The 144,179-nt window shown below is 36.4% G+C and overlaps 1 protein-coding gene across 2 annotated transcripts; it reads right to left on the bottom strand.

The window, feature by feature from the left end:
- Positions 1–49,780: 49,780 nt before the first annotated feature.
- On the bottom strand, positions 49,781–141,189 carry PGSIP6 (plant glycogenin-like starch initiation protein 6). Of its 2 annotated transcripts, none has more exons than XR_016353067.1 (12): positions 140,658–141,189; positions 94,331–94,457; positions 93,904–94,089; positions 87,943–88,106; positions 79,497–79,604; positions 79,112–79,249; positions 78,679–78,813; positions 71,340–71,471; positions 71,039–71,241; positions 70,743–70,866; positions 50,239–50,376; positions 49,781–50,099 (listed from the first exon to the last, which is right to left on the bottom strand). XR_016353067.1 is itself a non-coding variant. In XM_089788766.1 (12 exons), the coding sequence occupies exons 1-11, from the start codon at positions 140,931–140,933 to the stop codon at positions 50,274–50,276; spliced, it is 1,656 nt and encodes a 551-aa protein (XP_089644892.1). In that variant the 5' UTR covers positions 140,934–141,189; the 3' UTR covers positions 49,781–50,099; positions 50,239–50,273. The 2 variants fall into 2 exon arrangements, 1 of the variants encoding a protein (XP_089644892.1); XM_089788766.1 differs by having other exon boundaries at positions 71,039–71,201.
- Positions 141,190–144,179: the final 2,990 nt, after the last annotated feature.

Genomic DNA, 144,179 nt, shown 5'->3' with positions numbered 1-144,179 from the left:
TTCCATTTGTCAAAGAGATCCAGAAGGTTAAAAGGCACACACCAGTTGAAGCCCAAGTCCTAAGTGAGGAAAACCAAAACCTCCCTAGAGGAGGAGCAGTGAATGAATAGATGATTGCCGGTCTCCATATGATCTTTACATAACACACATCTGCTGGGCATAATATGACCTCTTTTAATGAGGTTATCCTGGGTGAGGATTTTGTCTAGTAGAGCCAGCCAATAGAACATATTAATTTTCTGAGTGAGGCCGGGGAGCCAAGCCCTCAACCAAGGAGGAACTTCATTTAATCTCCAAAGGGCCAAATACCCAAAGGCAGCAATATATAGCCCATTGGCATTATCTCCCCAGACCAATTCATCCCTATTGTTATTTAGGGTCATAGAGTTTAGCATTATAATAATTGGATTAAGATCTTTGGATATGACAGAAAGGTCTATCCATCCCTGGTCGTTCCTATAGTTACTAACTTTCTGCCCAAAATGGTTGATGCAGTCATTCACCCAGACCTCATAGATGGGGTTGTTCATAAGAGGGCCCTAAATAAGCTAGCTATCAGACCAGAATTAGATATCCTCCCCATTTCCCAATTTCCAAGAAACTCTAGAATTTCCCAGGTCCCTGGCTTTTAAGAAACCATTCCAAATAGCGGATCCTCTTGGGATATATTCATTGAAGAGGGTAAACTATTTAGAGGGCCTCTTTATGTACTTGTTTACTAGAATGTCTTTCCACTCCCCTATGCTATTGAAGATACGCCATATTTTCTTAGCCAAAAGAGCCTTGTTGAGGTGAGTTAGTTTCCTGATGCCAAGACCTCCATTTTTCTTTGGGAGGTAGACTTTTTCCCAAGAAACTAGGGGATACCTTTTATTCTTTTCAGCCCCCATCCATAAGAAGTCTCTCTAAATTTTTTCCATCCTCTCAGAAAATTTCACAGGGATCACAAAAAGGATCAAAGCATAAATAGGCAAGTTTTGAAGGGTGGATTTAACCAGTCAACATTTTCCAGCTTGGCTTAGAGAGGCCCCTTTCCAACCAACCAGATTCTTATTGAATTTGTCCATAATGTCATTCCAAAAATAATCAGGAGGATTCATGCCCAAAGGGAGCCCAAGATAGGTAGATGGAAGCTTCCCCACACTACATCCTAGAATTCTAGAGATTTTCTTCTGTCTGTCCTTAGGAGTGTTGATAAAGAAAATAGAACTCTTATCCTAGTTGATGAGCTATCTTGACCCTTTGGAGTACGTATCCAAGATGTCCTTCATTGTCTTTGCCTCCTTAACAAAAGCCTCCCCTCCCATTATAGTATCATCAAAAAATTGCTGATGCGTAAAAGGGGCACTTTTAGAAGAAGGTTTAATACCTTTGATTCTCCCTTCCTTCTTATTCTTCTTAATAAGTTTGCCTATGCATTATGCCAAGATTATGAAGAGAATAGGTGAAAGAGGATCCTCCTAATGAAGACCATGAGAAGGTTTGAAGAAATCGGAGGGGGATCCATTAACTAAAACAACAAGTGAGGAAGTAGTTACTAGTTGAGAAATAAGCTTACATGTTTTGTCATCAAACCCAAAAGCCTTAAGCACCATATCCAGGAAAGACAAGTCAACCCGGTCATAGGCTTTTGAAAGATCCAATTTAAGTAACATCCCTTCCTTTTTTCCAGCTTCCATAGAGTGAATCACTTCATGCACCATCATTATCAAGTCTAAAATTTGTCTACCTGGGACAAAACTAGTTTGCTGTTGAGATACTATCAAAGGGAGGAGCTTGAGAAACCTAGAAGTAAGAACCTTTCGAAGTGATCTTGTAAAAAGAATTGCATAGGCGAATTGGTCTAAACTTGTCCAAGGAATTGGCTCCAGGAACTTTAGGAATGAGAACTAAAAAAGTAGAGTTAATCTCTTTTAGAATGCTTCTGGGCCCAAAGAATTCTTGGACACCCTTCACCACATCCTTCATCAAAATTGGCCAAAATAATTGGAAAAAGAAAGTAGGGAAACCATCTGGGCCAGGAGATTTATCTACTGGTAGAGAGAAGAGAGATTTTCTAACTTCCAAATCAGAGGGAATGGCTCAAAGCAATTTATTATGGTGAGGATGGATTATTTGAGGGATACAAGAAACAATGTCATCCTAATCCACTTTGGATAGCATAGGATCCCAAGACAACAGGGAGGAGAAGAAAGAAACAACTTCAACTAAGATTTCATCATCCTTGGTTAGCATGCCGTATCCTTTCTTTAAACCTGAGATTATGTTATTAGCTCAGTTTTTTATAGTAGAAAGATGAAAAAACTTTGTATTCAAGTCTCCCTCTTTGAGCCAGTTAACACTTGATCTTTGTCTCCAGAACTTCTCCTCTTTACTAATAATATTGTGTAATTCTAAAAGGATATATAGCTTAGCCTCCCTATTTAACTCATCATACCCATCCTCCTAAATAGAGGCTTGGATAGAAGAAATATTGTTAGATAGGACTTCTCTCTCAAAGAATATGTGGCCAAAATCAAACTTGTCTAAAGTTTTAACCATTCTTTTAATGTTGCTAAGTTTTCTAACAACCCTGTACATAGCTATGCCTTCCACATCAATAGTCCACTAGAGTTGTATCTTATCTAAAAGATCAGGGTGGGAGGTCCACATTTTTTCAAAATGAAAAGGGAGAGGTCTTTTGGGGCTTATAGGAACAACCGATGTAGATCAATTAGTGTTAGTATTTATTCATGAGTTATCTTAGATAGTCGTTCGTTATTTCAATTGAAATTTTTTGGTGAAGCAAGTTCTTGATTTACCAATCAAGATACTTCATGGATACATACATTCTTATGTTTTTATAGATTTTCTTGATTATTATTAGTTAGAAAGTTATTTTTCTTGTTGGATAGAGGAAGGGAATTTATTTCTTGGCTAACTCAATCAGAAAGCATGTTGCTTGAATTATTGGGATTATCTATTTGAGTGCAAGTGTGTTAACTAGTATTGTAAGGTATTTTATATGTTTTATAGTTTATACTTATGTAATCACATTAGTTGATATAATTAATTTTGGTATTAGGTCTCATTTTGAGCTAACCTAATATGTGTTTTTGGACTTGTGATGCATATGAAAGGAATGTTATGATGTATAGTTATTGATGCAAGATTTTGATTAGAGAAGAGATATGAGTGGAATATTATGTTTTTCTTCAAATGAACTATATTGGGGTAGTCAGTTCTCTCGATAATTTTATTTCAATGGATTGCTATCCACGGTGAATTATTTTTCACTCTTTGGGTTGTTTCCCTTATTGTAATTGGATTGTTGTCCAAGTAGGGTTGTTTTCCTTTTTACTAGATAAATAAACTCTAGGAGAGTTCATGAATTCATGTACATTCCTTTTTGTATCTCTAAAGAGGTTTTATATGTTTTACTATATCATTTTGTGGGTTTGATCCCCATTGGGGTTTTTCTTGTTGGAAGAAACTATATTTGGAAGATTAACTAGGAAAAGTAGTGAGTAGAGAACTCAAGTATTGAGTAAGTATAAAGTGTTGTCATTTATTAGAAACTAGAAAACAAAAATAAATGAATCATTGCAAGAGAAATCACCAAAAAAGCTAGCATACAATTCATGATAGAAGAGTGGAAGAAGACATGGAATTTTGATGATTGCAACCTAGTCACCGTTGATGTGGTGGAACAAGCGAATGATGGAATGAAACATGGCATGCACATAGAGAGAAAGTGGTGGAATGTGGTTGAACCACACAAGGTTACATTTATAGAGGTAGATTTTTAGATGGACAGGTTGGCCTACAAGTATAGGCATCTATGGATAGGTAGTCATGGGTGTCTTGTGACTATGCTCGTTATGCAATTTAAATTTCAAATTTATATTTTGAGTGAGATAAATTTAGAGTTTTCATTTGTGAATAATGAACACAATTTGAAGATCACCTAGAATCCATTTTTGAAGTTGGGTAGAAAGGAAAGATATAAGATTGTTGTTGAGAGAGAAGAAAGAGCCATTGTTGTTTTTGTAACTATGTAAAGCAGAAATCTGTGAAGGTAGACCACAATAATTATGATGAAAGGGTAAAAGCATATAGGTATGAGAAGCACAAGAAAAGGGAAAAGAAAGTGAATAGAGGAATTTCACCAAGCCCAAACAAAGGAAGGATCTTAAAGAATCTTTGAGGAGTTTTAGCAAAGGATCTACTAGAATAGGTATGCCAAGTATTTAGATCTAAATATTCATTTTCTCTCTGACCATTGTGAATATTGTAATCCTTTAACAAGGAAGACTTTTAATAAGTCCTTTAAATCCTTTAACAAGGTATCTCTTAGAAAGATATTGAAATCCTCTAACAAGGTAGCCTTGATAGGATTTTGTAATCCTAACATATTATAGGCATTCTTAATATTATGCATTCTTAGAAGGAATAGATGTAAGTCTTTGATAGGGCACCCTTTTACTTGAAAGGAAAGGCTAGTGGGTATATTACTCCCACCATGGTTTTCACCCTCACACCAGGGGTTTCCACATAAAAATATTTGTGTTATTGATGTATGCATCATTTTGTGGTATTATATGGTTTTATTGCATAGCTTTTATCATTTCCTTAATAGCTAAGGTGGTAGTAACAAAGTGTGTGTTAAAGATAGATACATTAACTAGTAGATTTTGTAGAAGTGAGCCTACTAATTCAACCCCCCTCTCAGTACTATTTGGGACCAACAATTGGTATCAGTGCACAGACCTTAACAATAACAAGCCTGGTAGCTAGAGGGAAGATTAGATGGTAGTTGTGAGGTATGAGATGTAACTTAACAAAGTGTATGACACTATTGAATATATAAAAGAAAATTTGAGAGAATCCTTAGCCAAAATGAAGAAGCTTATGAAAAATAGGGAGAAAGCTAGGAGCTAATAATAAAGATTGAAGAGAAAAGTGGTTTTGAAGAATCAGAAGAATCAATCTTAGAACTCATGACTAAGAATGAAAAGATAAAGAAGAGGATTAAAATGATCAAAAAAGGTACAAGAGCATGAAGAAGTGATATTGAATGAAGCATAAGATGAAAAAAGAAATGGCATCCTAGCAAGAGATCAATCCTATGAGGAACTTAGACTAGATCAGGAATAAAAATAGGGAGATAAGGATCTAGTGAAAAAAAAGAAAAAAAAAGAGATAGCTTTCATGGAGGAAGAACACCAGCATATCATGCAAGAAAACAATATCCTACTTGAGCATGATCAAAAAAAAAAAAAAAAAACTAAATGCTCTGACTGAGGAAGCAAGAAATATGGAGGAACAAGTTCATCAATTGATGGACAAACTTAAGATAGTGAAGGAAGAATGTGACAGACTAGAAAGGTCAAGCAAAAACACCAGAAAGGTGGAAGGGAAGCTAAAAAATCAAAGAGAGATGACAAGTTCAAGAGGTCTAGGATTTGAAGGAATTATCACAACTAAGAAGGGATATTCTTCAAAGGAAAAAGACTCAAAGTCCACAAAGAAAAATAGGGTAGCAAAGAGAAGTATCTCCTCAAAAAACCTACTTGTTTTTGTTCTGGAAAAATAATGCACAAGTCAAATTTATGTTGGCATAGGCAAGATGCAACCAACAGATAGGATACTTATAGATGCTATTATTACATTTGGCATCGGTATGGACATAGTACACACGAGTGCAGGGATCTTGCAAATGAAGCAAGAGAAAAAGGCTATTGCTATTACTATGACATGTATCATCATAGTGCTAAACACTTTTCTCAATTATAAGATTATATTAGTCATCTCTTAAGAATAGAGATAGGTTTTCTTTGCCTATGGAAATGATGGTCATGTTGCATCCAAATGTAAGTGGAGGACAAGTCACTGGAACCATGCAAGATCATGGAATAAAACAAGGAGAACATGCTACAAATGTCATAATATAGGCCATGTAGCCAAAGACTATTGGGTCAAACATAAGCCCAAACAATAGCACAATGGTAACAAAGGAAAAGGCAAGGCCATTGATGTTGAATAAGTCAATAAGGACTTTAGTATAGTATGGACCAAGAAAAGATCATAGGAAGCTGGAGTAAAGATTATGAAAGCAAAAAGCTCATCAACAAGTGGTGAGTCTTCCCAATCAATTTAAGCTAAGTAAAGATTAAGAGGGGTTAAGAAAGAAAAGTATGCCTTGAACATGTCCTCGAATATAAATTGGTAAGTTAAAACATTTGACTTGGTGAAAAGAGAGTGTGTTGTTACCAAAGAGGTGAAGAAAGGTTGTCACTAAAATTTGATCATTGGATGAACCATAAAAAGGCATTTATTGCATAAAGGTAGAGGTAGGCGAAAGTAATAGTGTCATTATTAGGACCTCAACATTATTTTTCAGACTGAATCTATAAATAAATGCATCACTCAGCAAAAGTCACTTTTACAATCTTGAGATATGAATATCTTTTGTTTTTAAAACCCTAGCTCTCAAACAAACATTCTTTGTGTGAACCAGAGATGTTAAGTTTCTTTTCAATCCTAGAAGAGATCTAGTGCAATAGATCATGTGTAGATAGACAATTTCAAGATCATATGTAACAATAACACAATATGATGGTATATTTGAGATTGAACTAGTCAATGGATAGGAACTAGAGTCACCTGTCTATGAGCCAATCTTACATAGCACCGATGAGGACATGAATAGAGACCTATCTTCACTCCCAATAAGTATTTTGTTGATTGAATATCTTGAGGATAACCTTAAGGAAAAGATCATGGAGGTAGGAGATGCAAAGATTTGATCAACGTATGAGACTTTTTGTGAAGATGAAAAGTCAAAATCAATCTATGAGGAACTGGAGAAGACAAGCATAGCTTGCGCAACTAATATCCCTAATTTCTTCATAGGTGAATGGGTAAGATTTGTACTCAGAAGGGTGCACAATGAGTATATGTGGCTATAAAAACCACACAAAATTATAAAGAAAGTGATCAAAAGGGTAATAGAGTTCAATAGATCTGGAGAAGTGCTAACTACCTGGAAGCACAAAGCAACACCAATGGAAAATCTAACTAGATGCCACCATAATGGAAGATTATGCTTATTGAAAGATATCATGGACCAAAAGGTCTAGTTTTTTGCAAGGGTAATAGCACACAAGTTCTATCAGTTGAGCCAACCAAATATTTTTCCTAGTAGAACGGTGTATGGAGCACACCAAATAATAATAGAGAAAACCTCGATATAGTAGTGCACATACATTTAAATTTGGCACAATTTTGGTAAGAATATTCTTTAATTTTAGATAAGAATTCCCTAGATATAAAAGGGTCTAGTGGAGATCCAAGATCTACATTACATCTCAAAGAACAAGCCTGCATAATGGTGTTGTCATGTGGAGCCTAATTAGACTCAGATGTTTATTCAACATGATTTCCCTCCAAATTATGTCTATGGGGTTTGGGGTAAGTTCCCCCAAGATGGGGTCAAGGGGCAATGCCCCAAGTGTGCTCCCTATCACAGTACAGGGTGGGGTCGAGGGGCAATGCCCTCGCGAGGGTTTTCGAGTGTAGCACCCCCAAAGTCAAAAATGCCTTTGTATTGTAAAAGGTGTTGGTTACTATTTTTCTATTTCTATAGCCCTAATTTTGTAAGTGGAAAAGTGTCATGCCCTAATTTTAACAAGGCAAAACACAACCAACATTTTTTTTTTGAAAGGTGCACAAAGAATAATATGTATGGATCTATAATTAATTATCCTTGAGGATGTAGTTGTTTGAGTATGTATTCCTTGTTGGTTTCATGAACATACATCTTGATTAATTTGATACTTATACTCTCCCTCCATATTGGGGCCTATAAAAAAACAAGTTTCTGGGGCAAGCATTGTTCAGTCTACTAGGGTTCAAGTTATAGCATAATTGGTAAATACCCTTATCTAACTCTAATATCTTTAACCCACTTTATCCTATCTGACAGAATTGTAGCTCTTACCTAATTTCTCTCTCTTTACATTGTCCTACCTTGGCATTATATTTCAATTACATGGCCATTGGCAAAGGTTATGAAATTAGTACAACATTGACTTGTATTGAAGTTGTATATATGTGTTTCCATTATTAGTGTATAGGACCAACATATGATTCAATAGTAAAGCTATAAATTCCTTGTTTACTTAAGTATGTAAAAAGATGGTATGATATGTTGATTTACATCTAGACAATAACTTCTACTAACACTTGATTTGTCTTTGATATCTTGCTATTAATTTATCCCCGCATCAAGATATGTGTATACTAATCATTTGTCTTACCCTTTCTCCATCCTATATTTCATTATGATACTAGCAATATTTGAGTATAAGATTCTAACTATATACCAACATATTGACTTACCAAATTAATAAATTGAGTTGTAAGAAAACATTAAATAATTTACTTCAACTTCTCTATTACCACTAACTGACAACTTTAATTCTACCTTTATCTAAATACATTTCCACTTACTATTTCTCCTTAACCAACATTACTTTCCACCTTACTAACAAATGACTCTATGAATTAATATGACTCCAAATTTACTAATTATATCATTTAATTCAATAATCTACTCGTTAGTGCATTTCATGGTAAAGGACATTATATGAAGCAACAATTACCACAAATTCTTATTGTTGTTATATATTCTCCTTAAGAATCCACATCTTTAGAACATCCTAATCATATCTCAAAAACTTAATAGATTTTACGACTTCATTAGTATAGCACCACCGCTAGCTTTCTTTGCATTCACATATAATTATATTAATTGACTTACAATTTATATTTCAATTCAAACAAAATTCTACTAATTTGCCAATGGAAGGATAGCTTGAATTTTATAATAAGACTATATTTATATACTCTAAATGTATAGATTATAATTCATTGTCAAGCATATTTGCAAATAGAATCAAAAGAATATATAGTATTTAATATATATTTATATATATTAAGAACATATCATAATATTATTACTAAAATATATTTATATTAACTAACACTTAGTTAACATACATAATAAAGATCAAAGTATAAATATACTTATATCTAAATACTAACTTACACAATAGTTTTATTTTCTATATGGCCACTTTTTTCCAACTACCCATACATAATACCAAAGAACTTACTATTGAAATTTATTACTAACTCATATTTATGCCAATATCTCAAATATCATAACTAATCTAGAATCATCAAACTATCAACAATTACAATTTAAAAATCCATTAATATCCAACTATTATCTCTTCTTAAAACTATTTATTACTTATTAGTGATTTATCAACTTATTGTGACCATTAATTCTTATATTAAAACAATATCCTATTAAACAAAATTTCTAATTCATCACCAAAATAGTAAACTAGCCTAATTCTCTAATTATCCTTTATTCAAATTTTAACTTATTTATTTACATTGCCTATGAAATCCTATTAACAAATGATATTAATGTTAACTTTCTTACCCTAAACTCCTAACTCTACACATGTCTATTATACCTCCCCCCTTAAAGAAAATCTGAGTAGGGCCCATTCCCCCCACATGGTCTTTCCTAGACTGCATATCATTAAAGCCCATGTGAAAATCCTTAGCACTTCTAACTCCATGCATTCCTTACTTCCAATTTGCATATACTACGGTGGTGGTCTCACAAAGTGAGGAATCAGCGGACAACCAAGGAAGAAAAGTGGGGATTGTGTTTGATTTGCAACCCCTCTTTAATGCTTGGGTCATGGATTTTTTTTCAAGGGGCATGTGTGTTAATAATAGAACTCAAGTTGAGCTAACCATTGCATGTGTTTGGAGCTGATGAGATAGGAGGCATGTATAGGAATGCGAAGTCTCCTCCTTGAGTAGTGTGTCCACATCTTGGGTGGAAGCGCATTCTAGATTTAAGTCAAAGTTTTAAGCATGCCAATCGTGATTTGACATGAGTATTGCAATTATCATTGGTAGGATTATTGAGATAATGGGTGTTGCACACATTTCATAATATGGTTATATTGTATTATTTTATTTTATTATGTAATGTTGTACCTAAATGGATGTGCAACATGGAAAGATTCCCATGAGATATACTTGATGAGTTGTATTGTAACATTGTGATAATATTTGATGTAATTATTTAATATTGGAGAAAAGAATTAAATGCCCAATATTAAATGTGGGGTCAATGGGTTAGGTAGCACATAGTTTATGTAATACCACTTGGTGGTTTTGTGGGACTTGCTACTATATAAGCAGCCACAAGGGTAGTTGTTGTGTGAGAAGGGAAAGAGTCAAGCAAGACAAGGCTTGACAAGTTAGCCAAGGGAGCATTTGTAAAGGTTGGAAGCATGGCATGGGATGTGTGGATTCATGCTTATTCACATGGATTGCTTGGTTGTGGCTATGGCTTTGAAGGCTTCCATGGTTGTATTGCAATGGTATTTTTGTTGAATAATACATGGTGATGGATGCTTTTGGAGGCTAGGTTTTTCCCTCAATGAGGGTTTCCCAAGGTATATCTTGTGTCACAATTTTGTGAGTATTTTGTCTATTCTCTTGCATGTGGATTTTAATTTTGTGTTTATTTTTAGATCTATTATGGGTTATGTGGAAATTATTATATAATTTCTTGCAAGTTTCATTACAAGTGGTATCAAATCCAAATTTTGTTATTGTAACCCTAGATTGAATCCATGGAAATGCATGAGAGGATAAAAGAAAGGGCAAGATATATGAGTTGTTTATTGTAGATCTAAGGGTTTTAGGTTTACTGTTATGATGGGATATTGGTAGATTTTGGGCATGTGAAATTGTTGAACAAAAAGTTTTTTGGATGTTCCATTTAAATGAGAGTTTTAGAGGGTAGCTTGCAAAAATAACCTTCTGGGTAAAAATAGACCTCACCATTGGATCCGGTTTGATGTTTCCATAAATTTTGATATATAATATGCCCTAGTTTGGCTGTGATCATAGAAAATAAAAGAGTTTTTTTAGCTTCAGCCCATGATGGCCATAAAATTTAATCCTGTTAGAATTTTCATCACAAAAACAAAACAAAACAAAAATGCAATGAAAATGGTAAAAAGATTGTCTTAGTAAAACAGCCATAACTTTCTCTCACGATATCAAATTTTAGACTTCTTATAGGTGTTGGAAAGCTAATTTAGAGCACTATAACTTGGTGTAGGTTTGATTTTGTTATTTTGACATTTTGTCAAGTTTTAAGATCTTGAAAGTCACATGTTAGTTATTTTGAGCACATATTAGGGCATAACTTGGGCATACAAAGTCATATTTTGGACTTCAAGTAGTCAATGGAAAGCTCTTTGATAGCTCTACACATTGGTTCAAATTTGGTGTATGTTTGGCATGGTCTATTTGGTGATATATTAATCTAAATAGTTTATGGTATATATTGACTATGGTAACATTGTGAGTTTATGGTATTGTATATTTTGAAAATTTAAGATTTGATGTCATTGTATACTCAGTTCATATTTTAGATTGGTCTCATGATGATATGGTTATCAGTATTTGATTTGGATATGCATGATGACTTGTTGGGTCTACAAGTTATGTAGTGTTGTAAGTGGTCTACACTTACAGGTTGCATTTATAGCTTGGTTATGGGTTGTCTTTTCCCATTGATCTTTCATTATTGATGCATATTCAGATTGGTGGCTTGGATTTGGGTTGTCTATGCCCTAAGTCACATGATTTGTTAATTTTTATTCATGTAGAAGGGATGAGATGTTGTTACTAGGTATAGTCATGGTGGAGGATTGTGGTTGACTATCTTATACTGACAAGTTGGACACATTGAGAGTTAGATGCTCAATTCATGGATGTGATCATGGTGCCATGGATTCTGGCATTACATGATTGGATATACATGTACATCCTTTATATTCATTGGTTTGGATTCTCGATTTGGTTATGGTGGTATATCTTCTTGGTTGAGGATCATGGTTATTTGGTTTCCTTTGAGCAGCTCATGATGTGCACTCTGAGTTCTTTGATGATTTAATGCCTTGTTTGATTATCATGGTTAGAGGATAGTTTTTTAATCATGATGTCATGGATAGCTTGGATACACAGTTTAGTGGGAGCTTGTGATAGTGATGAGGTGACTGTGCAGGATTAGTTCTTGGTTTGGTTTGTATCTTCTTAGTTTGGAGATCTTGGTTTCACTTAGTATTGACACATTGGTTGTGTGAGTGTAGACCTAGAGGATCTTCATGTAGGAGATGGATGTTATGATTTCATAGGTGACTTGGTACCACATTTGAGTGTGAGTTGTTGGCATCTATATACTTATTGATTATTTGTAGATTCTGGAGGTTTGTCTTAGATCTTGTTGCTATAGAAACATCTTTGACATTTGCATGGTGCACTTGGTTATCTTCATGGTGTGTGGAGATGGTTCTTCATGGTATGTCGAGATGGTTTTTCTTCATGGTGTGTGGAGATGGTTGCATCTTGAGGACTTACAAGGTTCTTGGTAAAGGTGTGGTTTATGCTTTCATTTGACATGTTATCGTTGGTGTTAGGATGGTTTCATTATTATGTCATGATATACTCTTGATACACGTTTAGAGTTTTGACATGTTATAGTATGTTCATATGGAGCATGTTGTCTCTTTTGAGATGGTTTAGATCATGTTGCTATATTCATGTTCCTGAGGTCATGGTTGGAACTTTGACATTGATCATGGTTTAGTTTCTTGGTATTGAGTACATTGATCATAAGCTGGATACTTCATGATATTGTTATGTTGCATTTGGAGTTGGAATGGATTGATTGGTTATAAGTACTCATGGATACTTAGAGATGGTGGTGATGTTGATTTCTCTTGGATTAGAGAAGTGTTTCTTGGGACAGTTAATGGTTTTAGCAGAAAAGTTTGAGGGGCATTCACCTTATATGAACTTAAGAGGAGATTTTCCTTAGATGAGTCTTGGTTGGAAACTTAGATATCTTGATGAGCATTCTCATTCCCCACTCTTTGTTTGCTTGGCAGTTTTCTACTTGAGAGGTACAGCCCATTATTTCTCTTAGGTGCACTATGTTTATGATTTCTTTCATGGATATGGATCTTGAGCTATGATACATGAGTTAGTTCTAGAGGGTTCATTTGAGAGATGGTTTAGCATTGGTTATCTCCATTTGCATATGTTGTTGTGCTAGTTAAGTTTGGGAGATGGTTTTATATTGGGCATATTCCTTGGATTTAGGAATGGTTTATGAGTTTGATCTTCTTGTGAGAGGTCTACATCCATGATTAACTATATGGTTTGGGTGTTGTTGAGGCTTCTTGTTGGGGTTTTATGAAGGAGATCATACTTGTACAGTTTACATCTAGAGGTGTGTGTAGAAGGACATGATATAGGTTATGATTTGCATGGTTTCTCTTTGGTCTTGGTTATCTTCCTAGATGTTTGGTTTCACTTACATTGGATTTGAGATAGGTTAGAGATTATGATCACTAGTTTGTGCTCATGTATGTCATGTGATAAATGACATGGTTATTACATTATCTCTTTGTTTTGTTGGTTGAGAACTTGAGATGTTGTTGGAGACTAGTTATGAGAGTTGTTCTTATAGGTTATCAATTTATGTGTTGTGGATGTCCTTGAGACTACATGGATTCACTTCTTTGAGATGTTGTGAGTGGATTGGTTATAGATTTAACATTATCTTTTGCAGTGGGAGCTTTATGGTATATATGGTATTGCTCTTGAGGCTTGTGATTATAGGTTATAAATTGGATATGTTGATGATGTGAGATTCACTTGGTATACCTTTGGAGGTATGGATAGTTGGATGAGTTTGGCACTTGTTGTGGGTGCTATTTCATCTATGTATATTTTGACAACTATGGATATATGTGATTAACTTTGGATCAGGTTTTTTTGATTTGCATTTTAGTTGGTACAGGATTTTATGATCTTCTAATCTGAATGGTTGGGTGGCTTTCTCTTTGGATGGCTTCTATGTATGTCCAGTGGCAGTGGCATAAGAGGAGGTGAGATCATTCATATTTGAGATGTTGGATACTTTGATTTTGTTGCGGGTACCAGGATGGAGCATTTCGTCTACTTTGATCCATGATGGTGGATGTGCTAGGAGGGATTGTTCCCTTGTTCATTTATATGGCTATGAATTGACCCTATGCGATGTATACTGTAAGTGGCAAATTTTTGAGATAATGAGTGTTGCACACATTGCATAATGCTGTTATATTGTATTATTTCATTTTATTATGTAATGTTGTATCTAGATGGACATGCAACATGGAAAGATTCCCAAGGGATATACTTGATGAGTTTTATTGTAATATTGTGATAATATTTGATGTAATTATTTAATATTGGGGAAAAGAATTAAATGCCCAATATTAAATGTGGGTTCAATGGGTTAGGTAGCACATGATTTTAGCATATGGTTTACGTAATACCACTTGGTGGTTTTGTGGGACTTGCTACTATATAAGCAGCCACAAGGGTAGTTGTTGTGTGAGAAGAGAAAGAATCAAGCAGGACAAGGCTTGACAGGTTAGCCAAGGGAGCATTTATCAAGGTTTGAAGCATGGCATGGGATGTGTGGATTCATGTTTGTTCACTCGGATTTCTTGGTTGTGGCTTTGGCTTTGAAGGCTTCCATGGTTGTATTGCAATGATATTTTTGTTGAATAATACATGATGATAGATGCTTTTGGAGGCTGAGTTTTTCCCTCAATAAGGGTTTCTCAGGGTATATCTTGTGTCACAATTTTGTGGGTATGTTGTCTATTCTCTTGCATGTGGATTTTAATTCTGTGTTTACTTTAGATCTATTATGGGTTATTTGGAAATGGTTATATCATTTCTTGCAAGTTTCCTTACAAGGATAGCATAGTATGAAGGAGGGGAGGGTTTGGGGAAGGTGAGGCCCCTTGCCCACCTCCCAACATCTTGACATATATGTACGCCCCCTTAGTTTTTTTTGAATTGCTATGTGCTTGCAAAGGTACCCCTCCTTGGGTTGGGCAAAATTTACTTGGTAACTTTTTTTTTAAATATAAAGGGGATATGATTGCTTACGGTTATTATATTATTTCTTTATATAATTACTTAGTTTCTTGAAAGTGGCTCCTTAAGTCATGGGTCTTCTTCCAAGGTCTAGTCTTATCTTTCTTTATTTACATTTTGTTTATGTTATATTGTTGTTTCATATTCTTAGTTCCACACTATTAAGAAGGTTCTTGGAATCATTCTTTGATTATTTTAATGAACTATAATTGGGAGTGAGATGTTTTCCCACTTCCCATACAATTTCTAGAGGGCTAAATGTGCATGTACAGGCCTTTTTCCCTTAGGAGTTTATGTTATGATATCTATTTGATCTATCTCCTCTATTCAAATATGCTGCTATTTTTTTTTTCACATCCCAATATATGTATCTAGATAAATAGATCTTTTGATATCACATTCAACAATAAACATATCATATGAAAGGCATTATTATGTTTCAAAATGAGTAAGTTTTAAATAATTCTTGTTCATTCATTATGGGGTCAAAAGTAATGAGTTACCCTTTGAAATGAATCTATTTTACAAAAGCAATATATGAAAACATGTCTATTGTTCAAATTCATAACCAACAGGAGAATAAATTCTTCATTTACATAACCACTACTTGGGCATCATAGAAATGACTAACCTTTTTATATGAAAATTTATTTCTTTTCTCTCATTACAAACTATGATATCGAAAAAATCTTTCTATTTAAATGTGATCCATATGCACAACATGGAATCCTACAATGCAGCTAACAATGTCCATATCCCATTTACTTCATTCCTATCATAATATTATACACTGATAAGTAGATTTCACTCTACCACACATTAAATAAACCACAATGAGGTATTGTGATCACAACTTCATAACCAATGACATGAAGGAAGGTTGCTCCTTTCAAACAAACTACACAAAGACATATCCTTTTTGCTTCACTAATGCAAGGTAAATTCCTCATTTCTTTTGTGAATCCAAAGCACAAAATATGCAAAATAATAACACAAGAACCATGGAGGCTCACCTCCCATCGTAGGCTTCTATGAAGCCACCCACCGAGTAGGGGAGACCAAGTCCAAATGGGGCACACACACACATCACTTGTCAATGCATGAGACACACCACATAACACAAAACAATCCCATCCCAAGGGTATTTCACAATGGTTCACTAATGGAACCTTGAACATAGGGCGAAGGTGTGCTTTCAAAAAGGAGACTTTCCATATCATCACATACCTGCAATAAATAATTTTTCTACCCTTTCGAGACTTTCACTAATCAACAATTTATGCCCTTTCAGAGCTTTCAAAAATATCTTCCAACATACTACCATTAAATATAGCATCCTTGAATACCCAGACTCCATAATTCTCCTTTCTACAACATCATTTCCCTTATCACCCCCAAAGCAAGATTATGAATGAATATGGCATACAATGGAGCCCATACTCCAAGGTTCTCAACTATATTTCAATCCCAACTAAGCCCTTCACTCTGGACTTCTCTTCCCTTCCCAAAGTGTGAGTGAAGCCCTCACACCCAAATCAACACATTCAAATCAAAACAAGGAGATTAAAGAAAGAAAAAAAACAAGGAATTTCATGAAACACAATACTCATTCCTACCATGAAAACACAATACAAAGATTCACAATGGCCCAACACAATACTGAAATCTACCATCCAAAGATTTAAAATACAATGCAAGATCCCATATCAAATTCTCCATGCTTGCAGATTTACTATGCAATACTAGAAGAAAGAAAATGCACATGGTTTGAAACACCAACCTTGGTCCAAGCTAAGGTAATGATATTTTTTGTAGAGCTCCCTTAGTCCTTCTCCAACCCTTATTGTCTCTAAACTTAGAGAGTGGGTGAACACCCCACTAGTTTGTCCAAGACTCTCTAATAAGGCCTTCTTACTATTTATTTTAGCAAATACACTAAGCCACTCCCTCTTACAAACTTGTCCCCTCTAAATTTTCTATATCTGATTTAGTGGGAACATGGAAGAGAACACATGTGACAAGTCCATTTTCGAATTGGTGGAAGAATGCATGGATAAAGGGGCCCTCTAGGCTGTCTAGTCACTATCATGGTTAAAATTAGGTCCCTAACATGTTATACTATCACATGGGAAGTACATTTTTACATTAAAAATACTTTGGGACCACCTAATGACCCCTCAAAATCCTAGCCAAGTCCAAATTTGAATTTCCTTTGATTGTGACCCATTTTACCCCTTGTCAAGTGGGTTTACTTACTCATTAACAAGGTAATTAGTTTTACGATAAAATGTCACCTTGACCAAAACCCTACATGACATGTCATTACACACAAAATCCACAAGTGTCAAGTGACACATACAAGCACATTCCACATCATCATGACATGCCCTTAATGCATCCTTATGATTAAACATTTCCACATACAAGCAAGCTTACATTTACAAAGTAAAATACTTTCACAATGAGGCTTTTGAATATTCCAAATATTTTCCTTGGTTAAACTATATACATAGATTTGGATCTTGTTTCCCCCAAAATTTCCATGGTTCCACTTCCTGCATATTAAACTCGAGTGTCAGTAGTCCAAGGAGGTCATATAAATATATCTCATAAATGCATATAATTTCAAATGTTACATAATCTTATTAACATAATTTAAATCAAATTTCCTTTCCTAATCATTTCAAATAAATCGTCCAAAATGTTAAAATATCAGAATCTGCATATTACAACCCATCATGATCACATCAACATTTATTGTAACCCATCATGATCACATCACCATGACATTCCCTTAATGCATCATTATGATTAAACATTTCCACATACAAGCAAGCTTACATTTATGAAGTAAAATACTTTCACAATGAGGCTTTTGAATATTCCAAAGATTTTCCTTGGTTAAACTATATACACAAATTTGGATCTTGTTTCCCCCAAAATTTCCATGGTTCCACTTCCTACACATTAAACTCGAACGTCAATAGTCCAAGTCATATAAATATATATCATAAATGCATATAATTTTAAATGTTACATAATCTTATTAACATAATTTAAATCAAATTTCCTTTCCTAATCATTTCAAATAAATTGTCCAAAATGTTAAAATAATAGAACCTGCATATTATAAGCCATCATGATCACATCAACATTTATCCACATATCACATTAAATATTAATCATCATTATCAAATTAACATTTTATCTATATATCTTATTAAATCCTAATCATCATTATCAAATTAACATTTATCTGCATATCTCATTAAATCATAATCATCATTATCAAATTAACATTTATCTACATATCGCATTAAATCATAATCATCATATCATAATCTATGTCATAAAGTTGCATCCATTTGTGTTCGATCATCCCATTCATCGTATATATCATAGATGCAGGACACTACTGTAACTATCAAAAATCAATAGTTAAAATAAGCCATTGTCCTACTAAGTCTTGAATAATGTCCAAATATCCAAATCAAAATGCAAGTAACATACCCCCACTTGAACATTGCATTACGAGAATTCTGAAATTTAGCTTCTATCAAAGCAATTGAAAAAGGTTATTACATGAATGAAATCATTAATTTTATCGTTTAGGTCTTAATGTGCAGTCATAAATGTGGATCATCAAAATGAAGATATTATGATAACATAACCCTATAGTATCGAAAGTATATCAAAACATCAAATTAGAACTATCATAATGCAAATATGTCATCTATACTATGACGGATTCAGGTGAGCCCTCACACAAAGCTTGTATAAAAAAGGCTTAGGGTTAGGGATTTTCATAATATGTGATGCAAGAATTGGTTTTTGTAGTGGTATTGAGTTGCAAGGGATTATGCATTGTAATCAGGTTGTAATCACTGGATAATAATAATATTGGACTTGTTGCTGGTGGACATAGCCTAGGGATTGGGTCAACCATGTTAAAACTTGGTGTCTTGTGTTCTCTTTTATGCAATCTACTATTTTATGGTATTGGTTATATTTGCATGTAACTGTTATTTCTATCTAAGGTTAATCCTAAAAAATGGGATGGGTAGCAGTTCCTTAGAGAATCTTGAATTACTTCAAGCAATTCTAAGAAGACGTGCAAAAGAGGAAGAGGATATGTAATATCCCTTGTAGTTCTAATTTTAATTTTCTAATTTCTTAACCTAAGAATTTCATCAAACACTTTGCACAAAAGGGATATATTGTAGATCTAAATTTTGATTTCTTTCTAAATCTCAAACTTTAATCAATATGCTTGCAAAGGACTCCAAAACATCTAACAATGAAGATGCAAATGTTTTTTGTATTTTTTGAAACATATAGCACTAGTTACAAATGAGAAAATAAGCATCTACAATAATAAGACATCAGGGAAAAAAATTCTGATGTAAAATTTTGATATAAATCATACTAAAAATAATTTAAAAATTCTTAAACATGACCTAAGATATTCAAATCTATACTCTATGAAATAAAAAATGAAATGGATAGGAACCTAGAAACTGGTCAAGAAATTTGGATTTTATAATGTATTTAGAGTTGATAGTTCCAATCTTCCCTAACCCATCAAACCTTCCTATGCCCTAAATATATTATTACCTATATGGGGGGCCTAATAAAATTCTAGGATAGGCCCCAACCGCACCCTATATAATTTTAGGTTATTCAGGTAAGTAGGAAGGTGGTTGCCTAGGGTTACTATAGTGAGTTACTATAGCAATGTTGGCACTGCATTAATATCTAACTTATTCCTTCAATCATACTCCACAATTTTTTTGAATAGAACACTTGTATGATGTCCTCCCAATACCAAATCCACTCGGTATTTCACCAGCTCAAATGGAGGCACACAAAAGAACTTCATTCTCTAGTGGAAAATGTTGAATCGCTTTCTTAAAGCTCAAAGAAATCAAATAATGGATTCCTATCAATGAAGCTCTCACCTCTATTTATTATTTTCCTTCACCCTTCTACAAGGAAATAAAATATTATTTAATGGAACTCTCTGGAAGCTTCCCCTTTCCAATATAATAATTAGTTGTGCTTCTAGAAAATGCACTCTAGAAGCTTCCCCCTTTCCAATACAATAATTAGTTATGCTTCTAGAAATTAAATTAAATAAATATAAAGTCACCTTTAGATTTATTTATTGACTTTAATTTAATTTATTTCTCTTTATTTCTCCACTTAGCCTTTGGATAATGAAAGGCTAAGAACTCCACTAGGGTTCTAAAAGATGGGGGACATTACAGTTTGCCCTGCCTAAAATTTCTTGTCCTCAAGCAACTTCAATTTGGGGTGCTACAAAATCTCCTCATTTTCCCATGTCTCATCCTCTATCGGCATCCTTCCATTTCACTTGATAATCCCTTATAGTATACCACCTCAAGTTCCTTTCCCTGAAATCAATGATAGCCTATGGCACCAATACCAATTTTCCCTCATCGTCCAACGATGGAAGAACTATAGAAGGAAAATATGGCATCCTAACACCTTTTTGAGATGTGATACATGAAAAAAACATTATGGATTCTTCTCTATGTTGGCAAATTCAATTCACAAGCCACCTCTCCAACTCTCTTGATCACCCTAAAGGGCCCATAATAATGAGGCTTAAGTTTCTTGGCACCACTCTTTTTAAGAGTGGATTGATGATAAGGCTATAGCATCAAATATACCATATCACCTACCTCAAAATCTTGCTTAGTCCTCTTCTGATCAGCATACTTCTTTTGATGATTCTATGCCTTAGTGATATTCTCCTTAAGAGCCTCTACAATGTCATGGCTCTCCTGTAATTAGTCTCCAACACTAGGAACTCTACTATCTAATAGCAACAAATCCATAAAATTGGGTGCCTCATATCCATATAATGCCATGAATGGTGACTTATGGATAGACATGTGATATGTGTGATTATAATAATACTCACATAGATATATCCACTTAACCCAAGTCTTCTGCTACCCTACTATGTAATTCTTGAGGTATCCCTCCACTCATTTGTTCACTATCTCTTTCTAACCATCTATCTAGGGGTGGTAGCTAGTACACAAAGTGAGCTCTATCCTGCATAATTTGAATAGCTCCTGCCAAAAGTTACTCATAAACTTATTTTTTATGTTGTTGACAATGCTTCGAGGTAAGCCATGTAACCTGAATACCTCTCTAAAAAATAAATCTAGCACCTACATAGTAATGTATGTAGTGTTGATCAGGAAGAAGTGGGAAAAATTTGTAAGCTGGTCAACAACAACATATATATAGTCTCTACCCTAGGCTCTCGATAGCCCTATGATGAATTCCATGGACAAACACTCTCACTTCCTGATAGGAATTAGATGTGGTTAAATTAATCTTGCTTGGTAAGAGTGCTCCTATTTATTCTATTAGCAAGTATGACACTCTCTAACATACTGCAACACCTCAGCTTTGAGCCCTTTCCAAGAAAAATGCTCATGAATCTGCAGAAAGCTTCTATAAAAACTTGGATATCATACAACAGGTGAGTCATGATAAACTCTCAACACCATCCTCCTCACCTCTAACCCTAGCGCCAAATAAATGTGCCCTTTTTAAATGATGGGCTCATTCACAAGGGTGAAATCACTATTCTGGACCGATCCATTTATGAATCTTGATGCCCATGTATCCTTTGCATACTTTGCAAGGATCAAATGTCTCCAATCTTTTGATATATCTGTCATCAAGCTCAAGTGTGGTCTTCATGACAAGGCATTTACTACTACATTTTGTGTCCCCTTGGAATAGGTAATATCAAAGTCATATGTTTTTAATTTACTTACCCAAATCTATTTCCTATCATTAAGATCTCACTACCCTAGGAAATGTTTCAGGCTATTGTGGTCAGTTTTTATGTTGAATTTGCTACCCACTAAATACTACTTGAATTGGCCAAAGCATGCATTATAGCCAACATTTTCTTATCATAAATTTTGAAGCTCCTTTCAAGCCCCCTGAGCTTTCTACTCTCATAAGAAATTGGGTGCTTGTTCTATATAAGCACTACTCCAACACCTTCACTAGATGCATCACAATACAACTCAAAAGGTTTGTTAAAATCTATTAATGCTAGCACTAGACAAGAAGTCATCAACTCCTTGAATTTATCAAAACACTCTTGTGTCTCAAGAGACCATAAGAAAGCCCCCTTTCTCATCAAGTCCATCAAAGGTGTTACATGCCTAGAATATCCACTAAAAAACCTCTTGTAGAACCCACACAACCCCAAGAATCCTCTCAACTATGTCAAGTTCATTGGAGTAGGCCACTCAATAGTAACACAAATCTTTTTAGGATCCATGTGTACTCCCTAAGCAATGATAATGTGACCCATATATAATAACTCTCATAATCCCAAATCACATTTGGGCTCCTTTACATACAAGGACTCCCTACTCAGAATGCTCAACATAGTGTTTAAGTGTAACACATGCTCATCTCATGTCCTACTATACACCAGGATGTCATCAAAGAAGACTAACACAAATTTCCTCAACTAAGGTTGAAAGACCCTATTCATTATAGACTAAAAAGTGGTTGGAGCATTAGTTATCCCAAATGGCATAACAAAAAACTCAAAGTAGCCACAATGACTCCTGAATATCATTTTCTCTATATCCTACTCCTTGAATTAGATCTGATGATAGTCTGATCTCAAATCAATTTTGGAAAAGCAACATGCTCCATATAGCTCATCTAATAACTCATCAATTTGTGGGATGGGGTACCTATTTTTTTATAGTCTTATTGTTCAAGACCCTGTAAATCTATGCAGTCCAAGTCTTCTTCATAAAAACCATAGAAGAAGAGAAAGGTGACTTACTTGGTCTAACGTTCCCTATAGCAAGTAGTTCCTTGATGGTTTTCTCAATCTTATCCTTCAATCTCTTTGGATGCATGTAGGGTGTGATCATGATGGGTTTAGCACCTTCTTCTAAATCAATAATATTCTCAATACCTCTATCCAGAAGTCTACCTAGTTGTATTTCACTAAAAACCTTGTAGTGCTTGATTCTCATCTCTTGTATGTCTGAGTCAAATTCTAACTTTTTTGCCCCTGTGATGGTATTAATGTGCAATGGACTTCCCACTCAACCTGGTCATGTCTCAACAAGCTCTACGTGCATCTTCAAGACATCATCCTAAACCCATTTTTATGAATGGCCTTAGGTATATGGGTCTTCCCATCTCTGATTTTTGTTGCCCCTGTTATGGCATTAACATGCAATGGGTTGCCCACTCAACCTAGTAATGTCTCAACAAGTTCTCCATGTGTTTGCAAGATATCATCATAAACCCACTATCACGAATGGCCTTAAGTATATGGGTCTTCCCATCTAACTAAAATTTCATCTCCATATTTCCCAAATTAAGAGTGAACTCCCCAATATCATGTAACCAAGTCATACCCAAAACCAAATTCGTATCACCCATGTTAACAACATAAAAATCTGCTTTGAAATCAAAGTTTTTGATTTTTAAGGGTAGAATTATAATCTTTATATCATATTAGGATGTAGCCATTAGCTACCCTCACTCTTAGACCCTTAATCTACCCAGTTTATATCTCACACCTCTCAATCAACCCGGTATCAATTAAATTGTGAGTAGCACATGTATCAAGAAAAGTGATAACTCACTCACCAGCCAATATTCCTCTCATCTTAAATGATCCATCTTGTTGTACACTAGTGAGACCTAATTAAGTCTACCCTTAGTCTTCTCATCACCTATAGCCATTTTGTTCAAATTTTCATCATTTGCGTCATCCTTTTCTTTAATTGATACCTCATTTCTAGATTGTTGGTCCAAATTTTTAGAATCAAAATCCTCATAATAAGCTCACATAACCCTATTGGCTATACCCTTTGGCCTCAAAGGATAGTCATGGTTCATGTCATAGGGTCTTTTGCAATAAAAGTAGTGTTTTTCTTTCTAAAATCATTCAATGTCTCTCTATCCAAGGGAGCGAATGGTTTATCTTTATTTTTAGTCTTGGTTTCATTCCTCTCAAGTTTGTTGAAGAATGGTTTGTGGTCTTTGCTAGAAGATGCACCTTTGGACTGAAATTTATTTGTTGGAGTTGCATGATCCATGCTCTTGGGTTTCCTCATAGCCTCATGTAAATTGAAAGGATCAAAAGCCTTTACCCAACCTCTTAGTGGTTCAAATGAACCTTCAATAAAACTATCAACCTCCTATCTGATATATCTGGCACCATAACTAAAGACCATTGATACTCATTGATGAAATGCTCCAAACTCCATGTCTTCTTGAGTTGTGCTAGGTCTCTAAAGTAAAACTTGGGGTATTTCTTGTCAAACCTCTCAACTAATCTATCCACAAAGTCCTGGTATGAGGTCACCTAATTGTGTTGAAGAGTGATCAATCCATGATGCCACCAATCGTGTGATACTCCCTCCAAATGTGATGTCACATATTTTATTTCCTTATATCCATCATAGGCATTAGTTCTAGAAAGGTATCAAACTTGTGAATCCAAGCTTGCATAGTCAATCTACTACTACCTTCAAAAGTGGACAAAGTAAGCTTTCCTATAGCATGCTTCAGCTGATTATTGTTTCCCCTGGGTCTCTTGTCCTATCTGAATACATGGTAGTGTTCTCTTCTTTGGTTCAAAAACCTCTCAAAAGTCATTCTCTCATGCACCTATGATGTCAATAATTCTCATTCATCATTAGTAGCCATAAAGATATCTACAAATGTCCCATCCTCAACTTCCTATGTTTTTTCTTGTACTAGTTCCTCTCTAACAAAGGTAGGACATGTGGGCATGTCTAATTTTATAGAAAGATTTCTATGAGCTTTGGGTGATCCCATTGCACTCATGTTATCCCCTTGTTCCTGATTTTATCTATCATATGGGTTCATGCACTCAACCATGGTGGTGAGTACCTGCAAAGCCTAAGCCATTCGCTCATGTACCATAACCATTGCTATAAAAAAATTCCCTTATTTCCTAATCCTCATTCCTATTGTCTCTTGGTAGGCTACCCTCTTACTTGTCACCTATGGTGTTTGGTTTCTTATCAAATTCGTGTTCCCTATCAAACAAAGCTCACCTACAAGTGTAAAATCTATGAGAGCAAACCTCAGGTGGCTGCATGTGATTGTTAAACCCTTGGGATGGAAATACTTAGCTCTAATACCAATTTAATATCCCTTATAGTTCTAATTTTTTATTTTCTGATTGCTTAACCTAAGAAATTCCACAACAATCAGACATTAGGACAATAAATTCTGATGTAAAACTCTGATATAAATTAGATTACAAATAATTTCAAAATTCTTAAACATGCTGTAAGATATTCAAATCTATCCTCCATGCAATGCAAAATGAAATGGATACGAACTTGGAAACTACTCAAGAAATCTAGATTTTACTATAGTGAGTCATTGTAGAGTAGTGGCACTGTAGCAATATTTGAGTTATTCATTCAATGGTACTCTATAATCTAGCCCTAGGCCACAAATTTGACACAATGAAAAGATTGATTTGTCTCCTCTAATAGCTACAACCCGTCAGAATATCTTTCACCAATATGCTCAAATAGAACACTTGTATGATGTCCTCCCAATACCAAATTCACTAGGTATTTCACCAACTCAAATGGAGGCACACAAAAGAACTCAATTCTCCAGTGGAAAATGTTGAAACCCTTGCTCAAAGCTCAAAAAAATCAAATAAGAAAATAATGGATTCCTAGCAACAAAGCTCTCAACTCTATTTATTATTTTCCTTCATCCTTGTATAAAGAAATAAAATATTATTTAATTACACTCTCTAGAAGCTTCCCACTTTCCAATACAATAATTAATTGTGCTTCTAGAAAATGCACTCTCTAGAAGCTTCCCCCTTTCCAATACAATAATTATTTTTTCTTCTAGAAAATTAAATTAAATAAATATAGTCACCTTTAGATTTATTTATTTATTTATTGACTTTAATTTAATTTATTTCTCCTCATTTCTCCAGTTAACCTTTGGAGAATGAAAGGATAAAACCTCCACTAATGGTCAAAAAGATGGGGGACATTATAGGATACCTTTCAATCTGGTAAATGATTATAGAAGGAGCATTTTCTTCTTAGCAAGTAGAGACAGGTGTATAGCATGGGTGGTTGAACCATGAAGACACTGGTTGACCAAATTTCCCTAAGAGGTTAAGGAAGACTCAACGAACTACTAGAAATTCCTATTGATAATATTAATAGAGGTTCAACATAACCACAGAGAAGAGAAAAAAATTCATGAAGCGATAGGATGAAGTCACTAAGGAGATGAAGCAAAAGAAGAAGAAAGGCATGGGGAAATGTGTGCAAAAAGATGAAGACGAAGCATCCCCTAAGAGTAAAGAAAGTTCTCATTCAAACATAAAAGATGATTCTTCACCAAAATCAAAGTTTGAAGAAGAACAAAAATGAGAAGCTTGTAACAACCAAGACTCCAATAGTGGAGACCTACAAGAGGAAGGCAAAATTCTCAATCAGATGCAAAAGATGACTATTCACCAAAATCAGAGTCTAAAGAAGAACATGAAGAAGAAGCCTACGACAACCAAGACTCCCATAGTGGATACCTACAAGAGGAAGGCAATAGGGAAAAGAAAGAGGAAACCTCTCATCTAGTCAGAGGAAGAAGAGTCTAAAGAGGAAAAGAAAGACACTAAAAGTCTCAAGTCCCCTAAGGAAGGTAAGAAGATTTTGCTAAAAACTATTCTCAAGGATATAGAGAATAATGGAAATTATAGTACATAAGAGAATAGATTTGTAAACTTCACAAAGAAAAATAGAAATAATATTCTAAAATTTGTACTTGTAAGCTTGAGAGTGTTCAATAGAACACCAGTTGATATTGAGTCACATGTTCCTAGTAAACTCTTTGTGACAATAAAAGACATATGGTCAAAGGACATACTTGACCAGTGAAACATGCTAAAGGATTCCCTAGAAAACATTAGACCCAATCTCAGCAAGAAGGATATAATAGAACTCATGGAATCATGTAGAAGGAACATAGCCCATAAGAAAATATAGCTTTGATAACTACAAGTTTGAAAAGACAAGCCTTCATAAATACCAATAAATTTTGGAATCAATTGTGTGAGGAAGAAAAGGCAACTTTTGATAAGCAACAAGGAGAAGGAAAAGAGGCAAAAGAAAATCCTAAAGGGACTAGGACTACTAGCCCTAGGAGCTCCAAGAAGAAGACTTGGAGAAACTAGTTATACAAGTTGAGAGAAGAATGCACATCAACCAAGATCTAAATAAAGAACCCAAGGAAAGTGGAGAAACTCAACAAGCCTCTACAGCACCACCAGAAGAAAAGATGACATAGAAGGATGACACTTAATCTAGTGCAAGTTATCCAAGCATCATCAACATTACCAAAATAGACTCAAGTAAAAAAGGATGGAGAAACTAAAAATCAAGGTGCAACCAGTCAAAAAGAGACTACTAGACAAGGAGAGAAGTAAGGAAGAACAGAAGAAAATGAGACACATGATTGGATGGGTAATACCCAATTGCCCCAAATAGATATTGCTAAAGAAACAGGAGATGATTAGGTAAATGACACTGAAGAAACATAGAGGTAAGAGGAATTGGCATCTACTCTTCAAGAGAAAAAACCCACAGAGTCCAAGCCATCAACGTCACCATCAAAATGACAAAGAATTATGAAGAAGCTAGAGAAGGATAAAGACAAAAGGAAAAGAGATTTAGAGGAATCTAAAAGAAAGAAGAGTAGAGGGATGCAAGAATCCCTACAACATTGGAAGATGAAGGTGGACTCTATGATACTGATGCAATGAAAGGTATCAGATTACAGAAGCTTGGAGAGCAACTCGAAGAGATGGAAAATCAAGTTCACAAGATGAACTCCAAATAGTTGAACAAATATGCATGACTCTTGAAAAAGTACAAAATAATGAAGCAGAATGACAAGAGATATGATTGAGCTACCAGTCTGGTGAACACTCATGATATAAATAAGGGACTTGTTAAAGGTACATCCTACAAGAAGGATGATGATCTGATCAATTGGATTAAAGATTTCATAGAAGATCTAAGTGAAAAGGAAGGAAAGCTTCCAATGCTTGTAGAAAAATAGGTTCTAGGGAGAACTCTTGAAGAGGAGAAGTTGATTGAAGAAAAGAAAAGGGAACTTATGGCACTCAAGAGTGAGATGTCATAAACACTAAAAGACATAACCCCGGTCTTTCAGAAACCAGGAATGTCAAACACATCAACAAGAGATCTACACTAGAAAAGGACAAGGGATCAATAGGAGAATGATGAAGCCACACAAGTTTATGATCCACTCTCAGGATCATTCGCAAATTGCATCATAAAGATCCAAGATACCATGTATCTAATACAATAACTATGAGAAAAAGAGGTAAAATGAGTTATCTAACTAATGGAGCTAAAAAAAAATCTAAGCCCACTGATAGGGATCATCAATGTGAATTTTAAGGAAGTGGATACTCAGGTTGTTATGTCACTAGAAAAGATAAGAGATACAGTCTACAGGTAACTAGCAGATCTTAGGAGTGTAGCACTAGCACTCAATCAATTGTAAGAGTTATGGGAGACTCTACTAAACTTAGTTAGAGAAAGAGACAAGGATATCTTTGAGAAGTTGTAGAGAGAAAGAAGAATTAAAAAAATATCTTAGAGGGAGAATGCACTCCAAATAAAAATCCCACGGATACTCTAGAACCCCCCATCGTCATTTATGACAAAAAAAAAAGGAGGAGTCAAGTAACAAGAATAAGAAGATGGAGAAGTAACAAGAAAAAATCGTGGAGAAGTAACTAGAAGTAAAGAGGGAGAAGATATCTCAAGCAAAGGGGGAAAATAAGAAATGAGGAGCAAAAAGAAGAGACCTAGGCAAATGCAAATAGGTAGGGGGGAGACAACAAGAAAAGAATATAATTGATGAGATAAAAATGAGAACATAAAAGGAAGCAATAAGCAAGGGGGAGTAGACTTGAAAAGTCTAAGGCCATAGACAATCAGCATGAAAATAGGTTAGCTTACACTTGTGAACCATTGTAAGTCTTGTTAAGCTATGAGAGATACATCTAAGTATAAAGGGTTTTCCATCAATTCCAAAGGGGAAGCTTTTTGGACCAAACTACATTGACTAGATTAACTGTGAAAAATATTGAGTAGAGAACTCAAGTATTGAGTAAGTATGAAGTGTTTTCACTTATTGGAAACCAGTTAAAAAGAAGTAATGAATAATTACAAGAGAAACCACTAATAGACTCTTATAGCATTCATTAAAGAAAAGCGAAGAAAGACATGGAATTTTGATGGTCGTGACCTAATCACTATTGATGTGATGGAACAAGGGAATGATTGAATATGACATGACATGCACACATAGAGAAGTGGAAGAATGTGGTTGAAGAATGCAAGATTACATGTCTAGATGTAGACTTACATATGGATGAGTTGGCCCACAAGTATACGCAACTACGAATAGGTAATCATAGGTGTCTTGTGACTATGCTCACTATGCAATTCAATTTTATAGTTGTAGCTTGAGATAACTTTTAGTGTTTCCATCCATGAAAAATGAACATGATTTAAAGATCACTTTGAATTCATCTTTGAAGTTGACTGTAAAGGAAAGAGAGAAGATTTTTGTTGAGAGAGAAGAAAAATCCATTGTTATTTTTATGAATATAGGTAGAAGCTAACAATGTAGAATCAAGATACTCGAGAGCACGAGATAATCTAGAAATAGTACCTATAAATAGACATTGTCTCTCCTCAGTAGATGATGTCGATCTACGTGTTATGCCTAACTTAGTGTTAGATTATGGTGACTAATCAAAAAAGTGTTGTACATATGGCCGACATGTTGTAACCCTAAAATGGCATAAAATAATTGTATAAAAGGTTTTAGGGTTAGGTATTTTCATTATGTTTTGATGCAAAATTGTTTCTTGTAGCGATATTGATCTGTAAGGGATTACAAATTGTAATCAGGTTGTAATCACTGGATTGTAATAATATTGGACTTGCAGTTTGGTGGACATAGCCCAAGGATTGGGTGAACCACGTTAAATCTTGGTGCCTTGTGTTCATTTCTGTGTGATCTATTATTTTTTGTTATTGGTTATATTTGCATGTATTTTTTATTTATGTCTATGGTTTATCCTAACAAGTGGTATCAAAGCCTAGTTTTTTTTTAGTTATCCTCTGCAGGAAAGTTTCATAGTTGAGTGGGAGTCTCACAGTTGAGTGGGATCAATGGTAGATGAGGGTAAACTGAGGGTTGATAGGTTTAATGGGTAGAACTTCCAGTTATGGAAGATGCAAATGGAAGACTATATGTATCAGAAGGATTTATGGAAACTGTTGGAAGGAAAAGCCAAGAATTAGGGATCTATGTGAAATGTTGAATGGGATCTTTTGGATAGAAAGGCACTCGAAAGCATTCGATTATGCTTGGCACCATCGGTGGCATTTAATATTACAAAGCAAAGATGACAAAAGAGTTGATGAAAACCCTAGTGACACTATGTGAAAAGCCCTCCGCTTCAAACAAGGTATTTCTAATGAAGCATTTATTTAATATGAAAATAGTAGAAGGTGGATCTGTTGCAGATAATTTAAATGAGTTTAATACTATTACTAGTCAGTTATCTTCTGTGGGTATAAATTTTGATGAAGAAATTAGGGCTCTCTTGATTTTGTGTTCTTTGCCTGAAAGTTGGAATGGCTTGGTAATGGCGGTGAATAATTCTATTCCTAGATCTAGTACCCTAAAATATGATGATGTGATCAGTGTTGTTTTGAGTGAGGAAACTCGTAGGAAATCCTCAAGTGGATCTACATCAGGAAGTGCTTTGAATGCACAAAGCAGGGGCAGAACGACTGAGAGAGGAAGTAATTCTAGAAATTGTGAGAAATCAAGAGGAAAGTAAAAGGGGAAGAGGTCTCAATCGAGAGGACCAAAAGATTGCTGGTACTATGGGAAACCAGGGCACAAAAAGAAAGATTGTTGGAATCGAAAGAAAAATGAAGGAGATAAATCAGATGGAGACAAGGAGGCAAATGTGGTAAGTAACAAATCCAAAGACGATGGTTTGCTTCTGTCTTTAGAAAGTGTTGATGATTCATGGGTTTTAGATTCTGGTGCTTCATTTCATGCTACACCTCATAGAGGTTATTTCATTGATTATGTCCAAGGGGATTTTGGGCTTATTTATTTGGGAGATAATGAACCCTATCAGATTGTTGGAAAGGGAAAAATTAAGATTAAGTTGTAGAATGGGAATCATTGGCTACTACATGAGGTAAGACATGTTCCAAGGCTAAGTAGGAATTTAATTTTAGCAGGGCAACTCGGTGATGAGGATTGTGTAGTTACTTTTAATGATAAAAATTGGAAGGTTTCAAAATGTTCCCTCGTAGTAGCAAAAGGTGTGAAAGTAGGCACCTTATATATTTGTATAGGTCATATTGTTCCTTCTACTTTGATTGTTTCAGAGAAAAATGAATGTTTAGGAATAATAGTTGTAGTTGAGCAGGGAGAACAAATAGTTGCTATAAATTCTAATACAGCACTGTGGCACAACAAACTTGGGCATATGAGTGAGAAATGTATGAAAGTACTTCACTCAAAGAAAATTTTACCAGGTCTAAAATGCGTTAATATGGATTTCTGTGAAAGTTGTGTGTATGGAAAAAAAAAGAGAGTGAGTTTTGTAAAGACTCGGAAGGAAAACAAAAAGGAGAAATTAGAGCTTATGCATACAAATGTATGGGGACCAGCTTAGGTATCTTCCCTTGGTGGCTTTCATTATTATGTTACATTTATTGATGACGCAACTAGAAAAGTATGGGTTTATTTCTTTAGACAAAAATCTGATGTATTTCAAACTTTTAAGAAATGGAAATGCTTGGTTGAAAATGAGACTAGTAAGAAATTAAAATGTCTCATATCTGATAATGGTGGTGAGTATTGCAGTCATGAATTTGAAGATTATTGCTCCACTAATGGTATTCTTAGATAGAAAACTATTCCAAGGACTCTGTAGGAAAATGGAGTGGCTGAACGCATGAATAGGACTATAATGGAGCACGCAAGGAGCATGAGGTTGCATGTTGGGTTGCCCTTACACATGTGGGCAGAGGCTATCAATACTACAGTATATTTGATTAATAGACGTCCCTCTACTCCTTTGGGCTATGGTATTCCAGAGGAGGCATGGATTGGTGAGAAGGTGACTTATTCTTCTCTCAAGATCTTTGGTTTTGAAGCTTTTGCTCATATAGACTCTAAAAATAGAACCAAGCTAGAAGCTAAATCAAAGAAATGTGTCTTTGTTAGATATGGCATTAATGAATTTGGTTATAGGCTTTGGGATTTTGAAAATCTTAAAATTGTTAGAAGTCAAAATGTCATATTCAATGAGAAAGTGTTGTACAAAGATCTATTGTAGCAACATGAGAAGAAAGAAGATGATTATGTAGTGCTAGATGATACTCCAAAAGCTGATGTTCTAGCCATTCCTCATGATGTGTAACAACTGCAACAAAAAAATACTACACAGACCGGTGAATGTTAGACAGGAAACGAGGCAAATTAGACCTCCACAAAGATTTTCTCCCTCTTTGTATTCTATTTTACTTACTAATGTTGGTGAACCTGAAAGTTATGATGAAGCTGTGCAGGTGAATACTAAGATTCAGTGGGAGTCTACAATGAAAGATGAAATGGACTCTTCGCTGAAGAATAAGACATGGGATCTATGCAAGTTCGCTGTAGGTAAAAAGGCTTTACAGAATAAGTGGGTTTATAGGTTGAAAGAAGAGGAAGGAGGTCAGAAAATATTTAAGGCCAGGTTAGTTGTAAAAGGATTTGCACAGAAAAAGAGAATTGATTTTGATGAGATATTTTCTCCTGTTGTTAAAATGACTTTTATTCGTACTGTTTTAAGTCTTGTGGCTACTAAAGATTTGCATTTAGAGAAGTTGGATGTTAAAATAGCCTTTCTTCATGGTGATTTGGATGAAGAAATATATATGGCTCAACCACAGCATTTTGAGGTCAAAGGTAAGGAGAACTTAGTGTGTAAATTGAAGAATAGTTTATATGGCTTGAAGCAAGCACCTCGGCAATGGTATCTAAAAATTGACATTTTTATGCATGAGCATGGATATAATAGGTGTCATTCATATTACTGTGTTTATTTTAAGAGATTGGATGATGATAGCTACATTATTTTATGTTTATATGTTGATGATATGCTTGTAGCTGGGTCTAACATGGATTATATTATGGGGCTAAAACGCCAATTAGCACATGCATTTTTTATGAAGGATTTGGAGGCAACAAAACAAATCCTTGGTATGAAGATTTGCAGAGATAGGAAGAACAAAACATTAACGCTATCTCAGGCTGATTATGTTGAGAAGGTGTTGCAACGTTTTAGCATGGAGAATGCTAAAGTTGTCAGCACACCTTTACCTGGTCATTTGAAATTGACTAAGGAGATGTATCCTAAGACACAAGAAGAGGAGGATAAGATGTCTAAGGTACCCTATGCTTCAGTTGTAGGTAGCTTGATGTATGCTATGGTATGTACTAGGCCAGATATTGCACATGCAGTGGGAGTCGTTAGCAGGTATATGAGTCATCCAGGATTTGAGTATTGGAATGTTTTCAAGTGGATTCTCAGATATTTGAGAGGAACATCCAATAAGTGTTTACACTTTGGGGGCTCTACTCCTGATTTACAGGGCTATGTTGACTCAGATTTGGTAGGGGATATTGATACTAGGTGGAGTACTACAGGTTATGTCTTTACTATTGGTGGGGTAGCTGTGAGCTGGGTTTTTAAGTTACAACAAATTAATGCTCTATCCACTACAGAGGCAGAGTATGTTGTTGCTACAGAGGAATCCAAGGAGATGATATGGCTTCAGTTCTTCTTAGAAGAATTGGGACATCCTCAGACAAATAATTATTTGTTCACAGATAGTCAGAGTGCCATTCATCTTGCGAAGAATTTAGCTCTGCATTCTAAGACCAAACACATACAGCTGTGGTACCATTTCATTCGATCAGTTTTGGAGGATGGCTAGCTAAAGCTGGAGAAGATCCATACAAATGACAATCCAGCAGATATGTTGACAAAGGTTGTAACAAGGGAGAAGCTGAACTCCTCTTCAGCTTTGGTTGGTCTTTTAGAGTGAACATGAATCAAAGAACAGCAGAGTCCAGGGTGGTTTGATCCAATGGGAGCCCCATGTGGTAGTGGTATTGCTACAGGATCAGTCTCCAAGTGGGAGATTGTTGTTTAGTGTGGAGCCTGATCAGTCCCCAAGTGGGAGAATGTTAGATTATGGTGACTGATTAGAAAAGTACTGTACATATGGCCGACATATGGCTGACATGTTGTAACCCTAAAATAGCATAAAATACTTGTATAAAAGGGTTTAGGGTTAAGTATTTTCATTATGTTGTGATGCAAAATTTCTTCTTGCGGTGGTATTGAGCTATACGAGATTACGGATTGTAATCAGGTTGTAATCACTGGATTGTAATAATATTAGACTTGTAGTTTGGTGGACGTAGCCCAGGGATTGGGTGAACCATGTTAAATCTTGGTGTCTTGTGTTCATTTCTGTGTGATCTATTATTTTCTATTATTGGTTATATTTGCATGTAGTTTTTATTTCTGTCCGTGGTTTATCCTAACACTTAGCACTAGGACCCCCTCCATGAACACTAGCCTCCCCTAAGGACGTAGGTGCTCCACCAATACTGGATGCCATAATGATATATGCAAAGATCTAGATATCTATAAATGCAGAGTTAAGATATACATACATAAGTACATATAAAACTAAAAGTTAAATTTAATTTAAAACATGTACATATATAAATATGTACAAAGTTGAATGTAACTAAAAATATGCACATGTTATTTAGTACATCTAGCTCATGTATGTGAACATCTAGCTCAAATATGCACATCTAGCTCATGTATGTGAATAAAAAATATGCATGTATGTTATTTAACTTACATCTAGGTTTACTATGTTAATATTTTCTAAAATGTAACTAATAGGTTTGTAAAATGTAATTTTATTTAGGACATATAGGTATACTATGTTAATGTTTTCTAAAATGTAACTAAAAGGTTTGTAAAATGGAATGTTATTTAGGACATATAGGTTTACTATGTTAATGTTTTGTAAAATATAACTAATAGGTTTTTTGTTAATGTTTACTATGTTCATGTTTTTTTTGTAAAATGTAACCAATAGGTTTGTTGTTAATCTTTACTATGTTAATGTTTTCTAAAATGTAACTAATAGATTTGTTGAACATTAATGTTTACTATGTTAATGTTTTCTAAAATGTAACTAATAGGTTTGTTGAACATTAATGTTTACTATGTTAATGTTTTCTAAAATGTAACTAATAGGTTTTTTGTTAATATTTACTATGTTAATGTTTTGTAAAATGTAACTATTTTTTTACTATCAACTACTAAACTCTATGCTAATATTTTGTAAAATGTTTACTATGTTAATATTTTGTAAAATGTTTACTATGTTAATATTTTGTAAAATGTAACTAATGTTTTATTATCAACTACTAAAAAAACACTTAAACTATAATTAATTTAATTAATAAAACACTTTAAAAAATTCATTTAATTAATATTATCATGTAATAACTAAAAAATATTTTAAAAATAAAAAAATAAAAAAATTCACCTACCTGTTACAACTGAAACACTAACTACCTGCTAGCCGCTACAGTGACATGAATAGTGAAAATGACTGCCGAGAGAAATTTTTAGTTATTTATAAAACCAAAAGGGTTACGGCTGAAACACTTCTGGCCGAAAGTGTTTTGGTCAGAAAACTTACTGCCACATCAACATCGATAAGTGCCATGTTTGTTCGGTCAAAAACATTCCGGCCGAAACCCCTACCGATATCACCAAAGGTGACACAGGTTTGTGCTTCCACCCAGTGTACAAATAGAGTACCTCATAAGTGGTTTTTAATGTTTGGAGTGTATCTCTTAACTGGGATAGAATCATAATGAGTGTAGTTAGACAATGTCAATAGATAGCCTGATGATGATATTAGGAAGTGCGTGAGGTCAAAGGTCACACATGTAAAAATTTGTAAAGATTGTGAGCCGACGTTGATTTGTAATTGTGAAAAGATGTAATATTTTGTAATATCTTAATGAGGTCCTATTATAATTAATTGGGAAAGGCTCAAGTCTGACTCAAGGAATTATCTTAAGGATATCGTATAAATGAAGGTTATTTTTCTTGTGGCAAAATATGATGTGTAAGCAAGTGTATGTTCAAGTTTGATATGTGAGATATTTGGTAAATGCAAGTAAGCAATCCAAGCGATTATTGGATGTGAGGTTGGTGATTTGGTATTGAGATCAAAAGAGGATTGGTCTAGTCAAGAGAATAGAGGAGTTTGAGATCATTCATTTCTATTATTCTGAAAGGAATAATACATAGGCTAGTTGGACAGTGTGTTAGATGGTCTTTCCCCTAAAGTTGTTTGGACAATGGGTCATTCTGCCTTCTACAACTCCTAACAAGATCAAAATCTCCTAACATGGATTCAAAGTCTCCTAACAAGAATTGATATGTATTGAATGTATTTCATTGGCTCCTAATAGAGGTCATCCTCTTACAAGGAACTTCTATATTAATACATCATTTTTGGGTACCATCACCATTGGAGTTTTCCCTCTGAACAAGGGTTTCCCTACTTAACATATCTATTGTTATTGTGTATGTGTATCTTCTTATGGTTGTTGATTATATTGTTCACATGGTTAATGATTAAAAAGGTTGATAAATGTTTTAATAGTTGGATAACTGATTCACCCCCCCCCCCCCCCCTCAACTCCTTCTCAGTTATCTTGGTGGACTTTACTTTCTAATAATTTGTATCAGAGAATCAAGTCCTTAAAGAAAAAAATTAATAGCTTAAGGAGATCAATGGAAGGTCACTTCAGAAAAGAAAGTCCCAAATGTAAGAGAGATAATTTTGATATTCAAAAGATGGATTTCCTTGGTGATATATCAGAATTATGTACAAAATAGAACATTGAGTTTCTAGATGCAGGATCTTTTTGTTGCATACAAAAGAATAAACCTACTAATGCAAGCACAAGTAAAGATAGATCTAGATCCAAAGAAGACAAGAATATTGAAGAAGGAATTGCTCTACTTATGAAAAGAGAGTCATAAGGAATGAAAAATTTTGTTTTTTGCATGTGTAAAGAATTTGGTCATTTTTAATCCAGATATCCTGAGTAAGGAAAACTAGAAAGGATTCGATTTATGATGACGATGAAGAATTTAAAGCAATTATAGAAATATTCTTGAATGGTAGCAATAATGAAGTTGATGAACTTGGATTGGTTAAGGAAGAGGAAGTCATAGAAGAGATAGCTTTAGTGACTATTATTGATCTTAAGGCTAACCATGAAAATATTGAAATTTTCTTTGGGACTAACAATGATTTGCAAAATGATGTTCAAATCATTGAACAAAGAGAACCAAGATCTGTACCTAGAGAAGAAGTAAGAGTTAAACAACAATGCCTACACCAAATAGGAATATGACAAGGAATCACCCTGCTAATCAGATCATTGGAAGCAAAGAAAAAGGAGTTATGACAAGAAAAAAAGTACATGAAGAACTATATTTCATTTCTCAAGTTGAACCAAAGAATATAGATAAGGCATGCAAGTATGGTCATTAGATTCAAGAAATGAGGGAAGAGCTAGATCATATTGTGAAGAATGAAACATGGAAATTGGTTCCTAGACCTAAAGACAAGAATGTTATAGGAACTAAATGGGTTTTCAGAAACAAGATGAATGAACAAGGTTAGGTTGTGAGGAATAAAGAAATATCAGTATGCAAATAATATTCATAGAAAGAAGGTATAGATTGTATAGAGACATTTGCCCCTGTTTCCAAACTTGAAGTAGTAAGAATGTTCTTGGATTATGCAACAAGTAAGAAGTTCAAAGCGTATCAGATGGATGTAAAGTCAGCATTTATGAATGGAGAACTTGAAGAGGAAGTCTACATTGAGCATCTTGAAGGATTTCCTTTGACAAAAGAAAAAGACATGGTATTTAGATTGAAGAAAGAATTGTATAGCCTAAAACAAGCACCTAGAACCTGGTATGCAAGACTAGAAATATTTGGCAAAGTTGGGATTTGCTAAAGATACGGAAAATAGTAATTTGTATTTGAAATAAATTGAGAGTAGATTATTTATTATTGTGATATTTTTGAATGAGAATGAATTTCAAATGGGTTTAATTGGTGAGATGAAATACTTCTTGGTTCTACAAATTGTGCAAAACATTGATGGTATTTTCATATCACAAGCTAACTATTTGAAGGACTTGTTGAAAAGATTTGTCTTGGAAAGTTGTAAGCATGTTGGTACACCTATGATAACTAGTCACAAGTTATCTATAAAAGATGAGATACCTATAGTTGAGCAGAAAAAGTATAGATCTATGATTGGAGGTTTGCAATATCTGACTCGCACTAGGCTAGATATAGAAAATGTAGTTGGGATAGTAGCAAGATCTCAAGCAGATCCTAAAGAAGCACATTGTGCAGTAGTAAAGAGAATATTCAAATATTTGAAGGGTACATCTAATTTGGATTTATGGTATGATAGATCAAGCGATTTTACTTTGTGTGCATATACTGATGTAGATTAAGCAGGCAGTATGGATAATAGAAAGAGCACCAGCGTTGGAGCATTTTTCCTTGAAGGAAGATTGGTTTCTTGGCTAAGCAAGAAACAAGGTTGTATCTCACAAAGTACAACAAAAGCAGAGTATGTAGCAATAGCAAACAATTGTAATCAAATCATGTGGATGAAGAAAATGTTGAAGGACATTGGGATAGAATTTTAAAACCCGTTATCATTGATTGTGATAACACAAGTATAGTAAGTATGTCTAAGAATTTTGTGTTGCATTCCAAGACTAAGCATATATCTATTAAGTATCATGTAATGAGATAGAAAGTTGCAGAGAAAGAAATCAGGTTAGAATATATGAGTACAAGAGAACATATTATAGATATCTTTACGAAGCCTTTACATAAAGATACATTTGAATATTCGTGAAGTATGCTTGGGATTATGCCCCTACCTACTTCTGAGTAGATGATTCAGAACGTGCATCACTCCAGTGGTACAGAGCACTATTGTTTATCTAGATTGGATGTTGATGCTTCCTGTATGGTGGAGTATTTGTAATGAGCAGAGTCATCAAGGACTTTTAGTAGTTGGTGTAGAATTGTGTCTTTGGACACTTGAGTTAGTTGAAGACTTGGAGCAGATGATTGACATAATGAAGCCTTTGTCATTGATGTCAATGGGGGAGAGATTGCATGAAAAGTATGTCCTATTTATGGGGGAGAAGTGTTGTAGATGGAAAATAAGCTCTCTAACATAATGGGAGAGAGATTGTGTACATGAAATAGGTATGTATGGGGGAGAATTGTTCCTAGATTGATTGATTGATATCAATAGGAGAAGTTGTGAATAACTAATTTCCATCCATGTAAATTAGATAAGAATGGAGATTTGTTCCTGTGAGTTAGAGTGTGAATAACTAATATAGATCCTAAGAGTGAGAAAGCACAAAAAGAATAGTGTTCCTGTGAGCTTTAAATTTGATTGATGATGAGGATTTGAAAAGAAGAGAGCAGCAGTAGTAGCAACAAAGTTTGATTTGGTATTCTTGGAACTTAGATATTTTTTATCTATGTTGTCATAAATGCCAAAGGGGGAGATTGTTAGCATGAATGTAGATTGTATTCCTTTGGGGGAGTATCCTAAGCATTGGATAGATGGATAACAAGATTGACATGCTACATTCATGAATGTGTTTGTCATCGATGTCAACATAGTATTGTTTCTGTGAAGACTGAAAAAGTAGCAGAATAAGAACGAGGTTGTACAAAATGCATATTGATGATCAAGTTATGTGCAAATGAGAACATATTCTATATTGTGTCCTGATGAAGTGGATAAGTGTGTGTACAGAGAGTCAAAGACATGTGAGAGTTATTTAAGAATTACAAAGGACAATGTGCAAATAGGGTAACTGATAAGTGGTTTTTAATGTTTGGATTGTATCTCTTAACTAGGATAGAATCATGATGAGCGTAGTTAAATAGTGATAGTAGACAACCTAATGATGATGTTAGCGAGTGCGCAAGAGGTCACATATATAAAAATTTGTAAAGACTGTGAACCAACAATAATTTTTAATTGTGAAAAGATGTAATGTTTTGCAATATCTTAATGAGCTCCTATTATATTTAATTGGGAAATCCTCAAGACTGACTCAAGGAATTATTTTAAGGATATGGTATAAAGGAAGGTTATTTTCCTTGTAGTGAAATGTGACATGTAAGAAAGTCTATGTTCAAGTGTGATATGTGAAGTATTTGGTAAATGTGAGTAAGCGATCTAAGGGATTATTAAATGTGAGGTTGGTGATCTGGTATTGAGATCAGAAGAGGATTGGTCTGATCAAGAGGACAGAAGAGTTTGAGATCATTCATTTCTATTATTATGAAAGGAATAATATGGAGGCCAGTTGGACAGTGACTTCGGTGGTCTTTCCCCTAAAGTTGTTCGAACAGTGGGTCCTTATGCCTTCTACAACTCCTAAGCGGGTTGGCACAACTCCTAATAGGGTTGGAATCTCCTAACAAGGATTCAAAGTCTCCTACCAGGGACTGATATGTACTAGATGTATTTCATTAGCTCCTGTAGACACCTAAAAATCCTTTAGAAAATAAAGTATTTTTATTTTTTGAAAAAAGTCCCTGATGACATCATCATTTATTAATTAATTATTTATTTATTTAATTTATTTATTTTTATGCCATTAAATCCCTTTATCTTAATTAAAAATATTTAATTAAGGAATCCCTCCCAAAAATGTTTAAATCTTATTTAAACATTATTTCCTTATTTATTAATTATTTAATTAATAAATTGACCAAAAATCCCAAAATAAATAATTTATTTATTTTTTGCCCAAAACTTGGCCAATTTCCTTAAGACCACTAACCTCTTCCAAAATCTTCTAATCCTTCTTTAATTTCGATTAAAGGCTAATCCCATCATTTCTTACCCCTAATCCCAACTCAAAATATTTAATTAAGATTAAATATTAATCTTCATGTTTATTAAAAATATTTTAATAAATATCTCCTCAACCCAAACCCTTGAAATAAATAAAACTTTATTTATTTCCTAAAAACCTTATTTATCCTCATCCTAGGAAGTTCTAGACTCTTCTAGAAAGTCTTCATCCTCATCCAAAGCCTAGACTCTTCTAGAAGATGTCAATCCTTATCTTTAATCCTAATCCTAATCCCCTCCTAACCTTGTCACATTTCCTAAACATGGGTTAAGACTTGCTAACCCAAGCCAAAGCCAACAAATATCTGCTCCTTCACCCACCTTCATTTATTGTCATCCACTTGCCCATCTCTAACAAGCCTAATCTAATCTTAACCCAAGCCTAATCCAAGCCTTAATTATTTGCACATTTCTAAGTCAAGCTTAAGACTTTCTTAATCCAACCCAAGTCAAAATATCTCAACTCTCTCACAAATATCCCAACCATAAAACTTTATGAAGCTCACAAAGCCATAAATGACTCTTACAAGTCCATTCATTTCTCTTACAAGCCATTATGAGGGTCTTTATGAGCTTTGAGCCTCCTTTGTTGACCCCTCAACCCCTCTTGCTCTAAACAATGACCCTGTGACATGTGTCACTCCCGATTGGCTGTAAGGAAGCACAATCCATGTGCTCTCCTCTCATTCAATCTAAACCTTCCATGAGCTTTTCCCCATCCTTGCATCTTAGCCCTCCCTCCCTCAAGCCTTTTGCCTATTTAAGGAATCCTCTTCCAAGCCATTTTAACACAATCCATGAAGTAAAGTCATAATGCCATTCTAAGAAGCCATTTTACATCAAAACCATACACTCACACCCAAATTCCAACTCCATTTGAAGCCCTTTTTGAAGCATAAGCTTGAGCATACATCCTATTTATGTAGACAAATCCACTCAACAAGAGAGCTTCTCATTGAGAGAGCCCATTAATGGCTCATATTCTCAATTGAGAGCTCATCTTAGTCTATCTTGAAGTTTATGAATTTTGTTTAGCTTGTAGAAGCTTTATTTAAATTTGGTTTCTATTAGCATACTAACATTGCTCATATACAGCTCCTAACAGATTCCATCCTCCTACAAGGAACTTTTATATTAGTACATCATTTATGGGTACCATCCCCAGCGGGGTTTTCCCTCTAATCAAGGGTTTCCCTAGATAACATATCCGATGTTATTGTGCATGTGTATCTTCATATGGTTGTTGATTATATTGTTCACATGGCTAAGGATTAATAAGGTCAATAAATGTTTTAATAATTGGATAATCGATTCACCCCCCGCCTCCCCTCCCCTTCTCAGTTATCTTGGTAGACTTTACTTTCTAACAAGTATCTCTTAGAAAGATATTGAAATCCTCCAACAAGGTAGTCTTGATAGGACTTTGCAATCCTAATAGGTTACAGGCATTCCTAGCAGGATGCATTCTCAGAAGGAATAGATGTAAGCCTTCAATAGGGCACCCTTTTACTTGCAAGGAAAGGCTAGTGGGTATATTACTCCCACTATAATTTTCACCCTTTTACTTGCAAGGAAAGGCTAGTGGGTAGATTACTCCCACTATGGTTTTCACCCTCACACTAGGGGTTTCCACATAAAAATATATGTTTTATTGGTGTATGCATCAATGTATGATATTGTATGGTTTTTTATCATTTCCTTAATAGTTAAGGTGGTTGTAACAAAATGTTTGTTAAAGCTAGTTGTGTTAACTAGTAGATTTTGTACAAGTGAGCATATGATTGACAATGGTTAGAATTTATAATTCAAGGATGGAATGTGCACCACCACAAATGATTTAGGACTTGAGATTGCATCTAGAACAAAGACTAGAGATAATATTTTTCATTTGAATGGATTAGAGAATATATGTTTCGTTGCAAAAAATGATGATAATTGGTTATGGCATAAGGTAAGGTATTATGTCTTGTGAATCTTGATAACATTATGAAGGTCACTACTACTAATGTTGTGAGAGATTTACCAAAGTTGACAAAGCCTAATAACACATTATGCAAGGAATGTACTATGGGAAAGTAGACTAGAGATACTTATAAAAATGAGACATTTTTCTACTAGAAGTTTAGATTTGGTTCATACATATTTATGTGGTTTGGATAAGACGACTTGTTATGGCGAGATATACTTCATTTTAGGATGATTATTCTAAAATGATGTGGCTTTCATTTTTGAAGGGAAAGTCAGAAACCTTTGACAAATTCAAGATATTCAAAGCTAAAATTGAGAGTAAGACTAGAATGAAGATGAAATGGTTGAGATTATATCATGGTGGAGAGTTGACTTCCAGATAATTCAATACGTGATTATATCATGGTGGAGAGTTCACTTCCAAATAATTCTATACTTACTCTAAAGAGCATGGAATAGGAGAAATGTGTGTACCCCTGAACCCCTCAACAAAATGGAATAGTAGAGGGAAGGAATAGAATAATCCTTGATACTACAAGGACTGTGATGTTGGAAAGAAAAGCACTACAAATGTATTAGAGAAAAGTTGTTGCTACTATAGTCTACACATTGAACAGAGTTTAGTTGAGACATGGTACTAGTAAGACACCTTATGAATGTGGCACGGACATGTTCCTTCAGTTAAGTATTTCAGAATTTTTTGACGCAAATACTACATTGATAGAGATTTTTATATAGGAAAATTTGATGCTAGAAGTGATGAAGGAAGATTTCTGGGTTATTCTACTAAAAGAAAAGTCTATTGATGCTATAATCAAATGCTAAAGAAATTTGTTGAGAGTACTAATGTGAAAGTTGATGAAAGATTTCATGTATAAAAAAGGATGTGTAGCAATGATTCAAATGATGAAGAAGATGATCAGTTATAGATCAAAAAAGAGCAAAAATAAAATTAGAATATTGTTTAGGAAGGCTCGATTGAAGAGATTGACAATGGAATTGAGGTCAAATAATTTCATGCTCTAAAGTCTCCAAGGTATGTAAAGCTTAATCATATTGAGGATCAGATTAATGGTGATAGAAATCAAGGAGTCTAAAGGAAAAATAATTAGAGATAAAATTTGTTTGATCTCACAAGTTAAACCTAAAAATGTTAATGAAGCTTGCAAAGATAATAATCGGATTATAGTTATGGCAGGAGAACTTAATTAGATTGAAAATAACAAGACATGGATTTTAGTTCCCAGGCCTAAAGAAAAAATGTCATCAAAACTAAATGGGTTTTTTGGAATAAATTGAATAAGAAAGGTGAAGGGGTCAGAAATAAAGCTAGATTGGTTGCAAAGGATGTTCATAGATGGAAGGTATAGATTTCAATAGGATATTTGCACATATTACCAGAATTGAAGTTGGTGGATTGTTTCTTGCTTATGTTCCTTACATGAATTTCAAGGTATATCAAATGGATGTTAAATAGGCATTTCTATATGGAGATCTTGAAGAAGAAGTCTATGTTGAACAACCGAATGGATTTGTTGTTGATAATCAAAAGGACACATTGTCGAGTGAAGAAAATTTTATATGGACTAAAGCAAGTCCCTAGAACCTGGTATGCAAGATTCGATAAATATTTTTTGAAGCTTGGAGTCAATAAAGCTATTGCAAATGGTAGTTTATAGTCAAATTTCATTTTGAGTGCATTTTGATTGTTGAAATCTTTGTGGATGACATCATTTTTTATGGAAATGATGAGACTAGTTCATATTTTTCTAGTGAGATGCAAAAGCAATTTGAGATGTCTATGATAGGTGAAATGAGGTTCTTGCTTGGTTTGTAAATTACTCAAACTGAGACCAAAATTTGCATATCTCAAAGCAAGTATGTGCAAGAATTCTTAAAGAAATTTGGGATGGAAGACACAAAGTTAGTTGGAACATGATGGTTACAAGTTGTAAGTTGACAAAGGATGATGAATCTAAGAGAACTAATCGAACAAGATACATATGTATGATTGGAGGTTTGCAATATCTAACTCATACAAGACCTGGCATATCTATAATGCAATCAGAATTGTTGTTAGATATCAAGTTGATCTAAGGGAATCACATGTGGCTACTATCAAAAGAATATTTAGATATCTAAAAGTAACAAAGGATTATGAGCTGATAATTTCACACTTCATGTTTACACTAATATGATTCGGAGGGTAATATTGGTGACATAAAGAGCACTAGTGGAGAAGCATTTTTCTTGGGAAGATTAGTTTCATGGTTGAGTAAAAATCAAGATTGTACTTCGCAATCTATTGGCAAAGTTGAATATGTTGTTATTAATTGCACACAAGTTTTATGGATGAAGCAAATATTGAAGGATATCACAGTTATTTATGATGAATTAGTTACTATTCATTATGACAATTCAAGTGTTATTAACATTTCAAAGAACCCTATATCACATTCAAGGACTAGCCATATTTCAATCAAATAACATTTCTTAAGAGAGGTGGTGGATAAGAAAGAAGTAAAGTTGGGAATGTGACTACTAAGGAACAAATTGTTGACATCTTTGCAAAGTCCTTACCAAAGGATGCCTTTGAATATGTCAAAGGTATGCTTGGGGTAATGGCCTCTCTTTTTCAAAACTAATTGATGTCATATGTATCAGTCATATGGTTTTATTTGACTTATCCTACATCTAGTCTTGTTTTTGTTGGGAATTTCTCCCAAGGGGGAGTAGTTGTTGGGGAGTAGCTATGTTAAGGGTATGTTGGACATTTCATTGATGCCAAAGGGGGGGATAGAGAGAGAGATGTGTGAAAAACAGAGAGAGAATCATGTGAAATTAGTGTTATCAAAGCATTGTTGGGAGAGAGTTATTAAATTATTTATCGAAGGTTTTCCATATCATATGTTGTCATTAATGTCAAATGGGGAGATTGTTGGTGGAGACTATGGGTTGCTAGTCGAGATTGAAATTATTATTGCTTATGATTGGCATTAATGTTTTGTCATTGATGTTGACATATCTATTTATCAAACAAGGATATTTGTTATTGTTTAGTGCGGAGATAGGATCTTGATGGTGACAACAATTTGGTTCAAATGTTCTTGGGGATGTTCAGAGAGTTTACATGCTATGTTTTCCATCCCATGTGTTGGTGAATTGTTTCAATTAAGTTATAGAGGATTTGAAGTAGACTAGTTTTTATCAGTATTTACTGGTGAAATGTCTCGAGTGGTGGTTCAATATTTCAATCAAAAAGTTCCAATGGAGCAATTTTTTTATCTGTGATTCAAGATACTTCATATAGACATACATTCATATTTTTTTGTATATTTGCTTGAGAAATAATGGTTAGGAAGTCAATTTTCTCATTGGACAAAAGAAGGAAATTTATTTCCTGGTCGACTCAATCAAAAAACATTTTACTTGAATCATTGGGATTATCTATTTTGAGTGTTCATGTGTTTATTATTATTGTAAGGCATTCTACATGTGTTCTAGTCGACATTTATAGAATTGCATTGGTCGATGTAATTCATTTTAGTATTAAATCTCATATTGTACCAACCTAATATGTGTTTTAGACTTGCATATGTAAGTGAATTCATTTGTGAATTCAAATCAATATGAGAGAATTGTTATGATGTGTAAATGACTTGGATCAGAGCAAAGATCAAAGAATAGTTATGAGTGGAATCTAATGTTCTACTTCAAAAGAATTGCATTAGCATAGATATACTTTCTAACAATTCATTTCAGTTGATTATTGTCATCAGTAAATTGTTGTTCACTCTTTGGGTAGTTATCCTTGTTGTAATTGGATTGTTGTCCCAAGCAAGATTGTTGACCTTGTTGTAATAGAGCACTGAGCTCCAAGTGAGTGCTTGAATACGTGTTCCCCATTGTACTTCTAACAAGGTTTTATATGTGTTGGTACATTATCTTGTGGATTTGATCCCCACTAGAGTTTTTCCCTTGACCAAGTTTCCCTCGAGGACAAAATATTGGTGTATGTGTTATGGTGTCATTTTCTTTCAATTGCTTCAAAGGTTTTAGATCCGAAAAGTTGTGGATGGTTTAATGTCGTTCACAAACATTTATCAATAGAGCTTCAAAATTGTAGGTTTACTAATAGCGATCAGATTTAAGGCAAACCATGAGCTAATAAGTAGGAGAGATTTTTATTTCACAGCAAATCAAATTGTCATATTGTTATCGAATTCAACTAAAAAGTTTTGCATTAAACTCTATTAAACTCTTTTGACCCATACTTCATGAATAGAGGTTCACATGAACCCAACTTTCGTGAGAATTTATGAAAATCATAACACTATTTACATCTAGATAATGTTCAGAGATATAGAGCATGTATTACCACATAAAATCCTCATGCTACATGAGAAGCTAACCATCCACCTTTCATCAAATTCATAACATATTTCAGCATTATCTCTAAACCTAGGTGCTTTATCTAAGATTTCTCAATAATTGATTAACCTACACGATTAGGGAATAATTAAATTGTTTTTCACATAAACAATCAATTTTTAAACATTAAATTCGTACCTTTCGATATTGGAAAACCAATCAAACATTAATTCATACCCTTCAAAATAAAAAAAGTTAATTTACTTATTGTATTCATCTAGTAACCAACTTAGTTACGAGAACAATCTTTACATTAAAATTCTTGACCAATCCATAACTGTCGCAAGCTAATTGACAATATCTTTTAAAATGTAATAAAAGAAGAAAGTCTTGTTTTCTCGTTAACCACCCAATCATTGTGTCCACGTTCCTGCAAATTACTCTTTTGCCTGGAAATTAGTCACTGCGTCTTGAAACAACAATAGAGAAATGGTCGTAATTCTGCAGCGATAATTTTGAGATCATTTACGAGTGCTTATTTTTCAAATGAATGTAGGGTTATTCTCAAGACAGTGAAGGAAAAATAGGTACAAAGTTGTGACATTTCACTGGAGATGTCTTGATACTTACCTGAATGAGTTAAAACACAGATTCAAAGTTGACGGAAAGAGAAGATCTGGCTTTTTCCCAGGAGGTATCCCAAATACATATGAAAGTCAGCTTGTTCCAAATTGTAAAGCCAAAATAAAGCACACCCAACCCTATGGACAGAAAATACACTATATCATTACTCTACAATAATTCGTGAACATGCCAGCCGACCAAAGAACCATAACTCATCTTGACAATCCCTTACCCTACAAGCTCCACAGCTCCACTTCGTATCAACAGCATAGTAAACATACCATTTTCAGAAACCAATCCCAATAGAACTTTAGCAAATAGCCTAAAAACTGCAAAATAAGGCATACCCGGTCAATGAAATAGGAAAACTTCCACCCGCTGAAAATTTGCAAATGTCCACTGGAGTGACTTCCATCCCCACATGACACTTTCTTAGCCAGTTTGAGGGGGAAGCACACCTTGATGTTTTTTGGTAAGAGACAACTAGCAGTAGCATAATGGTTGTAGAGGTGTAGGTGAGTGAGAATAAGGTTACATGGTTCTAAAGTAGCATTGCAAATGCATTAATTTTTGCCTAGAATTGCAAGATGGCTCATATGTTTTCATAGAATAAAGGAATTTTTAATTATGAAATAATATCTATATAATTTCATATGTAGATTTGTAAATAGTAAATAGATGTAATAAATATAAATTTAATGTTAATGAATAAAAATAATGTAATAAAAAAGAAATAAAATATAACTATTGAATTTTCGTACATAGTTAAGAAAAACTTAATAATAGTTTATATATCTTTTAGAATTGAACTTTTCCTTTTTTGTGATTATTTACTGTAGTATGTTTTTTGTTATAAAATATAATTATTAATTTAATATTGAGATGCATATTGAAGCTTTAAATATATTTAAACTAAATGATAAATTGTTTAAATGAATAATAATAATAATAATGAATGATATAATTTTTAAATTGTAACACTTATGAATTATACATATTACAAACACTATTATCAAATAAAATTGAAAAATAATATTGTTTAATTTTTTTTTGATAAGAGTGAAATAATAGTCATAATTTAAGTAGTTTTATTAAAAAATCAAAGTTTTAAAAAAATTAGAAATTCAAGTGCAAGGATATAACATTTAGCTCTATATTTGATTAAAATATCTATATGGTAAGAAAAATAGATAATGATAATTATTATTGATTAGACATTCATTTGTGAGGTGGAAGAAAAAAATTATTGTTTTTTAAAAAGCTAATCCACTTGTAGAGATAAAGTTGTAATTAGTGCATTGATAGAGATAAAATTGTAATTAATACATTGATAAAGTTTATTATAAATCAATGTATTTGTAAAGTGTTTGAAAAATCTATATTTGTTGTAATGAAAATTAATTTTCCTCCTTACTATTTTTGCTCTCAACCAATTGCACTAAAGATAATTAACTTTTTTCATGTTTGAAAATCATAGATAAATATGTCAACATTACAAATATGTTTAAAAGCAAAAAATCTGTGCCTCCTATTGGTGGGATGAAAAAGCTATTTGCATCACATCGATGCATAAGTATCCTGCCGTCGGCAGGAACTAAAAATTACATTAAACAGATCCTCCGTGTTTAACTTCCATTACACAAAAATTTGGTAGATGGATTTCAGACTTGGCGCCCTTTGAGAAATGAACGAATTGCAAGATGTTCTGAAGCATATGTCATATACGCCACCAAGACAAGGGCTCCTCCAATCATCAAACCCAACCTTTGCAAAACAAAGATGCAATAATTACTATAAGCACGATCAAATAAAAAATCAAGATATAGTTCTCACATTTAAAGTAACAACTTAGCAACTCCAAAAGTAACGAATTGCAACAACTGATCTTGGTAAAAAACAATACCCTGATAAAACTGCAATCAAGTTTATAGATGGATTTCAGACTTGGCGCCCTTTGAGAAATGAACGAATTGCAAGATGTTCTGAAGCATATGTCATATACGCCACCAAGACAAGGGCTCCTCCAATCATCAAACCCAACCTTTGCAAAACAAAGATGCAATAATTACTATAAGCACGATCAAATAAAAAATCAAGATATAGTTCTCACATTTAAAGTAACAACTTAGCAACTCCAAAAGTAACGAATTGCAACAACTGATCTTGGTAAAAAACAATACCCTGATAAAACTGCAATCAAGTTTATCATCAAATACGGCCAAATTGAGACAAATGAGGATCAGAAATTTCTTCATCGGAAAACTTATGTAAAGCAAATTCATGTTTTCTACCACAAATGTGTACAGTACATTAAGCCAAAAAGGAATTAATGGGTTAGGCTTCACTACAAATCACAAGCACTGCTCTCCAAGAAGAGAAATCTAACATTACAATACTGCTGTAATTGTGCTATGTTGTGGATTTAAAAACAAACCATTTGATTTTGATAAATTATGTTGAAGCTAATAAAGAGTTTGATTCACCAAACGTAAACCATCTCCAGATGGAAACCTGCTAAACCATAACAGAATTGTAGCATTACATTTCACCTAAGCTTCCCCTTCAGCTCATGCAGAAAGAATTGTTCAATCAATGAGTTTTTTGAAAAGTCATCTCCACAGCAATATCACAATTTGACTTCTTGTGGAAAATATCTCCTACTTATCACTTGATGAGCTTACGGAGCTTTCTAATGAATGGTTCATGGTGAAGGGTTTGCAAATAGGGTTGCAAGCAAAGTGAGTCTAACCATGGAGAAGACTTCATAGTTAAGTGCTCTCAAGCTGGAGTACTATTAGGATGGGTGACCTCCCCGGAAGTCCCATTGCTTCACCTTTGTGAACATCACCTAGATCCAACGAGTGCTAAGCATTTCATTCATTCTCATGATAGATGGATTCGTGTGAAACACTACTCACAAAACATGGGTCAATGAGTTCGATTCAAAAAACTGCAGAGTTGAATCCTGATAGCAATATCATAATTTGGGTTGCCGTGGAAAATATCCCCTACTTATCAATTGATGATCTTAAGGGGCTTTCTAATGAATGGTTCATAAGGTACAATACTTGGTGAAGGTTTTGCAAATGCAGTTGCAAGCAGAGTGGGTTTAACCATGGAGAAAAAATCATAGCTAAGCGCGCTCAAACTAGAGTAGCATTGGGCTCGGTGACCTCCCAAGAAGTCCCCATACTTCACCTCTGTGAACATCACCTATATATCCAATGAGTGCTGAGTGTTCATTCTCATGAGAGATGGGTTTGTGGGAATCACTATTCATGAAACATGGTGGGTCAATGAGTTTGACACAAAAAACTGCACACTTGAATACTGATAGCAATATCACAAGCAGTTATGTTCTCGCACCATAGTTATAAGTTAATCAAAACTGCCTCACCCTGAAGTGGATTTTACATCAAACTTCAAATTAACAGAGAAGATGAACACCGTTCCCTAATTATGTTGGAAGAATAAGCCACTCCAACAAAGGGTCATTACAAGAAAGAGATCGCTGATAAAGTAAAACTGGCTACAAGAAAAGAAATTATCCATTAATTTAAAGTATTTACAGGTTGAAAACATATATTAGACTCTAGGATTTACAGACATCCTTTTAAGTATACCATATACTCTTCAACGGTGTAATGATTACTTCTTATGAGACTGTTAGCAGCTAAATGTCTCTTTTGATAAAATTCAAACTGGAATAGTATGTGAAGTGAAACCTCTCTTCAAATTGTAAAAGGAAGCTATCTGAGATGTAAAGGTACCACAGACACTAAGATATGGACAAATATACAAAGTATAAAGCTATAAACACAATACAAGATTCTTTTGATTGGTTTGCACAAATGAAAGAACTAGCTAATCACCTGTCATTTTGCCTCAAGTAAGAGAGCACAAGAGCAGTAACATCTCTTGTATCACAAGCAAGATTTTTAAAATATATCAGGAACAAAAGCAACCAACTTCAAGCACAAAGAAAATCTTTCTAGTATTTAGAGCAATGACCAGCAATCCAATACAAATAAGATTTAAATGGAATAGCCACTTAACACAAGATGACACATGATTCCATATACCAGACAGATCAGTTGTCTACAAAGCTACTGCTTGGATAAACAAATATCTTTATGAAGCTTGGTGCTTACAATTTAGTTCCACTCCAAATAAAATCACACACACAATTGGCCATCTTGAATAACAATTTCAGAAGGATAAATATAGCATCAATCATCATTAAGAATTTCTTACACTCAATGCACTTAAATGCTCAACTTTTGGGCCTTGCACTATCATAGTTTATCCCATAAATCAATTTAAAGTAGAACACCTAAAAGCTCCTGAAAAAAGCAGGGATGAAAGATTCTTTAAAGCAAAAATAATCCTCAACAAATAATAAAATGACAAGTACAGAGATCCAAAATCCAGAAATAGAACCACCAGAATAGTAATTGCTAGGAATAACAAATTGACAGGTGAACAACTTGGGATTCTCATGTAACTCTGCTCTGAAAGAGAAAAATCTTTCAACAAATATGGAAAGCTTAACCATAATTTATCCAAATCCCCATCTGGGAAACCATTGTCCTAAGGTTTTGTTGATATTAAAAATGGTAACTGAATCCTTCGAATGTGGGTGTGAACAAACCCTACGTACAAAACTTGGTCAAACCCACCATGGAAACACAAGAGATTGTCCATATAACATACAAAGAATGATACTTGAGGAATCATCTGATATTTCCTTCTCCGAAAGGATAAACACTAACAAGTGTCAAAGGTAGAGTTTTCTTCTCAAAACTTGAAGCTAATACCTATGACAATCAACATACACCTTATCTGCTTATCTTACCTCTAACTCGCTACATTGACTGGGAGATGCAATGTTTTGAGGACAAAAATACACAATGTGCAAGCTCTCTTGCTGTGGATGCATACATCAAATAAGAGATATTGTGAAGCAGGCTAGGCTATCACGATTAAAATATTATAATGTTTCTTCAATAGTCATCTTAGTCATTAGTTTATTGCATAGTTTCTATTTCCGACTTTACTTCACAACTGTTTCTTTTAGAAATATCATGTTTGTAAATCTATCGAACGAGTTTTCATCTCCTTTGTTTAATACAACTACAACAACATTGATTTACCATAAGATGGTGTTAAAGTAGGTCGATGGGATTTCATAAAATTTGGAAAAAAATATTAAGAAGAATTCGAGACTCTTTTGATCTAGATTTTTTTCCAGAAATTTGTTTTTCTATTTTTTGAAATAAAATTTGTGTATTTTATGAAATTTCTATGGTTTGCCTTTGAAGATTTTTGCTGAAAATCACAAGACTAGTTAAGGGTTTTGATTGTGTGATATCTTGGTTTGGGCAAAAGCCTCCAATTTTAGAGGGTTGCATGCACTTGCATATTGCTTGCAATGTGCTTTTTGTGAGTTGTGGGTTCTTAAATGTGTTGATTTACCATATGAACTTGCATGTTTTGCCGCATGAAGGTTTCTTTGTTGGGTTTATAACTTTTTCCTTAAAAATTATTTGGTGCATTTATAATTTTTTCCTCTAAAATTATCGGATGGGTTTTCAAAAAAAAAACAATTTTCCCTCAAAAAAATTTTGATTATGTAATTCACAAAGTTGAATGGGATTCTTTTGCAGGTTTATAATTTTTCCTCAAAAATTATCAAGTGGGTGTATAGCTTTTTTCCTAAAAAATTGTCTGTTGGGTTTTACCATTTTTCTAGAAAAACTAAGCTTTGTATTTTGATCCGTATCATGGATTCTATTGTCTGGTTTTGATCGATTTTCCACTTGAAGACTAATTTTTCCAATTTTCTCCTAAAAAAAGTAGCTTTTTGCAGTTTGTGGGTGTCTAATTTTTCCAGTTTTCTTTGTGCAAAATCATCTCTGTGGTAGGCTCGTCTCATTTTGCGAAGCTTTCCAAAGAAAGGGGCATCCTTCTCTATTTTTTTTGGACATATTTTAACTTCTTGGTCATTAAGATTTTGCAAATCCAAGGAGGGTCTCAACAATAGCAGAATGTTTTAAAGAATTTGGGACCAAATGACAGCAGTTAGACAATGACCATCAAGGGAGGGTATTAGAATATTATAATGTTTCTTTAATGGTTATCTTAGTTAGTCATTAGTTTATTAGATAGTTTCTATTTCCATCTTTAGTTCACGATTGTTTCTTTTAGAGATATATTAGATAGTTTCTATTGCCATCTTTAGTTCACGATTGTTTCTTTTAGAAATATCATTTGTTTAATTGATTTCCAACAGTCTCAGAGCAAGACGATGGAATTTCATAAATTTCGGAAAAAAACTAAGAAGAATTATGATATTGCTATCAAGAATTTCATTTATTCTCGTGAGAGGTGGATTTGTGTGAATCACTACTCATAAAACATGGGTCAATGAGTTTGACTCAAAAACTACACAGTTGAATCCTGTTAGCAATATCATGATTTGACTTGCTGTGGAAAATATCTCCTACTTATCAATTGATGAGCTTAGCGGGCTTTCTAATGAATGGTTCGTAAGGCATAGCACTTGGTGAAGGTTTTGCAAATGAGGTTGCAAGTAGAGTGGCCATGGAGGAAACTCCATAGTTAAGTCTGCTCAAGCTGGAGTAGTACTGGGATGGGTGACCTCCGAAGAAGTCCCGTTGCTTCACCTCTGTGAGCATCACCTAGATATAATGAGTGCTATGTGTTCCATTATTCTCATGAGAGATGGATCCATGTGAATCACTACTCGTGAAACATGGGTCAATGAGTTTGACTCAAAAACTACAAAGTTAAACCCTGAGAGCAATATCATAACTTGACTTGGTATGGAAAATATCTCCTACTTATCAACTGATGAGCTTAAGAGGTTTTCTAATGAATGGTTCATAAGGCACAACACTTGGTGAAGGTTTTGCAAATGGGGTTGCAAGCAAAGTGGGTGTAACCATGGAGGAAACTCCATAATTAAGCGTGTTCAAGCTGGAGTAGTACTGGGATGGGTGACCTTCCTAGAAGCCTCGATGCTTCACCTTTGTGAGCATCACCTAGATTCAATGAGTGCTAAGTGTTCCATTTATTCTCATGAGAGATGGATTCATGTGAATCACTACTAATAAAACATGGGTCAATGAGTTTGACTCAAAAACTACACAGTTAAATTCTGACAGCAATAGCATAATTTGACTTGCTATGGAAAATCTCCTACTTATCAATTGATGAGCTTAAGGGGCTTTCTAATGAATGGTTCATAAGGCACAACACTGGGTGAAGGTTTTGCAAATGGGGATGCAAGCAAAGTGGGTGTAACCATGAAGGAAACTCCATGTTAAGCGTGCTCAAGCAGGAGTACTACTAGGATGGGTGACCTCCCAGGAAGTCTCGATGCTTCACCGCTATGAGCATCACCTAAATCCAACGAGTGTTTAAGTGTATCATTTATTCTCATTAGAGATGGATTTGTGTAAATCACTACTCATGAAACATGGGTCAATGAGTTTGACTCAAAACTACACAATTAAATCCTGATATCAATTCCATAATTTGAATTGTTGTGGAAAATATCTCCTGCCTATCAAATTAGGAAGACTTTGAGTCTCTTCTGATCTGGAAACTTTTCCAAAATTTGGTTTTTTTATTTTTTGAAATAGAAATTGTTAAGAGGTATTTTATGAAATTTTGGTAGTTTGTCTTTGAAGATTTTTGCTGCAAATCGCAAGACTAGTTGAGAGGTTTCATTGTACAATATCTTGGTTTGGGCAAAAGTCTGATTTTTTAGGGTTGCATGTGCATATTGCTTGCAATGTGCTTTTTGTGAGTTGCATGTTCTTGCATGTTGTTTTACCATACGAAGTCTCATGTTTTGCCACATGAAGGTTTCATTGTTGGGTTTATAACTTTTTCCTTAAAGATTGTTTGGTGCATTTATAATTTTTTCCTCAAAAATTATCGGATGGGTTTTCATAATTTTAAACTTTTTCCCTCAAAAAAAAATTGATTCTGTAATTTGCAAAGTTGCATGGGATTCCTTTGTGGGTTGTAATGGGCACCCCTGGATGTCCCAAAAAACTAAACCAAATTGCTGAAAGGAATTATGTCAAACAGTTTGCATTCAACTTCTTATTTCTCCGTTTAATGTTTTAAACCCCTTATAATTCCGGAAATCAAACATTTATTGTTTGTTGTGTTTCGTGCATGGAATTGGTATCATACAACATAAACAAGAAAGCAACTACAATGATATGCAAAGTGGAAATGAACTGCTGCTAATAAAATGTTATTTTCAGAATTCATAAAATCAAATACATAGCAGATTTATCAACTCACTAATTACTTCAGCAATATTGTCATAATACTCCAGCCCATACTTACGAACTTGCTGCTACAATACTTTGTCCTCCAATCAGTCCACTACCTTCATAATACCATTCCCTCCAAGCGGCATAAGCGTCGGACAAGTAGTGAAGAAGATATGAGCAAAATATCAAATCTGCCTGTAGCCGGAAATGCAACTAAACTGCCTGATAATGAAGCCAATAAGAAAGAATTCCAAAGGCCAAACCCCAAGGGAATGACATCTAGAATGTTACAAGAGAGGATAGACGTCCTCAAATGCCGAAAACAAAGCTGCAACTCACACACCAATTTCTCATATTCAACCTGTCTAATGAAGCCACAAATGCTTCCTTTCATTCTATTCCCACGGGTCCCCTCAACTCATATGGGCAATGTGGGATAAAAGATGTGTAATATAAAACATATATTAAAATACCCCTTATGTCTCCCTTGGGTACACATCACCATAAAATATATATTAAAGTAACACTTTAATATTTTACAATTAAATTAGACGTTACTTTAATAAAACTTCAGGCATTAAAATGTATTAGCAATCGGACTCCGAATAATGCGAGTGATAGCTCATCGGAAAGCTCTCACCGAGGAGTATCGAGTCCAATCACCAAAATTGACCTGCACTGTGTCCTGCCGACTTACTAAAAATAGTAAGTATGCCTGAAACTAAGTAAATCAACTTCGTTTTGGCCCAAACTGGAAATGACTAGGCCAAAACACTCCAAGATCCCATTAAACCCTTCGTTAGCCCTCGGGACCATGTAGAACAAGGCTAACGCGCACACACTTGGTCAACTGCTAAAATGGGGACATTACAGTCCGCCCCCCTTGAAATTGCTTGTCCTCAAGCAACCTCAGTCCAGCCTGCTGAATAACCTGCTCACTCTCCCATGTAGAATCTTCCTCCGGCAGGTCTTTCCATTTGACCAAATACTCCTTCACTATCCTGTTTCTAAGCTTCCTCTCTCTGGTATCCACAATAGCCTCAGGTACTAACACAAGCTTCCCCTCCTCATCCAAAGGGGGTAAATCTGCAAAAGGCACTACACTCTGACCAATGGCTTTCTTAAGCCTAGACACATGAAACACATTGTGCACTCGATTGCCCTCTGGAAGCTCAAGCTCATAGGCGACTTTGCCCACTTTGCGAATCACCCTGTAGGGACCATAAAATCTAGGTTTCAACTTTTCAGCTCCGCTCTTCTTGAGCGATGACTGTCTATATGGTTGTAGCCTCAAGTAAACCATATCCCCTACCTCGAAGCTACGCTCTATTCGGTGCTGATCAGCATACAATTTCTGTTGATTCTGGGCCTATTGTATATTCTCTTTGAGCACTTTCAGGATGTTCTGACTATCCTGCAATAAGTTTTTGGCTTTGGGCACTCTACTGTCCCCCAAAACTAAATCCATGAAGCTAGGTGCTTCATAACCATAGAGTGCCATGAAAGGAGTCATCTTGATGGACATATGATAAGTGGTGTTATAACAATACTCTCCCATATGCAACCATCTGATCCAAGCCTTTTGTTGTGTAGTTACATAGTTCCTCAAATATCCTTCCGCCCATTTATTCACAATCTCTGTTTGTCCATCTGTTTGCGGATGATAGCTAGTGCTAGGTGTAAGATCTGTACCACACAACCTAAACAACTCTTGCCAAAAAACACTCATAAACTTACTATCCCGGTCGCTGACAATGAATCTGGGCAGCCCATGTAACCTGAATATCTCTTTAAAGAAAAGATCTGCCACCTGTGTTGCTGTGTAAGTGGACGGAATAGCAAAGAAGTGAGCAAACTTCGTCAAGCGGTCCACCACCACATAGATGCAATCCCTTCCCTGCACTCGTGGTAAACCAGTGATGAAGTCCATCGAAATACTTTCCCATTTCCTATCAGGAATGGGCAAGGGCTGTAATAAACCTGCAGGAAATGTGTGTTCTCCCTTATTCTGTTGACAAACCATACACTCCCTGACATACCTCTGAACATCATCCTTGAGCCCTTTCCATGAAAACCGCTCTCGGATCTGCCTGTAGGTCTTGAAGACCCCCGGATGTCCTGCTGTGGGTGCATCATGAAATGCCTTCAATATCGCCTCTCTCAAATGTGATGACGGAATCAAATAAACCCTGTCCTGAACTCTGATCAATCCATCTATCACCTCATAGCGATCATCCTGTATGGTACCTGAAATCAATCTAGAAGCCCAAGCATCTCCGACATACTCTGCTATAATCCGATCTCTCCAATCTCCTGAAATCTCTGCCAGAGCACATAAGTGAGGTCTCCGAGATAAGGCATCAGCCACCACATTTTTCTTACCTTTGACAAACTCTATGTCAAAGTCATAAGCCTGCAATTTAGTCACCCATTTTTGTTGCCGGTCATTAAGATCACGCTGGCTCATGAAGTATTTAATACTGTTGTGATCAGTCTTGATCACAAAACGTCCACCTACCAAATATGATCGAAATTTGGCCAATGCATGCATTATGGCCAACATCTCCCGGTCATAGACAGAATAACTTTTCTCAACTCCTCGGAGCTTCCTACTCTCGAATGCAATGGGATGCTTCTCCTGCATCAATACTGCTCCAATCCCATCACCTGATGCATCACAATGAAGCTCAAAAGGCTTTGTGAAATCCGGTAGAGCTAGAACTGGACATGAAGACATTACCTGCTTGAAATGCTCAAAACACCTCTGTGCTGCCCCTGTCCACACGAAGGCTCCTTTCCTGGTAAGATCTGTCAAGGGTGTAGCAATCTGTGAGAATCCCTTAACAAACCTTCTATAAAAACCACATAAACCAAAGAATCCCTTAAGCTGTGTAAGGTTTGTGGGAGTAGGCCACTCTACAATAGCTCTAATCTTTTCGGGATCAACCCGAACGCCATCTGCACTAATGATATGCCCCAGGTAAAGGAGCTCAGTCATGCCAAACTCACATTTAGATTCCTTGGCATACAATGACTCTCTCTCCAGAATAGATAACACCTCCTCCAGATGATGTAAGTGCTCCTCCCAGGTCTTACTGAAGACCAAGATGTCATCAAAAAAGATCAAGACAAATCTCCTCAGCTGCTTCCTGAATACCTGGTTCATACAACTTTCAAATGTAGCAGGTGCATTGGTTAGACCAAATGGCATAACCATGAACTCAAAGTGGCCATAGTGACATCGGAACGCTGTTTTCTCAATGTCCTTTGCTCTCATCCTGATCTGATGGTATCCGGATCGCAAATCAATTTTGGTGAAGAAGCATGCCCCATGCAACTCATCAATCAGCTCATCAATCCTAGGAATGGGATACCTGTTTTTAATTGTTTTCTTATTCAGTGCCCTGTAATCGATGCACATGCGCATTGTCCCATCCTTCTTCTTTACCAATACTACTGCTGAAGCAAAAGGGCTCTTACTGGGCCTGATATGCCCCATCTCCCACAAATCCTTAATCGCCTTCTCTATCTCATCCTTGTGTTTCTTAGGATGACGATAGGGAGTAATCATAACTGGTTTGGCTCCCTCCTCGAGCTCAATAACATGTTTCATCCCTCTGTCAGGAGGAACCCCATGAGGAATATCGCTAAATACTTTAGCGTGTCTATCAAGTATCTTCTGGACATCTAGTGGATGACTCTTTTCTTGTGGCTCTGGTGAAGTTGGCATAATGTGGCACTCTGCCGCCCACTCTATGTCATCATGACGAAAAAGTCTCTGCATTCTCCTCAAGGACACTATTCTGCAACCTCCATCTGAAAGCCCTCTAAGTACCACAGTTCTCCCCTCATGCTGGAATCTCATCTCCAATTTCGCTAGATTGAGTGTGAACTCAACTAGTGAAGCCATCCATGTCATGCCGAGGATGACATCATAATCTCCCATGTCCACAACATAGAACTCATCTTCCAACTCGTAGCCATCTCCAAACCTGATGCGAAGATTAGATATCTTCCGAGTGCATAATAACTTATCACCATTAGCCACCATGACTCTAAACCCATCATGCTCCTCTGTCTGTAACCCTCTCCTGGCTACCAACTGTGCATCTATGAAGTTATGTGTAGCCCCAGTGTCAATAAGAGATATCACTTTCTGCCCCTGGATAGTACCCCTGACCTTAAATGTGATTGCCTTTTGGGCCCCTGTCAAGCGTGCCAACGATCTATCATCCTTAGGAATGTTGCTCTCCTCTATAGTGTTACCCTCATCTGAATCGGAGTGCTGATCCTCCCCTTCTGACTCTGACTCTTCTGCTGAAAAATACTCCATTTGATTTGCCTTAGCCTTGAGAGAACATTTATGAGATAAGTCCCAAGGCTCTCTACAATGGAAGCACAGCTTCTTCTTTCGAAGTTCATTCAAGGTTTCATTGTCTAGTCCTTTTGATCCTTCTTTGGGTTTGCTATACTCTTTCTGAAATGATTTTTTGTCTTTGTCCTTGCGGTAGGAAGAATCTGTTGAATGGTTTTTTCCTTTGTATACCGAAGGGGCTAAATCTCGTGCCTTTTTAGTTGCTTCAGCTAACGTGAGTGGATCATGTCCCTTCACCCAACCTCGTAATGGATCAGCAAGACCATCACAAAATAACACCACCAATCTCCTAGGAGAGATATCAGTAACAAGTACAGACAAGCGCTGAAACTCGGCAATGTAAGCATCCACAGAACCTGACTGTTTTAATTGTGCTAGCTCCTTGAAATGTAACTCGGGATCCTTAGTGTCAAATCTCCCAATCAATGTTTCGGTGAATTCCTCATAAGATGTAATCTGATTATGCCCCAAAGTCACCATGCCATGATGCCACCATTCATGTGCAACGCCATCCAAGTGCATAGCCGCATACTTGATAGCCTCCTCCTCAGGCATAGGATTAAGCTGCAAGTATGTATCTACCTTCTGCACCCAAGCTCGTGCAGTCATCTTCCCTGAAGCATCATAATAAGGTAAAGAAAGTTTTCCAACTTTCTTCCTCAGCTCAAAGTTTTGATTCCTCCCTCCTGCTTTAGGCATGTGTCTCATCCTCAAGTCCATATAATCTCTAAGAGAAATATCCGCCTGAAACTCTGGTCCACTAGCCTCCCAGTCCCTCCTGAACTGATCCTGTAACTCGGTAATCTGCAGTTCGTTTACTGGATGAACCGGATCTCTGGGTGGAAAAGTGGGTAGAAGAGGTCTCGAGCTCACAGTCCGTGCTAGGCGTGCAACGTGTCTAAAGTTATCAGCCTCATTCCCATTGTTGCCGTGTCCATTATTACTATTAATGTTATTCTCAGGACCATTGTTGTTGCCTTGGCCTTCATGGTTATTGTTTCCCCCGTTGTTATTGTTTCCCTCGTTGTTATTGTTTCTGTTGTTGGCATCACCTGGATTAATATTGACACCCATCTGTCTAGCCATGAGCTGCAACATCATGTCCATTCGCCTATTCTGCTCCTGCTGCATACGCTGCCCCTGCTCTAATGTATCCAGTAACTGTCGGAACAGTACCTCCCCTTGATCTGGACCAGCATTTCTGCCTCCGCCTAATCCTGTATTCTTGTCATCTCGATCACCCATATTATTGTCCTGATCACAGAATATCTCCTCTGTGTCTGTATGGTTGAATTCAATGTCCCCCTGCACGGATGTACTAGACTGTTTGCTTTGCAAGTCTGAAATCCTATTTTGTCTTGCTCTGGTATCGCGGAAATTATAAGACCTGTCGCATGCTCAAACATAAATGCTTAGCCTGTGTTTTTTTTACTTACTTTTTCCCTCTATCCGGCTGTTCCAAATTCCCTATAAGACCTCCACAGGATGGCAGGACTTATAGCTCTGATACCACTGTAATGGGCACCCCTGGATGTCCCAAAAAACTAAACCAAATTGCTGAAAGGCATTATGTCAAACAGTTTGCATTCAACTTCTTATTTCTCCGTTTAATGTTTTAAACCCCTTATAATTCCGGAAATCAAACATTTATTGTTTGTTGTGTTTCGTGCATGGAATTGGTATCATACAACATAAACAAGAAAGCAACTACAATGATATGCAAAGTGGAAATGAACTGCTGCTAATAAAATGTTATTTTCAGAATTCATAAAATCAAATACATAGCAGATTTATCAACTCACTAATTACTTCAGCAATATTGTCATAATACTCCAGCCCATGCTTACGAACTTGCTGCTACAATACTTTGTCCTCCAATCAGTCCACTACTTTCATAATACCATTCCCTCCAAGCGGCATAAGCGTCGGACAAGTAGTGAAGAAGATATGAGCAAAATATCAAATCTGCCTGTAGCCGGAAATGCAACTAAACTGCCTGATAATGAAGCCAATAAGAAAGAATTCCAAAGGCCAAACCCCAAGGGAATGACGTCTAGAATGTTACAAGAGAGGATAGACGTCCTCAAATGCCGAAAACAAAGCTGCAACTCACACACCAATTTCTCATATTCAACCTGTCTAATGAAGCCACAAATGCTTCCTTTTATTCTATTCCCACGGGTCCCCTCAACTCATATGGGCAATGTGGGATAAAAGATGTGTAATATAAAACATATATTAAAATACCCCTTATGTCTCCCTTGGGCACACATCACCATAAAATATATATTAAAGTAACACTTTAATATTTTACAATTAAATTAGACGTTACTTTAATAAAACTTCAGGCATTAAAATGTATTAGCAATCGGACTCCGAATAATGCGAGTGATAGCTCATCGGAAAGCTCACCGAGGAGTATCGAGTCCAATCACCAAAATTGACCTGCACTGTGTCCTGCCGACTTACTAAAAATAGTAAGTATGCCTGAAACTAAGTAAACCAACTTCGTTTTGGCCCAAACTGGAAATGACTAGGCCAAAACACTCCAAGATCCCATTAAACCCTTCGTTAGCCCTCGGGACCATGTAGAACAAGGCTAACGCGCACACACTTGGTCAACTGCTAAAATGGGGACATTACATGGGTTTATAATTTTTCCTCAAACATTATCAAGTGGGTGTATAATTTTTTCCTGAAAACTTATCTATTGGGTTTTACCGTTTTTCCTCAAAAATTAAACTTTGTATTTTTTGATCCGTATGTTGGATTTTGTTGTCTGGTTTTGATCGATTTTTCACTTAAAAATTGCGTCTAATTTTCCAATTTTATCCAAAAAATTAGTAGTTTTTTGCAAGTCTATTTTGAAGCCTTGTGCTCATCTATGAAGTTTGGAGGGTTTCCCAATTTTTCCTCAAAATCGTGCTAGTTGTTCTCAGTGTTTGTCCTTATCTCCAAGGAAGAGCAGCTTCATTATCGAACATCAGGTTGGATATTTTGTGATGATTTATGGTCAGATGTTTTAGTGATTCCAAGAGGGTCAGTGTCAAACTCATCTCAGTGGCAGGCTCGTCTTGCAAAGCTTTCTGAAGAAGGGGGCATCCTTCCCTATTCTTTTCTCGACAAATTTTGGCTTCTTGGCCATTAGCATTTGCAAATCCAAGGAGGGTCTTAGAAGTAGCAAGATGTTTTAAAGAATTTGGGACCAAAAGACAGCAATTAGACAATGACCATCAAGGGAGGGTATTAGAATATTATAATGTTTCTTTAATGGTTATCTTAGTTAGTCATTAGTTTATTAAATAGTTTCTATTTATGTCTTTAGTTCATGATTTTTCTTTTAAAAACATCGTTTTTGTAAATCTATATAAGGAGTTTTCATCTCCTTTGTTTAATACAACTACAACAACATTGATTTACCATAACAATCACCACATTTCATGAAGTTTTGTTGCCTTTGGCAGCTGAATGATGAATCATGGTTTTACACCACTGTAGGAGAGTTTAACACTGTCTGTGCCAGCTTTGTAGGCTGGAAAGTGCTAAGAAAACATCCTTCGTGCAGCAGCTTGCAGACACACTGTCTTCTTGAATTGGACTCCTCGGCTATATTAGATTGAAAACAACCATTTGATTGTAAAATACCAAAAAAATAAAAATCAGATAAGGCAATGAGTTTGTTCTTTAGCATCATCTTGCAGGAAATGCTTCAAATACTTAGTGTTTGAGGCATCATACTTGCAAAGCCTAACACTCTTTGAGACTAAGAGTAGTCATGACTACAACTTTGGAAGCAAAATTATACTAGATAACTCAGCCAGAAATAATTCATATCAGAAACCTATGATAGTTGTGGATCAACACTCCTTTCACTGGAGCACTTCAGGCATCTAACAGCTCCAACTCACTTCGACCACTGAAGCAAGAGCATCAAAAATCTGTCTAATTCCCACTCACAAGCACAGTAAACTCCAAAGTCCATGGACCTAGAAGATTCAAATCAATGTGCACTAATACGTTGTAAATTTTCAGAGCACAGTAAACATATTCAGCATTCAGAAAGTTAGTCATGATGGTATAACCAGAACTTCAGTCAAGACTGAGAACAGTAACCTGTAAACACAAACTACTGAAATACGAACACACTCAATTTATCTTCTATTAAACTGAAATGAATTACATAAGATTCAGTAACTCCTCAGCTTTTATCTCAACTATGCACCTTGGGTCTCTTTAAGTTTTATAAAAATGAGAGATGCTTCATAACTTTACAAACATCCATCTCAGTGGAGTGTCAAGTTTAAAACAAGAAGCTTTGTCCTCAACAAACTAAAGCAGAAAGCATATAAAATAGAAGAAAGTGCCTCATTTGAAAAATAATAATCACTCTGAATATAAGAAAACAATATCATGGTAAGTAGAAGACCTTTACCCATCTAAGGATTGGGAAAAAAAAGCTGTTGATCTCTGCACCCTCCTCAAGGAGAAGAGCAACCTAGCCTAATATTCAAAAGACTAAAAAGAAATCGACCATTTGGGCAGACAATATTATGATAATTTAATTGAAGTAGGGGGTGCTGAGGTTTTATTGAATTAATAAGCTAACTTATGGAATAAGTTGTATTGGGTTATATGAGTAACTCGTTTTTATTAGTGTAATGAGCCTTGCTCAAAACTGATCACAAATTGCCCTTATTCGCTACTTGTAATATTGTCAAACAGTTCATGTGCAACCTTGTGACTTGCTGATATAGCGTTCCCGTTTGAAGTTGCTTGATAGAAATGGTTGCTAAGATTGTTTCAAACACTTCTACAATTACTATGCAAGCTCCTCAATGAAATAGTATGCTTTTTTCACCTTTTAATGCATTTAGATAAAATACTAAGAGAATATGATGCATCTACAGCCAAGACATCTCTACAAACACTAAGCTTACAAACTCAAGATCTAAATACAAAACTATTATTTGTAACAACTTCTAATTTTTCCTCATCCAATACAATGCTAATATCAAAAGCCAAGACTCTAGCATCATACATATGAATGAATGCTTAAGTCTGATATAGACTGCCACCTACAGCAGTAGCATGTAAATAACATATAATATGCATGAATAAACAAAGGAAACTTGGTTATGTTGCAACCTCCTTAAAATATTTGATTCTTCGAAATAAGGTTGCCAAATAGCTCTAAAATGATGCATCCAAGCTACTAGAAGGACCACGAACTCAATGAATTTCTTATCTGATTTTTGATGCTTCCAAAACATGAAATCACCCCTGTCTGGAAAACTGCTCAAGGGAATCCAAATTTTTCCTGCAACTAGTTCCTGTAGCAGGAATAACAGGTTATGTTGCAGCCTCCTTAAAATATTCAATTCTTCAAAATGAGGTTGCCAAACAGCTCCAAAATGATGTTCCCCTGGAGAACTGCTCAAGGCAATCTGGATTTTTTCTTGCCGCAAGTTCCTGTAGCAACAAGAACACTGCAGCAAATTACTGTAACAAAGTTCTTGTAGCAATTTACTGTAGCCGCAGTACTGTAGCAGTGTTCCTGTAGCAATTTACTATTGTAGCATTCTTGTAGCAATTTACTGTAGCCGCGTCATTGTAGCAGCATTCTTGTAGCAACACCCAACTTATTCTTTCTCCACAAATCTAGCCCTAGCCACAAATTCGGCATAATGAAGTGACTGAAATATCACCTCCAATCTGCAATAATTCAAGTGATATTTCACACCCTCAAAATTGCTATCATTGGGAGTTTTCATTCCCAAAGACAAATTGATTATCTACAAACCACTTGGCTCCACAAATACTCAAGAAGAAATCATCAATCATCAATATCAAATCTGCCTGCCTCAATAGTGAGACCTCAAGGTCTATTTATTCTTTTTTGCCTCTAGAGGTCGGCCTCAATAAAATAATATTAACTTCTTCTTTTTTGACTTCTAGAAGATTCCAATATTTTTTTAATTTTGCACTTTATAAAATATTAAAATATTATATTATTAATAAAGTGCATCTCAACATCAAATTATAAAATAAGGTTTCCATAAGTAGAAACAATAATGATATATGATGGAAAACCTTAGTCCAACCAAAAACAGAGCCAAGTAATCATCGAATGACTACCAGATGACTCTCTCACCATGCCTCATTGGCCTACGAGAGCCATTAATAGGTTAATCTTGCTGATATGTCATTGTCAACTAGAAGGGGACATTACAATTAGAATATTATAATGTTTCTTTAATGGTCATCGTAGCTAGTCTTTAGTTTATTCGGTAGTTTATATTTTCATCTTTAGTTCAAGACTGTTTCTTTTAGAAATATCATCTTTGTCAATCTATAAAAAGAGCTTTCATCTCCTTTGTTTAATACAGCTACAACAACATCAATTTACCATACATAACATAGTACCAAAGTAGGTCAATGGGATTTCATAAAATTTGACCAAAAATTGGGCCTCTTATAATCTGGAATTTTTTTCCAGAATTTTGTTTTACAATTTTTAAAATAAAAATCATAAAAGATATTTTATTAAAAAAATTGGTTTGTCTTCGCAGATTTTTGTTGAAAATCGCAACTCTAGTTGGAGGTTTTGATTGTGCAATTTTTTTGGTTTGAGCAAAAGTCTGATATTTGAGAGTTGCATGTATTTACAAGTGAGTTACATGTTCTTGCATGTGCATTTTGTTACTTGCATGTGTTGTTCTACCATGTGAAATGTAGTGTTTTCCCACAGATTTTTTTGACGTGTTTTCATAATTTTTTCTTTTAAAAAATTTCTGATGGGTTTTCATAATTTTTTCTTTTAAAACATTTCTGATGGGTTTTCATAATTTTTTCCCTTGAAATAATTCTTGATGGATTTTCATTATTTTTTTCCTTCAAAAATTTATGATAGGTTTTCATAAATTTTTCCCTCAATAAATATCTAATTCCATAATTCACAAAGTTGTGTGGGATTCGTTGCTAGGTTTATATTTTTTCCCCAAAAAATTACCTGTTGGGTTTTATCATTTTTCCTTCAAAAACAAGGAAAATGATGTTTTATGTCGATTTGTGTCTCAAACCTTAATCAATTTTTCACCTCAAAATCATGTTGGTTTTCCTAGTTTTTTTCCTTAAAAAATTGTGACTTTTTGCAGATTGTTTTAAGGCATCATGCTCATCTGCAAAGTTTGGAGGGTTTGCAGATTTTTCCTCAACATTGAGCTAGTTGTTCTCCATGTTGGTCTCTGTCTCCAAGGAAGAGCAGCTTTGATATCCAACATGAGGTTGGATGTTTTGTGATGATTTTTTATCAGATGTTTTGCTGATTTTGGGAGGGTTAGTGGTAGACTCATTTCAGTAGCAGAGTTAATGACAAGCTCTTGTCTTCTTTTGAAAAACTTTCTTAAGAGGGCACCTCTCTCTGTTCTTTTGTAGATAGATTTTGGCTTCTTGTTCATTAACATTTTGCAGATCCAAGGAGGGTCTTAGCAGTTGAATATTTTGCAGAATTTGTGACCAAAAGACAGCAGTTAGACATTGACGATTAAGGGAGGGTATAACACTATTATAATGTTTCTTTAATGGTCATCTTAGTTAGTCTTTAGTTTATTCGGTAGTTTCTATTTCCGTCTTTAGTTAATGATTGTTTCGTTTAGAAACATCATCTTTGTAAATCTATATAAGGAGCTTTCACCTCCTTTGTTTAATACAAGTACAACAACATCAATTAACCATAACAGTTTTGTGTGGGTTGACTAAACTTAATCCTAGGTTAATAGATGCTAGCACTGTATAGTGTACATAAAGACTTCTATCATCGTGAACAATCATGGAAAGTTATTGTGCTTGGTTTAGAGTCTGGACATTCACAGCAGGGATATATAGTGTCATTCCTTATAAACCATTGTTTAGGGTTGCCTATCTTGAGATTATTATGTTATTTTGATGTAATGGATGGTGATATGATATAAATATATCAGTGAGATTGCATCCCCTTTCACATACAGATAGGAAGTTACTTCAATCCTCCTTTTCTAGCTAGGATATGCTCACCCCTATTTCTCTTATCCAGATGATTGTTTATTGTTTCCACCGCATTCAATTAGTTTCATTTTCATATGCATTCCCAATTTTCACATTACTGTTTGAAGAACATTGCCAAGGTTAGATTACCATAATAATGAAACTAACCCATGGTTACCAATTTCACCATCAATGGCCAACCTATGCACTATTTCTATCTCAGAATTCAACCAGTGGTGTCACTTTGGTTTGATAGGTCACCAAAAGCTAACCCAAACGTGTTGAGAAAGCAGGAAATAATATGTTTGTTACAAGAATTCTGTATTGCTTTTAACCAGACATGCATAGAGCAAATGGAAAATGTATCCAACAAAAAAATTGTAAGATTCTGTAACCCACAGAATGAGATGGCATATAACAAATCTAGAAGTCGGTTACAAACTGCAAATGCTGTTCTAAATTCATCAGTTGTAAATTACCCCAAAGGTACACATCACTTTATAGTTAAAATAACAATCAAACAATAAAAAAACATTTGTGAAAACATAATCTCCAAGGACGGCAAAACTATCCAAAACAGTTCCTTTTAGTTGCATATATCTTCCCCAGAACACTCTATACACCCTCTTGCAACAATAAAAGAAACTGCTTCTCAAATCTATCTTACAAACTTCTATCTTGATTTAGTTATTTCCTCAGTTTCAAGAAACTCCTGAAGTTTAGTTACAATTTCGGTTTGTAGTGTTCCCCTTTCCACTTGGCATATGTTTGACATTAATAATATATGCTTCTTTCTTCAATAGATGATGAAATGTCTGTTTCTAGCTTCAAGTTTAAAAATGCCAATATTGACCTTTAAAGTTTCTTTGTATCAGCATTTAAATGCATTACACTCAGTTACCAGATTCTGCTATTTAGGCCCGGGTCCTGGTACTGGTACAGTTTTGGTACTGGTTCCTTTAGGGTACTTCATGGGTTCTTTGTGGGTCCTTCTGTGAAGGACACACATCGAACATGGGCACATAGGAAGTACCCCAGGGCAACTGGTCAGTCTATGTATGTATTTCTGATTTTTTTATCAACATGCTCTTTGTATTAGCATTAGATAGTGTCTTGAAACAGCTTGGTAATATTATTCAAGTCAAAATTGGACTATGTAATGCACTTAGTTTATGACAGAAGTTAAACAGCAGTCTACTTTAATTTATTTGAAGATCAGAGACTGATTTTTTTTATTTGTAGATTTGAGTACATTACTGTTGATAGATTTGTAAAAGTCAGGCCATAGCTATGTTTGTTAATCATTATCAGGTTGATGCCAATTTGTAATTCATGTAATTTGAAACAATATCAGTAATGCAATTAATTTATTTATAATTTTATTGGCCATCATGGATTTATGAGTGTCACTCTTCTTTTTATATATTTCAAGTCAAATTTTTAACATACATACATACATATACGAACCGAACCCAAACCTGCAAGGGGACAAAAATTGCCGTACCCACGAATCAGAACCCCGTTTCTGTACCAGAACCAGAACCCGAATCGGCAACTTAGGCATTACAGCATTTTCCATGGTAAATAAACATCGTGCCTATAATTTTAATGGTTCGGAGAAATTAAGTCAATTTTGAGCTTTGTAAATCCCCCTACCCTACAAAAAAAAGCATACATTTGAATATATCAGCTTACCGAAGAAATAGAGCAGTAACTCCAAAAAAGAATGGCAAGCTTGGTGCAAGTATAGCTAACACCACCATTCCCAGTCCATAATAAAAAGTTGCAGCATCACAAGTTGAAGTATGCCGTTGATGACCTAATCAACAATTTAGTAAATTCAGACAAAATCGTTTACATGAGACCATGACATCAATCAGTGATACCCTAAGATATTCCTAATTATTATGAAGCTATCCAGAACTCAGAATTTCAAACATCACATAAAACAATGGCAAATGCTTATGCTGTAGAAACAATGAAATACACACCTTTACCAGAATCATACTGCGAAGAATCAGAACCACCACCAAAGCTGCTGGAAGAAGATGTTCTTCCCCATGCATTAACAATGTCAAGATACTTGCCAAAAATAACCATGAAAATGAAGAAAGACCACTCATACAAAATTAACAACCCAGTCCATGGCATAACCTGTGAGAAGTTCAAGTTGGGGTGCATGCTTAGTATGCACCTAAGTTCCATGCACGGCATTTAAATATTCCAGGTAATCATCTATATAAATTTTCAGAAATTTACCAATGAAAAAGGCACAGGACATTAACATTTTACCTGTCGTGGAACAAGAATAACCGCAACACCAATAGAAACTGCCAGTGAAAGAAAGCAGACAATTATGGACATAACACCTAAGTACGGTGGTAACCTATTGAAGTGGGGCATGCCTCCCAAACCATTGGTATACTGCAAGAAGAATTAGCAAAAAACATGGTCATCCTATTTCGTCAGCAGCAGAGAAAATTTGAAAAGGCCTGTTCCTAAATATTGTCTATAATTAAAAATTGAGTCTAAAAGTAGAGGGATAAAGTCTAATCCAAAAGAAGTTCACACCTATTGCATATAATTAATGTGCAAATTTTAGCTATTTTTTTTTTACACTTCATCTTAATAACCTGAATGACTTGAGGATTATTTATGTAATCTTTTAGTTCCCATCTATTTTCTTATCAGCTCAAGACGATTTTAAAGCTCATATTATCTACAACATATCAAAGACTATATCTTCAGAGAAACTATTCCTTTGGATAATCAGAGAATATATCTGTCATCGGTAGAAATTGTGTATCAGCCGATGGGTCCCTTCGGAAAGGAAATTGTGTATCAGCCGACGGGTCCCTTCGGAAAGGAAATTGTTATGTAGCCAACGAGTAAATAGTTTGTAGCGGACATAATGTATGTGGCCAACAGATTCCTTCGTGAAAGTTCTTCGGAAAGTATTTATAACCCCTTCGGAAAGCATTGTAATCATCATATCATACCATCGAAGTATAATGTACTGTGGGCATATGCGAATAATAATAATAAGAGTTCTGCTGGTTGCTGTTCATGTTCATATTCTTTGTCTGTGTGCGATTCTTAATTAATCTGTGCAGTAAACATTTGGCGCCGTTGCCCGATGGACCTGGTACGCAGGCAAGCAGCTATGAATTAAATGCCGAATCAATTGAACAAAGATAAGAGTAAGCTGAAGGAAAAAGATGACATAAGCGTTGTGCAGGAAAATTTAATTTTGGCTCAGCAGATAGAGCGTCGAAGGAGATTTCAGAAGATTCCCGACGGAAACAAGAGCGCGGAAGGATTGTTTAAGGAGACTCAACAACGGCTTGAGTTGGTGGAAGAAGCGAGAGAGGAGTTTCTGAACCTGCATACGCCACGGGAAGAGAATCCTGACGGAAGGAGATCGACTCACACGGCTCGGAGTGCCGAAGGAGCACAAGCGTGGAGTGACCTCTTCGTCCGAGATATACTTCCGAGACGAACAGCTTCAGTTGACGAACCCTCTTCTTCACCAAACAGTGCGGGTGTTGAAAACAGTGCGGAAGCAGAAAACAGCACAAGTGTTGAAAACAGCGTGAAAGCAAAAAACAGCACGAGTGTAAAAAACAGCGCGGGTGTGCAGAACAGCGCGGGTGTAGAAAACAGCGTGGGTGTGCAAAACAGCGCGGGTGTGCAGAACAGCGCGGGTGTGCAGAACAGCGCGAGTGCTCAAAACAGTGCGGGAGTGCAAAACAACGCAGGTACACAACAAAACCCTCAACATACAGTGATAATGGCAGGTCCGAAGGAAAAATTGCCTAAATTTGATGGTGATGAAGCAGCTGATCCATTCGACATTGTAAAACATGTGAAACGATATGGAGGGCAAATGGCATAATAGATACAAACGAATGGATCCGAAAATTTCCCGCTACCCTACGAGGTGTTGCGATTGATTGGTTTACTGATGTTGATCCACAAAAATTAAACAGTTGGGATAACGTTAAGAAGGAGTTCATTGCAGAATTTCAACTTTTGCGTGATGATAATGAAATTGTAGCAGAGATATTCAATACCAAGCAAAAGAAGAATGAAACAGTACGGGTCTTCGCCAGGAGATTGAAGGACTTAATCAGTAAAATGGAGAATAAGCCGGCAGATGGGCTCCAGAAAAGATGGTTCATTGAAGGCCTTCACCCGAAGCTGCAGAAAAAGATGAAGATCGTGCCACCATCAACATACGATGAAGCGTACAATCGGGCAATGAACCTCGAAAGTGACCAGAAGACAAAGAAGAAGAAGAAGAACAGCTCGTCTGATTCAGATGACGATGCATCTTTAGGAGAAGATAGCAGCGATGACGAGGGAGGCAACAGGAAGGTTTGTGCCCTCCAGAAGGACATGATTCGGATGATGAAGGAATTCAAAAACATGAACAAGGAGACTAAGGGCAATGACCTATGGTGCACGGAGTGCAAGAAAGAAGGCCATACGAAGGGATCCTGCCCGAAAGATCAATTTTGTGAGATTTGCCAGATTCTGGGACACTCGGTAAAGGAATGCCCTTTCAATCTGAAAGCAAGAACACCGCAGCAAGTGTTCCTGGCGCAGGAGGCATCCCCGTCAGGAGGGAACAGGAATACCAGTACGGAAGGTGCCACATCGGGAGGATATAGAAACAATCAGCGCAATCAAAACAACAATAATGGTGGGAAGAGTCGAATCCAATACGATGCCAATGGCCGGCCGATAGTTCAATGCCGCGCATGCAATCTATGGGGTCACTTCGCCCGAGAGTGTACAACAGCGAACACATCGAAGTTGTTATGCAGATGGTGTGGACCTGGTGATCATGAAGATGCTAGGTGTCCAAAGTCGGGAGTAAACTTGATCACCGTCGAGACGGACGAAGAAGAGGTTCTAGCCATCACACGGCAGCAAGCGAAAGTGTACCCCGACCCAACGGAAGAAAAGAAGAGACTGGAGGAAGCACGGGCAGAGATCCAGAAAGCAACACAGGCAGAAACGGCACACCTGAAGGACACGCCGAGTACCTCCGTATGGAACTGCGCAGAACAGAACATTGTACGGCAAATTTTGCAAGCCGAGATACCCGTCTGGATAAGTGATCTGTTGCTCACTATGCCTCAGCTCCGATCAGCACTCACAAACATCGTTCCCGCTGCTAAACTACCAGGAGAACATGGAAGGAAGCAAGAAAGTGGAGCAAGTACAGCGAACAAAAAGGAGGAGAGTGGCGCAAGTGCAGAAGATCCAATGTTGTTAGCCCTCTCATCCGGACGCCATCCAGCAGTCGTCAAAATGGGAATTCTCGGGACTGTATTGACGGAAACAATTGTGGACAGAGGGTCTGGTGTCAATGTGTTGCTTGAAGACACTTGGAAAAAGTTGGGACAGCCGACATTATGGCCGCCTACATTCCAGCTGCTAACGGCCGATCAACATGGAATCAAGCCATTGGGAGTCCTGACAGCACAACTAGTGATGATTGGAACATAGCCATTCTTGTTGGATTTCATCGTGATCCCACTGAAGCGGAGAGGATATGATGCCATTCTGGGCCGGGGGTGGCTAATACAAGCCAAGGCGAAGCACGATTGGAAGAAAAATACTTTATCACTCGAAAGCAAAGGCCGCAAGTATGTCATCGATCTACACACTCAGATGGTTAGAGAAGAAGCTCTGTCGTCGAATTCTGAAGGAGAAGACGATAAGAGGAGGCAGAGTATGGAACCCGATCAAGAGGGAGTCCTACGATTGGAAGGAGATGACGATTTGGATTCAGTAAATGGTCTTTACCACTGGCAGATAGAGGATTACGAGCTCTTTCCGAGTTGTAATATGCTAAGAATCGACGAAGGTAAGAAAGAAGAAGGATATGAATGTCCGAAGGAACACAGAGAAGCCGAAGGAGGAAATGAATGTCCGAAGGAACACAGAGAAGCCAAAGGAGGAAATGAATGTCCGAAGAAACACAGAGAAGCCGATGGAGGAAATGAATGTCTGAAGGAACACGGAGAAGCCGAAGAAAGAAATGAATGTTCGAAGCAACACAGAGAAGCCGAAGAAGGAAACGCTGATATGACTGAAGCTGAAGGACAGAACATACAGTACGAACCCAAAAGAAGGAAAGATTCTACTGTACGACTGCGCAGGAAGAAAGTATTATGTCAAACCACGGATATAGCAGAAAGGTACCGGTGGCAAGGAAGACACACGATACGATTTGCACAAGCAACAAAGAGGAAGGTTTCAATAAAAGTTGTAGCAGTACAGAGTGAAAGTGTTATTGACGGACAGGAGGGGCAGCTGACAGAGTCCATGGTACGGAGCTTCAGGAACAAACTAGGCGATATGGAGATGACACAGAACAGGCGTAGCAAGTTTCAACCAGGACAGTTGGCGTTGAGGTATGATGGACGGAATGAGATCAACCCAGGCAAGTTCAGAGTTAAGTGGGTCGGACCATATCAAATTCGGGAAGTGGGTGATAATGGAGCAATAAAACAATGGATGCTAGACGGAAAGGAAGTTGCCGACACAGTGAATAGGTCGAAGTTGAATGTCTACCATGAAAGAAGTAACGCACCTCCATGGACGAACAACTGAGAGAAGAAGACTGTAAGTACTGTACATATGTAAATATTGTACATAGTTGTTCAAAAAAATTATTATTAAAAAAAAAAAAAGGTGAAGTAAAGCATCGTACGGTTTCTGGAAAGCACCGTACGGTTTCTGGAAAGCACCGTACGGTTTCTGGGAAGTACCCTACAGTTCCATATTTGCAGGAGACAGCACCGTACGGGGTTTTCGTCTAAAGGGAAAAGGAAGTACGATTTTTTTCATATCTGAAGGAGGGCATACGGTTTTCCAGACAATTCAAATTGCAGTACGATTTTTTTAAGAATGTACGGATTTCATGTTGTACGATTTTTTAAGAATGCGGATTTCATGTTGTAGTACGATTTTTTAAGAACGTACGAATTTCATGTTGTAGTACGATTTTTTAAGAATGTACGGATTTCATGTTGTAGTACGATTTTTTAAAGAATGTATGGATTCCATATTTGTAGTACGGTTTTAAGACAAGGTACGGTTTCCATCTTGAAAGTTGTCGTACGGTTTTCCTGTGGTACGGCTTTTCCTTGCACTATACGATTTTTAAAAATTGCATTTTCTAGCACTAGGACCACTGTACGGTTTTAAGACAAGGCCCAAAAGATTAACGTACGGCATTTGGAGCCCAATTTTGTTATTTTCCATCATACGGATTTTGAAGACTTGGTGGGATATTGCAGTACGGCTTTTCCAGAAGATTGAAATAGTGAAGACGCCTTCAGACGGATTTCATCACAGAAGGGTGACATGATGTTTTCTATAAAAAAAAAAAAAAACAACAGAATCAAGTTGCTCAGAATGAGTCTCAGAATGAGTATCAGATGATGCCATAGGGAAGGGGAAGCATCAGCGATTGCCAGAAAGAGTGTAGAATCGGCAGAAAATGACAGAAATGGTGTGTTCCATGCATTTCTGTGTGGGTTGCGAAGTGCTAATTTGGAGCGCACCCGGGGCGCTGCCCCAAGACCCCGCGAGGGCGCTGCCCCTCGACCCTGCCGGGGGCGTTGCCACCTGGACCCCCAGTCGTTGCGAATATCAGTCGTGGAAGTCTGACCAGTTGAGAAGACTTAGAGCTGCTGTAGGCATGAAGTGTCTGTGTACCAGAGGCACTAAGAGTAGGTGTTGGCCATGAGGCTGTCTTGGTGGATGCGTAGAGAGCTCGGGAGGAGCTGATCATCCAGTTGGAGGCAGTGCAGCAACACTTGGCTCAGGGTACCGAGGAGTTGGAAGCAGAGAAAGCAGCACAGGTGGCTATCAAGGTCAGCTTGAAAGGTCAGTATTGTGTTAGCAAAGGCTATAGATGCAACGGGATGAATGTGAAAGTAATATTGTTGTATTAGTTGTTTGAGTTTTGTTCTGTAGTCGTCAGGAGACGACTTTTCTTTTTGGGGGGGGATGATGTCATCGGTAGAAATTGTGTATCAGCCGATAGGTCCCTTCGGAAAGGAAATTGTGTATCAGCCGACGGGTCCCTTCGGAAAGGAAATTGTTATGTAACCGACAGGTAAATAGTTTGTAGCGGACATAATGTATGTGCCCAACAGATTCCTTCGGGAAAGTTCTTCGGAAAGTATTTATAACCCCTTCGGAAAGCATTGTAATCATCATATTATACCATCGAAGTATAATGTACTGTGGGCATATGCGAATAATAATAATAAGAGTTCTGCTGGTTGCTGTTCATGTTCGTATTCTTTGTCTGTGTGTGATTCTTAATTAATCTGTGCAGTAAACAATATCTTTAACCAAGTGAAAATTAATATAGTGAATACTTGAATTCTATTTTACTTAGAAAAAAGGGCAAAGATAGATCTGGAAATGGAAATATATATATTAAAACCCTTAGGGATAGCATATATAATTGTTCACTTCAAGGGAATCATTATGCAGCACAAATAATATTTCAGTTTTGAAATAACATTATTAGCAAAGTCTGCAAGAGTATTTCAATTGTGTTTTGGTAAAATTTACCATATTTTTAGGGTACAAAAAGCAATCTCACTGACCATCTTGGGAATCTATTAAATGTTACTTAAAAAATGAGAAAGAAAACCATCTTACCAAGACCACTGAAAATCAGAAAGGTTCAAGTGACAGCACTATCTAGTTCAAACTAGAATTTTTTCTTGAGGTCTACTTTCTCTACATGGTCACACAAACAAAATGCAGTTTGGTGATCAAAGAAAAGATGCTTGGGAAAATGTTATACTAAATTGCAAAGCTTAATTCAAAAAACTTGGGATCTCTAGAACCAACTGGTACAGTTCCATCTTACCACCTGTTTCTGGTATGTGCTCAAATGTATCCAAAATACACAAGGTGCCAATCACTATTTTCTTGTACCCACACTTTGAGGTTACTTTAAAGACTTCTTACTTGTACATGCAAACTCAGTGCACAATCAAGCAAGGACAATTATCCCTACCCAAGCTGTAGAATCAAATTATTAAGTGTCAATGTTCCCCAATAATTTGGATTTCTGAATTTCAAAGATAAGCAACCAAAAGACAAAGAATCTAACAGTCATCTTCTCACAAAATGAGCTGAGGCCTACTTCTCAGATTGAGGATACTTTTTTCATTTTGCCTAAAGCTAAGATGCTTATCCCTCTTCCATTGGAAGGCAAGGCTCTAACTTTCAAACAGAAGAGCATTAAAGGGAGCCTCTAGGACTACTTGGTAAATAAGCACTGCCTCTCAACCTATCTCAGACATTACAGGTGCCAATAATCCCTTGTATATTGCTATGCCACATATAGAACATGGAAGGCAGCTTTTAAACACATGAAAGGTGATTCAATTCTTAGAAGTAAGATTTGGAAGTTAGTTATTGGATCCAACCTCAGAAAAGTTCTCTGGTTCAAAATCTTAGCCATAAGTAATATTTATAATGTGTCTCAACATAAGAATAAATCATAGAAAAATTATAGTCCCTCTCATCTATTGGAAACAAACAAACACCGAACTCCACAAATTTTATGTTTTAAAGTAGAGACCTGTGAACTTGAACCAACTGATGCAGTAACTCCAACAGCTGAATATATAGGCAAGCTGCTGCCAGACATGTATTTGTAATAAAGATGTCTAGCATATCCACAAGATGACCCATTGCACACCAGGCCTTGTTGCACCTGTACATCATACAAAGAATTGTCATAGGCAACAGATTGCATTCTTTTCATCATCACTACTTGATAAAGTGTTTTTTTTTTAGTCCAACAGTTCTTTATTAGCATCTTGCTGTGAAATTGATATCTTACCAATCTATTTAAATTTTATACAATAAATGGCCTGATGACAATGAATATCATGGTAATCTTACTAAATTATGATATCTACGCAGTAGTCAAAAGATAAAATCCTATATAGTGGCAGAAGCTTGCCACCTGAATTAAATATTCTATAATCTTGAACATCTGATGTAACTACCTGAACTAGAAAATGGCGCCCATAATAGAGAGCAACCAACAAAGGAAGCACAAATAGAATTTCAACTGAGAGTTGACTATGAGGGTCTTTTCCTCCAGCTGTTCCTGGCATAGAATCCTCCAATGTCACTCGAATATTCTGACAATCAAACCAGGAAATAAATTTAACCACTTCTGAGCATTAAACTTCTAACAGTGTTTAATACACTTGAATAAGAACAAATAGCAAGTGGCTAACAAACAATCTTCAATTAAATCCTATCAATTTGCAAGCTAAATACCAAAGAAAACAAAGAATACAAATCAAACTTGAACTTTATAAACATCAGTGAACTGTTAACAAATAATATAAGATATTAAAGCACCCTAAATCACGTGGTTATTACCTGCCAAAGATCAACAGGCTTCAATAGCCAAGCTGTCCACCAATCCCATGGTTTAAGCGGACCAAGTGTGTAATGAACAACTCGCAATTCATTTCCATCTACCATCCACTAGATCAACAAAGCAATGATGGATGTGAATTTTACCAATCAGAAATTCCTAAAAGATAAATAGAAACAAAACATCCAAAAACCATGTGGTTTAAAATCTCAAATTATATGATATATATATTGGAACCGCTTGTGTATAAAAATAAATAAGAAAAAGGTATGCTGAACATGTTAAATTCATACAAATAACTTAAGTTGAAATCTATGGCCCTAACCTTAAACACAAAGAATATTGCTATCTAGAAAGAGTTTGTAATTCATTAGCTTGAATGAAAATGAATTACAGCGATGTTGCCAAGGAATACATCCCTGACTTTTAGGAAAGATCCTCAAAATGGGAATATGATATATCTCAAGTATAACAGAACTGGGATGAAGCATTCCACTGCCAACTTGAACACCCAAGCCTCCAAAAAGGGTCATCCCCAATGCCCAAGTCTCCTCAAGGGAGCATCCCCAACACTTTCTTATACAGCAAGAATATCTTCAAGAATGTTTCTCTTTCGAGGCAGACTTTCGAACATCCCTCAACCATATCAGAGAGAAAAAGATGTTCCATGCGCCTAGAATACATAGTCAAATTTATGTTTTATGATTTTTTAATTTTTTTTAAATGTATAATTCCAAACCTAAACCTAAAAGGGGGTTCCAAGAATGTTTCTCTTTCGAGGCAGACTTTCAAACATCCCTCAACCATATCAGAGAGAAAAAGATATTCCCTCCACCTAGAAAACATAGTCAAATTTACATTTTATGAATTTTTAATTTTTTTTAAATGTATAATCCCAAACCTAAACCTAAAAGGGGGTTCTAAGCAAGGTCTCCCAACCTTAAGAAACAATAAAAAAGAAGACAAGTAGAGAAAAATAAGAGAGAGGAAGAGAAAGAAGAGTGCAATCACCACCAACCACTCGAGATATCCTATCATTTTCTAATTCCCACTGATCATTCATTCACCTTCACATTTATAAATTTCTACTTTAAAGTTTGAACTAACTAAAAATTAAAAATCATTCATGAAGCTTCCTTTTTAAATTTCTATAAATACTGCATATTATATAATGCTAAATGGATTGCAAGTTCTGTGTATCCTTTGCATCTGCACCTCATGCTGTATGAAAAAAGAAAAAAAATCCTCGTGCTTGTACGACCAGAGGCTGTTGGATCTAGCCAAAACTTTATAATATCCTCTCCTCCTTTACCATGAGTGTAAACATTACTCTTAAAATGCTAAAAGATGAAAAGCATCAAGTTTATCTTCTGAAAAAGTCCTTTGAAGTCTTGCCCTTCAAAATTCTGTAAGAACCCATCATCAAAATGTAAATAGCATATATACATGCCTTTGGCCAAACAAACATGGGTGAACCTAGGTCATCGATCGTGACCTTGATTGTCGATATTATGGACCTGTTCTTCTTTACTGCAACTTCATTTATTGAGGATTTAAGGTGCAACTAGCTCCTTCTTTATCTCTGCAAAATCAAGAATCCATTTTGGTTTGTGCTCATCGGGAAAGCAATCTTCCCATGTTTGTCTGCACATTCATCTCTCTATATTGAATTTGACAATCCTTCCACCATGTCCTCTAAAAGAGGTAATACTCCACAGTCCAAGTGACCAAGTCTATCGTGACAAAGTTCACATAGTTGGACACTGTTATTCAACAAGACTCCGCGATTAATCAAATCACAAAGCAACCTATAGAGGCTTCTGTCTCAGACACCTCTAGCCAAGATTCAACAAGAATCTTGGTTGCAATCTTTGAGAGACTTGGTGATCATCAAACTCAACCACACAACTAAGATTTGCATTGCTAACTATTGTGAGGCTTTCACATCATCGCCCCATTGCAAATGGGGACCCCCTCTTTTGGCGAGTAGGTGTTAGAGTTAATTTGGCAGCAATCTAGGGGGTAAGAGGTCGTCTTTGAGTAGAATTTGAAAATTGAGAAAATCACGTGTGTCAAAATTTTGCAAAATTTGGCCAAGTCTGAGAGATGGGAATAAAAGTAGAAGTTGGGCTAGGAAAAAAATGAATCTAAACTATGGAGTTGATTTGGGTCTTGTCTTCGTTCCCTTGGAATCGAGTTGAAACTTATCTTCATTCCCTTGATTTTGAGGTGAGACTTGTCTTCATTCCCTTGATTTTGGAGCTGAGCACACTCTTTGTTCCCTTGATTTTGAGTTGAGCCTCTCCTTCATTCCTATCCAGCCTCTTCTGATCTCAAATAAGTGGAAGAGGGCTCTCCTCATCTCAAATTTAAGATCAAGCAAGCACCTTCTCATCTCATGATTGAATAAAGGAAGAAATCAACAAGGCATGAGCATGGGGATTAAATTTTAATTTGCCATTAGAAGATAAACTTTGATGTAATTAAACCTTGCATTGAGCTTTGGATTAGATATTTAATAAGCGTTGGATTAAATATTTAATAATATTAAGCAAGGGGAGATCAATTTTTAAAGCATTTTTGGGATGGAAATTAATTTCAAAATAAGATAAGACCCAATTTACCTCAATTTTGCAAAATGAAAACATGACTTTTAATTTAAGATGAGATTACATTTACCTCGATTTTGCAAAATGAAAATGGGTTTTTATTTGATATGAGATTAAGTTGACCTCAATTTTGCAAAATGAAAATAGATTTTAAATTTAGATGAAATAAAAGTTACCTCGATTTTACAAAATGAAAATGGGTTTTGATTTGTGATGAGATTCAATTTACCTAGATTTTGTAAAACATGGATTGTTTTTAAATATTAATTATTTAATTCATCCATCATGGCATTGAATTTATCTAAATGGCATTGATTTTAACAAATGGGCAAATGAAATTAATGAAAAGTATATCATAAATGGCGATAAATTAAATATTTTCCAAACTTGAAGTTGTAAAGGGCCATGCATTAACTGAAATATTCTAAGGCCCTCAATTTTGCAAAAATATCAAAGGGGCCAATTCAAATTGATTTATTCAAAGGCATCTTTAAACTTAAATAATTAGCATTAATTTTAAACAAGGAAAATAACAAAAAAAATTAACGACGTTGATTATTATTGGTTGTAAACCAATTTAGGGAGGAGATATGAGATTTGAATTTGCATTACTCAATTAAATTTTGTTATTGAAAATTACAATAGCAAGTTTGTGTTGATTTTCTAAGTCTTACTAACTTGATATGTAGAAATAGTCGTTTAAAATTTTACAATTATTTACAATTGGTGGTTTGCCTTGCAAGTTAAGGAATGATGAGGTGGAAGCCATGTCCACAACCAATGAGAACGTGCCAAGTCTCCTAGTAGAAGAGCTTTGTCATATTGTGTCTAGATTCGTTGAATCTACCAAGAGAGAAAAGGGATGAAGAAAAGAATATTCTCAAAGATGGCTTGCTGTATATACAAGTGGCATCATCTTATCGATTCATTAAATGGAGGCTTTTTCTCCAGGTTTGCTATTTCTACAGGTGCTCTCTTGTGATTGGTTTGCTTGTCATCGAAGCTTATCCAAGTGTTATGGATTTAAATTTTCTCATTGGCTCATAAAATGAATGTAATTTTTCTATTGGCCCACATGGTGGTGCTTGATTGTAATTGGGTGGGCATTTAATATTTGCAACTATGGTTCTAAAGACTTTAATTAGGGCTTAAAGGGATTAATCTTGGCCCTTGATTTCGAATCAATTGTCATTCATTGTAATTGAGCTCCCTACATAAAGGCTTGCTCACATCATTCACATTAGGGATTATGTTGGAGATCTATTGCCACAGTACTACCAAAATTGTTCTTTATTCTTTGTTGGTTTTCATGGTGGATATATAAATGATCATTTCGGAACAATGCATGGTTCTTTGCGTCCCTCACTTATATTATCTTTTTTCATGTTGAAGTAGTTAGTTGAATGAAAGAGATTGTGGATGTTTAGTTGCTTGACTAGAACAAATTCGGGAAACTAGCCTCTTGTTGATGGTAAGAGTGCCTTGTGTGGTTAGTCGATGATTGAATATGCACTTAACTTCAATTGATATTTAATCTTTAGTTTGCATCCATTTAATGGGATGGTAAAGAGCATATTGGTGTGAAAACCATTAGACTATTCCTTAGAAGCTTGCACTAGGTGGGTGGAGTCATTGATAAATTTATGTCTAGTAGAGTCCAAGTTCATCCATACTTCCTTCAATTCCTAGTTAGAAGTAGAAGTAGAAATAGAAGTTAGTTGGCAAGTTTAAGTTGAAGTAGAAGTTGGGATATTAGAACTATGTTTTCATTGCACATTGTAGACTCTCATTTAAAGCCTTTGAACTTGATCTTATCATATAGCCTTTCATTTTCTAAGCATTTTCAACCCAGATGCATCATTATCCATTAAATAGAACTTTGAAAATTCTATAGTTTGGAAAATTGTTGCAAAGAAACAAAAATTCAAAACCATGACATCTCTACTCCTTTATTAACAAACTTCATTTATTTGTCTGAAAAAATGTGGACTTTCTTGTTTCAACTTAATATCAGACTTAACTGCGAATGAAAATTCAATGATATTACAGAACTATAATTCCAACATCGAACTTTGTTATCAGCCAGTCAAGTTCGAACCCTTCAAGAAATGACAACTTTTGTTGATTTTCAACCACATACCTTATGTGCTAATGTCAAAATCTGAGTTCTTCTAAGGCCTAAGTCTGATAGGATCTGGCCCCTGCAGTCTGATTTCTATGCCCAAACCTACCCAGCATTCATGGTACCACTTTAAAAATTCCTAATCATGCCTATTACAAAATTGGTTCTCCCTGTGAACGACTTAGGCACCTCCTTTCATTGAATTTGGAGGCAAATTCTAATGAGCAAGGTTGAATTCCACATGCTGATATGAGTGGGTCCAAATCTGACCCCTTCATGTCCAGCCTTGGACATGAGGGGTTTGGACTCTAACCCGTTCACGTCCACTCCTCACTCGCTCTAGACATGGGTTGGCCTTTCTCATTCACTTCTCTTGCAATTTTGTTTCAGCTTTCCATCTCATTTCAAGAATTTCACTTCAAATTCTTTCCCTTTGTCAACAATTTCACTTCAATTTGTGTATCTTAATCACGAAGTTCGCCATCAAAGATCTGATTTACATATTTTAATTTGGGAATTAGTCTCTTTTGAAGTCCAAACCCCTCATGCTCAAGCTTGAACATGTCACAGGAAGAAAGGTTATGTTTTCTATGCAATTTATGTTAGTCCTAAGGATCATATTGCTAAGAGTGGGGGCGAATTAGTAACCAGCCAAATAATCAACTTTTCAACCTATTAAACCTTTAACTGATAAACAACTTGATAGCAGCACATAAAAGTATTCAACACATGAAAACATCCACAGAGTTGACACAAAGATTTTGGTATCACGAAAACCTAACTTGGGTCAAACCACAGTGGGGATTAGTATTCACAAATTGTGTACTCTTTTGAAGTACGCCATGTTATGAGCTTTACCCTGTCCAGGTTGTTAGTGGTAACCTTGTTAAAGGACTTTGAACACGAGCTAAGGTGTCACCCAATTAAAGGATTTACGACAAATAACTTGTTGGGTAGTTAAGGGATTCTGACTATTGTAATTGATAAGGAACAACAAAAAGAATGATGTGTGTAATAGCACTACCTCTGCCTGATTAGATCCACTAAAGCTCAATCTCACTTCTCAACACACCTAACTTCTTTCTAGCTGGATCGTACCTTGTACTTCACCACATTGCTCGATCGCAATCAACAACATAAACGGTTCGTCCTTCACCATAATATACAGAACTTCCAAGCCCACCACCTAAATCAAACCCTAAATGTGTTACTGTCAAGAAATTCAAATATCCTACTCACATTCAATGCGCCATTAGACAAATCTTAAGTCAGGAAACTCGTTCACAAGACCACACCAACTGATTCATAGAAATCAGTGCCAAGAGGTCAAACACCTAAAGAATTCATCCAAGTTACTAGATCACCACTGACTACTCTAGATTTACTACAACCCTAATACCAGTTGCCAATCATCAACTAACTGATTGTTACTCAAGAACTCATTCTTCTTTAACCTTTTTATCAAACTTGAGACTACTTCAACAGTCACCCTAGCATCATGGAACTGCTTTACCTATAATAATTATTAGCGGCTATCATAAACTCATCAGCTTCACTGGCTTCTTCACATCATCCTATGATCGCTCCACACTATTCAACATAGATTTGACAAACCAATCAAATCACCTATTGCTTGTCACTAATTGTTCTAGTAGATGCACTGTTAATTCATCAATCATCTTAATCTTTACTTCAGCAACAGCGGTCACCATATGCACTTCAAGAGACACCCATAATGCTCTCTTAATGATCATAACCACTGAACCTTACTACAAGACTTTTCTCATCATAATTATGCTTTGCAATATACTAGGAACATTAGATCAATAGTTGACATCAATGACAATACAATAACTGATCATCATGCAATCAAATTTGTACCATGACATTACTAACACCAATAGTCATCACACCATCACTTATATCAGTTATGCCAACAATTTCAATGGATTTTCCTTTTTTTTCCTTATTGCTCCTCCATTTCTTCTTCATTTCAGCCTCGAAAATTTCATATTTTTGTATTCGGACTCAACTCATAGTTGCATCTTCCAAATTGACATCTGTGTTGGCAATCATCTTGATTCATCTTTTCTTCGTCTCAATCTACTAAGTGTTTCTTTCTTCACCATGCTTTTCTTGATTTCAACTCCAAATTCTTCCAATTGGACTTCCATTCATTCTTGGTGAGGGAAACTTAAACTCTAATTGGGCTATCTAATCAGACCTTGGACCTCTAGTTTGGGATATCACATTCCAAGAGAAATCAAGTATAGCAATGTCATATAATATGTAAAAAATTCCATTATCTATAATAATTTGGTCTATCAATGTCTATACCATAGATTAGAATCTCTCTAAGTAGTGGCAAATATCTCTTCTTCTCGTGACAGCTTTTGCAAAATGAGAAAACTTAAGGTTTTTTGGCGAGAAATTCAAACTGGAAAGACCTTAAATTATTGCCGATAAGCTGGCCACTTCTCTATGATAAACTGCGAACTTCTCGCAATAACCTAACTACTTCTCTTGGGCGGCACCAGTAAAATTGGGACACCCAACAACTTGCCCATTTATTGTTCATTTAGCATTTGAGTGTTTGGTGGAGAGGAGAAGGGTTTTGTCGGAGAGAAATAGTTTTTGGCAGCCTTGTAGATCGATCACAAGTGGATTTCAAGTGGATTCAAAGAGATTTTTCAAACAAATCCAGATTCACAAGTAAGTTTTCTAACTTCTTTTTCTTTTTCATGGGAAGGGAAAGAGAAAGATATAGATTAGTTTCAAATATTACCTGACATTTGTATTTGCTTATCTATTTACAAAGACAATGTTCTATTTCTAGTTTGTTTTAGATTTCAAAGTCTCTAAATATGGTTGGCAACTATCAACATTCCACATGAGGATGCAATTTTGTTACATATTGCATTTATATATATCTAGATCAGCTTGTTTGGTTTGTTTACTCATTTACTGACTCATTAGATCAAGATGCATATCCTTATTGAATTTTGCAAAAAAATGTATTTGTAATTAAATTTAAGTCATTTTTAAAATTCTCGATATTTTCCCGAGAAGTTGCCGATTTATCTCCAATATTTGCCGAGAATTTTATATTTTGCCTCACCGATAAGTTGGCAAAGAGTGAGATTCTGAACTATGGTCTATACATTTAAATGAGCAGGTTGACTAAGAATGGTCAATGATTATGCACAATGACCTTGCTGAGATTTGAGAACTCATCCAACATAGATTGTTATAAAGCCCTAAAAAGCTAAACTAAATACATGATGGGCAAAAATAATTGATCTTTAGATTTAATGCTTAGTTAAATGAATGTCAAAAATACAAGCCAGACATTCACCCATGCAGCATATTCACATTCTTGGAAACCAGAAAAGTTATTGAATAAATTTACACCATAATGATGATTCACTGTTTCAGTCATTATGTATGACTTCACAATATACAACACCAGCACATCATGTCTGTAAACAACCAGAAATTTTAAACTCATATGAAAAGTAACATTTTAATCACTTAAACGAGCTGCATAAATAACCTTTCACTTAAAATTTTCAAAAACTTCACAATGCCTGGAAACTTTGGTTAATTTTTGGTTGCAAGTTCCCATTCTTTGAATCCCAAAGACAACATACATATGCATAAGCAACAACTTTATGCTGAGAACAGCACCACAAACGCTTCCCAGAACAATCAAAATACCTTGTTGGCCAGCATGTATAAACCAACATCTGCATTATAAAGAGTTGAAAGGCGTTCCATGGAAGGCTCAGGTCTAGATTTCCGTTGTTCTTCTGATAAATTTGGTTCAAAAAGATGAGCATTGGGAAAATCAGCATAGTAGGAATTAAGAAAGCCTTGATCTCCTGCAAAATGCCATGACAAGTAAAGGATTAGAATTAAAACACACATGCACATAAAACTAGTCGAAGGTTACAAAGTTAATTGATCCAATGAAACATACAATTTTAAGTACTAATAACAGTGTTCCATAGGAATGTTTCCTGGGCATTGAATGGGCATCCAAGATGCCTGAGATAGCAAGGAACAGGGACACAACAATCCCCAGAGATCACCTCCCTCCCCCAAAACATCGCCTAAACCAAATGCAAATGCTCAAGTTTCATTTATAACCTATAATCTTAAATTTACAAGGCAATGAAGGCTATCAGATTTCTGGAGAGACCAAATCAGAGATCCCACAAACTTGCACTTCTGGCTTAGCTGAATCGTTAAGTACAGCTTGCAGCCATCACGTTCAAAAAAATTATTTAAAATAATGTTCTCTCATGTTCCCTTTATTGGGGTGAAGGAATGCAGATTTCCAAAATAGAAAGCCTCGAACCTTCCCCAAAATCTTAGGCATAAGGGTATGGCCAAGAGAACATGTGTACAATGAAAATTACTATAAGATTAAATTTTTTTTTTTAAATAATCACTGATTTTTGGTTAAAATTAGAAGTTAATGTATCAATATTTACATATCATAATACAATAACCCAGTATTAGAGAAAAAATTAAGAGTGAAATCGGAAATAATATGTCAATCTGTGTTCAAATGGACTGTGCCTGGTACACTTTGGGCTTACAAGAAAAGAAACTATGAGTATAGGATTTTTCACCGTTTTTATAGTTTTTATTTTTATTTTTTAGGTTTCTTAATTTCCTTTATTTTGGGGCCTCCCAAAAAGAACAAGTCCCAAGGTTACTACTGGGCAAATTGTAGTGTCCCCGATTTAGCAAGTCTCCGGAGTGAGGGTTTGTCAGCTCATTATCACGACCCTCGTGAGCTGACGTCTGGTTTTGGGGGTCTTTGTCATAAGATTGCTATTTTTGGACTTACTATTTTTAGTAAGTCACTCGTGGTCAATTGTTATTTTTGGATTGAGCAGTTCAGGCAGGATGGCCCTCTGGTTCTAGATATTTGATCTCTCTCTAGGATTTCGATATTAAAGTCTTTTATCGGTGAGCTGTTTGGCGTAATGATTATTTAATTCTCACTTTTAATAAGTATAGTACTTTAGATTATAAAGTGTCATAACTTTATATTATAAATTTGTCTTTTAAGCGGAAAGTGTGAGTATGAAGCTGGATGGCTCAATTAGTATTATAAATTTGTCTTTTGTTGAGGAGAGATCATCTTGAATATATATTTAATCTCTTAATAATTTGGCAAGGCTTTTCAACTAGGTTTTTGAAGAATTGGTCTAAAGATTGTTCTTGTGAATTGCTGCTGTTGTATAGCAATTCGACAAAGTCTCCTACTGTGGTCTACTGTGTTTGGGAGATTGTTATTGAATCCTACACTGAGTTCTAAGGAGAAGACATATCATTGACAGTTAGGTATCTGCAAATTGAAGACGTGGTAAGGATCGAGATCCATTTGTGGGCGGCATTTCTATTTGGGGGCGGCATTCAGCAATATTTGTTGCTTCTTAAATAGTTTCTAGGCCGTACTTACTGTTAGCACAGAGGTGGACGGCTAGTGAATTGAATCGGCATCCTGCCCCTGGCTGCATGAGAGTTCTAGTGATTGCGAATTGGTTTGGGAGGTTGAATTCAGGTGTTCACTCATTGTGAAGAGGCCAAATCTGCAAGGAAAGAACATCACGTCACCCTTGGGGGGCGCTTGGCTCACGTGAAGACAGAATACTGGGGACTGATGTCTGCCTGGGGCACAGTTCATAAATTCCATATGCCAGTGGCCTTGGATGTGATTCTCTCAACAAGCTCCTGCCGTTATTTTCCAATTACCAAGTTCCTTTAAAAAATGTAATTACTATTTTGTGCAAACAATTATATAAATCTTGTGTGATTTTTATGAATTTTACTCAATTTTAATATTTTCCAAAAAGCAAAATTAAATATCGAAATCCAGCATCATAGAAATTGGAAAAACTTTTGAGATAAAGAAAAATCGAGTCTACAACCATAACAGAGTTGAGTCAGGCTCTTTTCACAAATGCAATGGGGAAATTCACAAGTCATGTTTTTTTTGATAAATATACATTTTTATTTTTATTAAATTAGGTTTTTAAATTCGCTTTGCAACGTGACCACCTAAGTTCCATTTAGAAAAAAACTACAGCTTATCATCATTGTCATGGAACATAAATATAAAATTAGTATAAAAAAAAACAAATGTTTCAAAAGCTAACCAGCATAGATACAAGGTCCCCAGTCATAGGAACAAGTACATATTATGAAGTTTCTCACTAATACATGGGTTACTTTGGCCTTGGATGTTAGATGTGATCCTAAGAGGGGTATCTTGCTTGAACTTTCCAAACCTTAACTCTTCCAAATGAGCATTATCAAATTTTTTTATCATTCTATATGTAATAACCCTGTCTCGTTATAGCTAAATCAAGCATCAATTTCTTTCACGTTTCGATGAGTTGACATTTTGTCAAACACTTGGCAAGCAGCCCAATTACCACTGAATCTATGATGTCTTAAATTTTCAAACACAATATCAGGATGTACAGCAAACTGATCACAAATTCACTTAATTTTGGCGTTAAAAGTTTTGCATAAATAAATATCAAATGCCATTAAACAATTCTGAAATGATTCACACCAGCCTCTGAATTCATTCATCAACAAACCATATAGCAATATAATGAAAAGGGAATTTAATTGTTCGCTGATTATAAATCAGAATTTGAAGCCAGCCTGTTTACTTTCCAACTATGTAATGTAAACTAAATTTTACAAATTAAGAACCTGGTCTTTGCCATAGAATGTAATTGCAAAGTCAAACTGAAAGTCGTCTGGTCCAATTTCAATCTGGCGTTCACAGTCTACACTTACAAATGCTGCCCAAAACAAACTCCAATCTATAGTCTAAACCCTCGTCCAGCAACAAAGAAATTAAAATATTCAATTGTATAAATGCTCCTTAGCCACAATTAATACAGAAAGAAGAGACAATAATAAAACTCAAAAGTCCACAATACCTCAGCTGTGCATTCTCAGAATTAAATCTACAATACTTCAGTTGTAGATCCCAAACCCTTATACTTCAGCAAGGCACAAACTTTAGACTCAAAAATGTCACAAAGACAAGAGCAAAATAAGATAATCAAATAATTGGATTTTTTCTCATCAAATGCCTTCATATTTATAATCTCCAAATGGCACCAGTTTCCCAAAAGAACTCCACCTAAGAAGCTTACTCTACACAACATTAGAATATATTAAAGTGCCATTGATATTGGCTCCCGAAAATGACCTTTTCCACCATAACTTAAAATTCTGACATGCAAGGCCACTGTTTCTTGTTCCCACGATTTAAAACTTTTCATCTCGGTTCCAACGAGCTATGATACTAAGGTAACCAACAAACAACACCAACAAAAATAGCAACCTCAGTGTATTTAGATGAATAATAATAATAATAATTCACTCATCTTGTGAAAACAACTGAACAAGCATCAAAATCAAAATCTGACAACACCAAAGTGATCCTGATGATAAAAGACAATGAATGTACCTGACGAAGTGACTTACTATAAATAGACGCTCCCTCCAAGATTCTTGGAGCCCAAACCAAAAGCCTGAAATAAAAACCGAGAGCATCACCCAACTCCTCTAACTCAACTGAGCTCATCGAAATGAACAGTTTGACTTACTATAAATAGTAAGTCCCTCAAATGGAGCCAAAACACACCATAGGTTATTGGAAAGCCTATAACCACATAACTGAGACCTTCAAATCCTACTGCCAACTCACAAGGGTCGCAATGGTGAATTGACCTAGCCAATTGAAGGAACCTTCTAAAAAAGGGGGACATTACACAATAATCTATGATGATATTAGAGACTTCACCAATGTAGGTCCAAACAATTATACTTGATGATCTCCAATTTTCTGCAGTGTTTGCTATTTGGGTTCTTGTTTCCTCATGGCTATATATAATAGTTTCTTGACCACATGTCGGCAGTCTTATATTTATTTACTTTCTTCTTCCACTTTGCTGAGCCTTCCTAAGTTTTCCTAGAACTTCCTATTTTATACTATTGTAATCTTAAGTTCCATTGACCTACTTTTAGTAATCCATGGACAATATAATTATTTCTCTAATTCTCATGTATTTCGCAAATAGTTGACCTAATATTTGCTTTGCAATTAGTACATTGAGAAAGTATAATGTTCAACTAAGGCAAATTCATTAGACTACTACAAAGCATGTGTTTTGACACTTCAAGAGCATAATTCATTATAAATTGAGGTATGTCAATTGAAGTTATCTAGCTTTGTTGCTTTAAACTTGGACAAGTCAACAAGTGGTAAAAAGAGGACTTCAATTTTTTTTTTTGACTAGAGATTCAAGTATGATAGATTCATTCACTACAAAGCAAGCAAGAGTGTCATTGAGTTCAATAGAGGCATAGTACATAGCAGCTTCATCTACTAGTTGTGAGGGTATCTAGCTTTAAAAGTTGATAGAAGTAATCAATCAAGATGTTGGAATTGGTGATTGTGTATTGTGACAATTAGAGTCATTGCATCTCTCTAAGAACCTAATGTTTAGTGATAGTTTTAAACTTCTGAACATAAAGACATTTAGTAGCATTTCCTTAGTGCAAGATTAAGAAGTGAACAATGGTATTCAAGTATGATACCTCAAGTTCATAGATTATGTGTATCTTAACAAAGTGCTTCGCTAAAGGAAAATTTGAGATATTAGGAGAGAAGCTTGGATTGGTGGAGAACACTTCCCTTGCAAAGGAGGACTGTTAGTTTTCTCACAGGAATGCCAGATCAATGACAGCATAGACCCATGTACAGCATAGAGATCAACACAGAAGAATGTTATTTATAAGAAAATCAATCAAGTTAATTATTTGAGGCAAGCAATTTGTGGATGTGACTTAATCTCAACTGCTTTGATAAGGAGCTTTTAGTTGTAAAACGTTAATTGATTGATTAGATTGTTGATAGCTCGGTCAAGCTAAAGGATTACTCTAGTGACTTGCAAGCTTAACTTGAAGCTTCACTGGACACCTAGCCTAGTTTCTCCTACTTAAGACTCATAGTACACTTGTCTATTTAACAAAAACATAGACCAATTTTAATCATGATGCAGATTGGGTATAAAATTTCATTCCAACGCAGTCTATTTCTATTCAGTTTGAACAGATGATTGATGCAAGATTGAGGGTTTAGATTTGTGAGTATTTTCTGTTCATATTTACAACAGTATGTACTTGTAGATTAGGGCACACAAATGTGGTGTTTTTTGACTGTATCCTCTCTGCAACTAGTATTAAATTTTCTGAATGCAGAATCTGCTTGGTAGGGTATAAAACCTAGATTATTTTTTAAAAATTGCAAACATGCTCTAACTTGGCTATTTAAAATAATTCTACAATTATAACCATCATGCCTCTGAAATGACTGAATCCCAAATAAAACTAAATAACTTAACTTTTCATTCCTTGTAAAACACAACTCCACTAAACAGCTTTACAACATGAGATTTTGGGGGTGCATTCTTTAACTATGGATGCTTTTATCCCACGATGGAACACAAAAAGTCAGAAATTTGAAGCATTTATTTATATGTTAAACAGTTATTACAAACAAGAACAAAGATAGAATTTGAACACATCATTTTCTCAAATTTCACAAGCATAAGAGAATGTGGTAAGTCATACCTCCAGTGTAAGAAGGTAATGTGTTCACTTTTGTCATCATATCATTGAAAACTGATTCAGAAGGCTCCACTACCATGACTCCAGAGTTCAACCTTTCTGAGTGTTTCAAGTTTGCACAGAACTTTTGGCATTTAAAAAGATCTTCAATGCTTCTAAGGACAATGGTGTCCGCATCAAGGTAGACAACTGTAGAATATTGTTAAGTCGTCAACAAACTGAACAAACCAAAAGTCAACTGACAAGGTAGAGAACTGTTGAATATTGTTAAGTCGTCAACAAACTGAGCAAACCAAAAGTTAACTGATATGAACAAAATATTGAAACTCTCTTTCTATAACTTTACTACATAAACAAAAAGAGAAACATTGCTAATCTTGAAATTTCTACCAAAAGCTTCGTAAGCAAATGAGATAGTCTCTGCTAAAACCTTTCTTATAGTTGGTCATGTTAAATATTTTCAGTTTGGTGTAAACTCCCCAAAATCTCTTTGGCCTTTGGCTTTTATGGTTCGGATTGGCCAATAATTGAATATGCTCAACAATCCACCCATCAGCCTGTTACAAACACATTTCAATAGCTGGTAAAAATAATGTCTATACATTAGATAAAGAGACATGCAAAAGACTAAAATAGACAGACACAAACTTTAAAAAACTCCGGTGGAGAGGAAAGAGCAGCATGAGCATAGCCATACATTTTTAATTTTAAAGGTAATTTCTGGAATGTGTCTAGAAATTCAAACCAACTTAAGATATGAATGCTAGATAACTTTAATATAGGAAATTTCCAAATGGTTACTTCCCGTCTTGCTGATATGTTTTCAGTGCAGTATTATTCAATGACTTCTAGCCTCTAGGAATGTGCATTAGTGGCTGTTGATGATTTGTAGACTCAGTCGGATAAAATATATATGACTGATTACTATGTATCATCTGTATATATGTGTATACATTTAGATATAATAGAGAAAGGTTCTTTATTATATATAAATATATTTAAATTGGGACCATTTAAATATAAATATTTATTCTGAAGTAATTAATATGAAATTTATGATAGAAGAAATTTTATATATATATATATATATATTTCCACATATATCATAAATTATATTAATATTGTTCAAATATTATAAATCATATTAATGTTGACCAAATTATTATCTACCTCTATTGAGCATAATAATGTATCAGTTATAATGTATTGACAGAGTCGATTAATAAATGAGTACGTGGAGCCATGTCTACGGAAGGACATGTCTACACGTAATGTGGAGGCATGTTCCTCCGTGGACATGTCCCCACATCCTCATCAGCAGCGCATATATCTCTTCGCTGACTGGGATGGATGATTCACGGTGAACACATAAATAACAGTCTTCGAAGTGATTAAAAGTCTTCGAGAAAATAAATAATTTCAAATATATTATTCGGTTGCAGGGTACAGTTCCTACCTATCTTGTTAAATCAGACATAAAAAAAAGGAAACACAATAATTCCAAGAGAATTATTTTAATCATTAGCAGAGATTTCTCAAAGATAAATTAAGATTCATCACAAATAAATCTGATCCAATTTAACATGGTATCAGAGCAGGTGTGAGAAAAAGATCAGATCAGATTTCTAAACATTAAATCTAACCACCATAAATATCTCACTTGGAAAAACATTGTATTTGACAAGATGGTCAGTGGAAGTAGACTCGAAGACAGAGTTAAAAGGTGCTTCAAATTTTGAAGCTTAGAAATTATGAATGATGCTCACATTAAAAGAGCCTGAGTAAAATACGATAGTGGATAATTCAGTTCCTGAACCTAGGGAGAAAGATGAAAAGATTCAATGGGAAAAGAGCAACACCATAGCAATTAAATTATTGGTAGACCGAGTGAATGATTGCATGCTACCTATTATCATAAAATTAGACTCAGCATATGCTATGTTCAAAGCCCTAGAAGACATGTTTGAGATCAATAACACTAGTAGGCTTCTTGCTCTTAAAAATCAAGTTCACCATATAAAAAGGAATCGAGGAGAGACTGTCACCTCATACTTTATGAGGATAACAAAATTGAGAAATCAACTCTCCACGATTGCTCATACCTTAGTAAGGAATTAACAACAACAGCCCTAAATGGACTTCCTGTCTCATGGGAGACATTTATTCAAGGGGTAAGTGCTCGCTCCAAACTCCCCAAATTCGATCGATTGAAAGTCTACATTCAAGAAGAGTCTAGATTAATAACTAGAAGGATTGGCATGAATTCCAGAAAAGAAGACATTCTGATTCTCACGACTCAATCACACAAAAGAGGGAAGGAGGTTAATCTCAAAAGGAAAAAGGGCAAGGATACAAGTGGGAAACAATCATTCAAGAAAGGGAGGGACCTATCTAAAGTGCACTGCTATAGATGTGACGAATATCATCATCTTGTAGTGAAGTGTCCTAATAGACCCAAACCCCAAGCCTCTTTTCTTGAAATTAGTAGAACAAGCATGGATATGGATTCAGAGCAACTTGTATTTTACTCCGCTCTATCTAGTAAAGTTTCAAATAGACTAAACACTTGGGTGATAGACATTCCCAGCACATAAAAGCTCCAAAGAACATCTAGGTTCCATAGAAGAAGTGACTATTGGAGATGATACAAATTATTTAGTAAAGGGAATTGGGACCTGCACTATCAACCTCAAATGAAGCATCTCACTCAAACTCAGAAGTGTACTATTTGTACACAGGATCAAAAGAAATTTAGTTTCTATTTCAGCAGTGTAGATTGGAAATATCACACAATTTCAATTTCATAGGTACACAAAATGGTCCAATTAATATGTATGAAGTAAAACCTAAAACATACCATTCATACCATAATACTAGTGGGCGAGGAAATGATTTCTTTATTAATACCAAAAACCAACATGAGTACATTATTCCAGACATTTACAAAAGGGTCAGTTAGTTGGAAACCAACCAACGCATTTCCTCACCACCTAACTACCCAGCCCGACTAGCTTTAACAAGTACTAAACATAATAGTTACTTTATTTCGACTACATCTATCCCCCCCAAAAAAAAAAAAAGTCGTCCGGAAGACGACTATAGAACATGAAACCAACAAAAACAACTTTGACTTCAAGAGGATGGGAGGACATCCTTGTGCTCGGAGTTCCCCTTAGCCGTTGCAGGTCTCGCTCAGCTATCTTCTGCTTCGTCCGAAGCCCCTACAATACTCGTAATGTGTCCATCTTTTTGGCTTCTGCAATGGGGACCTTGTTCTCCAATTCAGCTTTTTCTTTGTCCCAAGCTTCCTGCATAGCAACTTTCTCCATTGCCCACTGCTGTTGAAGACTCTTTCTTTCTAGCCCCCAAGCTTTAGCTAGGTTTTTTTCTTTTTGAAGTTTCAAAAAGGTTCCCCGAAAGGCAACCTCCATAGTTGTCAACACCTTTATGAGAGGCTATTGTTCATGTCCCATGGAAATGATAGAGCTGCCCATCCATGTAGTAGCCATGTCCTCCTCTGAATAGCCACCCTGTTCTAGTAGTCCCCAATTTGTGTGGCAATCAATCTGCATAAAGGCGGCCAACACCTCTACTGCTGTGATGATAGTTTCCAGATTCTAAGCCCTAGCCTGATGCACTATCTTCCTAGTAGAATGCTCCATGGCATGAAGCTCAGTGAGGAACAATTCGGTTTTGGCTGCAAAAGAGGCTATCTGGTGGTTCCTCGTGCTCACTTTGTATCTCTACCTGATCCTCGGCAGTTGTCTCTAAGAGTGAAGACACCATGCCTTCTTCCTCGAGTAACCTGTTCACTTCCTCCAAGACAGTATCTATCTTAGCCACATCCGTACTAGCCACTGTCGTCATGCTACCTTGGTTGTGAATTTTCCCGGGTTTCTCCTCTCCTCCTACTGGCTATACCACATCCCCGATTTTCTCCTCTCCTACTGGCTGTACCACAAGAGCAACCGGATGGACTATTTCTAGGCCAAGAGGTGTTTGTACCCTCACTTAATGGGCACACTTTGTTTGGCACCTCAAATCTATGACTTTAGTATGGGAGGAATGTTCCGAAAAGATAAGTGGCACCATTTTCGGAACTGATATTTTGGATGCCCCCCATGTCGGAATTTATTGCCTACCACTTGTTCCTTCCTTGACTCCTGCTTGATTTGGATTGGAATTATCTGTTGCCACAATTCTGTCGGGATCACTAGGGGATTTCTGGTAAAGCTCAGGAGGTTCTACTACTCCTGCTGGAAGTGACCCCTCTGTAGGTGGTAAAAACGTCACCACCCGTGGAGTCCCTTGCAGATGACTCAAGCGAATCTCTGGCTCCTATGAGTAGGAGGAGGATGAATCCATATTGCTACCTTCTTCTTCTGAACTTTCGTTATCCTCTTCCTCTTCTGCTTCTTCGATCACTACTATTTATTTTGGTTTCTTTTTCTTGGGTTCACCTTCATTGTGAGATCCTACATCCATGGTATCCAGATGGAGCCTGTAGGTCATAGCTGGTTTGTAAGGTTCTACTCTACTAGCCGATACCAGTGTCCCCCGGTGTTCGCTGCTCACCTGAGTGCGTACTGCTTCTAAAAACAAGGCCACCGTATGATGAGGCATATAAAAGGCTTTATGTTTCAACTCCACGAATTCTCGAAGTCTATTAGAAAGAAATTTAGCCTGGTTATATATCGGCCCTTTATACAATCCATCCACTGCAGGTAACATCCAAAGGGCAATATCGGAAGTGCGGTTGCCCGTAGTAAGCTTGCTTTTAACCAAATCTACAACACAACGCCATTCATCATTTGCTATGAAAATTTTCTTCAGACCCCTATTGTTCTTCAAGATTCCTTCACATTCCAGACTTGTAAGATCTTTCCGTCACATTAATTTCAACCATTTCTTCTTATCTTCTATTGTCATAGAAGTTTTTTCCACTTCTTGCCCTCTGTTGGGAATTCCGAAAACCCTATTTATTTCTTCTGCTGAATAAAAAACTGTCACCTGTTGCTGGAAATGATGTACTACAGATTTATGATATGATTTCCGATACCTTGTGATTAAACTCCGTAGTATAGGTTCAAACTCTTTTAATTCAAAAATCAGCATGAAAATGATTTTATCTACCTCTACTGCACATAACGCTTTCTTCAGAGGATGGTCTGCCTCTGTTTTTCCCACCAAGTCCTGCACTCGCTTCCCATCACACTTTCAAATGTAATATTCTCAGCCATGATTGTGCTTTTCTATGCCACTTTCCCTTTGCTTTTTGTCATCTTTCTTACCTCCTTTGCTTGCAATGCGCCAAATTTCTTCTTTTTAGAGTCGATAATGTTTCCTCTGCTTGGATTTCCAATGCTTAGTTTCACCATTTTGTGTTGATGAGTCAATTCCCAAATCTCTTTAACTGTTTGTATATGCCACTTGTACCAACCGTCCTTCTGAAGTAAGCACTTGTAACTAACTTCCACATGTAGTACTACAGGCTGTACAGAATTCGATACGAATGCCTCTCCTCTTGCCTATGTATCCCCTAGTACTTGTACAACTACCTTATGTCCTTCCTCTTCTGCCCTTTGTACGATTTCTCACATACTTTGAGGGACGCTTGTTTTTGTCGTATGCAGTGACCTCCTGTAGACTGTTGTCATACGGATGTGTATTTTTGTCGTACGGGATTGCTTCCCATGCATCCCTGCAAAACGGATGCTCGTATGGATGTAGCTGGCTACCATACATATGAGAATGTTGTCGTACGGATGTAGTTGGTTGTCATACGGATGAGAATATCTCTTCCCGCACCTTATTCTTTTGTACATTGTTTTTTCATACGTCGTTCTCTGTGGTCTGGAACTGCTCTTGTACGGCCACTCTTCTCCCTCGTACAGATGTCCGGATATCTCCTCGACTGCTCCTTCCACCCTTCCTTCGTGTCATACAGATATCCATACGACTAGCTGAGCTACTTCTTCCTGTCCTTCTCTGTTAATTCTTGTAATATTTTGTCTCTTTATAAGGACTCGGTTAAATTTTTCCTTCTTAGTCACTTCCACTTTTTGCTTTTCATACTTTTTCCTCTTCTGTATTTATAAAATAGCTACTTGCCAATTTATTCCTTTTCTCATATGCTTTTAACTTAGAACCATTTACTAGGTCTCTGATAGGTTTGTTATCCAAAGTAGATAACTTTATTGCTCCATTCTCCTTTATTTCTGATATTTTAAATGGTCCTAGCCATCGGACTTTAAATTTTCCTAGATTTATTTCATTTTTCCCATTGTATCTTAATACCAATTGTCCTTGTTTAAAATCCATTTTCTTATAATGCTTGTCATGCCAAAATTTTCACCTTTGCTAGGCCACCTCTGTACTCCATTGAGCAAATGTCCTATTTTCATCCAATTTGAATAAAGTACATAATCTTTCCTTAAGGCTCTCCTCATCCCCTAATCTATTTTCGACTACCACCCATAAGCTTGGTACTACATGTTCCATGGGTACCACAGCCTCTTGTCCGTACATAAGGGAAAAGGGAGTATGTCCAGTAATGGCCTTATACGTAGTCCTGTATGCCCAGACTACTGTTGGGATTCGTTCTTAACAATTCTGCCCTTCTACTCCACCAATTTTATATAGGATTGCCACTATTACTTTGTTCGTGGCCTCTGCTTGGCCATTTGCTCTTGGATAATAAGGATTGGAGAAAGAATGAAAAAATTTATACTCACTTGTCATCCTCTTGATGGTATGATTGACGAAATGTACTCCTCAGTCACTTGTTAGCTGAAGTGGAATCCCGAATCTAGTGACTATTTGTTCATACAAAAATCTGGTCGTGCTGAGAGCCATGTTATCTGGAAGAGCCCGTACTTCGGCCCATTTCGTTAAGTATTATGTTGCCAACACTATGTACTTACACTGATGACTTTTGCTAACCGGTAAGGGTCCTACAAAATCTAGTCCCCACCGCTCAAATAATTCTTGTCATTTGGACGGAAATAATGGCATGAAGTCTCTTTTGAGTGGTCTTCCTGCTCTTTGACAAGTGTCACAACTCAATAACCATTTCCTAGCATCTACAAACAATGTAGTCCACCATAGTCCTCCCAGCAGTACCTTCCTCGCCGTAGTATCTGGTCCCATGTGACCTCCTGCCAGTCCTTCATGGGCCTCGCTTAGAACCCCTAGAATTTCTTCCTCCATTACACATCTCCTCAATTTTCCATTCGGGCCCTTTTTTTACAATAACCCTTCAATTAGCTAGAATGTGCTACTTTTTAAGGCAATTTTTCTCCTTTCTACTATAGGCATTTCTTTTGAAAAGGTGGTTGTTGATAAGTAGTGTCCAATTTTTTCGTACCATTGAGGTAACATTGCAATCTGAAATAAGTGTGCATCTGGAAAATCTTCACACACCCCAGTACCCGAAGCTTCCCCTGACTTGATCCTTGACAACTGATCAGCAATCACATGAGATTTGCTCAGCCTCACTATAATTTTAAATGGAAATTCTTGTAGTAGAATTAGCCATCTACTTACTCTCCCTTGAATCACCGGTTTATTTACTAGGTACATTAGTGCTTGGTGGTCAACAAAAAATGTAAAGGGTGTAGCTAGTAAGTAATGTCTGAATTTCTGCACTACATAAACCATACCTAATATTTCCTGCTCCGTAGTACTGTAGTTATGCCCTATTTTAGATAGGAGCCTACTTGCAAAATATACAAGATGATCCAACCCTTCCTTCCCTATTTGTGCCAAAGTGGCACCTATTGCATAATTGGAGGCATCCACATGGACACGGAATTCTTTGTCCCAGTCGGGATATATGAGAATAGGGGCCCCGACTAATCTTTTCTTCAATTCTTGGAAGGCTTCTTCCTGCTCTTCCTTCCACCCAAACCGCTCGCTTTCCTACTTAATCTTTCTAGTGGCATTGATACTTCGGTAAATCCTTTTATAAATCTTCTATAGTATCCTACATGACCTAAGAATGACTTGATACCTATTACATTGGAGGGCACTTTCATTTCCAAAATCAACTTGATCTTATCAGGATCTATCTTCAATCCTTCTTTGCACACAATATGCCCAAGCAATCTCCCGTGTGCAACCATGAACCTACATTTTTTTGGATTGAGAGCTAATCTTGCTCTTTGACATTTCTCCATGCATTCTCCAAGGATTTTGAGGTGTTGGTCTTGCCTACTGTAAACCAACTAGTCATCTAAGAATGCTTTGAAATTCCCCATAGACATTCCATCGAAGATATGTAGCATAATCCTCTGGAACGTGGCTGGTGCATTGCATAGACCGAAGGGCATCCTATTATAGGCATATACCTCGTCTTCAACCACAAATGTAGTTTTTAGCTTATCTTTTTCCGCAATGCTAATCTGATTATATCCTAAAAATCCGTCCATGAAGGAATACATCTCATGACCGCCTACCTCCTCCAAAATGCTATCAATAAACAGAATGGGAAATGGGTCTTTTATTGTTACCCTGTTCAAACATCTGAAATCTACACATATCTAAATTTGAGCGTCATCCTTTTTTAGTGATATGACTATAGGAGATACCCATTCACTCGTTTGTACTTTGAATATTATCCCTACTTCTAACATCTTTGTGATTTCTTCCCCGACCCTTTTTGCATAGTTTTTATTCATTCTATAAGGCCTTTTCCATACTGGTCTTGCTTCGGGTACTAATGGAATCCGATGGACACACAATTCTGGAGGTACTCCCTTCAAGTCTTTGTACGTCCTTATACTCCAAGAAGATTCTAAGGGTTGCCACTTTCAATACTGGGTCCCCATCATTTCCTATCCATATCTCCTTAGGTTGATCTTCTCCGAGGTTTAGTGCCTGGAGCTTGGCTTCTTCGTATTCCACCATTTTTTCAAAAATGTGTGCAGGTGTCTTGTTGAGAGTTGTCATCCCTTTGTTATGTTCTATGTTCCCTTCCTAGTATTGTTCATCCAACTCAAATTCTCGTACTTCTAGCATATTACATTCCACATGGAAATTTTCATCGTTTCCCATCTCCCAGTGAATTAATCCATTAAGGGAACTTGCGTTGTCTTCTGAGCATTCCCCTAATCTAGGTACTCCTTCCTCATCTGGTTCCATCCCTCCATAGTCTTCTCCTTCTAAGCCTGATGCCAGGTCCTCACTTACTAACTAGTTCTTGAGGTCTGTGATGTACTTTCTTGCTTTCAACTCAATAGATAGAGTGTTTTGCTTCCAATTATTGGTAGCTTTTGCTGCAACCAACCATCCCCTTCCTAGTAGAGCATCATATCCTTTCTTCTCTAGGGTGATAACCACAAAATCAAGAAAAAATTATTGCGTACCAACTATGACTTTTTGTCCCATCAGTGTTCCTATACTCTTGATTCCATGTTGGTCCGCTCCCACTAGTTGAAATGTTGGGGGCCAAAGTGTAGGTTTCCCTATTTCCTTCCATGTGGCCGAAAAGGCTTTTAACCATTCTGCCGTGTCATTTTGTCCATTCACTTGCCATATTGTTATACATGTTTTACAGTGGCAAGCGAGGTCCTCTGAGTTGTCCCTTGTGAACCTTGGTAATTTTTGTTTATCTATTGCCATTATGTGAACACCTCCCAATGGAACACAGCTTGATGGAACACCTAATGGAACTCCTCCCGAAGTTCCTCCCGATGGAACACCTCCTAATGGAACACTTCTTCCCGATAGAACACTCCCTCCCGACTGGAAGTTCATTCTCGAGGATGAACTACTGAAAGTATCCCCTTCTTGACTTTGCTCCTGTCGGAAATCTCTCCCTACTAGTGTCTCTGGATTTTTGTATCCCAACTTCCTTGTTGGTGTCTCCTTTGATATGACCAAATTTGCTATACCTTCAATTGTATGCTCGATCAACCCTTCCTGGATTCTTGTGGAATCCCCTTATCCTCCTTTCCAATTACAACATCTCTCCTCCTACTGCTGGAGACGTAGTATCCTCAAGGCGACTTCTTCCTCAGTTTCTTCTCCATGCGCCCGCCTGGGATATATATTTGGAATCGAGGGTATGAATCATTTTAATGTTTGTTTCCCTTTTTGGAATCTTCACATCGTTCTTCGTGCTCCCTCGTTCTACTTTCCGCAAATTGTAGTTGTCTCCTTTGTTCCCTTTGTGTTTCAGTTCTTTCCTCTTCCACTTGTCACAAATTTCATGCTAACAGTTGAGGGATCTCTCCCAAGAGATCGTACATTGCTGGTGGTACCGAAAGTTCGTCGCATACCATACCTTCAGGGATCGTTCTCTCACAGGCTTCCGGCTTCCCTTTGTACGTACTGATCGACCGCAACTTCCCAGGCCGTAACCAGATCACATGTCAACTGATCATCCCTGGTTATTTCCTCTTCCCCGTCACTATTTGTTACTTGGATGAGCCATACAAAGGGCCTTCCTATTACTCCATCTTGTCGACCTCCAGGTCCAGACTTGGGCAACAACGCCAAAAATATAGATTGGAAACATCACACAATTTCACAGGTATACAAAATGGTCCAATTAATATATATGAAGTAAAACCTAAAACATACCATTCACACCATAATACCAGTAGGCAAGGAAATGATTTCTTTATTAATACCAAAAACCAACATGAGTACATTACCAGTATTCCAAATATTTATAGAAGGGTCGATTAGTTGGAAACCAACCAATGCATTTCCTCACCCCCTAACTACCCAGCCTGACTAGCTTTAACAAGTACTAAACATAATAGTTACTTTATTTTGACTATAAGCACTTGAAGACAAAGGTTACATAATTACTTTCATGGAAGGGAAAGTACTAGCTTGGCCCATGATTTCAAATATCAAGAATGCTCATACTATCAAAATAAGGCATTAATGCCTCTACAAGCTATGTACTTCTCCCTCTCAAGTATTAATCCATGAGTCATTTAATGAAAGTGAAATCTGGCACAGGAGACTAGGACATTTTCATTTTTGTGGCTTACCCTCTTTAGAGAAGATGGTAATAGGACTACCTAAACTCAAACCCAAACATGAAGGGACATGCAAAGGTTGTGCATTAGGGAAGAATACCAAAAGCACTTTTCACAATAGTAAAAGTAAATCTAAAATTGCACAAGAACTTGTTCATTCTGATTTATATGGACCTATGTTTGTTCCCTCCATAGGAGAATTTTTGTATTCTATTATCTTTGTTGATGACTACTCTAGGAAGACATGGATATACTTTCTAAAATGTCAAGAATCTAAAGAAATTCTTACAAGGTTAAAAGAATTTAAGGCTCTAGGAAAAAACATATCAAGGAAGAGGATAAAATGCTAAGAACTGACAAAGGGAGGGAATATACTAAAGAAAAATTTCAAAAATTTTGTAAACATACTAGGATTAAGAGGAAGTTTACTGTTCCATACAATCCTCAACAAAATGGAGTTGCAGAATGAAAGAACAAAACTATTGTTGAAGCAGCGAAAGCCATGATGCATGATCAAAACCTAGAAACTTAACTTTGGGCAGAAGCTTCCAATTTGTTGTATACATCCGAAATAAATGCCTACATTCTCCTCTAGAAAACAAAACCCCTAAAGAAGCATTCACTAGATTTAAATTGAATATAAGTCACCTGAGAATATTTGGTTGTCCAGTTTACATTCACATTCACATTCCTAAAGAGAAAAGATCTAAATTAGAACCTTCTAGGAAGAAAGGAATTCTTGTTGGGTATAGTGAAACTTCTAGAGCCTACAGAATCTACATTCCTACACAAAGACAAATTGAACTAAGTAGAGATGTGATATTTGAAGAAGATAATGCATTTAAAAGATCGAAGGATGAAAATGAAATAAATGATGAAGATCCTCAAAAGGATCCCTCTACTGAGATTCAGAGGGAGACCCAAGAAATCTTAGAACATAATAATTTCATTGAATACCTCAGATGAATCTAGAGTAAATAAGGAAAGACCTCTATGGGCTAGAAAGATGATTGAATAAATAAATAAATATGCAGCCCCCCAGGAACTTTTAGAGAAAGCAAAAGACCAAACAAATTTTCTAGTCATTTTGCACTTATGAGTGAAATTTATAGATTCGGAGCCTTTAAATGTAGAAGAAGCCTTCCAACATCAAACTAGGAAGGATGTCATGACAAAAGAGTATAAATCCATTCTCAAGAATGATGTACAAATCAGTGGTCTCCTCTAGGTGGTTATTTAAAATCAAACATGTTGCAAATGGAAGCATTGAAAAACACAAGGTTAGGTTTGTTGCAAGAGGTTTCTCAGAAAAATGGTATTGACTATGAAGAAACATTTCCTCCAATTGCCAAGTATACCTCAATCAGAGCTGTAATTGCTATTGATGTATCTAAGGATGGAAAATTCATCAAATGGATGTAAAGGTTGTCTTCCTAAATAGAATGATTGAAGAAAAGTATACATGGGACAACCTAAAGGATTGGTAGTACATGAGAAGCAGTCACATGTCTGCAGAGTGAAGGAAGCACTATATAGTCTCAAACAAGATCCTAGAGCTTGGTATGAAAGAATAGGTCATTATCTATCAAAACTTGGTTTCTCCAAAAATTTACATTTCAAGGTACAAAATGGAGATATGTTGATTCTGATTCTTTATGTTGATGACTTGTTAATCACAGGAGAAGATCATCTCAACAGTAAGTGCAAACAAGATCTTGCATCTGAATTTGACATGAAAGATTTAGGAATTCTTCACTACTTCCTAGGGTTAGAAGTATGGCAACATACAAATGATATTATTTTAAATCAAGGGAAGGATACCATTGATATTATGAAAAGATCTAGAATGATGGATTGCAAGCCAATGTGTACTCCAATGGAAACAAATCTGCACAAACTAAAAGAGGCAACTGCTGACTCAAAGACCACAGATCCTACTGTCTACCAACAGATAATTGGACCTCTAATGTACTTGGCAAACACCAGACCAGATATTTGTTATGCAGTGAATGCACTTAGTCAGTTCATGTGGGACCAAAGAAAGTAAACTTAGTAGCAGCTAAACAAATCTTAAGGTATCTTCATGGTACAGTCAGATATGGTTTAAGGTACAAAGATCTTAACCTGCATGGGTACACTAATTCAGACTGGGCTGGAAATTTTGTGGATCAGAAAAGCACCTCAGGATGTTGCTTCAATTTATGATCAGCTATGATATCCTAGTTTAGTAGAAAGCAATCGTCAATGGCCCAGAGCTCCATAGAAGTAGGGTACCATTGCAGCACCTATGGAAGCAAGAGAAGCAGTGTGGTTGAGAAAACTTCTAGTTGGATTATTTTGAAAACTAGGAGATCCTACCACCATCCATTGTGACAATTAGAGTTGCATAAAACTCTCCTTGAACCCAGTATTTCATCACAGATCTAAACACATTGAGATACTATATCACTACATTAGAGACATGGTGGAGAAGATTGTAGTCAAGTTGAAGTATGTCAGTGTAGATAATCAGACATCAGACATCCTCACCAAACCTCTTGCAAAAACAAAGGTAGAATACTTCAGAGGTAAACTTAGTATGGTTGTAATTACTGAGAATGAGTCTCAATGTCCTTGATTATTGTACTAATAAAATATTTATATTTTCATTATGAGTGTTATTTCATCATTCCTTTGGGCCTTGTGTACATCATGAAGAAGTGACGACTTCTAAATGATTATCACTTGTACTTCTAGCAGTTATTGCAAGGTGATGACCTTACAATAACTTGATCTTCTACCATGATGGATATCATATGGTTGATATCTAAGTAGATCATGATAGAATATATCTTGTAAATCAATATCAACTGAGAGATAGATATCGTCATATAGATATCTACAAGTTGTATTCTATAGATATATCATGGGAGATTGATATCTATAAACAAACCATGATTAAAGTGTCCCTATGGTAAGTATCACATGGGTGATACGTGTGCACATAGCTTATGGACATCTTGAGTACTTGGTGAATATCATGAGACTTGATATTTGTAGGCCATTACTCTTGATATCATTATGGTGGATCTTCGAATCAAGATATCTATGAACAATGCCATACAACCTAATGTTACGTTAAAGTGATATCTCTTTTCACATTGTGTTGATATACCCATTATCCTCCCTAGCTAAGAGGGACTGTTGATGATTTGTAGCTTCAATCGGATGAAATATATATGACTGATTACTATCTATCATGTGTGTATGTATGTGTATACATTTAGATATAATAGAGAAAGGTTCTTTACTATATTTAAATTGAGAAATTTAAATATAAATATTTATTCCAAAGTAATTAATATGAAATTTATGATAGAAGAAATTATATGTATATTTTTAAATTTATTTATTTATTTCCACATATCATAAATTATATTAATATTGTTCAATTATTATAAATCATATTAATGTTGACCTAATATATTATTGGCTGAATCTTAATGTTGACCGAATTATTATATACCTCTCTCGAGCATCATAATGTATCAAAGGAGTCGATTAATGAATGGGTACATGGAGCCATGTCCACAGAAGGACATGTCTCCACGTAATGTGGAGGCATGTCCCTCCATGGACATGTCCCCACATCCTCATCTGAAGCACATATTTCTATTTTCTGATCAGGATGGATGATGCACGGCGAACACATGAATAACATTCTTCAAAGTGATCAAACATCTTTGGGAAATAAACAGTTCGAAATATGTTATTCGGTTGCAGGGTACAGTCTGTACCTATCTTGTTGAATCAGACATATAGAAAAAGGAAAAAGTAATTATTCTGAGAGAATTGTTTTAATCAGTGGCAGAGACTTATCAAAGATAAATTAAGATCTGTCACAAATAAATCTGATCCACTTTAACAGTGGCCACTGGCTAATGAAATAATTTTCAGCGCTAATGTGTATTTTTAACTGAATGAAATCATACCCATCTAGGCTAGTTAATCAAAATATTCAAATGTGAGATTAAGATATTTAAGTATTACTTCTATGGAAAGCAATACTTTGATCATAAATGTCCAATCATAAAACTGCAAGTTTTGTAGGTTTTAGATGTAAAGCCAATAAGTACCATTCATAAGGATTCTAAAGGTATAGAAATTCCTCATAAGCTGTGAAAATTATTTAAATGCGCTACTTTTTATTGACCATAGAATCATATTTTTTATGCTTTAAAATAAAATATCTTTAAAGGCTGGTTCAAACCTTTAGTGTGGTAATATATTTGCAGCCAAAAATATAAACCTAGATTGAAGCACTATTATCAAAAAAATTCGGGTCAAAACATTTAGTACGGTAAGATATTTGCGGCCAAAACTATAAACCTAGATTGACGCATTATAATCAAAAAATGTCAGCAGGCCCCATCAACCATATCGAAGGGACAAAGAACAACAAATTTGACAAAATCAGGAAGGATCTAACTCCATATGATTCATGTCTACGAAACTCAGCACACACATCTACAAGGTTAGTCCAGGCATAGTAACACTTCATAGGACCTTCAATTTACACAGACTGATAAAAGTTAACTTCTATATAACACTGCTTTCAGAAATCCTTTTATTGGATCTTTGTAGTTAGATAGCACTCCCTCAAACATGAACAAGGACTCTGTAGTTAAACTCATTTTCCATCCACTGCTAGAAATTCTAAAATAAGTAATATATTTCACATCTTGAGGCAGGAAACAAGCCATATTTTGTAGCAGACAAACAAACTGTAGGGATGCAGCTTTGCTTCTGATTATATATTTTTTTCCTATTGTGAAGCATCAATCAAAAAAGCTTGTGTTGACGGCGTATTTTCCTTCGGAGTGGATTCTGGTAACATGCTCCAAGTGATACAGCTTGTATGATGCCAATAATGACATGGGATTTTGGGGAAATGGCAAAGTGAATAACTTCAAATTGCTACAAGATAAGAAAGAGAGTACAAGTTTCTTAGGCATTTCCATCAAGGGTACAATGTTTATGAATTTCATATTACATAGGGAAGGATTAGTATCTTTTATTTCTTCTACCAACTAGAAACTTCTGTTACATAAACTCCTCTATTTTTTTAAAAGGCAAGTCATCGTCATGATGTCATTGAATTATTGCACAAATATCTCACTGTTTGTTACAAAAAAGAAGCTAGAATTATTAAAAATGGTCCAGGAGACACACATTTTAGAATGAAGTTTCAATAACACCAACAAATTTCTAAGAGTAAGGAATTCATAATTTCCTTAAACAAATTTTGTTTTACAAAGTTGGCCACAAATTCAAATATTTTGAAATGGTAGGATAAAGATGTGCATAGGTGCTGCTGCAAATAAATCAATAAACTAAATGACACTTCACAAATTTATGACTAGTTAAGATCTATTTTAGTTTTTAGTTTTTCTTAAAAAATCAATTTCTTTGTTAGAGGAAGAGTGCAGAATTCTGCCAAGTTCATCTTAAGTTCTGCCCAGACCTTTGGATTCAACCTGGGTATGTCTGACTGAACCAACAGTCCTGAGAAGAACCCTGCCCAAACTCAGATTATACTGGGAGCAGGATCTGCAGCTGGTTCACATCACTCCAGATAGGGACTGAGTTCTGTTGCAAAGCTAATAGCATAGCTTTATTTATCGCACATAAACTGAACCAATACCATCCAATTCAACCCTAAATATACCTTAAGTTTGGACTGGCTGATAAAATTTCATTTCCTCCATAGAACACTACTTTCAGCGAGCTTCTGATTGGACTTTTAAGCTGGATAATTTTCTCTCTAGTGGAAATTCTGCATTTATCTGTCTCTATCCTCTGCAGGCACTTCACATACAAACATTATTTTCTGCATCACTATGTTTTGCAGCATACAAACACTTATTTCTTCTGGTTAGATGTATAACTTTTACAAAAATACTCTTAGGTTATCTGAAAATTCCCAAGTTACCATATTCACTCCTAAAGGGGCAAAATCGAAATTCGATTCACATTAAATTGAAGCCGGTCCTGGTTCGACCCAAATTTGCCAAATGTTTGCTAAATTCCTTGTGGGTTCTTCATTTCGCACACTGGACAAATGTTAGCGAATTTCGAGCAAATTTGGGAGTCGACAAAAGAGCCCGGATGGAATGACCGCGAATTTCGAGCGAATCTGGGCATACGACCAAAAAATGTTTGACTTTTTTATGGTTTGGAAAGGTGTTTGTTACTTTATTATAGTCATTTTAATCTCATATTTGCACCCAACCCTAAAACGACGCCCTCGCCCATATTCGCACTTCTTATTACGGTGGTTTGTTTTTGAGTTTCAACTTTCTGCTCGCGGTTTGTTTTTTCATTTGTTTTTGTGTGGTTGACTCACCTTCAGCTGTGTGCATTTGTTCTTGAACCAAAGGTCCAAAACGTTGACTCCAAAGGCAGCGATTGCAAAGGTAGAGGTTTGTATTTGATACCGGTTTGTATTTGATAGCTTCAACGATTACTTCTGAGGTTGAGGTAGCGGTTTGTATTTGATAGCTTCATAGCAGATAACAGAGGCAGCAATTTCTTCTCCAACTCTAGAGATAAAAAAAGAGGTAGGGAAAAATCAAAAATTGCATCAACTTGTTAGATTTGAATTGTTCTAACTTCTTACAAATTGTTCTTAGTTTTTAAATTTTCATTCTAAACTTACTGATATATGCTAAGTATCCATTACAGTTTAGTTTGGGTACATTAATTGAGCTTTTTTCATATTTAATTTTTTTGTTTTATTTATTGTGTAATTTTTAAATTTTTTTGTAGATTCTATCATGGTTGCAAGTGATTCTGTTGGCAATAATCCCCACTTCAAAATCGACAGATGTTCCCCACTTTGGAAACATGTGCAAATGATTCGACCAATGTTGAGTGGAGAAGGTTATGTGTGGATTTGTAGCCATTGCAAGGAGGAATTTAGTAGCTCTTACAGCAAAGTAAAAGCACATTTGTGCTTTATTCCTCAAAAAGGCATCAAATTTTGCACCGAGAAGCCAAGAGTAAACGGAGTGCTACCTAAAACATTTCTTCCAAATCACATTGCAAACAAATATATTCAAGAACAGAAGCAATCAGAGGAAGTTGTTGGGAGGGCAAATTCTTCACATTCATTGGAAAGTGGTAGGCCTCTAAAGAAAGGAAAAACATCATCTATGTCTTCAACTACCTCTCCCAGTGAACCACCTGCAAAGGGCCATCCATTCTTGTGTCCTCCTCAACAACAGATTGTAAGTAAAAGAGTAGTGGGACCTTTGGAATTATCATTCCAAAATGAAGCTAGAGACATTGCTGAACAAGCCATAGCCAGATGCGTTTATGCAAATGGATTGTCATTTAATGTTGTTCGCTCACCGTATTGGAAATACATGGTGAGGGCAATTAATGTGGCTCCAAACGGGTTCAAGGGCCCTAGGTATGAGAAGATACACACCACTTTATTGGATGATGACGTGGCCTATGTAGAGAATGCCATGTTGCCCGTCAAGGATGCATGGGTCGAAACAGGTGTGGCAATAGTATCAGATGGATGGAAAGATCCAAGGAACCGTCCTTTGGTGAATGTTCTTGCAGTGTCTACAAGAGGTGCAAAGTTTCTAAAACCTGTGGATTCTGAAGGAGAAGTAAAGGATGGTCCTTTCATTGCAAACATTCTCATCCAAGCTATCGAGTAAGTTGGCCCTCAGAATGTGGTTCAAGTAATAACCGACAATGCGAAGAATGTTTACCATATGGGATAAATGAATCAATGCACACAGACAATGAACAAGAACAGCAAAACTCCTTTTATTATTCGCATATGCCAAGAGATTACATTCAGATCATTAGATGCTTTACAATGATCTCAGATGGGGTATAAATACTTCCTGCCGAACCTTCCCAAAGGGGTTCGTCAGCTACATAACAATACTAATCTACCCGTCGGCTACAAAATCTTTACCGACAACATGAGCCTGTCGGCTACACAATTTCTACCGACGACATCATCCCCCCCAAAAGAAAAGTCATCTCCTAGCGACTTCAAAACTAACAAAAATAGTGTCATGTCCCCTTTTCAAATAATAAAAAAATAATAATCTTTGCTAAGGCAGGCAGGCCCAAGAAAGTGAAGTTTCGGAAAAAAGGGGTTAATCTTTGGAAACAGTTGGACTAATAAATGAAATTATTATTAAAATATGTTTCATTAACCTCTCTTGGACGTGAGTTACGGTTATGCCCTCATTTAAGGGGTTTGGAGGCATTTTGGGCTGATTCGAGAACTTGATTTTTGCTCATTCTTTGTTATTCTTCAGAGGCTGCCAAACCTGTGGAGAAGGAGACCCAAAAACGGGAGTTTGCAGGTTTTTAGGGAGACCCAAGAACGGGAGTTTGCAGGTTCCCAGGAAGGCTAAGGACGGGAGTTTGAAGCCATTCCATGTGCATGCTCATACAGAGTTTGCCTTTGTGCTGAACAGTGCAGATTTGTGAGTTTTCGGGTGTGTTTTTTGTATGAGTTTGGTGTTTTCAGTTGAGTATTTCATATCAGTTTGGGTTGCTGTTGTATTTCAGACTTTAAGATGTTAAAATAGAGCTGAATATATGTATTGGGACATGATTAAACTTCTAAGATAGATTATTAGTGTTTTTGTGGTGTTTTCGGGCATTTTGGTGTTAATTTCGGGAGCCCGATGAGCATAGTTTTTGTCCTACATTTGTGAATTGTTGTGTAAAGGCTATACGGATCTGAAAATTTCATTTTGTAGGCTGTTATGCTGCTCAAATTTCTGTAAAAATTTTCACTTTCAGATTTATTAATAATTTGTGAAGTTGTGAAGCTTTTGGCACTATTTCTGGCATACCCGATTTGGGGTTTCTTGAGAAATTTGGTGGATCTTTGTGATATTAGTTGTTTGATCTTAAAGATCTAATTAGAGGCGTGAAATATCATGTAAAATCAGAAAAGGGACATTTCAGTGGTATCAGAGCCATGATCTTACCAGCCTGAGGGTTTGTAGAAGTTTGCATGTCAGTTTTGACAACTACCCAGATCTTGCATTTCAGTTTTGAGAACTACCCAAATCTTGCATGTCATAATTTATGGTTGCATGTTGCTTCTAATCAGCTGCATGTCAAAATTTATGGTTACATGCTACTTCTAATCATTTGCATGTTAGTTCTTAGTGAATTTGGTGGTTGTAGAAGTTTGCATGTCAGTTTTGACAACTACCCAGATCTTGCATGTCAGTTTTGACAACTACCCAGATCTTGCATGTCATAATTTATGATTGCATGTTGCTTCTAATCAGCTGCATGTCAAAATTTATGGTTGCATGCTACTTCTAATCATTTGCATGTTAGTTCTTGATGAATTTGGTGGTTGCATGTTGTTTCTAATCAGTTGCATGTCAAAATCTATGGTTGCATGCTACTTCTAATCATTTGCATGTTAGTTCTTGGTGTTTGAAGAAGTTATATCCTATTGGGGTTACACTCTACTTTATCCAGAATGCACAGGTATAGTATAGAGTCTCAGAGGACACGATCTTGGACAATTGATATCCAGAGTCAAAACAGTAGAAAGGATGGTTATTTAGACATTCGAGATAAACTTATTAAAATAAGCCATGACATGTCTGAACAGTTGGTTGAGCACCACCATATAATGAATGACATGTTGTCCGACCCAGCTAAGGTGGATAAGTTGACTGAATTTCTATTTGGCAAATTTTATCACAGGACAGATGACACAATTCCCAAGAACTTGCATGAGGAGTTTGAGAAACTAACTGATAGCCAGGTAGAGGTCTCAGATTCTACTCTGCCACAAGAGGTGGTGGGAAAGGATATTACACAGATTGATAGTAACGGTCAACTTGATACTCAAATTGAGACAATTGTTTACAGGTTGTCAAAGGGTGATGCCACAGGTATTCAGGATGGTATAGTTACAACAGGCAGTGACTACAGTGTAGTGGGTTCAAATGATGATTATGAGGATGTTGTTATGCAAGATGGTGAGATACCTGGTAGCGATGAGCAGACATTGAGCATTCATGACTTTGTTGAGAAAGAGTACCAGGCACAATTAGATGCTTCATCACATGAGGTTGAGGCTGGTAGTACTTCACATGATTTGTCCAGCCAGCTGAAGGTGAACAAAGATAGCATTGTGACTTCATTATCTCATCATGACAGGTATGTGGAGTTAGTTGGTATTGGTCATATTACTCAGGTGAGGAGTTTGCTTGAGTTACCAATTGATTCTAGTTTACGGATATGGACTCGAGATTATTATATTGGCATTTGGGATTCAGTTGACTGGAGATCTTTAACACTTTTTGGTAGCAGTGTTTGTTTGGGTGCTATCATGGATTTGATTAGCAGATTACACGGTGTTGTCTTTTCTTGTGCCAGTATCTTGTCTGATGTTGGTATTAGTTTTTATACACCAATGTTGGGCTTTGTTCATATATCCAGTTGACCATACTTGTTGGAATGTGTTGATGATATTTCATATTTGGCAGTGTGTATAGATGAGTCCAAGGATCATATTGGCATTGATGACATCCAGGAGGATGCAGTGGGCAATTTTGAAGACTTAGTTTCCTTGGGTATAGAGGAGTTGGACAGCAATGCTAATGTTTTTGATACTCCGTATGTTGATATGAGTTTTAGATTTGATTCACAGGATATGGATGGTAATACTCTAGAGACTAGTAACTTTGAGGATACTCCTTTAGACAGTGCATCAGAGGAGGTTTGTAGAAGACAGTCAAGCCAGCGCCATCATGTGTCTAATCAGTTGAGAGTTAGTGACCGAGACATTGCTATCACTTGCCAGCATTTCGATGCTGCTTGTCAGTTGTTAGCAGTTTATGGATGGGGTTCTCCTACTAGTGATGAGCAGGGAGGCAGTTATCTTTCCTTGACAGAGTTCCACTCTTTATGGGAGGCTATCCAGATTCTGAGACAGGATTATATGCAGTTGGTAGCCGACAGAGATTATCTTATGAAGTGGGGCAGTACAGCATATGATGCATTGTTGGCCAAGGAAGATGAGGTGAGTGAGCATACTGAGCAGCTTGAGGTGACTTCTGAGATTCTTGAGAGTACACAGTTGGCTTTCAAGGAGTCACAGTTTCATTTGGCTAAGGTGACCATGGAGTTAGAGCGACTATAGTCTTCACCTAATTCTATACAGTCACAAGCTGTGGTGTTTGGTGATCCGACGATGTCCATGGCCGAGATTGTCAGAGACAGTGGAGATGGGGATGCATCCATTCTTGATACTAACATTGGCATATCAGGTTCATTCCCACTAGAGTCAGGTTCAGTTGAGTTGGGTGTTGTAGCAGATTGTTGTATGCCTGACATGGTGGTGGCCTCTAGTATTGATGGCACAAAGACTAGAGATGTATCAAAGATCATGTGTGATGTTGGTGAGTCGGCAGTTGGCATGGTTCCTGCTAGTAATACTACTCCCTTGGTGATATCTTCGGAGGTAGTAGTCAGTTCCAACATGGTTAATGATCAATTGCAGTTAGTTTCATCTGGATTACAGTCTGAGCCACTGACTGAGATTGGCGCATTCTATCGGCATTACACTGTGAGGTACGCTCATCAATTTACCTTTGATGACCATGTTGATGAGATAATGATACAGAGATGTACTTTGGTTCCTAGTGCTTATCATCAGTTATGGGACAATTTGATGCCTCAAGATGAGAGTTGTGATGGGCATGACATGGTGATAGGTTCTGCAGTTGACAGCTTGATAATATGTGACTTAGAGCAGGAGTTTGGGAGTGATGCTTCAGTGGGTGTTGTTATTGATTCTACTCCTTTGGCTATGACATCTCCTGACTTAGCTAGTGATCAGTCGCAGTGGGTTGTATCACTTGTTCATGGTGAGCTGTTGACTGAGGTTGGTTTTTTTAATCAACATTATATTGCAGGGTATGTACATCAATTAGCATTTGATCCTTGTTTTGAGGAGTTGATGGCAGGAAAATTTGGTTTGGATTCCATTTCTTACTCTTTATCTTGTAATGTCTTTTCACCATCAGCAGTGCATGGGAGTTATGGTTATGAGATAGTGGCCGGTGATTTGCAGAGTTGTGTTAACTGCAGGAGTTGTACAGTGTGTGGATTCTCCATACTTGGTACAGTTTCATTTGAGAGCGTTCACCATTGTTGCAGAGTTGGATTGTACATTTCGTATAGGCCAGTGGGATGCATTTATGGTATTTACTATTTTGGTAGTTTGATTTGTCCACTTTACTTGGGTTCTGATGTTCTAAGAGTTTGTGTCTCATGGGTTTTTGACTATGGTAGTGGTGATTTTGGAGTTTGGTTGAGCTATAATTGTCAGTTTGATTATGGATTCCTCTTGGTCATATTGCAGAGGATATTGCAGGAGCCTATGTTAATTGGTAGTAGTATAGTTCATGACTACATTTGGGATCCAGGTGGATTGATTGGTTTATTATTCAACCATTGCTTGAGGACAAGCAATGTTTGGGAGGGGAGGATTTGTCATGTCCCCTTTTCAAATAATAAAAAAATAATAATCTTTGCTAAGGCAGGCAGGCCCAAGAAAGTGAAGTTTCGGAAAAAGGGGGTTAATCTTTGGAAACAGTTGAACTAATAAATGAAATTATTATTAAAATATGTTTCATTAACCTCTCTTGGACGTGAGTTACGGTTATGCCCTCATTTAAGGGGTTTGGAGGCATTTTGGGCTGATTCGAGAACTTGATTTTTGCTCATTCTTTGTTATTCTTCAGAGGCTGCCAAACCTGTGGAGAAGGAGACCCAAGAACGGGAGTTTGCAGGTTTCCAGGGAGACCCAAGAACGGGAGTTTGCAGGTTTCCAGGAAGGCTAAGGACGGGAGTTTGAAGCCATTCCATGTGCATGCTCATACAGAGTTTGCCTTTGTGCTGAACAGTGCAGATTTGTGGGTTTTCAGGTGTGTTTTTTATATGAGTTTGGTGTTTTCAGTTGAGTATTTCATATCAGTTTGGGTTGCTGCTGTATTTCAGACTTTAAGATGTTAAAATAGAGCTGAATATATGTATTGGGACGTGATTAAACTTCTGAGATAGATTATTAGTGTTTTTGTGGTGTTTTCGGGCATTTTGGTGTTAATTTCGGGAGCCCGATGAGCATAGTTTTTGTCCTACATTTGTGAATTGTTGTGTAAAGGCTATACGGATCTGGAAATTTCATTTTGTAGGCTGTTATGCTGCTCAAATTTCTGTAAAAATTTCCACTTTCAGATTTATTAATAATTTGTGAAGTTGTGAAGCTTTTGGCACTATTTCTGGCATACCCGATTTGGGGTTTCTTGAGAAATTTGGTGGATCTTTGTGATATTAGTGGTTTGATCTTAAAGATCTGATTAGAGGCGTGAAATATCATGTAAAATCAGAAAAGGGACATTTCAAATAGGAGACCACAAAATACAATAAAGGAATATACACTAGAGAGGAGGCTATGATCCTGAAGAATGTCTTGTCGGCGCAATTCATAGACTTGCTCCATCCGAATGCTCAAATCCTTCTGAATTCGTGTGTTAACCTCTACGGCTTCCTTCAGGAGAAACGCTGCATCCATAGCCTGGGCCTTTGCTAACTGCAATTCTTGCTCAGCTGCTTCCTTATCCCACAACAGTGTTGCACACTCAGCTGCCCACGCTGCCTGCTGACTAGCCAAATCCGCATTTACCTTTTCTCTAGCCTCCTCCTTTGCTGCTAGAGACCTCTCCGCTACGACCCTGTTTGCTGCCCTGTCCGCCTCCGCATGCTTGCGAGCATAGTAGACTTCTTTGTATAATCCTACTATCTCGTGCGCCAGCTTATCCATGGAAGTGTTGCACGGTCCCAACTCCGGCTCGCTGGCCCAATCTGCCAACATCTCCAGTGTCTCAACTACTGGCCATCCTCTGTCCTCAAAAAATTAACAGAACCACTGCGGACCAATCCCCCTGATATAAGCCTGAACCAAATGCTACTCTCTCCGTCGAGTCATAGCCTGCAATGCCACATTGTGTCCCTTCTACAGCGCAACTCGCATAGCCTTGAGGTAATCTTTGCATCTGTCCTCATCTGACCCATAATCCTCCTTTGGCACATCGTCCATAGTCCACTCCCCATCACTATTCGTCTCTGCCACTGCTGCGGTAACCATGTCCACATCTGGTGCCACCTCCTCCTTCCTGGGCGCATCCTCCAACTGTGGAGCTGCCACCTCCTGTGGCTTTGATACGGCCACTGGTCCTAGAGGGACTCCTCCATGACTCGGGAGCTAAATGGACGGTCCAACCTCTGCATAATAATTTTGGTGTGTTTGTCATTGTACAATCCCGAGCAAAGTGGCCCCACAAATTACATGGTCGGCATTGAACAATCAGCCGTCCGTTTGCATCGTACTGAATTTGACTTCGGCTGCCATTATTATTGTTATTGTTCGCATTGTTGTTGTTTTGCCCTCGTCTATTGTTTTTGTACCCTTCGAACGTGGCACCCTCTGTACTTGTGTTTCCACTCCCCCCAGACACGAAAGCCTCCTGTGTCAGGAACACTTGTTGAGGTCCTCTGGTTTTCATATTGAAGGGGCATTCTTTTGTGGAATGTCCCATGATCTGGCAAATCTCGTAGAACTGGTTCTTTGGACAAGATCCCTTTGTGTGACCTTCTGCCTTACATTTCGTGCACCATAGCTCGCTTCCCTTTGTTTCTTTCTGCATGTTCTTAAATTCCTTCATCATCCGAATCATGTCCTTCTGGAGAGCTCGGACCTTCTTGCTGTTGTTTTCATCATCACTACTCTCTTCTTTCGAAGACGCATCGTCGTCCAACTCAGAGGAGCTACTCTTCTTCTTCTTCTTTGTTTTCTACTCACTTTCCAAGTTCATCGCCCAATTGTATGCTTCTATGTATGATGACGGCAACATAATCTTCATCTTCTTCCGCAACTTCAGACGTAGACCTTCAACGAACCATCTTTTTTGTAGCCCATATGTCGACTTATTTTTCATTTTATTTATTAAGTTTTTTAATTTTCTAGTGTATACTTGGACAGTTTCATTCTTCCCTTGCTTTGTGTTGTATATCTCTACCACGATCTCATTGTCATCGCGCAACAGTTGAAATTTTGTGATAAACTCCTTCTTAGTGTTGTCCCAAATCGTTTTGCATGTTTTACAGTGTCGAATTGGATCGATCGTACCATCGCCATCAAACTTCGGCAGCTTTTCCTTTGGTCTCGCCATCACTACTGGATTTTGTGCACGAGCGTTGTTCGGTCCTGCAACACTAGCGTTGTTTACTCCCACACCGGCGCTTTGTACTCCCACATTGGCACTTTGCACTCCCACACCATGACTTTACGCTCCCACACTGTCCCTGTTTGGTATAGGTGTCTTATTTGCAACAGCAGAGAACTGTGGTGAAGAAGGATCTTCTGAAGTTGTCCCTTCAGGAAGTATATCGCAGATGAAGAGTTCACTCCACACTCGTGCTCCCTCAGCACTCCGAGCCGTGTGAGTTAATTCTCTTCCGTCTGGATTCTCTTTCCTCGGCGAGTCTCCTCCAACAATTCCTCAGCACTTCGGTCTCCATCGGCAATCTTCTGAAACCTCTTTGCATTCGGCCTGCTGCGCCAAAATTAAATTTCCTTGAGTTGTGCGGATTTCATCTTTCTCCTTCAGCTTATTCTTATTTTTGTTTAACTGATTCGACATCAGTCTTTTTTTCAGCCTTTGTTCCAGGTCCATTGAGCAACGGCGCCAAATGTTTACCATATGGGTTAAATGAATCAATGCACACAAACAATGAACAAGAACAAAAGAACTCATTTTATTATTCGCATATGCCAAGAGATTACATACAGATCATTGGATGCTTTATAATGATCCTAGATGGAGTATAAATACTTCCCACCGAACCTTCCCAAAGGGGTCCGTCGGCTACATAACAATACTAATCTACCCATCGGCTACAAAATCTTTACCGACAACATGAGCTTGTCGGCTACACAGTTTCTATCGAGGACAAAGAATTGTAGGGCTGCTAGCTTATTGATTGAGGAGTGGTATGAACACATTTTTTGGACACCTTGTGCGGTGCACTCACTCAACCTAATGCTAAAAAAAATTGGCACTAAGATTTGAGTGGATAAAAAAATTGTATGAAGAGGCACAAGAGATCCAAATCTTCATCATGACCCACCATATGACGCAAGCCACATTCAGACAATTCTCAAAATTGGAGCTCTTGAAGGTAGAAATCTAGACACTTCAGTAAACTTTCTATGTTTTCAAATTTTTAATCTATTACTATTTTGATTTTAAAATAGGTTGCTAAGACCCGCTTTGCCTCCAACACCATTATTTTGAGGTGCCTTATCAAGGTTAAAGACGCATTGACTAGAATGGTAATTAGTGTTAATTGGAGCGTATGGAGGCAATCTAATAGTGATAAAGCAATTGCCATAAGGGGATCAATACTAAATGAAATCTTGGTGGGATCGTGTTGAGTACCTTCTAAAGATCACCAAGCCTATATTGAGCACGATCCGATACACTGACATGGATAGGCCTTGCTTAGGTGAGGTATATGATGGCATTGACTCCATGATTGAAGACATTAGAAATATCATAAATGAGAAAGAGCAAGATCCTGATGAAAAGTTCTTCAAGTACCTACAGTTAATCATGATAAAGAGATGGAAAAAAATGACTACCCCTTTGCATCTACTTGCCTTTGCATTGAGCCCCAGGTTCTATAGCCAATCAGTCCTCAAGGGGAGTACCACTAGAATTCCCCCATAAAGAGATCCTGAAGTTGCTCAAGGGTACAAGGCAGCCCTTCGAAGACTCTTTCCTAAGCACCTACGACCTGCTGTGAGGTTTGAACTTATGAGGTTTTGCGAGCATCGATGATTGTGGTCGTGACAATCTTGAAGACAAGAACAACACTAATGCTCATTAATGGTGGTACTTCCATGGCCAAAAATACCAACACTTGCAGCCCATTGCCATCAAAATGTTATCACAGGTTAGTTTTTTAATCTTAAGATTCTAATTGCTAGTTTCTTGTTTGTAAATATTCAAAACTCTAATTTCTAGTTTATTGTTGGTAAATTCGCAAATCTTGATAGGTTGCTAGTTCATCATCATCTGAGAGAATTGGAGCACATACTCCTTCATCCACTCGATAAAACGCAACCAACTAAACTCTAAGAAAGCATATAACTTGGTGTTTGTGCATTCAAACTTGAGGCTCACAACTCACAAAGAGAATACATACAAAAAGGGGGAGGCAAAACAATGGGATGTCGAACCAGAGGCCACGGAGTTGGAAGTCCACTTTGATGCACTTGCGATTGAAGATGGTGATCCTGAGATGCATAGTACTGATGGAGCTGATCTTGAGGCTACAATTGAGACTGCTAATGCTAGTGGCACTAATTGTGCTTCTAATCAGCAACTGCCTAATGATGATGAATTCTTTGATGATTTTTGATGATACATTGATATTTGTCATTTGATCACATATGAGTCCAAGACTGATTACTGATTCAGTGATTAGTAATGTTGACATTGTTGTTTTAGAGTCTAAAGTTTTGAACTAAAACATTCATGTGGTACTATGGCGGTATATTTTGACATTTTGTCATGCCATTCGAACAAATCATTAATATATGCGGTGGTTGAATTTGCTAAATTGTTTTAGATTAGCATAGTGGTGTATGAACTAGTATGCTGCAGCATATATATATATATAATTCTTGTATGGATGAACCGTAAAACAAACCCGAACCCAGCCCAAAAAAATTTTGATCGAATTTCGAACCCAAATGTTGAACCTACATCTAAACCAAAATCCGAATCAGCAACTTAGGAAAATTTTGTTATTATGTTCCATCACAATTTATCACTGATCATAAGGAGCCTCCAATAAATAGGGGGGGAACCTATCCCCTCCTAATACCTATATCTTCAGGTGAATATATCTATTGATACTATACACCATTATCCTCACCTGATTCCCAATCCGTAGGTAATGTAAATCAAGGTGACAAATATCAACTGCTTTCCATGGATTAATAATGACATTGATGAGTGTGAGGCAAGAAGTTAGACATGCAACCTACTCAGGTCCAGTCAGTTATTCTGCCACTGTGCTACTTGTGCCACCACCTTCTAAGTTCTCTCTAGATGAATTGCCACTTCTAACACTCCTCAAACCACATTTTCATTGAGATTCCTACTATTTTCCAAACCCTGAACATGAACTCCAATACTCTAGCGACTATTTATGCAAGATAGAATGTAAAGTCAAGACCTATCCAACACTTGTGGTTTGCTCTACCACAAAGCTACATGCCTCAAATAAATGTCAAGTGAAGCATGAATATTTCTATAAAAAACTTAAAAATCCTATTTGATCCAATTTTCTCATTAAATCATCATGATTATTGTGCATGGTTAGTTACGTTTCCTAGATAGTGGAACTCCCAAAACTCTTGCCAATCAAAACAAATTACTAACGATTCCCAGGCTTAGTTCATTAAGAGAAAGCAATAGCTCTCACCAAGTTGGCAAGAGAGAATCTTACACCGCATTCATATCTAGTCAACTTAGCTGATTACAGCAGTTCAAATACTACAGAAGTATTAATGTCTTTCTAAATGGGTTTCCCAAACTGACTACACTTGACACTTGACACGATTGGGAAGAGCTGGAAAGACTACACACCATTGGTGAGAGTTAACCACCTTGCCATTTACATAAAGGTGGCTGTAGGGCATTTATAATTTGCAACAATGGAGTGATTCCTCCTGCGCTTGAGTGAGAAATTTAGGGGTCACAAGGTTTTCTTATGAGGGCAACTAATGTGTACGCCTTGTTAGAGAGCTCCAAAAGCCAAGTTCAAACTTGAGATGCTAATAAACATAGGCTTGCATTTGTGCACTGAGCCTCACGCTAGCTCAAAAACATGAAAAAGAATGGGATAGCATTTAAACCTCCAAAGTTCATAGCATTTGCTTATTTGACAGAGTAAGCACATCGGGAGATCATACTGTGTCAATGAACAGTGGTTCACAACTTCACAGCCTCAAGTTAAAAAAAGAAACTACAAAGCCAGAGTAATAGTACAAACATGGGTTGAAAATTTTACAGAGCTTTTAAATTCCATCAACCCACAAAAATGGGTGAGACAGCTAATGAAATACAAAGCAGAAGTTATCTTAGCCAGAAATTCTTGAAAATTAAAAATTAACTAGAGAAGTAAATTGGAGCTTTCGCAAGCAACTTCTTGATTTGATAAATAATGTGAAATTTTAAAAATTGCATAAAGCCAACTCTTTGGTTTTTCATAAATCATTTATTATTTTATTGCACACAAAGTTACCAGGTCCTTGTAGAAATTGGCCCTGTCATTATACCAAATAGCATCGGGAGTGGCTTTATTGCACACAAAGTTACCAGGTCCTTGTAGAAATTGGCCCTGTCATTATACCAAATAGCATCTGGGGTGGCCAGAGCACACCTTCTATCCCAGGTGCCCTGAGAGCACATTGGTTACCAGGATGGTCATGGCCAAACCTAGGCCATGTCCGGCCAGTCCCAGGAGAACCAATGCAAAACGAGAACAAAAAAGACCAAAACTATTAAATGTTTGATTTTCTAACACCTCCTTTCTCCCCTGACATGATTCCTGTATTATTTGGCCATCCCATTCATATCTGCAACAAATCTTTGATTGAATGGTCAACGATTCTATGTGAATCATCTATCACAAGCCGCACTCTCTGCAAAGTATATGAATTCAAGAATGTTCAATAAGAAAGACATAGTATATTAATGCTTTCGCACAATAGAATAGATCATAACAGGTTTGAAATGTTACATATCTTGCCACATTGATAGTTAATATGCAGGCATAATTGCAAGCAGAGAATAAAACATTTTCTTTGCTTATCATGTTTAATTATTACTCATTATTCAACACCTAGCTCAGCCTTGCAATATGAAGAAAAGCTTATAAAGGCAGACAAAGTCCAATGTTATAATGTGCTAGACTTCTTTAGTTTAAAATAATCTTAATTGTTGATGGAAATATTGTCATTGATGTCAATGGATTTTACAAGCATGGACAAGATTGTTAGTATAATTATCCATCATCAATGTCAAAAGTATAATGTGGTTGTCATTGATGAGAAGTTTTTTAATAACAGGGACGATATAGAGCATTGCAAATAAGTTTGAATGCACCTATTACAGATGAGCTTAAAGAAGGAATTGATCCACTAGAGATTCCAATAGAGAATCAATAGAAATAATTCTGAAAAAGAAAACATCATCTGCAGTTAAAGATATATATATATATAGTTGGACACATATACATATAGGAGATTGACAAATTCATCAACACCAGTTGGCAAGTTGTTGTTGACATATGAAGGGTTTTTCAATATAAGTCAAAGTATGCCGTGAAGGGATATTGCTGATTGAAAAGATATATTACAGAAGTTAGAGAGCGGAGCAGCAAAAATAGATGTAATTGTCTCTACTAAAATCAATAAAACCACAAAGTATGAACACCATAAAAACAGCAAACACATCAAGACAGTCCTTGATCAATAAAGTCTATGTTAAATAGAAGGTGGCACCAGAATAAGTTAAGGACATAACAATAAGTGTTTGGATTAAATACCTAAGCTCATACTATGTGTAACCAAATGTAGAAGCCATGATTGAAGTACTGCATATATGTGTCGCAACATAACATTTATGTTAGCAGCAATTTTTCTATAAAAGAAAATGAAAATGTTGATCCATTAAAACATCCACATCAGCATATGAAGGACAGGTTGTAAGAGACACGGGCTGCTATATATATATATCAAGTTTATGCAATCACCAATTGTTAAGTTAATGAGATATACCTGGAACTAGAACCACGTCAAGATTCTTGGCATCAAAAGTATGAAGCATATGCACACAGAATGGGTAAAAGAAATTTACCACAACTTGCATATGAAGCATCCATGTCAACAATACAATCCACAGATGCAAAGCCAGTATTATAGATATATTGCATGAAGAGATAAGGACAACAAATAAAGAACAGTTCTGAAGAATACAACTGATGCCAATAAACTCATGTTAACTTCATGATCAATGAAGGCTTATAGTAATTTTAAAAAAAAACAATGATAAATGTGGGGAAGCAGCGCTTGTATGTTACCATTGATTATATTGAGGATAAGCATTTTATTCATGCAAGGCTAGATGACTACATAAGACAAGGGCCAATGAAATTTGAATTGTGAATGTGTTCTATCAATGACACATACTTGATAATTTTTAAACAAGCAAGCAATGTTTATATTAAATCTTCTGTCTAAAAGCCTGAGAAGGATTATCTGAAATCAATAATGCCAAGACTGGATACACATAAGTGCACAGGTCAGCGAACCATATTACAGTCAATATATTTAGTCATACAAAGATATTGAAGTCAGTGACACAATATAAAGACTAAGACAGCAGTCATGATCAACAGCGATAATGACAATCACCGTCGGGTCTCAAGATGCGGTAAACATGAGTCAGCAATTTCTTATTAACAGCAATGTAAAGATAAGGGTTCCAGATGTTGAAGGTCCGATAAAGTAAGAGGAGAGAAAACAACTAAAAGGAAACTCCATATCAGATGAAGAAAATGTAACAACAGCATGGCACAAGAAGATTGAATTTATTACTGGTGTAGTGAATGAACATATAACAGTGTATTTGGAGCCAACATAAGAACGAAGAGAAAGACTCAGAAATACAAACTACAATTGCGAATATGAAGTAATATATAAAAGAAGTCGCTTGCTGAGAAAGATATATCCATCTTCAATCTATGGGTGCACGAATAAACACCCGAATAAATATAACAGGAGATAATATTTTGAACATTGGTAAAGAATTACAAACAGCAAGGTTCTATATTTCAAAGATCAAAGTTTGCGATTAGTAATTAAAAAGAAATCATAATAATATGTGCAATTAAATGAGGAGATTATTTATGAAAAGTCATCAACTATAAAAGGACACATCTATAAAGAGTCATAACTTTTTATATGCAAGTTATGAAAGGGAGATGTATAGATAAAGAAATTAGTCTTGAAGAAGATAGATGAGAAGTTAGTGTTGAGATACAGTATGTAATAAAAATAAAAGTATAAAAGAGATGCTAGTAGTGAATAGAGCATATGAACAGATAGAAGTTGAGAAAAAGAATATGTGTGGAAGATAAAGTATTCATTTGGATAAGTCAAAAGCAAGTCAGCGGATTAAGAATGAAGTGTAATAAAAGTGAAAAATATGAGATGAGAAATCTGTAATTAGGAAGTGAACAGTAATATGAGTAAAGAAAAGAAGAAATTTATATAATCAAATTTTCAATCTGATCTATATATTTATATCAGAGTTATAGAAGCAGCGTGAGAGGTTTAGGAAGAGGATTATATATTTATATATAAGACTGACTTCAGATTGAAACAAATGTATTCAGATTTGTGAAGAAAAATAAGAAGGGTGTTAGTGTAAGATAAAGAAGTACACAAATATAAATAGGAAGCGTTGTACGCTAAAGATCTCCATCGTCGGTTGAGTTGCAACATCGTCAAGGTGGAAAAGAAGTTTGTGTGCAGTGGGTTGGTGCTCACGAAGGCAGAAGCGAGAGTTGGTGCTTCCAGTAGGTCGGTGCTTGCAAAGTGAGGGTTGGAGCTTCCAATGAGTCGGTGCTCATTAACAAAGGGGTTGGAGCTTCTAGTAGGTTGGCACCTACAAATCATTGTAAAGGAACAATTTATATAAAAAGCAATTACCTTGTAGGATTCTCCTGCATTGGGTTTCCACGTAAATCTTTGTGTCATTGTGTTCATGTGCATAATTATTGATTTCAGCATTTAAAGTTATTTGAAGTTACTTGTGTGGATATAAGTTCTAAATTGGCAAAATTGCTATTATACTGATTCACCCCCGCACCACCCGCACCCCCTCCCCCTCCCCCCAAGTATAATCATGTGCTCTTCAAGTGTATCATCTTCTCCACACTCTGTCAAACATCAGTCTCTATTTTTCATATAATCTGTTCTTTTAAATAATATATAAAATCATGGTATCATGTATCATGTAGTATGGAAGTGCCCAGAGCAAAAATTGCTGCATTGGCAAACCTGAACCCCAAACATGAAATTTAAAATTTGCACAAGAAGGCAAACATAATAAAATTAGTTACTGCCAGACAGAATATCAAAATGGTGTATGAGAATGACCTAATTCACCTCTGCCAGCAGGAGCGTTTTTGTCTTGGAGCCAAGAGAAGGAGAGCCTTGGACACTGATAAAAAGTTTTCAGCATCACTAAATATAATATCATTGAAATCTGATTAAAAGGACAAGTCTGCATGATTCATTGATGTCTTATACACAAGAATAAGTTTCAATATAGCACAGACCCAGTTCTCCAGTAAATCTAAGTATTGACTCATGATAAAAAGGTATTTATAAGTAACAATAGAATATCATGAAAACTTGTTTAGAAGAACAAGAATTCATGAATTATTGAAGAATTAGACAGAAGAATAAGACTTCCCATAGACTGGACAGGATAAAGCTGGATGTTGGACTATGGTTAGAAATCTTGAAAACTAATGCAGAGAACATCATTAAAATTTGATTAAAAGCAACGTTACCCTATGTTTCTGGGATGAGGGGGTGGGGGGACAGGGAAACGGGTTTTTGCGACGGATTTGTTTTTTCTCGGAGCGGGGGACGGCAGTGGGAACAGCTATACAAAAAATAGGGAAAATTTTAAATATATAGGAAAAATTTAAATATTCATATAAAAACATGAATAAAGCATGCTTATATAAATTATAGAACCTTAACATATAATGTTTGTATTCAATAATTTAACTTTAGAGTCCACATGAGAGTGTAAATCAGACAAATTATCAAAACTGAAGCATTAATTTTATGGGACGGCTAACGGAAAGGTTTCCAGAAGTTTCCGAGTTTCCAGGACGTCCCGAAAACGGGGATGGGTCAAATTTTGCCGGAAAAACATCCCCGGGTAACACAGATTAAAAGGATAAGGTTTATGCACAAGAATAAGATTAGTTACGGACAAGATTCAAGTCAGAGTTCTCCAATAAAGCTAAAGCCATTGCAACTACAACCAGAGCACTGAATACTGAAGTTGAAACCTCTCTAAGAGAAGCTTTCATCCACGAAGTAATTGTTCCTTGTTTATCTTATACATCATTCAAATTTTATTCAACTTTGAACAGAGCATGGAATATTGAAGATGAGACCTATCTAGTGAAAGCCTGCTTCTGCAGAAATTGATTGTTTAATATTTACCCAATAAATGGTTCAAAATATGCTTCTTAGATTGTAATGTCCCCTTCTTAACCAGTTGAATTAGTGCACCACTAGCCTAATCAGTTTGGATCCTATAGACTAATGTGTTGGGGTTGAGGAACTTTGGAGGCAGTTTGTCCATCGGAGTGGTAGTATTTGATGTCTCATTGAGCTTCCACCATTATTATGAGCACAATGCCCTTTTCTAGAATAGATTTGAGCTAGTCTTCCAATGCTAATTTTTAGTAAGGTGGTTACGGGAACCATCAAAGCTAGCTGGCAGGGTTACTATTTTATTAGGGTTGGTGAGTTCAATTTTGATGTATACCTCAGTGTTTCATATAGTCCAACAGTTTTAAATATAACAATAAATCGTTTTAATTATTAAAGTTAAAGATTTAACTTATCATTATTTTAATGTATTTAACTAAGTTGTCGATTCGGATGCGGATGCAAAGTGTTAGAATTGGGTGCGCAGGTGTGCGAGTTTTTTTGGGGGAGGTTTTGGATGCATTTACACATATATGTATATGCATATGTATGTGTATATATATACATACACCATGTCACAAGGTTCACCGAATTTTCGGCTCCAAGTTCGAAATTCGGCGAACCTAAAAAATAAATGAAAAATTCATATAAATTCGTCTCAAATTTGTGTATGTAGACTATAACCATGGTCACAGGTCGTGGATTACAAATCCTCCAACCTCTCTGCTTTCCCATCTACTTTCAAGGCATTAACTTCTCTGCTTCTTGTATTCCTTCAGCGTCCCTTGAATGCCCTTCAACGAACGGCATTTGAAAAAAACTTGGCTTTCATTCCTCTGAATTGGTGAAGGCATCTGAAGAAAACTTGCATCCATTCCTCTCCGTCGGCAGTTTGGGCATGATTAAATTGTTTTTAACTTTTTAATAATGTTCAGAGATTATTTAATTTAGGTTTTGGTTAATAGTTTTGAATTTTGATTATAGTATGTTTAATATTTTATTATTTTGAGATTATTTAATTTTAGATTTAGTTAATAGTTATAATTTTTTATTATTGTATGTTTTGCTATTGTTATTAATTTATTATTGTTATTAATTTTATACTATTTATTAAATATTAAAATTTAAAAAATGTTCATATTATTTTATATTATATAATCATATATACTTATAGCATATATTTATAATTAAATATGTAAGTACTTATATTATTTTATCAATTATTAAAATAAATTATAATTAAAATAGCATATAATTATATTTTTTGAAAATTACATTAAGGCGAATTTAATGTCGAATTTTTTTCGATAATTTTGACTTTTCGAACTTCATCCGAATTTCATGGTCGTCAAACTCAAACTCGAACCTTGTGCTTTAGTACATACATACATATATATATATATATATATATATATATATATATATATATATATATATATATATATATATATATATATATATATATATATATATATATATATATATATATATATATATATATATATATATGTGTGTATATGCATGTATATATATATATATATATACCTACATATAGATGTATACACATACATATACATATATATATATATATATATATATATATGTGTGTGCAAAGAAAAGCAAAAGATATAAAAAATTAAATCATTTGATAGTGCGATACTTCATTGTTGATCAAGACAAATATTAAATGCCAATTGATAGTTCACAAATATTCAAATTGAAATAACTAATAAGCCATAATCATTGGTCAAGATAAATATTAAATGTCAACTGATAGTTCACGAACATTCAAATTAAAATAACTAATAAGCCATATCATATACATCTATGTTCACGATTCCAATGCAAATAAAAAATCATTACAAGTACAAAATTAAAATAGTTCAAGATTCACTAATCAAAATCATAAGGATTCTCATAAAAATCACCATCATCTCCAATTGCTGCAAGTTGGAGATCATTTGAATCCAAAGCGATTTCACTTAAACTAAAGTCTTATGTTTTTTTTGAGCCCAACCAGTTACGCTTCACTGAGTAGATAAAGGAGTATGTACTCTAATTCCATTCAGCAACAAAAGAATTTGCAACCTAAATAGTGTTCACAAATTAAACATAAAAATGAAAAGAAAACTAAAGAATGTTAGGCACTAAATCGTAGAATACAAGTGGTAAACAAAAAAACCTTACTTGTGAGAGGACCTTGATTGCAAGAGGTCGTTGGACTAACTTTTGCTCCCGAGAAAATAAGTCAAATTATGTCCTAATGTTTTTGTGCATTTCATCATCTTAGAAAAGCTTTTTAGCACCCAATAGCAACTTCTTCATCCGCATATGGTGTTATTCTATCTGGCATAGCAAGTATTTCCTCGCTATAGTACCTCGGAGATGGGCATATGCAAGGAAGTGCAATGGGGTGATCATCTTTTCCCAACGATAATGAATGATGCTTTCCACCTTGCAAATTTTGTGGGGTCGTTCTCATGTGTTTGTATAGCAAGTTTTAACTTCTCTACCATTGTATCCATTCCATCATAGACATCCCCCAAAAAAGGTTTCTCTGTATCGGCAAAGCAGAGCATAATCATGATAGACTCAGTAAAATTCAATACAAATTGCACATAAGCCCATGGTCATCCAAGACCAATGCCTTGAACTTTTAGACCCTCTCTAAATGTGAAGCCTTCCATACACCCCATTGGTTAGAAATTATCATTTGGCTCAACACCCCTTGCACCTTGACAAATTGTCTCATAACAATAGTATGAGATGCAAATCAGGTATCAGCAACCTATGTTAATAAGAATATGCCAATAAACATTGACCAAAGTTATATACAATTTGACAATTGAACATTACATAAAAAAATTAAAACTTTAATTATAAATTTAATTTCGTAATTACAATTTAGCAATTTGCCTTCGACAACTCCAATTTGGAGAATGACCTAATTATCAATTGTAATTTGATGGTTTATCACAAACAACCCTATTTCCTCTCCCTCCTCGTATATTTATTTCACCTAGTCTATTTGAGTGCCAATTTATTACATGACCAAGTGAGGGAGTGCATGGGGCATGGTGTCCAAAAAATATGGTCATACCGGCCCTCGCCCAAATTACTTGCACAACTATAATTTTTTATATTGCCTGTAATCACCTAGACCACATTCTTACTACCCACCATCTCTATAGCCTCAATGAGATTTTTGGAAATGAATTGTGCACCTTTCATTTCCCTAGACTAACAACTACCCTCAAAAACATTGACCCTTTGGGAGACACTACAATCATTTTAACCAATGGTCGATTTTTGTATCTTCCCATCCATTAGAAATCAAACAACAAAAACACCCGAAGTTTTTCGAGAATTTCTAATTGGTTGCAGAGATCTCTCTATAGAAGTCCTCTCCTTTTGCAAAAGTGTGGTACGCACCTTTTCATACCCAATTTTTGTGTAATCAATCAATGCTTTATTGATGGCTGCCATCATCTCCTCCCAATACGGTGATCTCACCAAGTTGAAAGTAAGGTCATTAGCATAGAGGAAATGCACAATGGCTTGATCAAGCAGTAATTTCTACTTCTTCCTCTTCCTCTTTATTACAAGGTAATTGGTAAATACTTGCTTATTAATAACAGAGACCGAAAGGTCAATTTATACAAAAGGAAGAGATGATGTTTCCTTAGGAAACGATCGTAAAGAATAGAAACATTCTATTCCAGAGAAAGCAAAAAACGAAAGCAAACTAAAGCTAAAGATATTTACAAGATAACCATTAACTAATAATAGACGTCTTATCTATTATTGTAATACCCTCCCTTAATGGTTAATCTATCTAACACACCAAGCTGTCCTCTGAATTTGACAAACTTATCAGGACCAAGAGGCTTGGTGAGAATGTCTGCAGTCTGATCTGAGGTAGGAACATACTGCAGATCTATAGTCCCGTCTTCAACCAGCTGTCATATGCAATGACAATGAACATCCACATGCTTGGTTCGTTCATGGAAGACTGGATTCCGTGCTAACTTGATAACGCCTTCGTTATCAACAAACAGAGTAGTCGGTCCTGCTGGTGACATTTGCATATCCCCAAGCATCCGACGAAGCCAGACAGCTTCAAATCCTGCCTTAACAGTCCCTCTATATTCAGCCTCTGTAGAAGAGAGAGAAACTGCCTGCTGCTTCTTGCTGGTCCATGTGACTGCACCGGATCCCAAACTGAACACATATCCAAATGTTGACTTTTTATCGTCAATAGAGCCTACCCAATCTGAATCTGTGAACCCACTGAGTTTAGGATTAGAACTCCGAGAATACAGAAGTCCATAATCAGAAGTGCCTTTCACATAACGAAGCAAACGCTTTGCTGCCATCCAATGATCAGCCTTAGGAGCTGTCATAAAGCGTGAAATATAGCTGATTGCGAAGCTGATATCAGGCCTAGTAGCAGATAGGTAGATGAGGCTGCCTACTAGTTGCCTATACGTAGTATCATCAACGGAAGGAGAATCAGACTTGGCTGATAACTTGAGACCTTTCTCCATAGGTGTAGATGCAGGTTTGCAATCCTGCATTCGAAATTTGTCTAACAAGGCTCTAGCATATTTGGACTGAGAGATGAATATACCAGAACACTGTTGCCAAACTTCAACACCTAAGCAATAATGCATGAGCCCAAGGTCAGTCATATCAAAAGACTGGCATAAGTGTTGTTTGATTCCCTGAATCAAAGATGCCAAACTGCCAGTGATGATCGGATCATCCACATAGATAATCAGAAGGATGATGTCACTGTCAGTAGTCTTGATGTACAGATTTGAGTCTGAAGAACTCCTCTTGAAGCCTTGATCACTGAAGTACGTATCAATCTTGATGTACCATGCCCGAGGGGCCTGCTTCAAACCATAGAGAGCTTTTACCAATCTGAGAACCTGATGGTCTTTACCAGCAACCTTGAAACCAGGAGGCTGCGTCATGTAGACCTCTTCATGGAGATCACCATTCAGGAAAGCACTCTTTACGTCCATCTGATGGACCTTCCAGCCAAACTGTGCTGCCATGGCTAGGACTAATCTGATGGTGCTCATCTTTGCAGTAGGAGCAAAGGTCTCCTCATAATCAATGCCCTGACGCTGAGAAAAGCCCTTTGCCACTAAACGAGCTTTGTACTTATCCAAAGTACCATCTGATTTGTATTTGATTTTGTAGACCCATTTGCAGCTAATGGGTTTCTTCCCTGGGGGAAGATCAGAAAGGACCCAAGTGTTGTTCTTCAGCAGGCTCTGGTGTTCAGATTGCATGGCCTGTTCCCACTCTGGAATTCCTTTAGCCTCGGAATATGTTTGAGGTTCAAACACACTATGAATGTTGGCCATAAGAGCAAAGTTAACAGAATCTATAGTTTTGCTCTTTTTTCGAGTAGTTCTCCCATCAATGAGCTCATCATCATGAAGATCAGCAAGTGTCTTAGCCCACCACTTAGGCCGGAGAGGAGAATGACCAACAGTAGTACTAGGAGATGCTTGATCAGCAGGATCCTGATCAGAAGAATTTGGATCAAACTCAGGTGAAGCATCTTCAAAACGAGGTGATCCTGCAGGAGAAGCCGAAGGTGGCTGTACAGGTATCACTGGCAGGACTGGAGCTGTAGGAGCTACTAGAGCCCTCCCATCAAGTGGACCTAATGGAAGCCGAACTCCCAAATCATGAACCTGCATAGGCTGGTCTGCTGGATCAGGAACAGGAGAAACAGGCATGAATGGTCCTCGCTGCTCATCAAAGACTACATCGCGGCTGTATATGAGACGAGATGTCTCAACATCAATAAGGCGGTAGGCTTTGTGAAGACTGCTATATCCAGCAAGCATCAGTTTCTGACTCTTGGCATCCAACTTGGTGCGTGAAGCATCAGGGATCCAAACAAAAGCAAGAGAGCCAAAAACCTTCAGGTGACTGATTCTGGGCTTGCGACCTGACCAGGCCTCTTCCGGAGTTTTACCTTTGACCGCCACTATGGGTGACCGGTTCAACAGATAAACTGCAGTGTTAACTGCTTCTGCCCAAAAACGCTTCGGAACATGTCTGTGTTCGAGCATGGAACGAGCCATCTCGGTGATTGTCCTGTTCTGACGTTCAACTACACTATTCTGTTGTGGCGTGTGGGGTGTGGTGAACTGGCGTTGGATGCCATGTGTATCCAAGAAGCTGGAGAAAACATTAGAACAAAATTCCCCCCCATTGTTTGATCTAAGAGTAATAATAGATTTCCCAGACTCTTTTTCAACTAAGGGTTTAAACTTCTGAAATACAATAAATGCATCAGATTTCTTTTTAAGGAAATACACCCACATTTTTCTACTGAAATCATCTACAAACAACAGAAAATACTTGTACCCAAGAACAGAAGGAGTGGCCATAGGGCCGCAAATATCAGCATGAACAAGCTGAAGTACTTGAGAAGCTCGCCAAGAATCGCCACTGGGGAAAGGTGTGCGATGTTGCTTCCCAGCCTGACATGCGTCACAAACTCCAAGGTGTTGGGTTTGAATCTCTGGCAAACCAAGAACAAGCTCATACCGAGCAAGTTGTGAGAGATAATGCACATTTAAGTGCCCATATCGCTGATGCCAAAGTGAGCTGATGGAAGATCGCCGAGCAGCCATAGCTAAGTCTTGAGAATCACCAGAATCAGTAAGTCTGAAAAGACCATGATCCTCAAGACCAACTGCAATAGTAGACTTAGTCGCCCGATCAGTGATGGTGCACTGATGTGAACTGAAGGTGACTGCCAAGTGTGGAGAATGTCGCAGCAACTGACTGACCGAGAGTAGATTTAGTTCCATCCCTGGAACGTAGTACACATCAAGGAATATGAGCTTCCTCCCAACAGACTGAATTTGAATGTTGCCTTTACCAACAACCGTGTACTCTTCTCCACCACCAAAGATAACAGAATCTGAATAAGGCTGGTAGTCAGTAAACCAGTCTCTGCGGTGAGTGAAATGTCGAGAGGCACCTGAATCAATGTACCAGGCAGATGACTGTACATGATCTGCAGGTCTTTTAGCCATGAAGGCATAAAAGGCAGATTCCACCTGCTCAGTGTGCTCTGCATTGTTCGCTTTGGGTTGCGAACCTGATTGCTTAGTCTGGGCAGCTAAGCGTTTCCGACATGCAACCTTCATGTGACCATACTTGTGGCAATAGTTGCATTGAATGTTCTTCTTTTTGGTACCATCGGATGCTAGAGCAGAAGACTTCTGCTGAGATGGTTGCTGAAACTTGCCCTTATCCTTCTGAAAGGATTTCGCAGCAAAGGCTTGCTCAGTGGAGGTGGAACTGGAGCTGCTACCGAACTGTTGTTTCCACCGATCTTGCTGAAGTAGCAGGGTGCAGAGATCAGTGAACTTTAGATCAACACCAGTAGATGTGATGTTGAGAGTCTCGATAAAATGCTCATAGGAATTTGGTAAACTCCGAAGAGTGATTACCACAATATCCTCTTCCTCCATCTTGCGACCGATGGCAAGTAACTGATCACGGATTTCCTGAATCCGATTCAAGTGTGCCTGGAGCGAGGTGCGCTCATCCATGACAATAGAAAACAGAGTGTTTTTCAGAAAGAAGGCTTTGCTCTTGTCGGAAGTCTCATGAAGACCTTTTAGATGTGTCCAGATTTCGGCCGCTGTCTTGCCGGATGGAATCTGAGAACGCTGGTCATCAGCTACGGAGAGTTTGAGAAGCATTACTGCCTCTCGATTGTTCAGATCCCATGTATCTTGATCAGGACCCGGAGAAGTCAGACGCTGCTTAACGCCCAGAACAAGTTGATCGGTGTTTCGATATTCGAAGATTGCGATGATGCGCTACTTCCAGGTTCCATAATTGCAACCATTGAATTTGGAATTATGCTCGAGCAGAATATTTGTCAGAGATGCCATGGCACGTTTTTCAATGAAAAACTGTGAAAATCTGTGAAGGCACGTTCTTCGAGGCAAAAATACGGAAGACCCAGAAAAATCAGAGAATGACCCAAAAGAGAGCTCGAAAAACCCAGAAGGAATCTGCTGTCGTTTTCTGAATCCGCTGGCTCGAAAATCGAGGCACAAAAATCGAAGCACCCAGAAAAAACGGACGACAACCCAGTTGAGCTCTCGAAAAACCCACCAAGAATCTGCAAACAAAAAAAAATTTCGACCCCAAAAATTAGGGTTTCGAAAAAAAACGGCCCTAGCTGAAAAAAGCTTGAAAAAACTTCAGATTTCTTGATGAAAAATGGTCGAATCTGCTTCCCAGAGCACGATGACAGACTGAGACGGCTAAGAGCATGAAGATTTGATATAGAAACATGCAGATTTTCACCCCAAAAACGCGAGTCTCCAAAAAATGGCCACGATTTCCACGCGATTTGCAGACCCGTAATTCGGGAATTTCTCCAAGCAGAAAAACCCTAGGTGGGTTTTGGAGAAATTAGCTAAAATAATTTTGGAAAAATTTAAACAAATAATTTCAAGAAGAAATTATAAATTTTTCCGAAAAAATTTAACTATTTAGCTCTGATACCATATTACAAGGTAATTGGTAAATACTTGCTTATTAATAACAGAGACCGAAAGGTCAATTTATACAAAAGGAAGAGATGATGTTTCCTTAGGAAACGATCGTAAAGAATAGAAACATTCTATTCCAGAGAAAGCAAAAAACGAAAGCAAACTAAAGCTAAAGATATTTACAAGATAACCATTAACTAATAATAGACGTCTTATCTATTATTGTAATACTCTTCTGGTCCAGGTACTTGCAAGAATGGATGTTTGGAGAATACAATTGGTTCAGTACACAATTGCATTTTTTCTTTTCGAATGGAGGCTGATAAGAAGATTGTTTTAATCTTCCAATCAAATTATCATCTTGTTCTTGTTCTTTTATATATATTCTATTTAGCAGACATCCCCTTCCCATCTTTGTTTTTGCACATTCTCGTTTGTTCCCAATAGGATCCATAAAATGAAGGTTGACCTGAGAATATGAGTTATTGAATAGTTTTTTACTCTCGCATACATTACACTTCCAAAGATACAACCCACCTCCTAAGACCTGCGATATTCTTGCGGTATGTCTCCATAAAGGAGATTTACATCAATTTTGAATTTATTGGTTTCTTGCTTTCCTAATGAATTTTGACTACCGCTACCGGCCATTCTTGCATAATACAATCTGATTTCTTGATATTATAAGAAATTAAATAAATTTAAATTGGAAAAAAGCTATGAACATCAAGCATACAAGTGCAAATATATATATATATATATATATATATATATATATATATATATATATATATATATATATATATATATATATATATTATTAAAATAGATAGCTAAACGTGTTTCTTTATTTATTTTTAAATGGAAAAAAAAGAAATTTTTCTTCCCAAACTTGAACAAATTCATCAAAATCTCAACAAAAAATTATTAAAGGACACAAAATGGGATCAAATGCTTACTTTAGACGCTTAAATCTCATTTGTGGAAGCTATCTCGCACCCCACAAACAATCCTCTTCGAAAATAACCACCTTGCCTTCAAAATGCCAAAATGGAGACCAAATGAAAGAGAGCCTAGATGTAAACAAAATGAGATGAATAAAGAATGAATGGCCTCTATTAGAGCCATTTTAGGGTATAGGACCAAAAAATGATAAAAATTTGTTATAGGGAAATGATAAAAATTTGTTATAGGGCACATGTTTTAAAGTGATATAAGTTATTTTTCCCCTAAAAAATGTCAAATAGACATTTGTGCACGTAGAGGCTCATGGAGGCTTGGTTGCTTCTAGGAAGCGCATCCAGGGCTCCTAGATGCTCTTTATGTGTGTTGGCCCTGTGGGTGCTTCCAAGAAGCACATCCAGGGCCCCTGAATGCTCTCTGGATGTGTAGGCCCTATGGATGCTTCCTAAATGTTTTCGCATTAAAATCCGCTTCAGCACGAATCAGCATCTACCTCCAAGACATATACCGGCAAATCAGCTACTTAGCTATTTAAATAAGGGGCTATAGGGGTCAGTTATCAAGTAAAAAGGTAATGTGTTTTATATAGGATGGGGACTTACTATTTATTGTTTCATTGGGAGATATATAGTGATTTTTATTAAATGAAAGAAAGTGAAAGGTGTCCAACTGCTCAGTTGAGCTATAAAGGAAATTTTGTGAAGCTCGCTGCTATGTTGTGTTTGCTATTTGATATTGCTATTTCTTCTGGAGAAGATTGCTTTCTTTTTGGTTTGTGAGGATGGAAACGCTTACATGGAACATTTTTTATGTCATTTAAAAACATTATTTGGAAAATATCCTCCTGGTTTCCATTCAGAGAACACATATCAAGCTGACCAGAGAGTTTGTATCAATGAGATTCAGCAGGACATTGGATATCAGATTTGGTGAATTTTTGGCAAATTAGATTTGAAGACCTTTTAGGAGTTTTTACTGCTGTTTGTTCCTTTCATGCTGGCTGTACACCTTCTCTGTAGGACGCACACGATCATGGAGAATGTAATTTCTAGGAAGCTTGCTGATTAGGGTTTTGATGTGATTTAAATGCTCATTGTGCTCGCCTAGGGTGAGAAGCCTTTCATATATCAATTTCATTGCAGTTGGGAGGTGTTTTCAGCGTGACATCCCATTTGATGAGTGCTAGTTGCCAATTTTGTATAGCAGATCAACTTCCCCATTGCTGCATTTTCTGGATTGCTATTGCTTTTGAAAACAAATTGTATTTCCAGGCCAGAAATAAAGTCTTGAGTATTATCTATTATCTAATTTGAAAAGTTGTTACAATATCTCCTATTTATCTGCACCATATATCCTATTTTAACATCAATGATTCAAAACATATTCCAAAAACAAAGCACAAAAAGGGCTGTATATTACATAGAATTTGAATCTTTAGCTAAACTGGAATAAATAAAGTCTAGCCAATCCATCTTAAATATTAAGAAAAAATGGCTAACCCTGGCAATAAAAAAGGTAGTAGAAACCTTAACACAGAATAAATCGGAGTTTCCACAGTCAACTTCTTATTAAATACTTGTAATCTTAGTATGTTCATGAAGATTTCACAGTTCACAGGATCATAAACTTCTGAAAAAACTAGTTCAAGTTCATTTACACTAGCCTTTCGAATCACACCCCATGTTCCATCTTTGACTCACATATTGGCAAGTAAAATTTCAGAGTTCCTTTGATCATTATGAAGCACCTGCTAATCTAGTATATCTAAAATACAGAAACAGATAAAGGAAATTTTGTTTTAAATTAAACCTGCAACAGCTCAACGGCGTAGGGAGAAACACCATCTGATACAAGAACCACCATGTCTTTGGTGGCGCCAGTGTTTCTGATGGACCTACCCAACACGCGCACGCCCAGCACAAACTCATCCCCGTAAAGAAGAGTCGCATACGCCTCCGATGTTCTCGAACGCGAAGCCTGCATCGCTACATCCCCTTTTCCCAATCTCCCACACTCTCCCAGACAACACAAATACAAATACAAAACAGCCAGAAAAGAAAAGCATGTAATATCCCTTGGCTTCATGCCTGTTAATCTTCAAATTCCAAGAAATAAATATATCTACAACCTCGAAACCCTGAAAAAATGTTTGAAACCCTTAGAACCCTGTGAATCTCAGGATTTCAGCTGAAAAATGATAATTTCCGGTGACAGATTGAACTCTGTTTTCAATTATAGTAATGAAATTAATTCGATTGTTTGAATGGCTGCCGAGTCAAAGACAATATGTTATTCTGCTCCCTCTCGATGAGATTCTGGGCAACATCCTTACAGAGAAAACGGCCGCCTACGTCCTTCATTAACAGCTATATTGACGTATGGCTGCCTCTCTACGCATACGTTATTATTATTTTTTATTCGATAAAAGAATACGTTATTATGATAGATAGATAAAAATTTAATGTCCATGAGGCTAAAAATAGTCTATGGGACAGCAAGACAACTCAAGCAGACTTAAGTAGCAAAGTTCGCTCCTTGTGCAGAATGATGATGAGTCCACCCAATTGCTCAATGTACTCTTCGTTGAATAGGTTATGCCAAAAACTACCACATATAGTGTCCGCAAATTTATCTCTACTACTCTTGTAGGCTTCACATTCTAAAATAAAGTGTTGTTCAGTTTCCACTTTCCCAGAATTGCAAAATCTGCAAATTCTCTCTTTCCACGACTCCTTTGGCCTCTTCCAACGTCCGGTCTCACAACGAAGTTGGTGAGAGTTGGTTTTCAGCTGAGCAATAAGAATTTTAGCCCTCCAAGAAATGTTGGCTCCTATGTATGCTTTTTGGAGTTGATCACAAGTGGGGTTGAACTCATTTATGTAATATAATTTCTTCCTTCCGATCTCGCTTCCCAAATTTGTCTTGTAGAATTTCTCCATGACAAAGACCTTTATTTATTTTTTATTTGTGGGGCACATATTGAATTAAATATTCTATTTACTCATCCATTTGATGTTTTGTTGCATCCATGTCCTTTTTCACTTACATAGTGTGTCACTAAAGACCACTTTAGGCCATCTATCCTCTTCCATTTTTTCAATTCTTTTTAGATAGCTTAAAAGGCGAACCATAGCAAGTGCCTCAATAGGAGCAGCCCCCATTTCACTTAGCATGATATCATATGGAACAATGCTTTTGATTTTAAACTTACTTGTGATCAAGCACTTTTGGATTCCTTCGATTTGTTTCCATTGTGTTATAGTAGTGTTGCTGGCCCATAATTCACACCCATAAAGAACAACTGGCAGCACAAGAAGACCGAACAAGGTTTGAATAGTTTTTCAATCCCACAACTCTGCTTCACGGCACCTATTCTGAAGAGCATAAAAAGTCTTCCACACACCTAATATCCTTTTATACTTGCAGCTAGACCAGCTTAGTTTTTTGTTGAAATCGATGCCAAGGTATTTATACTCTGCAACTTCTTCAAAAACACTTCCATTGTAATAAAATTCATGTTGGTGTTGTTTTTTATTATTAGAGAAAATCATAACTTTAGTCTTGCTGATATTGACCTGCATCCCCACCATCTCGCAAAAGCGCTCAAGAGAAGATAGATGATCTTGCAAACCACAGGCAGATTTGGCAATTAAAATGAGATCGTTCGCATATAGGAGCAGCTTTATAACAAATTCACCTAGCTGAATGCCTTCACCCTTTTGCATGTTTAACCACTCTTCTAGTTTGTCAATATATAAACCAAACAAAGTAGGAGATAAGGGGCAACCCTGTTTGACCCCGATATCTCTCCTAAAACATTCTGAAATGCCATCTGAAGTTCTAATTTTAACTTTCACCTCTTCGTACATCCTATGAACAGCAGCTCTGAGATGCATAAGAATCCCCAATTCTTCCATCCTAAACCAAAGCTTGTCTCTCGAGACGGTGTCAAAAGCCTTTTTAAAGTCGACAAAGCAACAAAATACCTCTTTCTTTTTCTCCCACTCTTTTTCAATAATGTGTCTCAAAGTGACACAGTGATCCACTGTCGAGTGCTTTGGCCTAAAACCAGCTTGCCCTTTAGCACGTTTATGTTTTTCTTCTGCCCATTTGCTGATCTTAGTTTCTATCATGCTGCCAAAAATTTTAGCAAAGAGGGGATTGATCATTATAGTCCTATAGTTGGAGGGATTGTTAACATCACCACTCTTAAAAAGTGGTATTGCAAGGCTGATTGTCCAATCTTTTGGAAACCCTTCTTGGCAAATTTTGTTGAAAATTTTAGTGATGTGCGGTGCAAGAGTTTTCGTACCCCACTTCAGATATTCTGCTTGGAGCGCAACAAGGTCTTTTGCTTTACCTCCACCTAACTTCTTAATCCCTGCCTCTATCTCTTGCACAGTGAAAAGGTTTGTATCATCATTGACCAAAGGTGGTTGTCCCACTCCACCCTCTTGTTCATAAAGTTTCTTAGCATATTCAAACCATTGGGTGGTCGTAATATTATTTTCAGTTTGTTTTCTCCTTGGTTGAAGTTCTTTCCAAAAATGTTTGGGGATATTTCTACCCAAGAAAATTAGCTCCTCTCTCCTTGTGAACATAAAATTAGTTTTTTTCTTCTTTAGGATCTGTTTGTAGGCCTTAATGTCAAGGTTAGTTGTATTTGACTCCCTTAGGTTTCTCCTAGCCCTCTTGCATTCCTTATCAAACCAAGCATTGGATTTTCTATTTTTTGCTCTCTTGCATTTTGAAAGAGCCTCATGAATTAGATTTGATAAATCATAACTGTTAACACCATGTTTATACATAGGGTGTCCCATACAAAGTTCCTCAAGAGTAGCTCTGAAAGTGTTACTGTTTTCTGAAGTTAACAAAATTCTGCCCTAAGAAGGGGGGTATTGAGGGCCTTGGGTTTTTGCTCCAATCCGCCTATCCTTTGCCCAATACAAGTTTACATACAACGGTCTATGATCTGATTTGAGATCCCAAATGTGCTCTCCAATTTCAACTTCTTCAATATTTTCATACAAATTCTGCGAACAAATTACATAATCTACCACACTTGCCCCGTTGTATGTGTTGCAAGTGAAAGTGCCTGACTTAGCCCATCTAGCCAAACCATTACAAATTATGAGATCAAATGTGCCACATAGAGTGATCAATTCTTCCCCAAAATGATTGCAGCCTTTAGCATCTTCGGATATTCTTTCCCATTGATGATTTCTTTCTTCTGTGAGCCAAATAGGGTTATCATTTACTTTGGAGCTGAAAATACTTGCTTGCCAATTTGTTGTCCTAGCATTGAAATCTCCAACAAGAAGAACATCCCCA

This window comes from Cupressus sempervirens, chromosome 6 (assembly GCF_028749045.1).
Source record: "Cupressus sempervirens isolate cs-2001-9-10 chromosome 6, ASM2874904v1, whole genome shotgun sequence".
Taxonomy (NCBI): Eukaryota; Viridiplantae; Streptophyta; class Pinopsida; order Cupressales; family Cupressaceae; genus Cupressus; species Cupressus sempervirens.
Note: the sequence above shows the minus strand (reverse complement) of the source record. Positions and strands in the feature narration are given on the sequence as shown.

Excerpts from the sequence above, each read along its gene's own strand:
- PGSIP6 (XM_089788766.1), bottom strand. The coding sequence starts at position 140,933 with ATGAAGCCAAGGGATATTACATGCTTTTCTTTTCTGGCTGTTTTGTAT. Across the intron at positions 88,107-93,903 it reads ATTACCTTCTTACACTGGAG|GAGATCAAGGCTTTCTTAAT; the intron begins GTATGACTTACC and ends GGCATTTTGCAG. Across the intron at positions 50,377-70,742 it reads GTTACTGCTCTATTTCTTCG|GTTGGGTTTGATGATTGGAG; the intron begins GTAAGCTGATAT and ends TGTTTTGCAAAG.